Consider the following 144179-nt stretch of genomic DNA (forward strand, 5'->3'; position numbering starts at 1 on the left):
AAAAATATCAAACGACCTCCGTGGACCCTCAAATTTCAAACACGGGTACCTTCAAGTGCATATTAAATCTTTGGATTCTCAGTTTGACCAAAATTTTGACTGGGTGCGAATGGCACGCTCATGAAAATGGCTACTTCAACTGATATAGCACTGAAAGTACGGATAACTGAAAACGATGGCTAAATGAACCCTTTTGAAAACCGACTAAACGGATTGGCAGAGGCTTGAAACTTGAAACAGAGCTTTCCATTTATACCAACATTATCCTAGAAGAAACATTTTGGCATGACACTCACTGAGGCAACTTTTACACTTGTGCAAAATAGGGCTCCGACTAGCTGTCGAAACAAGGACTAGTCAAACCACACAAACTGCAAATGGATTGATCTTCAAAAACTGAGCAAATGGATTGATCTTCAAAAACTGAGCAAATGGATTCGTTAAGACTTGAAACTTTGCAGGATGACTTACATTTATGCATGCAATTGAATCCATTTTTAATTTATTCATGAAAATCAACAAGGCAAAATATGCAAACACCCAAAGTAGGCTACTCAATAAAATCTGCATTTGTGCCTAAAATGCACTTTCAGCTCACCCCTCGAAATGGGTACCTGGCAAACTTATCCAAACTGAAATCTGAAAGTTTTACATCATTGAATAGGCCAAATGAAAGGTGTAGGACATGAATCCCGAGCCTTACCCCTTGAAAATCAATTGGCTCCATTTTGCCCTCTCCCTAAATAGGCCATTCAAACTGACTCATTTGGAAATGCAAAGCAAAATTTTGAATTGGGCCTCAAAAGTTGACTCAAATTTAATGAGTCCCAATAGATCCCATCTCATTTTCATCTTATGCATTGTTACTATAGGAAGATCCCATCTTATAGGCAGATCCCATCTCATTATCAATTTAGGCATTGTTACTATAGGCATATCATTTGAGCATCATTGTTATTAGCAATTGCATTACCTTAATCTAATCATTTTCTAGCATAATTGTTGAATCATGTAGCTTAATCAATCTCTTTTCTAGCTTAATTGCATCAACATCCTGGCTTAATCATGCATATCACTAGCTTAATTAGTCTCTTGGATCAATCTAGCATAATCAATCTCATCTTTGCATATCATTATCATTTCAAATCCTCTATCTAGGTGTTGTCAAGTCACTAGGATTTCTTATCCAGATCTGAGCGCAAATCCATACTTGTATCTCTTAGGAGGCGAGAGGTCGCTTTGTCATGGTTCATCTTTATTTCCTTATTATTTGCTAACCATGCTTGTAATGATCTCTTGAGTGTTTGTGTTGCAACTACAGGCTGACGAAGACTAAGAGGGGGGGTGAATTAGTATGCCAAAAATCACTGCACTAAAACACTTACACAGTCTAAAGATAAACTAGTAAAGCAGTCTAACAGTCAGACCGGTTACCACACATGCAAACCAAAATGTGAATAAAGCATTCACCCACAAAACCAATACAACCATAACACAAGATATTTGACGTGGAAACCCAATTGGGAAAAACCACGATGAGATGGAACTCACAAGTCACTATCTGCAAAATAGAAACCAGACTGGTTAAGGTCAAACCAGTTAAGGTCTTACAATGTTCTTCATCAGAACAGATCCTATTAGGAATCTCGATCTCTGTTAGGAGATAAGTCCAATTAAGACTACATTGTTAGAGGATTTTAGATTCACATGTGTGAACCACCTTGTTAGAGGATTTTACAAAGGCTTTGAGGCCTACCCGGTTAAGGGCTATAGACTTGTCAAAGATGTGACTAATCAACAAGTGTTTGATCTATCGGATAGCACAAACTGCTTGGTTAGATCCAGTATTGCTCATAGTTAATGCATTCCAGCATTATTTCATTCTTCTCTATCTCTCTCATAGTTACAACTTGATCTTCTTAGATAAGATCGTTCTCACAACAACTCAACTTCCACCTTAAACCCTAGCTCAACATTAACCCTTTCAGCAACCACTTAAAACCCTAGACATGATGTCCTTTTAAAGGAATCTGATTTCATGTCGGTCCAATAGGATTACATTACAATTTCCTAGGTTCAATGAATCTAGACATTCTCAGTAACATGACACAAAAAGCACCGTCAATGTGTCGGCACCGTCAAACAATCGGTGGATTGGTACTCATCACAAAATGCCAGTGGGTAACTCATCACAGAGTATTACCGGTTCATACAAAATACTGGTTGCCGGTTTGACAAAAATGAAGACTGGTAAGAATGTGTTGTGTCACTTTGCTCCCTCATACCGCTTGGGGTTGACATGCCGCTTCAGATCGGGAAACACATTCTGCAAAATCACCACTAGTCTAAAGACTAGAATATAACATACCGGTTGGAACAAATACCGGTTGAGCACAAGCTCATACACATAAAGGGGATCTCAATACAAGTGTGTGTCCATCAATGACAATCACAACATAAACAACAAAAATGCCAACAATCTCCCCCTTTGGCATTGATGGCAACACTTAGGAAAATAAAAATTTTGACATCTAAGTGTTTTACAACAAAAACTTGCCATCAACAATTAACAAAATTGCTCCCCCTAAGCATATACACTATCCCTTAATCAACACAGTGTATAGAAATTTTGCATACAGAGCATAATCATCAGAGCATATAGCATATATCATAGCATATATCAAAATTTCAAAACCAGATACTTCTCCCCCTGTGTCAGAAGATCAAAATTTTAAAACCAAAAACTAGATATACTTCTCCCCCTTTGCCAACAATGACAAAGTACTGCTGAAAAAAAAAACTTGTTTCCATATATATATAAGAAGTTTATGACAATAATGAATAATACTTGTCAAAAACCAATTTATAGTCCTACAAAAATTGTTTCATGGATAGAGACCTGGACTCAAGTAGGGAGGTTGCCACTTCCTTCTCTGTTTGCATCTGGGATACTTGTTCCTCCATGGCATCTACTATGCTCAGTTCCTGTGTGACTGTCAGGGCATCCAGGTTCAGATAACACTTCTGAAGAATTTGTAGTTGTGGAAGTAATACCAGTTGAAGCTGCTGCAAATCCCTAGACCATGTGCTAATCTCTTGCTCCATCTTGGCCGACTGGATCTAGAACCAGTGAATGGTTTGCCCATATGCTGCAAAGGAATCATAAGGTGTCTTAAATGTGCCCAAATAGGACTGTAAGTCCGTTTGAAGCTTTTGCTTCTTGGCTAGCACATCATCACAGAACAGATGAGGTTGACAAATTTTGCTGAGTAGCAAGTTTCCCTCATCCAAGGCATTCCTTATGTCCTTTTGATCTTTCAGCAGTTCAGTCCTAAGCTCATTCATCTTTTTCACTAGAGCAACATTAAGAGCCTTTTGGTGCTCTTTCTTTACATTGGCCTCTGCTGCTTCTTCTAGACTCTGCACCTGATCATCCACTACAGTACATAGAAGTTTGAGCTTGCTAGTGATGATTCAATGTCAGGAAGATTAGTACCAGGGATTAAACTAGTAAGTGTGTCTCCAACCGCCTGAATAATATCTTGTTCCCTTTTCCTGTGAATGACTTCAAGGCGCTCTTGGGCAACCTTGATGCTCTGCATAAGCTTAGACTCACTTGCAGATTGGAGATCAATAGGACTCGAGATAGCAACTGGTTTGGCTTGGCTTCCGGTTGCCTTAGGAGTCTCCATCTGTGTGCTCTTCATTGCTTTAGTTGTCTTGTTTGCTTCTTCCTTCTTTTTCCTCTCCTTCTCTTCTTTCTCTTTCTCTTCTCTCTTTTTCTTCTCTTCCTCTTCCATCTTCTTCTTGTCTTCCTCTTCTTTCTGCTTCTGCTATGCTTCTTCTTTCTTCTTTGCTTCCTCTTCCTTCTTCTTTTGTTCTTCCTCTTCCATCTTCTTCTTCTCTTCTGATTCCTTCTTCTTCTTCTCTTCTGCTTCCTTCTTCTTCTTCTCTTCTTCTTCCTTCTTTCTCTTGTCTTCCTTATCCTCTTCTTCTTTCTTTTTCTTATCATCTTCTTGCTTCTTATTTTCTTCATCTTTTCGTTTCTTCTCTTCCTCTTTTCTCTTCTCTTCCTCTTTCTTTTTCTTTTCTTGTTCCTTTTCCGCTTGTTGTGTGTCCTCAGCTTGTTCACCACCCTGATCAGCTTGTTGCCCCTGTCCAGTTCCCTCATAAGGTATGTCCTGAGTGACATCTTCTACATCCAAGGCATCGACATCGATAGTGTCGATTGGTTCTTCCATCAAGTTTCCTTCCTCATCAAAGACCTCATCCAGTTTGGAAATAATCGGTTCCTTTTCCGCTTGGAGATTGGCCATTTGTGCTTTGTGAGAGCTGATAGCATGAGCCATATGCTGATGAGTATCTTTTTCAACATCATCAATTCTCCCCTCCAACAACTAGAGTCTTCTTCTCCTTGTGAAGAAGAGACCTTTATTTTGATCCAGGGCATCAAATAATTCTGAATTTGAGAGTTTGGGGAAGTACTGTGCAAAGAATTTCTCCCTAATCTCCTGTTCCTTTTCAATGGCAATGCGCCATTTATTATCTAATGCTTTAAATAATGAATCCGGTGTCTGAGATTTAATCTCTAATGGTGACCGGTCATTTTTACACAAATAAAGAATGATTTCCTGTAGTACTTCATCTTTCTCCTCACTATTAAAATCATCATAATAATCTACTAAATCATGAAGTAATTTTCTCCTAATATTCTTTACTATTCTTTGACAATGTTTCAACGGTTTGTATGAGGAGATATCAATATTTACCGGTGCGGATGCTGCCGGTTCATTCTTCTTCACCTTCTTTGTCTGTCTTGCCTTCTTCGGTTTTTCATCAGACTCGGTTTCTTCGGAGTTCGGTTCATTTGTCTTAGTCTTCCTTTTTCTTTTGAAGACTTTTGTTGATGTTACCTCTGGTTTCTTCTTTGCCAATGACCGCTTGGTCACTCTTGGAGTTGCAGTGGTAGTCGGTGTCGATGCTACAGGCACTACCTTGGCTTTCTTAGCTGCCAGTTCTTTTCCTTTCTTCACCGATGGTTCTTCAACTGGTGCAATCCTCTCCAAGTAGGTTCTGGTCCTCTTAGCCTTTGGATCAAGAGGCGAGGCAATAAGGGTTGAGGCATACCCTTCCAGCATGTCAAACATAACTTCATAGCCCATTGGCTCTACTTCCTCCATTCTAGGCTCAACAGCCTCCATTAAACATTTGTCCACCTGAATAGTTAAACAGATGTCATCTTCGTATTTCTTCACTATGTCACCTAATATTATTACCCTCTAACTCATCTTTCTTCTGAACTCATCAAAATATTTGTTCAGTACTTCAGGGTAGCCGGTTCCAATGGCTTGTACGCTTTCCTTTATCTGCTTGGTTACCGGTTGGTCAGGGGACCACTGGACATCTCCTACACTAGGAAAGTAGCCTTGGAAATAAAAGAACAACCCTACCAGTAGTTGTCCAAACTTAAACCTTAGTGAATTATCCTGTTCGATTGCCTTAAGATTCAATAGGAGTTGCCTCTGCATGACAATGCATAAGTCGAAAGATGCATCCTCTTTTATCATCCAATAAGCGGCATTTACTGTTGCAACAGATATAGAATTAATCCTGCTAGCTGAAAACATTCTGTATCCTATCACCATGCAGGTGTATTTCACTAGATCATCCTTGATAGGATTGACTATCATACCCCGTGAATCACTAGTTGAACCGGTGAGCTTGGCTATTTCAGTTTTGCTCACTTTTCTCAAGGCTGGCACTTCCCCTGTGTTATAAAAGTCGGTGACTGCATGAATTGCCTAAGACGTAATGTCATGCATCCTCTCCAGGTACATCTTGTCATTGTGGACTCTGCTCAAAATAATTCTGATGTGATCTTCCATGAAATCTTCCAGAAAATATACTGTGTTATGGAATTTCTTCTTCTCTAAGATACTAAATTCTGGTTTGATCTTTTTGTCCTTGCCGCAAAATAGACCTAACTGAGTGTGAATGGCTAGAGACCCTAGGTCTTCTATTTTGCAATCAATATAATCAGAAATTCCTTCTTCAACTATGACTCCAGCCGAAACTTGTGACAAAGCATTATATTTAGACTTCCTTTGAATAAAACTTTCCAACTCAATTGATGTACTCGAACTGGTATGAGATGCAGAAGCCATTGTAGAGTATTTCAAGAACACAAAAAAATACCTTTCAAATGCGAATTTAGGGCTTCCTGATTCTGCTTCACTCCACTCTCCATCGGATGCCAAATCACCGCTTTGTGTTCTCCACTACTGCTTGCAAACTAGATTTGAATCTCTTTCAAGGTTATTCAATTTCTTGAAATCTAAGCTCAAATCGCCTTTTCTTTGCTCTGCACTTGAAAACTTTTCTTCGCTTGAAAATAGATAGTGAGAAATGATTTGAAAAATGCATTTATACATGTCTCTCACCTACCATCATTAATGCTCCTCTATTAGGGCGTAAACCCTAATTTGCCTTTTTACTGTTTCTGGTCTTCTGCCAAGCAACATGTATCGCATACTAGTTAAGGTCTTTTACCGGTGTCAACCGGGGGTTCAAAAGCATTTTGTTGTTTGCTCCCCCTAAGCCTTTAAGGCTTAGTTTGCCGGTTCTGATATTTCCACACTAGGTGCAGAAACTGGTTCCTCTTCCGACATTGTTGTTTTCTTCCTCCATGTTTTCTTCATGTCCCCTTGAACTTTTTCAACATTGATTTCTCCTTCCTGAGTGATCGGTATATCATCAAATATACTTTTTCTGCTTCTGTAGAATCTTGCAATGTGACCCGATTTGTTGTAGTGATAGCAAACAAGTCTAGGTGCTCTCCAAGGTCCATTGTACATGTTTCCATTCTTCCTTCTGCATGTTGCAGCAGTGTGACCATGACCATGACAGATCATACAACTTTCTCTCCATCCAGTTGCCGCTTGATGACCACCACTTCTTGACTGATGATTGAGGACATTAAACTGGTTGTGATTCCAGTTCACAAAAGGTTCAGGACCAGTTCCTTAGGTCCTCTGAGGATATCTTCCAGTGTTATCCATCACAGGCCTGCATTCAAATGCTCTATGCCCAAACTTGTTGCATGTATAACAATGACCATTGAACTTATTGGATCTAGGTACATTGTTGATAAAATAAGGAAAATGATTGTAGGCTTTTCTCCTACATACATTGGCAGTGTGTCCTTCTTTAAGACAGTTAAAGAAAACAGGTTTGAATTTTTGCCTTTGAGTGTCGGTTTCTTCTTTGATGCTTCAGCATTTGTTCCTGAGGATTCTCCTTCCTCATGTCCAGAGAAACCAAGGCCATTGGTATTCTTTGCGGGTCTAGATGACTCAAGCTTTTGCTCTAGCTTGACAGTACTTTTGCCAAACTTAGCAAGTATTTCCTTTGACTCAAAGAGTTCTTTGGAAATAGCAGTGTTTGTCTCCATTAGACTTGCATTTTCTGAGATGGCTATGTTCAGTTCTCCTTGCATGTCTTCTTTTTCCATTCTGCTCTCATGAAGGCGAGCAGTCAGTGCACTAATCTCTTGTTTCAACTTGGAGATCTCATGATCTCTATCCTTTATCTGATCTTCATCTTTTCTCCAGTTCTCAAGCTCTTGACTAAACCTAATAGTCAGTCCTTCCAACTCCTTTCTCAGATTGGAGTTTGAATCATTCAGTTTATTTACTTCAGCAATCATGGCTTCCATGTTAGCTTCATCTTCATAACTACTTTCAAATAGTTCCATCAGCTTTTCTGCATGTTCTCTCCTTTTTGCTTGAGATGCCTTGTATTTGACCATAAGATCATCATAGGCTTGCTCAGACTTAGTGAGCCATTGAGTAAGTTCCCGCATGGTGTATTCCCCCATATCTCTTTCCAAGTGGTTAAACTTATAGAAAGGTAGGCTCTGATACCAATTGATGAATACTAAGAGGAGGGGGTGAATTAGTATGCCAAAAATCACTGCACTAAAACACTTACATAGTCTAAAGATAAACCAGTAAAGTAGTCTAACAATCAAACTGGTTACCACACATGCAAACCAAAATGCGAATAAAGCATTCACCCACAAAACCAATACAACCATAACACAAGATATTTGACGTGGAAACCCAACTGGGAAAAACCACGGTGAGATGGAACTCACAAGTCACTATCTGCAGAATAGAAACCAGACTGGTTAAGGTCTTACAATGTTCTTCACCAGAACAGATCCTGTTAGGAATCTCGATCTCTGTTAGGAGATAAGTCTAATTAAAGACTACCTTGTTAGAGGATTTTAGATTCACATGTGTGAACCACCTCGTTAGAGGATTTTACAAAGGCTTTGAGGCCTACCCGGTTAAGGGCTACAAACTTGTCAAGGATATGAGTAATCAACAAGTGTTTGATCTATCGGATAGCACAAACTACTTGGTTAGATCTAGTATTTCTCATAGTTAATGCATTCCAACATTACTTCAGTCTTCTCTATCTCTCTCATAGTTACAACTTGATCTTCTCAGATAAAATCATTCTCACAACAACTCAACTTCCACCTTAAACCCTAGTGCGACATTAACCCTTTCAGCAACCACTTAAAACCCTAGACATGATGTCCTTTTAAAGGAATCTGATTTCATGTCGGTCCAATAGGATTACATTACGATTTCCTAGGTTCAATGAATCTAGACATACTCAGTAACACGACACAAAAAGCACCGTCAATGTGTCGGCACTGTCAAACAATCATTGGATTGGTAACTCATCACAAAATGTCGGTTGGTAACTCGTCACAGAGTATTACTGGTTCATACAAAATACCGATTGCCGGTTTGACAAAAATGAAGACTGGTAAGAATGTGTTGTGCCACTTTTCTCCCTCGTACTGCTTGGGATCAACGAACCGCTTGGGGTCAACATGCCGCTTCAGACTGGGAAACACATTCGGCAAAATCACCACTAGTCTAAAGACTAGAATACAACATACCGGTTGGAACAAATACCGATTGAGCACAAGCTCATACACATAAAGGGGATCTCAATACAAGTGTGTGTCCATCAATGACAATCACAACATAAACAACAAAAATGCCAACACAGGCATCACACTTCACAGGCGCAACATTTTGGCACCCACCGTGGGGTCGGAAATCTCATTTTGGGTCTCTTAGCACCATCGAATTTCCAATTTACCAGGTTTCTGGCCAGTTCTGATTCAAAATTTCATATGAGCTACCTTTTTACCTCATACGAGTTACTTTGTGTCCTTGTACAAGCAGAGAGAATTGCCGTATGATCAGGTGAGAATTGTCGTACGAAATTATGTTTTTGTGTTTTCAAAACAGATTGCATTTTAGGGTTTTCATGCTTCAATTTGATTATTACTAATGCTAAGCATGGTCTGTTTGTGAGTTTTTTGGCAGCCTAACTAGTTTTTGCAGGATGATTGTCGAAGATTACGCTTGTCAAAGCTTCATTTCATCCAAACATCATGACTACTAATGTATCTATTTTGCAAGTTGCCTAGGAGGACTCAATTAAAATTTATGTCTTCTTTAAATTTTCTAGGCACACTTATTTTTGCTAATGGAAATAAACAAACATGTATTATGTTTTTTGATGATAGGCAAGTATGCTCTCACCTTTCTTAGGTGATTAGAAAGTCAGACTCATCATTTGCTTTCATTAGTGCATATCTTTAGCAGTCTTGCCCTCTCGAGGAGCCTATAAGGCCAAAGCCATTAAGGTTGGTGAGAGGGGAATGACCCAAGTGGGAACAACTAACACCAAGTACTCCAACCCACTATAAAATAGATGTGATTTGACAAAAATCAAGTCAACGGTAGTGCTCTGGAATAGCTCTCCTTTGTACCTTCGGGTATATCAAACATTGGTTTTAAGGCTGGGAGACCTCTGAATTGAGTTTATACCCCGACGTGCCAAACGGATCCCTTACTAGTTCCAATTAAATTAGAAGCTACCCGATTCACCTCCGAAAGGGGGATAATCTTTATGCAAGAGAGATAGTAACTCTCCCAAGACACTTGCCATATCGTGCCCCCATTACCATTTGGAGTCGAATAATACGGCGTTGAGAATCTATTGTCTGAGACTCAGTGGTCGTATTCTGATTAGCTATTGGGTGTGTACCTAAGTTTGCAAGCAAAGGTTTCCTCTCTCAGTCAACTTCCTTAGGTAGCGTATTGTGCTTGAGGTCACTTAACATATCACGTGTTTTTTGTGTCTTCATCCCTAAAATAGAAAGTCAGACATCTAAAAAACTGGAAAACAGAAGCAAAACGTCAAACTTCATTGATCAAAAATTTGTCCAAACAAAGTTTTTGTCTTTGTTCTATCCTCTGTCATACAAGCTTGTTAGTTTGTTGTATGAGGCATCTAGTATATCATCCAGTCCAGTGAGAATTGTCATACGATCCATTTTAGCAAAAAAATCTATGTCATCTTTTATCGTCCGGTCTAGTGAGAATTATCATATGAGCCAGTTTAGCAAGGAATTTTGTGTCATCATTTATTGTCAGGTTCTGTGAGAAAGCTCGTACGAGTTTATGTCTTCTGCCGTGCGAAATTTCTGGTTTGTCGTATGAGCCTATCTAAATTGTCGTTCTAGGCTATGTAATCTGTCGTACAAATTTATGTCTCTGTTTATCCAGAACTGTCTTCTTGCATGTCTCTTTCAGATATGTCCTATTGGCTTGGTCAGTTTATAGTGAGCATAAACACTTGTTATCTGGCATTATGTGCTTAGATTGTCTCCTTGGTTAGCTTATTCAAGTTATCATCTGTCAAATTGGACTCTATAAATAGACACCTCAAGATTTTCAAGTATTCGCCTTCAACAAGTTCAAGATCTAAACATCTCAAAGTGCATCATCACCCTCTTTGATAAATTGATCACTCAAAAACATAGTTTCTCATCAGGATCTATCATCCTTTATCATGAAACTACAACGTTTGGTTAGGATAACCTTGTCCTACATCGTAGGATATATTGTTCCTATTGGACTTGGTTTTTATCGAAATCATCATCATTGCACTCCAAAACCGAAGATCAAAAAAACTTGCAAACTTTTAAACACTTGAATCATCTTTTTCATGTCATATGACTCTATCAAATTTACATTGATAGTTGATCACTTATCAAAACAACTTTTGGACAATCAAATTCTAGCACAATATCTAAGACATGTGTATGCCCATTTTAACCAGAGCTCAGAGATGAAAGATCACAGAGATGGAAATCAAAACATTGGAAATAATTGAAGAGCATAGAACCATGGAACACAAAGATGAAATACAAGTTGAAGAAGAAATAATAGAACAAAATGTTAGAGATATCAAAAAATATCCTCAATTCGATAAATTTATGGAGAAAATATTGGAGGGAGACAAAGAAAAATATTTCCTAATGTTAGCAAGAATTGGTGCTACACTCCCCCAAGATTTTGACGTGAACAAATTGACACAAAAGAAAAGCAACCCTCCCCCTAATAATGAACAATATGAGGATATTTTTGGTCTCAAAATGAATGACACGTCAATTCCTAGTAACACTAGAACCAATGAGGAAACTTACATTCCCAAAAGAGATGATGTAGAAATTCTAAATAACGTTCGATCTAATGAAGATACAAGAAGGGTAGAGATGATACAAGAAGAGATCAAGATCCTCCTAGAATACAAAATTGTCGTTATGCAAGAACAAATCATGTTGATAATCCTATCACAACTCTCACACAACCAATACAAACACTACAAACACAAATTCAAGTTATGCGGAGAGGAAATGTTAGAAGATACTTGCTTCAAGAAATTTGTCCTTATCCCTTCGACAGAAATCTAAACATGATACCATTTCCTATAGGTTGTGAAACTCCTAGATACGAAAAAATATGATGGAAGCACTGACCCTGAAGATAATATACGAGAATTTTGCACAATGAGTATGGAGTTTGCACATGAGGATACCTACTTGATGAAATTATTTCTGAAAAGCTTAACTGGACTAGCTATGGAATGGTTCTCCAAACTTCCACCTGGAATCAGATCATTCTCAGAATTGGTGGATAAGTTTGTTTCACAATACTCTTACAACATACAACATGAAATAACCATGCTATACCTATGTAATGCCAAACAAAAGAGTGGAGAACCTTTCATGGCATTTTTACAGAGATGGAAATGGTTAGCTTCACGATATCCTCGTACAATACCAGAGTATGAAAAAATGGACATATTCATCGACAACCTAAATGATCAAATGAGTTATCATCTAAAAATGCAAGAAAATTAAAGTTTCGAAAAGATGATTGATAATGGAATCGGAATGGAGGAAGTCATGATAAAGAAGGGTGAGTTGAAAATATACAAAGAAGGAGTTCACCCTCCTAACAACATTAATAACAACAATCACAATGATAAGCCAAAGTTTTGGAATAGAAATCTTAATATTGTCAATAATGGAATAGTGGATAACAACAATGTGAAACCAAAGCAACCGGTTTTTAACTTATCCAATCACTCAACAACGGCTCGGCAAAACAACAATCACCAAAAAGCAACTATCAAAAATTTCTTTCAAAGGCAATTTACAAATATTGGTGAGCCCCTTGGGTCAGCACTAAAGACACTTCTCGCAAACAAATTGGTTACTTTACTGGAAGAAAGGAACTATGAACCTCAAGTAAAACCACCTTGGTGGAATGATAACCATTACTGCGATTTCCATCGAAACAAGGGACATCACACAGATAATTGTCAGCGGTTGAAACATGTCATCCAATATTTGATTGATAATGGAGTAATAACTATGGATGGACATACAACAAACGAATCTCATACAGCTTTTAAAACTCCACTTCCAAACTATGAGAAGGGTGAATCATCAACAACAAATAATGGTAAGGGTAAAGCAAAGGTAAACTATGCTCATACATATTATAATGTGGTAAATATGATTGTAGTTAAAGAAAAGAAAAATCAAGAACATTCTCATGCTATCACAAGAAGAAAGACTAAAGTTGTTTTGTCAAGTCCTACAACTAACACATCATCCACTACCAAACAATATAATCTAGTGGATCAATTACAAAAAATACCCGCCCAAATATCCATCTTAGAACTTTTAAAGCTTTCACCTACACACAAAGAAATTCTTGAACGAGCATTAGTAGATACAAAAGTGTCCAAAGATCTGGATATAGATCAATTCCAAACCATGGTGGGACACCTCACAACCCCTCACTTCTTATCATTCACTAAAGAAGATGACATGTCCTTGAAACATCCCCATAATGCTCCCTTGCATATTGAAGTCATCATTCATAAGATGCAAGTTAAACATGTCCTAATAGATGGAGGAGCTGGCTTAAATATTTTCTCTTTGAGTCTTGTCCGTCCTCTAGGTTATTCAGAAGATGCAGTTGATCCTCGGAAAAAAATCACTATTAAAGCCTATGATGAAGAAGAACGTTCCTCTAAAGGAATTGTGATGTTACCCATAAGAGTTGGACCTTTACAGAAAGACACAGCATGCCAAGTTCTAGATTTGGACTTATCATACAACATACTCTTGGGAAGACCCTGGATACATGACATACAAGTTGTTCCATCAACATATCATCAATGCTTAAAGTTTCCCTACAATGGGCAGGAAATCACGATCTTAGCAGATTCAAATCCATTTCAGTATTGTAGTAATCTCAAACCAGCTCAAGAATTCATTGTTCCTCATAATAGCGAGGCATCATCTTCAAACACACAATCTAAAGAAAAATCATTTTCCTCAATTTTGTCAAGTATGGAAAAACAAATGCAGCTAAGAGTTCGAGGGAATGGAGAATATTCAATATCACAATTGCCGCTTTCTCCTAAATCCTTTGGAAAACCATCAAACTCTAAACTACAACCAATTGTGAAACATCTTCTGATATTTGATGGAGCATTTGTTAGTGTAGGGACCTTATCAGAGGAAACAGAAGACAAAGATGTGCTACAGTGGCTATACAAGGGTGAAGAAGTTCAACAAAAGATCAACAATGTCTGCATACCTACAGAAAAGTATGGAAAAGGATTCAACATTCTCGAAAAAATGGGATACACTGGAACAGGTCCTATAGGGAAAAGAAAAGAAGGTATATCAAAACATATCCAAACTCATACTCAATAGGCTACAGACAAAACAGGCTTAGGATATGGACAAGTTACTTTACCAGAAGACACATATTTCAGCCAACAACAAGAAGAATATGAAAATAGACAAGAACAACTAGCAATTGAAATATAAGAAACATCAACTAAGAAACAAGCACAAGCAAACATGAAATGGGAAAAGAAGCAAGCTTCAAATCAACAAGAAAAACAAACTAAAAGCACCTCCCAAGTAGCCTTAAATCACAATCAAAACAAGCATGAACCGAGTACTAATCAAGGAGAGCTCATAGCAAGGTTGACAGAACTCAATCTCAGTCCTGAAGAGGTTGAATATGAAAGAAGAAAAGATATAACAAGAAAAGATGAAGAAACAAATCAAACATTATATGAACAAATATGTAGATTGAAGGCTGCAAGTGATATAGATTCTAATGAATGGGAATGGGATTCCTATCACTCTGAAGAATTAGCTGAAGAAAATTGCTTTGAAGATGTAGAAGTCAATATAGTTCACATGTATGCAGGGAAAACATTGGGAACTAGTTTACTTGAATTAGAATCACATTCGGTTGACTTGGACTTAATCAAGGATGATCAGGAGCTTCTGGTGCAAGGTCATTCTGATGAGGGTACTATTCTAGACATTGACATATATATCAAAAACTTTGATACATCCATCATGACCCTTTATACTCTCGAAACATCTCAACCTGATGACCCCTACCTCTAATCCACCCTGAACTTATTGATTGGGAAAATGAAGGACATACTGCCATTAATACCTTTTTGAATGACCACGCTATATCCGTATATCTTAATGCAATTGAACCCACAACAACTTTCACCAGGAATTTCAGCAATATACTTTCCAGTCAAGTGGGTGCCAAATCTCCTAGTCGCAAAAAGGAAAATAAAGAAAACAATATTAGGTCTAATGCTAGAAACCATTTCTTGGCAACATTAGATCAGGAAAAAGTAAAAAGAAAGGATGCATCTAATAGTGAAAACCACCTCGAGGCACCGGAAGATGGGAGATTTGACACTTTACCTACACATTATCAAGAAAGGTCATCAGTTTCAATCAAACCCACAGAGGCAGTTAACATTAGGACAACAGAGCAACCAAAGATCCTACATCCAACAACTTCTCTATTAGAAGAAGAAAGGCAACAATATATGGAATTATTCAAATGACGTTAAATCAATTTCGCCTGGTCATATGCAAACATGCTAGGGTTGGATCCAGAGCTTACTATGCATCACTTAAATGTCAATCCAGGAGCCAAACCAGTTAAACAAAAATTAAGGAAAATGCATCCACATATCGCTCTCCTGTTCAAAGAAGAATTAAAGAAATTACTGGATGTATTCATCAGACCTATACCATATCCTCAATGGATATCCAACATTGTTCATGTTTCCAAACTGGATAAAAGCATCAAAATATGCACAGACTTCAGAGATCTTAATAATGCATGTCCAAAGGATGACTTTCCTTTGCCTAACATTGACATCATTGTAAATTTAATTGTTGGACACTCCATGTTTTTTCTAATGGATGGTTTCTCCGGATGCAATCAAATTAAAATAGTACCTGAAGATCAAGAAAAGACAGCTTTCACATGCCCATGGGGTACTTTTTACTGGAATGCCATGCCTTTTGGACTAAAGAACGCATGTGCTACATATCAGAGAGATATGACAATGATATTACATGACATGATGCATACATTCATGGAAGATTATGTGGATGACATCTTGGCCAAATCATACAACAAAGAAGACCATATAGGAATACTAGAAAAGATCTTTGATCGGTTAGAACAATATAAGCTATGACTCAATCCTAAGAAATGTGTCTTTGGTGTCACTTTAGGAAAGCTATTGGGATACATTGTTTCAGCTAGAGGTATCAAAGTAGATCCAACTAAGTTCAAAGCAATCATGGAAATGGCATCTCCCAAGAATATCAGTCAACTCAGATCACTCCAAGGAAGACTCCAGTCAATCAGAAGATTTATTGCTCAATTGGCAAATAAATGTCAACCATTTACTCATCTATTACACAAAAATGTTCCTTTCAAGTGGGACCATCAATGTGAGGACGCATTCAACAAGATCAAGGCATGTCTCATGCAACCACCTATCCTAATGTCACCAATTCTAGGAAAGCCATTATTACTCTATGTATCGACCACTGAAGTATCATTAGGAGTCTTGCTTGCACAACAAGATAATGAAGAAAAAGAATGATCCATCTACTACATCAACAGAACATTAGTGGGATACGAGATCAACTATTCACCAATAGAAAAAGCATGCTTAGTGGTAGTTTTTGCTTCTCAAAAATTAAGACATTGTCTACTATCTCACTCCATCAAGTTGATAGCTAAAATCAATCCATTGAAGTATTTGCTCAGCAAAGCAACATTGATAGGACGATTAGAAAAATGGATCATTATCCTGAGTGAGTTTGATATTGAATATGTTGACAGAAAAGCTATAAAGGGACAAGTCATTGCAGATCAACTAGCTAAGGCACCGCTTCAGGATAATCATCCTTTGCAGATTGAATTTCCTGATGCTAATATCCTAACAGTCACAACAAAAACATGGAAATTATACTTTGATGGTTCATATACACAACATGGATCAGGAGCAAGTATTCTATTCATCACACCACAAGGTCATATAATTCCAAAAGCATACAAATTAATCTTTCCATGCACCAACAATACAGCAGAATATGAAGCTTTGGTTACAGGTATCAAAATGGCTATAGAATGGAACATTACACAACTTCAAGTCTTTGGAGACTCTCAGCTTGTCATCAATCAAATTAATGACGATTACCAAACAAAGGACGAAAATTTAATGCCTTATAAAAAGATGGTTGTTGATATCAAGAAATCCTTTGTAGAAATAACTTTCAGAAACTTCCAAGGAATGACAACAAAGTAGGAGATGCCATGGCTACACTTGCTTCTCTACTTCAGACACAAGAAAATCAACATCGTTATGAATTCCTAGTGGAAGAGTTGTTTTACCCTGCTCATAATTGTCCAGATTCCAAAACTATTTGTCACCTTGTTGGGCATGATTCCTCCTGTTATGGCCAAACTTACACATACCTGAAAGATAATATCCTACCTCCTGACTTATCAAAAAACCAAAAGATAAACTTTATTCCCAAATCCTCCCATTATACTCTTGTCGCGGATACCCTTTTCAAATGAGGCCTAGATGGTACTATTTTAAGATGTCTCGAACAAGAAGAATCTGAGAAGGCCTTACATGAAGTCCATATCAGCATTTGTGGCACTCAATCAAGTGGTCTTACCCTTTCGAAAAAACTCATACGCTTGGGCTATTATTGACCAACTATGGAACGAGATTCTTTTCAGATAGCTAGAACATGCAAACAATGTCAGATCCATGGGAATTTGATTCATGCACCAGCACAAGAACTTCATGCTTTGGCAACATCTTGGCCCTTTTATCAATGGGGTCTTGATTTAGTAGGAAAGATAAATCCTTCTTCATCTAATGGTCACAAATTCATCCTTGTCACTACAGAATATTTCACAAAATGGATTGAGGCAATACCTCTCACATATATCACAGGAAAACAAATTGTTCCATTTATCTTGAACTACATCATCTGTCGTGATGGAATACCCATGGCCATTATCACTGATAATAGGCGACCGTTCAAGAATTAGGATGTACAAGAGCTATGTGAGAAATTCAAGATCCAACACAGATTTTCCACACCCTACTATCCATAAGGGAATGGCCAAGCAGAAGCATCAAACAAAACTATTTTTAAAATCCTCAAAAAGATAGTGAATGATGCTGGAAGAGATTGGCATATTCAATTGAACCCTACTCTATGGGCCTACTGTACTAGTATCCACACACCAACAGGTGCCACACCTTTCTCTCTTGTCTATGGATCAGAAGCAATACTACCAATAGAAGTAGAGATACCTTCTCTACGAGTATCATTAAAAGGTCTTATCCCAGATGAAGAACAGCGAGTATCTAGATTGCAAGAGTTAGAATTGATCCATGAACGAAGATAAAATGCCTTTGATCATTTAAAGGTTTATCAATAAAGAATGTGTCAGAGTTATAATCACAAGGTCAAACCACTAGTCTTTCAAGTTGGGGACCTAGTACTAAACGAAAAATCCATGCAACCAGGCAGATCGAGAAAAGAAAGGAAAGTTTGAACCAAACTGGTTAGGTCTGTTTATGGTCACAGCAGTATTTGGTTCAAGAGCATATCAGCTATCAACATAGGACAGAGATCAGCTCGACGAATCCATCAATAGCATGTATCTGAAGAAGTTTTATGTCTGAAAAAGAAGAAAATCCAAAAATAGTGAAAAAGCTGAAAAATCCAAAAATAGTGAAAAAGCAAAAAAATAAAAAAATAAAAAAGTGAAAAAGGAAAAAAATCCAAAAACAGTGAAAAAGTAGAAAATCCAAAAAAAAATATGAGAAAAAGTGCAATAAAAACATATGGTGAAAACCTGGCAAATAGGCGCTATCTGTCCACTAGCTATTCCATCTATTAGTGCATGCATCCTTCTGCTTGCATTCTTTTCCGTCAGCATTGTTCATATCCATAATAAATCCTTTGTACATACAAAGGCATCTCGGGTGGCTTCTCGCCATGGTTTGGATCATTGGGTATATCTTAATGAATTTGTTTCTAAGCTTGGGGCAAAAAATTTTATCATTTTGAGCTTAATCAAACAAGAAGAACAACAGTTACGCAACTCTTATCAAGCGAAAACTGAGACACATCCAACATTGAACACGAGATCAAATTGTCATCTATCAAACTATCACAAAGATAGTCTAAGCACATCACACACTTTTCAATGAATGATATCTTTTGGATAATGATTTTAGCATGATTGTTCAACTTTTCTATCTTGATTTTTTGCTATCATGATTTATGAGTGACTCCAGGATGTCTTTGACTAGAGGAACAAAGAAGGAACATGATATTTTTCTTGTCTTCTATCTATACATTAATCATTAATATGTGCATTTTTGTCTTGGGACGTGATCATCGGAGTATCATCGAAGACATTTCCGATTTGCGTATAGAAATGATTAATACTACCTATTTTACGCAAGCAACACTCACGTTATCTTGGTTCAATTATACCTCGATACTTGTGCTAACTCGCTATATCAAAATCCAGGAAAGTCATGCTCAGGTCATCATGGTATAATTATACCATCGATTTTTGCACTCACTTCCCACATTTAGAAAAGCTCAATGATGACAAAATGCAATAACCCAGTGACTGGTCCGGTCCTAGCTTTGCATTTTCATTTGCATTTAGCTTCCATTTCATTCTTGCATGGGATCCTACATGCTCATTTTATCCAAGGTTAAATCTATCGCAGAGTTCATCAATGTATCATCATAAGTGTATACACAATCAGAATGATGACTCATCTCTCTCCAGATATTATCGACCCAACGAAAATCGTATGTTCCCCATCAACATATCTAAATCTTCCTGCAACTTGATATCAACAAACTGACAGTTCTTTATCCAAATAACCTTATCAATTATATCAACCGATCGCATCTAATCTATCATATCATGTCTTATACAGGATGTATCTTTCCTGGAACCAAATGTTTTGATCAAGTCTTATACAGGATATATAATTCCTGAAACCAGACGCTTTGATCATCTTTGTCTTATACAAGAGGTGTCATTCCTGAAACCATATTGAATCTCGATCTTATCAACCTAATCAATCAATCTTTATCAATAATCAAGAAACTACATCACCGTGGTCGTAGAACTCGCACTTTCATCAACCACAGTTGCAGCAATCGAATCATTTCTTATTGGGATATCAATTTCACAAAAATTCACACACTCCAAAGGTCAATCATCTCAATTGATCTCTCGAGGGGTCATCACCGTACTGCAATTTATCAATCAATAGTTGGGGCATCCTATTGAACCAATATCATCATCAAAATGAGATTATTCTTTGAATCAACGTGTCATCACACCTCGCTTCAAAGAGGGGCAAAATGTATACACCTAAAAATGGTCTAAAGATAATTAATTAAATAAGTAATTATTTAATTAATCCCCCTTCCTAATTTAATTGAATTCATTAGGCAATTTGATTAAATTCTCCCTTTCATCTACTTATTAATAAATCTAAGGATTTGTTTAATAGGTTCATTTCAATAGTCCCCTTTGATTAATTAATTCAAATTAATTAATCCTCCCCCCATTTCAATAAATTCTTCTAATCCCCTAATTAATTAAAACAAATCAATTTATGAGTTGTTGAGAATTAATTAGTCTTTTCCTATTATTTGAATTTTTAAATTCAAATTACCCACATGCCTCCTAACTTATAACCTCCTAACCTAGCCATCCCTCTAACCTAACCCATTCCACCTAACCTTGGGTTTAACTAACCCTATCCTATCTTGCACATTCTAACCTCCTTATCCTAACCTCCTATGGTGTGGATATTTTCTTCTTGAGACACATGGCACTTTGGCCACGTCTCCTCTCTTGGACACTTGCCCTTTTATGAGCAAAGCTCCTTGACACTTGTCACCACAGAGATGACAAGTGTCCCTTCTTCCAACCTCTCCTCCAACCTCCTCCAATTTCACCCTTGATATCTTTAGACTCAATCTTGACCGTTAATTCTTGCCATCTCACCCCTGGCCTTGGAAATCTTATAAATATCCCCCATTTTGGAGCAATAAGGATCCCATCTCATTTTCATCTTATGTATTGTTATTTTATGTAGATCTCATCTCATTTTCATCTTATGCATTTTTATTATAGGCGAATCCCATCTCATTATCAATTTAGGCATTGTTATTATAGGCATATCATTTGAGCATCATTGTTATAGGCAATTGCATTAGCTTAATTTGATCATTTTCTAGCATAATTGTTGAATCATGTAGCTTAATCAATCTCTTTTCTAGCTTAATTGCATCATCATCCTAACTTAATCATGCATATCACTATCTTAATTAGTCTCTTGGATCAATCTAGCATAATCAATCTCATCTTTGCATATCATTATCATTTCAAATCCTTCGTCTAGGTGTAGTCAAGTCACTAGGATTGCTTATCCAGATCTGAGAGAAAATCCATACTCACATCTCTTAGGAGGCGAGAGGTTGCTTTGTCATGGTTCATCTTTATTTGCTTATTATTTGCTAACCATGCTTGTAATGATCTATTGAGTGTTTGTGTTGCAGCTACAGGTATCACACTTCACAGGCATGACAGTTATGACCTTTGTTTCAATGGTATTCGCAGTATTCGTTCTCTCTCCACCATTTTGGTTTAACTTCGGGATCATATGGCCTAGAATTGTCCGGTAAGGTTATTAGATCATTTGCCAATAAAGTTATGAAAGTGAATTCATATGATTCTTCCAGTAGAGTGAAGTCGTGTTTAGGTTTCGAAAGCCAAGGTTTCTCTTTAAACCACTCTTTTACTTTCTTTGGAGGATTTTCTGATGCAGTTTCAGCTACTTTGAGTGCTTGTGTGCCACTAGCCAAGTTAAATATCATGGATTTTGATTTTGGTTTAACAGTGTCTACCACTCCATCATTAACAACGTTTCTGTTGTTGTCTTTGTCATATTTCCAATATTTGTTCTTTTCTTTGGAACTAGAACCTTGTTGTGTTTCTTTCCAAAGTGAGATATCTCCTTTCTTTATAAGAACATCTTCCATTATGAGGGAACTATCTACCAATTTGTTGAATGAAGGGTATACTTGCATTTGGATATTGTATTTCAATTTAGGGATCAAGTTGTTGATGAAGATATCCATCTTCTCAGAATTTGGAATAGGTCGTGAATATCTAGATAACATCTTTCTTCATCATTGGAGGAAAGTGAGAAAGGGCTCTCCTATTTTCTGTTTGGTATTGCAAAGATCTATCATAGTGACTGGGTGATGAATGTTATAGGAGTATTTTTGTAGAAACAATTGGATTAATTATTAAAGTTTTTTTATTCCTATAGGTAGGCTTGAGAACCATTCCATAGCTTTCCCTCCTAAACTTCTTGGGAAAAGGCTCATGAGATATGTTTGTTCGTGCATGAACTCCATACATAAAGCACAAAATTCTCTGACGTGGTCTTGAGGATCTGAGATGCCATCATATTTTTCAAATTTCAGAATCTCCACTCGTGAAGGAAATGAAGGCAGGTAAATGTTTTTATTAAATGGAAATGGGCATTTCGTGTCCAGAGGATATTGTTTTGATGATTTATCCTTGTTTTTCAGTTCTGTGATCTCAGTCTGTAACACTTGTAATTGTTTGTTTATCATTACTAAGGGTGTCTCTTCCTCTTTAGTGATGAGGGCCTCAACGTTATAACCAGTAGGAAGTTTAGCGCCTTTCTTTGCTAGTTCTAGAAAATAGTCTTCTTTTTTCTCTAGCCATGATAACCTTCATCATTTTTTTAAAAATCTTTATCCTTTTGACATTTATGAATATCAGTTTTGGTAGGCTCAGAGGCTTTAGATTCCTCTGATGAGGAATCACTGTCAGTAGTTTGGATACTAAGATCGTCATAAGCATTGTGTTTAGTAGCTTATCTTTCTTGTTTTATTCCATATATGGTGGGAGACAAGGGTTGATCATAAACTGGTATGTCTGATGATGAAGGTTTATTAGTGACAAGGTTCTCTACGTAAATGGATTATCCTTATATGAAAAGGATGGTCCTTTGCCTTTGTTAACTTTCTTACGAGAACTTTTGGTTTGAGTAGGTATTTTTATTGATTGATGTGAGCTAAAGTTGTTTTTGATGCAGAAGTCAAGATCAAATTTGGAGCTAGTTGTTCGTTTAACGTATTGATTGAGAGAAACAGCTAAGATTTAGTCTAGTTTCAGGAAAGATCTATCATGTGTAAGACGTGATCTAAGTTACCTAGTTTGATTTGAGAGAAGTGACTAAGACTAAGTCAGGTTTCAGGAATGATCTATCATGTGTAAGATGTTATCTAATTAACTTAAGTTTGATAAATGGTTGATTGAACTAGCTAAAAGATGATCGACAAAATCGTGCAACACAACGGCAGGGGTACTATTGACGACTGTGTTTGACACGCCCGCCAATAGTCAGGTAGCCAATGTAAACACTCACCACCTCTCCTGAAACGCAATGAGTTTAGGAAAACTCACTACTCCAAGGTCTCTATAGTTGGGTCATGATGGTGATGGGCAGCCCAATGGTTGATGTAGCTATACCTGTTAAGGGGACTACTAGTTGAAACTAATCCTGATGGTTTTTAATGGTCAAATTTCCTCTTTTATTTTGTATTTTAAATTATAAGATTCTCTGGAAAATAAACTGCAAAAGATAGGTCAAGGAAATGAGAAAATAACAATGAAACCAATACAATAACAACTTAATGAACTACTTAGTTAGTTCCCTGCAATCCAAGAAATTATCAAATATCATCCAAGTTGGCATTCAACAACAGACCTTCAGTAAACCTACAAAATCATCAATTTCACAGATTTATGGAAATAAAATCATCAACAATACGGCCTATCACAATAATTCTCATACACCACTGACATGCGCAATATGATTCATAAAGTAATAAACAAAAAGATCAAACCACGTTGCTAACTCCAAATAATAGGCATTGCCAGATTACACAGAACAATTTTGTAGAATATAGAAGTAGATCAGGCAATCTACAAGTTGCTTCTTGTATTAATCTCAATCAATGTATAACAAAAATAACTAAACTTCTTAATAGTTTGCAAAATACTCTAAAAATATCTAAGTGGGCCACAAATCATCAATTTGGGGACCCTTACAAATGAATCAAACTTCTCAATTTATAAAATTTCTCTGCCCTATTATCTAGGAAATAAACCTAACCTAAATTAAGAACTGAAACTAGGAGTCGCAATTAACTTGCAAGTTTCTGCCTTGATACTCCACTTAACAACTATGAAATGGGGATTGCATAAGCACTACAAAGACCATGTTGGGTGAGCCACGTTTTCATAGTCATGCAGGATTTCTCTCAAAATTGGAACTTGAGTAGGAGCTGCACCTGAAAATACAAAATTAGGGATTTATGAAAAAGATTTGCTATGTTTAGCAATTATGCGTTTATTCCTTATTTCTTGGCAAAAGCTCTATAATTATCAATTATACATGCAACTGCTTGAACAGGAGGATTAGCTACGTGCTTAACTCTAAATTTATATTTCTTCAACACTTCATCTGCATGCTTCTTTCCTTTCTCTAGTTCCCCTATTGTCTCTGCCACCTCTTGACACTGAGTGATCAAGTATGTGTACCTGTCCATGAGGGCGACATCAAACTGGGCCAAAGGTCCTAAGAGTTGAGCCTCATATGCATCCCACTGATTTAAAACTTGTTGTTGCTCCATAATCCCAGTACTAGTTAGTCCTAATCTGAAGGCTCCAAGCATACTCTTTACAAAATTCTCATATGACAAAATTTCCTTGAGAAGGGGGACTCAAATCTTTGCCATGTCCTTCATGTATTGCTGAAGCATTTCAATCTTCAGCTCCAAAATGTATACATAGGACATTAATTTTTCATAACTGTCACCTCCTAAGACATCCTCCTCCATTACTATCTTTTCCTCTAACCGCAATACTTTATTCAAAACTCGAAACTGCTTATTGAAAATACTTAGCTTTTGTTCCCATTGTGTAGCACAAGAAGCTAAGGCTCTGCTTGCCTATACTGTCCTCTAGTATATCTTCATTGTATCCTACAGAAATAGTCTAATCTTAGCTGCATTTATTTGGGTCCATGACTTGGCTGCAGCGGCCACTCGTCTCACCTCCACTAGTGCCTTCACTTTTCCCTCTGGCAGTGATGAGGTTGAAGGTAGGTCATCAACTCTATAGGAGTCCAGAGGTTTTCTCATTTCAACTAAGAGTTGCTTGTATTGTCCCACTTCTTCTTTGAGCTCTAGATTCAAAGTATGCTCCTTCTCTACATGCCCTCTAACGACACTCATGGCTAGCTCCAAAGTATCTAGCTCTCCCCACTTGGTTTGTTTACCCAAATTTATCTAGGATATTTGATACTTGGGAGAAGCTTGTCCCTCAGCTTGGAATGGAACTGCCACATCTGCAATCATTTCACCAGAACTAGTTGTTGATAAATGATGAACGGTTTTTAGCTTCTTAGCCTTTGGTGGCTCCTCGGTGATTACTTGTTGTAGGGTGACCTTGGGAAGCTCCGCTTTTCTCTTTTTCTTCTCAAAGGTAAACTCAATCCGTTGTGGTATATCTACATCCTTGTCAGCTTGATGTGACACTATATTTGTAGTTACAATGTGGACGTTTGCCTGTTCCTCTGCTTCATCTCTTTCCTCTACCTCTGTTTGCCTGGGATCTTGAGGTGAGGTAACTTGGCGGGCTAGATAGGTTTGGATAGCCTATTGCTTATGTAACTCTCCCATTTTTCCACCTACATCTTCATTAAATGTCATCTCTTCCTCACCTACCTCTATTTCACCTTTCCCGGCCGCTATATCCTTGAGGAGGTCCTCTTGATCTTGAGGGGTTGGAACTAGTCTTTCATTCAATAGGTCTTCTGCCTAATCCCCTTCTTTCTCGCCTTCTAGGGGTTGATGTTGCTCAAGATCCTCTTCCTCCTAATCTGAATCAGACTCGATGTTCCTAATTTTTATTTCTTCAGTGGTAGACCTGAAGCCTTGCACTCCAGGCAGCCCTGCGGGTATATCGATTGGTGGTGGTACAAGGGCGTTGGTGCTTGGGTCTTGTGTGGCAGTTGTTGAGGTGGGTAAATATTCTCTAATCTCTATTTATTCTTCCTTCTCTTGGGTACCCTCTCCTGTAGTCTTCCCTATAGCTGTCCTTGGTGGGAGAACTTTGGCAAGTGGTACCGCTCCCAATTCATTGGTCACTCCCAGGTCCACTGCCTTCTTTAACAATTCAGACTCCCTCATCTTTTCTTGGAGTTTCTTCATTAAGTCCTCAGTATTTTCTTAAGGTTTCTCCCCCTCATCTGGATTGGTGGATGTATTTTGCCTCGAGGCTGACCTCATCTTCCGAGCGTACTCCTTATGGCCCCTTGATTGAGGTACCCCTGAGGTGGTCTCCTTTTTCTTTCCCTTTGAGGCACTTGGCCTTACCCTCTAACTTAACCATTGCTTGGTCCTATTGATGACCACTTGAGAAACTTTTTCAATATTTAGATCTTCATTCACCGACCACTTCATTGGAGAGAGAGAGGTTTCTTATCAATTTCTAGTCCTTTGTATGTCGCATCGAGTAAGTCTCCATCGTCTATGAGGTCTTTGGGGAGATTGGTTTCAATTCCAAAATCTTTGATCTGTGGCACGGACAACCAACTATAACTCTTTTCTCTGACTTCAAAACTATCCTGAAGGTTAGCCCAAAAGTCCTCCAGTCTCGGCTTGTGTCCCTCATATGCCTTAGGCATAGCTTGTTTGATTTTCTTGTATGGATCATGGAACTCCCTAGCATAATCATATTCCTTCAGGTTCAAATCCTGAAGCTCTAGCTCTGCTAATTTTGCAACCTGTATTTTTGAGCATGTGAAATATCTAATTCATATCGAGAAATCAATACCTGTTTTATGTTTTGAAGACAAAAGAGACTGGAGGCCCCAAAGTTGCCTTCCATACTCCAGCAAAATCACTCTATCATTACAGTATCGGGGCAGCAAAATTGGGTTCCCTGTGAATCCGCTAACCTTGATGTAGGTCGAGCGTGGATTTTGGATGAACCAACATGCCCACTCCTGGATACTAGCCATGACCTCTGGGCTAATCCGGTATCATGTGTCCCCTGTTAATTTGATTTTACTGGGAAAACGAAGGCATCATTAATTCTCTTGAAATGAGCCTTTGCATTGGCTAGAGTGAGTTGGGAATAATAATCCCATACCTTCTTTTGTCCTTCCTCCTCTCCCAATCGACCTTTTACCTATAGCCCTAGGAACTTTCCAGCTCTAGCAGCTACCTAGATGATATAAGATGTGAAAAAGAACTTTTGGGTCCGGTAAACTTCTTTCATTTGTTTGCAGATATTGTCGGAGAGGATCTGCGGCCAACCAAAATATTGTTTCCCTATTAAGATAGTGGTCATAAACTAGAACATCCATGGATGGAAATGTTTACAATCCGGCTTGCCAAAGGCCCTACTGAGCATAATGATTAAGTCTCTTTGGGGCTCATTGAAATCTGCCCTCAAGATCTTTGTTGCCTTGAGACCTGTTTTTCTTTCTTCTTCCAACCAGTTTTTATTCATGTACCTTTTATTTGATGCAACTTTGTCATTCCATGCCTTTAAGGCCTCTTCTTCGGTTAAAAGGAATATCTCTTCTCCAATTGGGATGTCAAAAACAAACCCCAGCATATCAGGAGACAAGTCTATAACTATTTTCCCTTGTGCATCTGTGCACTTTCTAGTATCTGGGTTATAAAATGGGGCAAGTGTCATTATGAACTTAGGTGCTTGTACTGATTGCGGAAAGGTAGTGGCTTCCACCAGGCCCAATCTTTTGATTCTCTGGTGGAGGGCCTCCAAACTAGGTTTGTCTAACTGAGTCCTGATATCCTCAATTTCTATAAGGCCAATTTTTGTATCTGTGACCCACCTGATTTGATCATACAACTTCAAAGCGTAGACCTGTCCCTGATAATGATACTTCATGGTGGTTGGGAATCTATCAATTTCTTTGCCTCTTTTGTTGGAGGATGAGTCCATCTAACCACTTGAATCTGCCAAAAGAAAACAAATTTTCAGTCCTTGATTATAATCATAAAAGTTCATTTGCTTCGGGACTTTGGAGTCCCGGGGTAGGTACAGATGAACTGGGTCTAGAACTCTAGGGTTCTAGGGTTCCGAGTTAGGTATGCATAAGGCAGTCTGGAACTCTGGGGTTTCGGGTTGGGTAATCTAAGCTCATCTCGAGATCCCGAGGTCCCGAGCCAAACAAGATTTAGTAAAAGATCGGCCTCGGAACTCCAAGGTTCTGGGCTGGGTTAAGCCAACTACCCAGAACTCTAGGGTTCTAGGGTTCTAGGCTCGTGAAAAGCCAACTACCCAGAACTCTGGGGGTCCAGGGTTCCAGGCTGGGTGAAGCCAACTACCCAAAACTTTGGGGTTTCGAGGTTCTGGGCACGTGAAAAGCCAACTACCCAGAACTCTGGGGGTTTGGGGTTCTAGGATGGGTGAAGAGCCAACTACCCGGAACTCCGGGGGTCCGAGGTTCTGGGTTAGGGATAACTAGGGCACACGGGCAAAAAAGGATGAAAGAAACGAAAAATAAACAAAAACCAACCAAAAAAAATGACGAGGAAAGAAGAGCTAATCTACAAACCACCAAAATGGGCAAGAAAAATCACCAACCTGGTGAATCGAAATGCCCAAAAATGCCAAGGAAAGCTCGAAAGTTCGAAGATTCGCAGCTTGGAAGCAAAGGAGAAGGAGCTCTGAATGCACAAATAAATTTTAAAAGTTCATCATTCCTATTTATACCCCTTCCCAAGCTCTTCCATATGAAGGCTTTAAACACGACCTCGAGACTTCGGGGTCCTAAGGTTCCGAGCTTGACACAAGAATGGAAAGACCCTACCCCAGAACTTCGGGGATCCAGGGTTCCGAAGCAAGCAAAAAAGGTTCCACCTCAGGACTCCAGGACTCCGGAGTTCTGAGGCAAAAGACGCAAATCCAAAGAAACCAAGGGACCAACTTCGGGACTCCAAGGATCCGGGGTTTCGGGGTTGGTAAAAAGAAAAGAACAAAGAAAAGGGACCTCGGGACTCCGGGACTCTGGAGTTTTGAGGTGAAAGAACAAAAACAATGAAGGAAGACGCCAACCTCGGGACTCCACGACTCTAGAGTTTTGAGGCAAAAAAACAAAAATGAACTTCGGGACTCCGGGACTCCGAGGTTCCGAGGTCCGAAACCAAAAAGAACAAAACAAAACAAAAGACAAGACAAAAAAAAATAGGGGACCCAAATTTTGACGCAAGGAGACTAATGGGGGAATAGATATGCAAGGCATAACAGGTACACTGTTTAGATTCGTTTATGCTCAGGATGATGATAACCAGTTTTATGCTCGCAGTAGACTATTTTCAGGCAATTTTGACTGTTATGGACTGACGACATCAAAGATTCGAACGATAGGGTTTACAATACTAGACAACAGTTTAATAGCTTTAGGACGATGAAAATAGAATTTCGTACGAGTTGTTGCCTAGGTTAGTACGAGAGGTGGGTATACCTAAGATGATAAACTGATGAATGTGATATTTTCGCATACGATACAGGACAAGGGCTCAGACGATACTTCCCTAAGAAGGACGACAGTTTATCAGATTTCGTACGACACAAAATTGAGACTTAGACGACAAATTGTAAGGCTTGACGAATTTTTCGTACGAATATTTATGTAGCGGGATGATAAATCAGAAGACTCATACGACAGTTTACTGGACAGAGACAAAATTTTAATAGACAGAGTTTTCAATGACTGACGATGACCAGTTTTGACATGGACTAAGTTTTTGATAGCTGATGTAGATTAGTTTGTGACACGGACAAAATTTTAATGACTAAGGTAGACTAGTTTTTGATACGGACAGAGTTTTGACCACTGAGTTGTTTATTGTTTTCTCCAGTTTTGGCATTCCAGTTTCAGTTTCAGGGATGAAAACACAGTAAACACGCAATATGTATAATGACTTCAATCACAACACGCTAACTGTATGGAAATTGGTGAGAGAAGAAAACCTTTGCTTGCAAACTCAGGTACACACCCAATAGCTAATCAGAATACGGTTGTTGAGTCTCATGCAATGGATTCTCAACACCGTATTAGCTGACTCCAAACGCTAATGGGGGCACGAAATGACAAGTATCTAGGGAGAGTTACTATCTCTCTTGCACAAAGATTATCCCCCCTTTCAGAGGTGAACCGGGTAGCCTCTATCTTATAGTTCTTAGTCAGGAATTCCGTTTGAAATTACCCCTTGAAGTCATGCAAGCATGATTGAGGCCTATAGCCCAACAAGGTACTGAAACAAGTTGTAGTCACGTAAACATGATTGAGATCGCAAGGCCCTACAAAATGCTCAATATGAGACATCTCAAAGAGAAAACTCAAATAATCTCGTCCTCTAAGACTTTAATCAACCAGAGGCCTATTTATTATAGTGAGTTAGAATGCCCAGGTCCGACTAACTCACTCAGGTCGTTCTCACAAGGTGATTACTTTTTCCCACTGTGATAGGCCCACTAAAGGTACACAAATCTCAAACTTAGAAAAAGTCTCAAGGGTCTGGATTTCTGATTGTCTATGCAGACAAGAGCATACTATCCTACCTCTTATAATTTTATTAAAACATGAAAGACAGATTTGTTCATTAACCAGATAGCAGTTTAGGTGCCTAAAAATGAATTTAAAGATTATACACGATGTTTACTCGACTCTCCTCAAGCAACCTGCAAAGACAACAAATCAGTAGTCATATTGTCTTTGTTTGACAAGCATATTCTTCAACAAGCGTTTTGCAAAAACTGATTAGGCTGTGAAAATTCCTCAGACAAACGAACAACAAGCCAGGGTCAACGTTAGTATGATCAAAAATTGAATAAGAAAACTTGAAGAATGAAAGCTTCTTTTTACCTAAAAACACATAATATTGTACGACGATTCTCACAGAGTCGTACGGTAATTCGTACGAGATTGCATGATATCTGCAGTTTGTCATTCGGGCATATCAGAAATCTTGTACGATATTTCACAATAACTGTATGGACAAAAAACTGAAAAATAAGAAAAAGTTAGTCTTCAAGGCCGAAAAGATGTAGTCTTCTGCCCCACGATGGGTGCCATAAATGTGTGTGTAAAAAGTGAAATAAGTATCTGCAAGCTGTAAGACACAACACTTCAATTAAGTCATTACATGTATGGTTAGACACATATAAGCATGAATAATAAAACCATAAAAAAATCGACCAATTGCCTTCTAAAAGATGTGAGTATAGACTTGCTCTCATATTTGTATAAGCAATACCAGTTACTAGACTACACCAAGACGAAGGATTTAATCTATATGAGAATGATATTAAGCTAAATGGATGCAAGATTATGCTAGATGGATGAATAGTAAGCTATATGAATTAAAGCAATCATAATTGAACTAAACATGCAAAAAGATAAACTAAGATGCAATAATCTCAAAAAAAGCAAGCACAATATCTTCAATGACTCCAGAGAAAAAACTGTATAATAACAATAAATCTTCAAGGCATTTTGAATGAGAGATGAAGGTTGAATTTATAGAGAATCGCAAGAGAGACCAGTGGTCAAGATCGATTAGCAACGAGCGATTGAGATTATTCAAGAAAAAGCACAATTTAGGATAGTTGAAATAATTGAGAGACCAGATTCAGTTAACCTTGAGATAGATTTCAATTATAGTTTGATTGATATACATTCAAATTATAAGTTTGAGTTTGCATTAGAGATATAATTCAATTAATTCCATGCACTTGTGATAAAAAAAAAGGTAATTCCATGCGATTTCTTTGATTTATTCAAGAAAAGAGTCTTTCAATGCAATTGAACTTCTTTTCTCAAAAGCTTTGAGTTCCAATTTTAGAGAATGATTAATAATTCAATTTAATTGTTTTTCTGATTTCAAGTTATCTCAATTTAGAAGAAGAAATAATATCTCAAGTTTGATTTCTCTCTCAATTCAATTCTTTTATTTTATTTTCAATTTAACTCTTGCTTTGCAATTAATTCCTTTTGTAATAAATTAATTCATTTTTTATGATTAAATGGTAAATTTATTAATTAATTAAATATGCTAGGATATTTAATAAATTAAACAGGATAATTGATCAAAATGATTTTCTTGGAATGATTTAATTCATTTGCCATGTAATATTTAATGATTAGAGGATTAATTAATTATGTGCTCAAGACTGATTTAATTGTCTTTGGTTAGGACCTTGGTGATGTTGTCGAGATTAGGGGCCCATGGTTTAGGTGACCATTTTTAGGGTATTACAACCTTGAGAGGAGGATAATGCAAAAACATTTACATATCATCACAACAGTTATAGAAACTTAACAAAAATACTTATAAATAACATTCATACCACAACACAATGATTTACATGGGGAAAACCCTTTCGAGAGAAAAACCTCACACTCCAAAAGTCGCCCAATATATTATTCATCAATCAAAAATAGAATACAATATACTTGCAGACTAAGCTCTTCGCATAAGTACCACTAATCAGAGATTTAGAGGTAACTCAATAGCCATAAGACTCTTACACACAACCTCTATCTCATACACCTCATATATAGGAAATACAATACAAGAAACCGTCAAATAGTATTACAAAACCATGGGCTAAAACCACCCAATAAGGTGTAACCAACCTTATCTCTCTTCTAGATGCCCTATGACATGTTAAAACACACATCAACACTTGTCCCTCCCTTTTACAACTCATTTATGTGTCTGATGCAAATTATATTTCCTCTTTCAGGAGTACAAACTTTTAGAGGCCATAACTTGTGAACCATGTGTCTGATTGATGAACCATTTGAAGCATTGGAAAACTTGCAAAGTGCTCTATTGCCTCATAAATTCTATGCCATTTATGCCCACTAGCTGTGATCTTACAACGAAACTTTACCGACATGATTATCTAACCAACCAGAAGCTTCGTGGAGAATTTCGCACCATTTCGTGCTCAAATGAAAACTTACTATGAATAGTAACCTCATGTAAATGCAAGGTTGAGACACCATTTTCCCAACATTCTCCCACTTGTCGAACACCTTGCAAGAGAAAAGGGAGTATCAACGTAATAAATTAACTGCTAGGGGCCAAGAGGCCCATAGACTCCAAACACCATCTGAACTTCTCTACGCTCACAGGCTTAGTTAAAGCATCTACAACATTCATCAAAGTTTCTACCCTAACCAGCTTCACCCTTCCATCTTCGACCATATCTCAGACAAAATTATAATAAATATCAATATGTTTGGTCTGAGCATGAAATGTCGGGTTCTTAGCTAAGTAGACCGCATTCTGATTGTCGCAATAAACTGTCACTGCACCTTGTTTTATTCCAATATTTGAACAAAGTCTCTTAAGAAAAATGGCTTCTTTACAAGCATGAGCAACTACCATATACTCTACTTTAGTAGTGGATAAAAAAACCATAGACTGTCGCTTACTCATCCAGCTAATTGCACCACCAAATAAAGTAAACACATAAGCACTGGTGGATCTTGTACTATCAATATTGCCTACCCAGTCTGAATCTACATAACCATGAATATCAAGGGAAATCACGTCTCCAACTGAATCACCATGATAACACAAATAATACTCTAAGGTACCTTTTAAATATTTGAAGACTCTTTTGACTGCATCCCAATGAACTCTACCAAGATTAGACATATATCTGGATAGAACTCCCACTGCTTGGGCAATGTCTGGTCTAGTACAAACCATAGCATACATCAAACTTCCAACTAAACTCTAGTAAAATACTCTACTCATGTCTTCCATCTTTGATGGGGATGTAGGACAATCTACAACAGATAATTATGTTCCAATTGTAAAAGGAACACTACAATCTTGCATGTTAAACCTTTGTAACATTGAATTCACATACTTACTCTGGCCTAGCCATAGTTTTCTGTTCACTCTATCTCTTCTAATTTCCATCCCAAGAATGTGCTTTGCTGCACCAAGATCTTTCATTTTAAATTTAGCAACGACCTAAGACTTCAGTTCTGAAATCATACTTTCCCTTTACCAATGAATAACATGTCATCAACATACAATACAATATTCAGGAAATGATCACCATCAGATTTACAATAAACACAATGATCTAATTTAGAATGCTCAAATCCCAAACTCAACACATTGTAATACCCTAAAAATGGTCATCTAAACCATGGGCCCCTAATCTCGACTACATCACCAAGGTCCTAACCAAAGGCAATTGAATAAATTTTGAGCACCTAATTAATTAATTCCTAAATCATCAATGTCACATGGAAAATTAATCTTTTCAATTAAATATATCATCAAAATCTCTTTTATCAATTATCCTATTTATTTAATTAAATATCCTAGCATATTTAATTAATAAATCAATTTGCCATTAAATCATCAAAAAGGAATTAATTTGAAAAAAAAAAGGAATTATTTTTGAAAAAAGAACTATTTTGAAAAAAGAAATCAACTTGAGATAATTTGAAAAAGAAATTTCAAAAAAGGAGCAAAATTGAATAAAGGGGAATAAATCAAAGAAAGATTGCTTTAAGAAAGGAAAATGGAATAAATCAGTTTTTCTGATTCTCAATTTTGGCTCAATCTTATCTCCTTCAAATCTGAAGAAAGCAGCCAATCACATCAAATTACCTGGATTGTGTTTCCTCTTGGAGAATCTTGACCGCTCATCAACAATCAATCTTGACCGTCACTTTCTCTCTGGATTTTCTATAAATTTAGGCTCTCATCTCTCAATCAAAGTATTCTAAAGATTTTATTGTTATAATGTTGGTTTTTCTCTAGAGTCATTGAGAATATTGCATCTTAGCTTATTGCATATTAGCTTAATCATATTAGCTTAATATTGTTAGCTTAATTTGCTTAATCTTGCATCCATCTAGCTTAATTTGCTTAATCTTGCATTCATATAGATTAAATCCTTCGTCTTGGTGTAGTCTAGTCACCAGTATTGCTTAGATAAATCTAAGAGAAAATCTATACTTGCATCTTTTAGGAGGCAATAGGTTGATTTGTTATGGTTTTTACATTCATTGATTTTGATCAACTAACCATGTGTGCAATGACTTATTGAGTGTTTGTGTTTCAGATACAGATTCCAAATTTTACACACACACACATATGTATCAAATTTCTAGTACCACACCCTAGGACTCCGTTTGAGACCATACAAATATTTCTTTAATGTACAAACCAAATTACTTTTACCTTTCACCACATAGTGCTCTGGATGTGTCATATAAATATCCTCCTCCAAATCACCATGAAGGAAAGTAGTTTTCACATCCATTTTCTCTGTTGGAGCTCAAAATTGCAGGTTGGTAAACCCTAAAGGAATGCCAAGCCTTATGTTCAAGTTCAACATTCAATTTTGGCCAACTAATGGAATAAATCAGTGTGATTGTAATTCCCTACTCTCCAAGCTCTGCTAAACCTAGGCGGGTGCACCTTCCAATCAAGCAGATATAATATTCCTTTAGTCTATCTTCTATCTCTATCTCAGAATAGCACAAACTTTTGGAATGGATTAGTTTAACTTATAACCCTACTCATATCTCCTACCTGCATAAAACTGAAAATGAAATATAATTAACTATTTTTCTTGAGATTATAAGTGTATAATTCAGACCAATGCCTTATTCACCTATTGGGTTCAAAGTCTTATGAATTTATTTCCTTATATTCTCCTCATTAGACAGTTGAAAAACACCATCCACTGTTAATCTTCTCACACTCAGTGATTGAATCTCATTATGACAATTACCATGCATGCAGTTTTAATCTTTCCTAGAAAGACGCTAACACAACAATCAATCCAAGAATAGTAATCTCTTCTTGATCATTCCACACAATAATGCAGTAGACTAAAAATAATAAAATAACCATTGTTTGCATGAAAGAATTCTAGCAACCTTTGATTTCTTATAATCAAAATAACAAGCTCGAATTGAAAAGTACTCACAATAATCTTTTACACCAGATAGAAATGAAAATAGGCTGATGGCATTGCTTCTATATCATATAATTCAATATCTATGTTCTATATTACAAAAATGTTGATATATTTCTTAATCCTCACCTTGGATTCCTTCTTATAAGTGAAGGAAGCGACAAGCTTCAAGCCGTGACTTTTGAAAAGATACAAACATTTATTTAATTTATGGTTACAACTTTTATTTGCAAAATTACTCTTTTCACCTAAAACCCTAAAATATTAATTGTTAAATTAATAATCTTTTGGTCTTCAACTTTGAAATGATTTTCTTGTTTTATCCCCTCCTTCACATTCCGGGCTCCTTACTCACATCATTATTAAAATGATTCCCCCTGAAGTTTCTTGAAAAAATAAAATAGTTATCTTGAGTGAAAATCATTTTCCCCTATCTTGATTTAGTCATCTTCTTATCTATCTTTGTTGAATATTTGTATCTCCAATGAAAACAAAAAACCTCAACTACATTTATCGAAGTAATCATAGTTTCTCCATTATTTTTATTTGGAAAGAAAATTTTCTTTCCATTTTACCTTTAATGCAAATAATATCTTTCATATTTGTCATTCTTCATTTAGACATCTATGTGACATAAGAAAGATATTTTGAATTTTACTTTATTTGGCATATATCACCGTGGTTTATGATCTCAATGCCCTAATCCTTTTTTATTTTATTTCCAATTTGTTAGTAACTTGGTTATTTTCATGCTTTCCCTTCAAATGTAAATCACCTCCACCAGAATTCTCCTTCCTTCCACTAATAAAAAACCTTCTCCTTTTATTCACCTTCATGTAATAGTTTTCATCATTGGGATAAAATATTATTACCTTAATAACTTCCTCCTTTAAAACACATTTAATATTCTCTTATGTGCTTGAAATTATCTTATAAGATCGAATATTATGATTCCTTTTGGCTCAACGTCAAAATAATTTTATTTTTTCAACATTGATCCATTACCAAATTTGTAAAAATATTTCTCACCTTTGAATAATATGTTTATTTTTTTCTAGACAAATTAAATATTCCTCTTTAAAAAACACTTATTCTACTTTCTTTTATGAGAGGTATTTTATAGCAAAGTTTTAGCCTCAAAATTATTTCCTTTCCACTTCATGCTTCTCCTGGCCCCACTCCTTTTTGTCTCACTTCATAGTGCTTGTTTTTTATCGGTGAAACTCTTCCTTCCGATGAAATGTTTTCTCACTTCGTAGATATCAGAGTTTCATCAAAATGTTTTTCATCTATTTTGTCGTTGGCTGGCAAAATGCTACCAAAGTTTGTGGATTTAGGTTTTATATCTATCCATTGTATTTACTTCAAAGCTTTCAAAACTGTACATCTGGTATACGTGTCAACTAGGGCAATTTGCAACTACAACAAGTAACCAAATTCCTCTACTCTCTGATGGTAACCATTCACTATTTTAAGGCCTCTATTTTGGCGTTGGTAGAGCAAATACCATCAAAGATTACGATTTTGATTTTATGCAAGTCCATTTATACACAATGCTACGTTTTTAAAAGCCTTTTCACCAGAGTCATAATGTTTTAGGAAAAACGATATGCTTTAATAAATGGTTTGCAACCTATTCAAGTGATCCTTTTTCTGCATCTTGCGAAAATACTCGTCTCAATCTGTTCATACGTTATGAGGATGCTTTGTCATTCAGCACGCGCTATCAACTAGCGCATTTACAACCAAAAGTTCCTCTATCCTTATTTATTAATTTGCCAATTGTATTTGCTCAGAGGTTTCTAAAGTTTTTCAACAAATCATTTTGTGCAAATTTTGCAATATTTCCTAAGATCACGTTTCTTATTTCACTCAGTATCTGAAAAAAATACACATTCCACTTTAATTTGAATGATGTTCATACGCTATTTCATAGCTCCCACATTGGTATGCGCAGAATGGATGTTAGCAAAGGTTATGAATTTCAGCTTTACACCCGTCAATTGTTATTGCTTGAAACTTTCAAAAATGAATGAATTCATTCGCTACCTATCCTATTATCATAACACGCAGTGGGATTTCATGGATGCGAAGCTGATATGGAATTTCTCACATTCCATTTACTAAAGCCAATTCATACAAAATAATAAATGAATACAAACTTGGCTAATTTTTATTAATCAAATAATAAGCTTTAGTAGCTTCACAAGAGTAAAAATTCACGGATGAGAGATAAACTCTCTTACACCAAACATAGAGTAAGTTGAGAAAAGATCTCAACTAACCCACAAAAATCTAAACCACATGAAAACTAATAATCATCTCTTAATATAAATAATTAATAGAGATAATATACACAAACTAATAATCATCTCTTAATATAAATAATTAATAGAGATAATATACACATATTCAAATTCTAGGGAATATAGTCCTTATCATTCCTCCTAACCATAGAAGCATTGGCCTCCAATGTTATCATGGGAGAGAAAAGGTTGTTGTAGTTGATGTTGTTGATGCCATAGATGTCTGATGAATTTTGGTAATTGAAAGATTTGAAACCCAAATCCATCTTCAAAAATCAGTTGTAATTCTCCTAGCAAACAAGTTGCTAATCGCTATAACACCATAGATAGTGTGGTGATCCAAATGACAAGATTATCGAAGCAAAATTTACTCCAACAAGAATCTGGCATGGAGATTTTCAATCCATGAGTCATTACCAAAAGAAGGTAGATAAACTCCATGAGTCATGGATACCAAAGAAAGTTGTAAGAAAAATGCACGAGTGGGCAAAATCACTACTTTACAAGAAAAGCCCAAAATGTTGGTGGATGATTAAAATATGAACACCTCTAAATATTAAAAAAAGAAGAATAAGAAATGGGTTCTCAAATTCCATTATTTTTATTTATTTTTCAACAGCAAATCTTCCCACGCCACTGGACCTCGCTATTATTTCGTTCATAGCTTTTATTACAAGATATAAAATCAAATTTTGTCAAACATTCATGTGAGACACTGAAGAAAGATTTTCGTTGATATATTAAGTTCCCTCTATTGTAGCCATTGAACAGAGGAAATTCATCCTGAAATGCAAGTTAGATGTGGCCATGTTGTTTTCAGACCTTTCAGGCTTCAATTAATGATATCTCAGAAACTAGAAAACGAAATGAAATTACGTGAAATACCCATTTGAGGTATCGCAAAGATCTTTCCAATGATATATGATACTCCATATATTATGCCCATTGGAGAGAGAAAATTCACCCCGAAATGCAAGATAGCCACGACCATTTTATTCTCAGAACTGCGAGGCTTCAATCAATGATATCTCAAAATTCAGAAAGAAAAAAATCAAATTCCATAAAAAAACCATTTGAGCTGACACAAAATCCTTTAAAATGAGCTATAATATTCCCTTTGATGTGATTTGTAGAGATCGTGGCATCTCTCTAAGCTTACAGTCTAGAGCTCTGATACCGATGACAGGGAAAGAGGCAAGGTAACCAGCAGTCAGAGATGAAATTTGCAGACAAAATATCAAAGATTTCTGCAAAATTAATTGACAATAATCTCTATAAAATAATACACTGTAAAACCTGCATTTCAATGATATGGAATTTCTCAACCAAGTGAGAAATTCCATTGGAATAATTCAGTAATGAGAGATAAACTCTCTTATACCAAACATAGAGTAAGTTGAGAAAAGATCTCAACTAACCCACAAAAATCTAAACCGACTAATAATCATCTCCTAATATAAATAATTAATTGAGATAATATACACATATTCAAATTCTGGGGAATATAATCCTTATCAGAGGCATTATTTGCAAACAACCCATTTGTCGTATCTATGCTTTCATATTATACACATTTACCAAAACGATTGCAACAACATCTGAAATTTTCTTTGATGAATGTTCTCATTTGATTCCGATCGGTAGTGTGGGTAAGGAGCATGCCCGTAAGATAGTGATATTTGGCTTTACACCATTCGATTGCTTTGCTCAGAAATTGCCAAGGTTTTTTTCTTTAAACAAAAACACTTTTAGTGATGAGTGTCGCTGCAACCTGTCAAGGCATGCTAGTGAATAACTCGAGTGATTTATGTATCCTTCTAAACTTCCATATAGCAAGTCCATTTATGTATCCTTGTAATACCAAGAACCGCCATGGAAACTTCAACATCTAACGATTTTAGGATTTATGTATAAATGGACTTGCATAAAATCAAAATCGTTAGATGATGATGTGGTATATATCCTTTCCTTGTTGTAAAGTTTCCATGGCGGTTCTTGGTATTATACTGGCTAGTTTCCTCTGCTTACATGGTTTCTAAACCTTTCAATAGATCTATTTTGTGTATATCGCCTGTTCGAAGGCTCATTTTATTGTCACTATTTTAGGGTTCCTTAAAGATATTATGGTGGCAACGGTTCACAGAACTTTGGCTGTATATATTCGCTTACGGGTTTTAAAGCTCCTTCAACAATTCCAATATGTGCATACTCCTCATTTGATGCCCACTTGTTTAGGCTCGATATCCTGTTCCTGAGACTCCATTGTGGCATAGGCTTGCAGCTTCAAAACATTTCTTTCTGGATGCTTTGACGCATTTCCAAACTCTGTCATTTGCATGTGTTTAAAGGCTTCTAAAGCTTCATTGCCAAATTCACATTTTTTCGATGTAGCATGAGTTTACGGCAAAAGTATTTTTTGTCATGCAGATGAGCCTTGCTATGCTGATAACAACTCATCATGGAATTTTGGGGCCCCATCGATACCTTTCGTTAATTTTAATTGGCAAAAATGAAAAAGAGGTAAAGGGCCCACCACGTTTTGTTTCATTATGTCAAGTTTTTTAACCCTAAAATAAAATTAAGGCAATTTCAATTTTTTGGTGTAAGACTGCATTTCGAGGAAACCATTTTTGCCTTCATAGACATGCAATGTTATGTAGAAAAACTTGGGGGTCCACCATTTATATTTGTAATGCATTATTTGGATGTGCATAATTTCTCTTTCCCTCTTTTATAGTGTTTAAAACAATTTAAATCATATTGGAGTGAGTTAAATTCTGACTTCACTTGAATGTTATCCCACTCATCCATAGCCATTGCATCTTTTTAAATATATATATTAAAATGAGTTATTATTTAAATCAAATCAATAATATAACTTTAGGTCTGGAACCAACTTTTTGCTTATATGTGCCATGATATTCATCTGCCTCCTTTTAAAACTTTATGTTGGGCTCTACCCTTATGGGACTCACATTTACTCCCACATATAGTGAAAATTTAAAATCTACTATTCAATATGGATTTCGATAGCCTCAAAAATATTAATTTAAATTATCAAACTTTCGGAAAGCGAAATACTCACCCTTGTGAGAGTTTTGAAGGTGAGTCCTCCTCTCTGGCTTGCTATTCATGTATTTCATTAATGAACTTGTAACAATAATAACCTCATTAAATAAACCATTCTTCTCAAGCCAATATCCATAAATTGGAAAATCTTGATGTCAGGGATGGATGAAAATCAATTTCGATGGCGCTTCCAAGGGTAAACCTGGTAATGCAGGGTGTGGTGTGGTATTAAGAGATGAAGGGGGAATATGTAAAGCTATCAAATGTATTCCTATAGGTCACCAAACCAATCATGTTGCCGAGGCCATTGCTGCTTATCAAGGGTTGGTTCTAGCTAAAGACTCAAATTGCACTAAATTTTCGGTTGAAGGCAATTCTTTGAACATTATTAACTGCTTGAATAATGTTTTCCCTCCCTCTTGGTCTATACACAATGCAATCGAAACTGCGAAGGATATAAGTAAAACCTTTGAAATGTGTATTTTCACACATGCATATAGAGAAGCCAACAAATGTGCTGACTGGGCTGCCAACCTGGCTTGCCGCTCTGACAAAATTATTACCCTTTATGGTTAGAGTAATCTCAAGTGTGAGGCGAAATCTTTGATTGAACTGGACCGGATCTAGATGAAGCAACGTGTCTTAGCTAATCATAATCTCTAATGCCTTTTCCTCATTTGTCTATGATTGATCATAATGGCGGCGAGGCTTGTTTTATTTGTCATATCATATTTATTTGGCACGAATTCTAGGTGGCTCTGCATAACAATAATAAAATTGTTAGGTTTTTTCACAGAGCTCGCAGAGAAAATAACAGAGCTACGATAAGGAAGAATTGGGAATTTAAGGATAAAATGGGGGGTAATAAAAAGAGGTTTGAACCGGCTTCTTGCTTGGATTGGAAGAAAAACAATGAAGTATGAGAGATTCTTCAAGAAGGAGGTTTGAATGTTTTTATGGAAAGGCTTTGTGGCAAAGACCCTATTGTCACTAAGCATTTCATAAAAAATTGGAAGAGTGGTAAGATTCTTGTTGGCACCTAGATGATGCAAGTGGACGAGGATGTCATTGCGAAAGCTATGGGTATGGTGAAAGAAGGTATGAAATTTTACAGAGATCAAAGTGTGTCTGACAAGGCCGCGGATAGTTTTCCTATCACGGATGGTGAAAAAAGGAAATTGGTGAAGGCGGATAATCCCTATTATTCCACTAAGCGTATTTGCAGGCCATGGAGATTTGTGTTGTTTGCCACCATCAGCTACATTACTCTGGATGGGAGATTCACAAGGGCTTATGGGCATCACTTTGTGTTGCTCAACCACTTTCGCCATGGTGATAAGGTTAGTCTGCCTTACTATCTTGCCTACTCTATGGATCATACTATTCGTGAAATGTGGAAAGATTCTCAAAGAGATCACGCCCTTCACCAGGGTTTAATGGTTTTAGTTTATAAGATGTTGAAAGGGAAAATTATTGAGAAACCCATTAGTAAAGGCAAACAAATTAGGGATGATGATACTAAAAGTGGGGATAGTGGGTTCAATCTCTATTCTGAAACTGAGGGTCAGTCTAAAGATTTTAGCAACAAGGGGACTACCAAGGGAAAGAGAAAGGGGACTGTTGTGGATTCTGATCTTTCGGACTCTGAGGAGTGTTTTGATGATAAAATCATAAAAAGTAAGAAGAGAAAGGGAATGGGTAAGCAAACCCAAAGGATCAAGAAGACCAATAAGGGGATAAATAAGGGAAAAAGGAAGATTATTATTTCTTCTGATGAGGATTCTGAGGTTGAAAAAATGGACAAGAACAAGGGTAAGTAGGAAGATGAAATGTTGGATGCTGACCATGGGGAGAACCTGAACACACAGAGAATGAAAAATGAGGGTCAAGAGAACAACATGGGAAATCAAAATATCTGCCAAGGTGCCATAGGTAATGATAGCATCAAGGGTTTCTGTGAGGTCATTAGCAAAATGGTAAAAGAGATTGGTGACTTGAAGATTGATCTCAGTTTGATCAAAAGTGCAACCATGGGTGAGAAGCCTCTCTCTGAGAACGTCAAAGAATTAATGGTTGCTATTAACAAGGCTGAAGCTATTGAGGCAATGGTTAGTAAAATTATGGAAACGAAAAAGAAGGTAATGGAGCTAGAAGGAATCAGAGATGATAAAAGTCTGGAAATTAACCTGAACAACCTGGTCAATAGAGTGGATAAGATGGAGCTTACTGTGAAGAGGATTGTTGAGCAAAATTTCCAGATCCTTAAGGCCATTGTTGACCATGTTAATATGCTTATAAATAAATTTTAACAGATTAAAGGCAAGGATGATGAGAAGGATCAGACAAAGAAGACGGGTCATGATAAAAGAACAAGGGCCAACACCCAGAAACAGGTGGGAATCAAGGAAAAGAGCTCGATGATATGAAGAACTCTGCATTTATATGAAGTAGATGGTGGTTCATGCGGAAGAACTCATAAGAAACATCTAGATGTCCTTGTCTTTGTGTTGTCTCAGTGTCTTTGTGTTGTCCTTAGGTTGTCTTGTGATGTTCTCTTTGTCTTGTGATCCCTTTTTTTGGGGGGGGATCTGATCTTTGTATGGGTGTCCAGGCACTGTTATTTCTTGCCACTTTAATGCTTTATCTTTCTCCTGCTATGTAATCAAGGTTCCGGGTTCCTTCCAAAAACCTATTTTTAATTAATCAAAACTTTGTAAAAGTTCTCTCCTTAGTCAATCAGATATGAAAGCTTGGTGATGACATGTGCACAGAGCCTCAAAAAAGTGGCTATTTGAAAGATTTTCAAAATTTTATATTTTAGGAGACACTAAATTTTACCAAAAAATTAGGGTTCCAACATGCTCAACCTCTAAATCATAAGTAGTAGCAATAGAAAGCAAAAATCTAATGGATGTCATTTTTGCAACAAGAGAAAATATCTCACTATAATCAACATCCTCAACCTGAGAGTAGCCTTTTGTAACCAACCTCACTTTATGCTTCGCAATGCTTCCATATGAACCATTTTTTTTTTTTGAACACCCATTTACAACCAGCAAGTTTTTGTCCTTCAGGCAATAGTATAAGATCTCATGTATCATTCTTTTTCAAACCTGTCATTTCTTCTTCCATAGAAATCTTCCAAGATTTTGCATCATTCATACCTAATACCTTTTCTACAGATCTAGGTTCATCCATATTAGTATTCAAAGCAAGAATACATCCCCAGTCATCAAGTGGTTGTCTATGTCTTGTAGACCTTCAAACAAGCTGAGTTGGAGGCTCTTCCTCCTCTTCTAAAGATTCGGATCTAGACAATATCTCCTCAACTTCTTGCCTATCTAGGGGTCTCAATTCAACTCTTTCAGGCGTATAAGGAAATTGAATCGCATCTTCCTTTTTAGTTTGTTCTGGTTGCAATGTAATAGAGGGAGACTAAATTTCTCTAACAATAACACTTCTACTATGAATTACCTTTTGTGCAACAGGGTCCCAAATCTTGTATCCTTTTACACCATAATTGTACCTGATGAAGATACATTTCATAGTTCCTTGTTCTCCAACTTTATCTGCTTCTCCTTTGGCACATGTGCATATGCCTTGCAACCAAAAACTCTAAGATGTCTCAATGAAGGCTTATGACCCAATCATGCTTCCCTAAGCATTTTATCAACAAGTGCTGATGTAGGAGACCTATTAATTTGGTAGCAGGCAGTGGCAACAGCTTCAGCCCAAAACTTTTGTTCTAGACCAGAACCACTCAGCATACTCCTAGCCTTCTCCATCAGTGTCTTGTTCATTCTTTTTGCAACTCCATTCTGTTGTGGATAATACGGAGTTGTCTTCTTTCTGTTAATGTCACAGGCTTTATAGAATCTATCAAAATTTTGCACTGCCATTATCAGTCCTCAAACATTTAATTTTCTTTCTAGACTGCAGCTCAACCATTGCTTTAAATTCTTTAAATCGATTGAAAACTTCAGATTTACTCTTTAGAAAATATACCCATGTCCTTCTACTAAAATCATCAATAAATGAAACATAATATGTGGATTATCCAATCGAAGGAACATCTACAGGGCCAAACACATCAGAATGAATAAGATCCAAAACACCACAAGATTTATGAGAACTCGAGTAAAACTGAACACAGTTTTGTTTTCCATAAATGCAATGCTCACAAAAATCAAAGTCAACATTACAATCATTCAAACCTTCAACAAGGTTTTTATTTTTCAAGGTCCTTAGACCCTTTTCTCCAATGTGGCCAAGCCTCTGGCGCCATAACATTGTCTTCTTTGCAGGTAAATTTGCTTGAGAAGAAAGAGGACCCTTAGGTACCCAAAAGCCATGTCCATCCGCTGAAGGTGAAACTCACAAATCTTTTGACGAAGCATCCATAGATTTACTTTTTACAAAAGTGCTATCACACTCAACAATGTATGCCTCTAGCTTATACAAAGTGTCAAACCTGACAGCTCTAGCAATTACCATAGCACCCTTCATCATCTTACATTCTGCTTCAGAAAAGACTACCTGCACACCCACATCTATCAGTTTGCTTAAATATAACATATTTTATTTTAATACAGGGATATTTAGCACACCATTAATCCTTTTTATTCTACCATCAAAAAACCTGACTCTAAATTTACCTAGACCAACATTGTCTAAATGTGAATCATCACCCAAGTACACCTTACCTCCATTAAATTCTTCATATTCAAAAAACCAATCTCTATTGGAAGTCATATGAAAAGATGCACCTAATTCAATTAACCAGGCATCATTACCTGCATGAATCACCAAAGTTGTGATGAATGCATCACTATCTTCCTTCTCAGACTCAGAATCAAAATCAAATTTCTTTTTTTTCTTCTTTTTTCTTCTTTGCAGTCCTTACGGATGTGACCTGGTTTACTGGAATTCCAGCAAATGACTTTGGACTTTCCAAGAGATTTCGATCTCCCTCTGGATTTGGACGTATTGCTCTTCTCATTCGTCTTGCCTTTCTCCTTAGGTCTTCCACAAATGGTTAGGGATTATTTTGAACTAATGGATACCTTCCTCTGCATCTCTTCACCAAGTAGAGCACCCACCACATCTTCAGACTTCAAAATAGTAGAAGTAATATTGATAGCCATAACAAGAGAATCCCATGAATCAAGCAAAGAACAAAGCAAGATCTGGAATTTCTCCTCTTCGTCCATCTTAACATCGACAGATACCAATTGAGCCACCAAGATATTGAATGCTTCCAGGTGGTGTACAATTCATCCACCCTCTTCCATCTTCAAGGAATACAATTTCTTCCTCAATAAAATTTGATTTAACAAATATTCTCTTGATACATTTCACAAAGCTTATCCCATAGCTTCTTTGCAGAGTTTTCTTCGTTGACATTGATTAGAAAAAAGTATGCCAAGCATAGTTTGATTAGACCCTTGGCTTTTCGGTCAATAACATCATACTGAGCCAGCATAATAGGATCTGAGAGTCTTTGGACATTCGTGTTAACATCATCCCACAAATCTCAATCTATTAGCAGATATTCCATCTTCAGCTTCCACATCTCAAAATTACTTCCATTAAATTTCTCCACCTCTATTCTCCCTAATGAACTTGCCATCTGAAAATTCCTAGAACAAGATCAAAAAGTGTCTTCTACACAATCTCCCACTCAAATCTGGATTAGTTCAAAAAATGCAACAACCCACAATTGAAACCAAAGGTGATCAGGCTCCGATACCACTTGTAAGGAAGTTAAGTAGTAGAAAAACTTCCTACACTAACCTTGAGAGGAGGATAATGCAAAAACTTTTACAAATCATCACAACAATTACAAAAACTTAACAAAAATAATCATAAATAACATTCATACCACAACACAGTAATTTACATGGGGAAAATACTTTTGGGAGAAAAAACCCCACACTCAAAAAGTCGCCAAATATATTATTTAGCAATCAAAAAAAGATTACAATATACTTGCAGAGAAATCTCTTTGCAGAAGTACCACTAATCAGAGATTCAGAGGTAACTCAATAGCCATAAAACTCTTACACACAACCTCTATCTCACGCACCTCATATATAGGAGATACAATACAAGAAACCATCAAATAGTATTACAAAACCATGGGCTAAAACCACCCAATAAGGTGTAGACAAACTTATCTTCCTTATAGATTCCCTATGACGTGTTAAAACACACATCAACACATGTCCCTCCCTTTTACAGCTCATTTATGTGTCTGTTGCAAATTATATTTCCTATTTCGGGAGTACAAACTTCCAGAGGCCATAAACTTGTGAACCATGTGTCTAGTTGACGATTCATTTGAAGCGTCAAAAACCTCACAAAGTACTCTATTTCCTCGTAAATGCTATGTCATTTATGCCCACTTTTCAAGGCATTTCAGAGGGTCTAAAGTCCCCAAAATTAAGTTTAAACCTTTAATTGCACCCCTCCAAAATGAAAACTTTAATATCTTCAAAACTAGTTATGATCTTGCAACGAAACTTTACTAGCATGATTATCTAACCAACCAGAAGCTTCTGGGAGAATTTTGCACCATTTTGTGCTCAAATAAAAACTTGCTATAAATAGTAACCTCATGTAAATGCAAGGTTGAGACACCATTTTCCCAACACTATGAGTATGTGTAAATATGTGGATTCATATTGAGCAAGTGACATTGATAGCAGAAGCTCCACTAGTGGAAATATGGTCATGATCTTTGGTGGTGCTATAAGTTGGATGTGTAAGTGGCAAGTTGTAGTTGTTTTGTCCACTATAGAAGACGAATACATGGCAACTACTCATGCTTTTAAAAAATACATTTGTCTTAAGAGAGCTTATGATAAAATGGTTTTGATGCGGGACAAATTACTATCTATTGTGATAGCCAAAGTGTCATTTGATTGGCAAAGAATCCTACTTTCCATGCTAGAAAAAGTTACATTGATGTAAAAGAAAATTTGTGATATGGTAGAAGATGGAAAGGTGGAGTTGGAAAAGGTTGAGACTTTGGTCAAAGTTGTTGATGCATTGACTAAGCTAGTGAGTATTGAGCATTTAAGATGGTGTGTTGATTCAATGGGCCTTAGGGCCTGAGTAGAGATGGACTATGACTCTTTGCATGTCCTTGACAAGTGGAAGGATGTTGGGATTAAGGTGTCTTAACCTTTAAGAGTCCTATAATGAATTAACTTTCTAATTATTTAAGACCATGTTGTTGATTTTATTTAATATATCCTAAGTGATTTTTTAATGTTTCATATCACTTTGTGGGACCAAACAGAGAAATGACTTCTCACAAGCAAAGTGGAGATCACAAAATTGAGCCACTTGTCAAAAAAATTTCTCATTCTAGGCAAAGGGAATTGTAAAATCCTTAGGAGAATGGTGTAGATGCCATATGGCATGTAAGTGTAGAGTTAACTCTTGGAGGGATATGGTACTTCTATTTTAGAATTTGTGGGTAAAGAGGAATTAATGTGTGACATTCTATATTTATGATGTGATCATTTTGGTAGGTGAATTTATACATATTGGAGGCCTAAGTATGGATTTGGTATATTTCTATGATGTGGGTTTTGTTGTATAAGGATTTTTACCATTTTAGAAGGACAAGCATTAGTAGTTGGGGAAGTTGTATTTGTAATGTATCATGAACATGGAAATGTTATTTTGGACACCACTTATCTACCTAGGTATGGGAGATGGTTTTAGTAACCATGGGCACCTGCCATTCATGTTTTAGGTTCTATAAATATGTTAATACCTTAGCTTATTTGAACTGAGACATTATTTATTTTCTAAGACACCAAGAAGTTGTCGAAATTGCTTTAGACACTATGATTATAATTGCACCTGAAAGAGAATGGACTCTAAACATTGTATTGTAGGTGTTCTATTATTGTAATACAATTGATATGTGCTCTAGTGTGTGGGTTTTTTCCCGTAAGGGTTTTCCCATATAAATTTGTGTGTTAAAATTTTAATTGTTTATGTGTTTTGAAGCTAGCTTGCCTTTAAGCATCTATATCTATAATTGTTTATTTATTCAAGTAATTAATTTTTTCATTTACTCTCTTTTGGTATTTTGCATTAGGAAGCATAGTTTTGCACTTTGCTTTCTTTTAGTTTTGGTTCTATTGTTGGGTAGCAAGTTTTTTTGTACTAATCTCAACTTTAGTGGGAATTTTTGTAGAGATTTGTAAAAATCTTGTTGCAAGAAGAATAAGACAAGCACATTCTGTAGATTTGAGATGGAGAAATCAATTGTGGGAACTTCAAATTGTGAGAGTTGAAAATGGAAGATATGCTTGTAGTGAGATCTATGGCTTGTGAAACCTAGATCAAAACTAGCCAACATGACCTAGGGTGATTGGGATATGATAGATTAGAAAGATAAGGGCCTCATAAGTGTTAGGTTTTAGGAAAACTAGTCTAATAAATAATATTAAATATAATGTAAAATAAAAGAGGCAAAAATAAGAATTCACAATAACACAGATTTAACATGGTCCACCTAATGTAGGCTACATCCAAATAAAAATAGACGTCCAATTTCTTTTAAATATCCAATGAAGATAAAACTATATTTTGATAATATTTCACATTCTATAACCACTTATTTATCAAGTGTTTTTTGTTGTTTACTAGGTTTATTATACATACCAAAATAATAGTTGACTCCTTTATCAAATAATGGGCAATTTTTATTTCAAGGGCATTTCCCCCAATAGCCCCCAAACTCCTATTGTGGGCTTTTCCCCTAGGCCCTTGCCAAGGGTATGAGTCCCTTAAACCTTGCAAGAGGGGTTTTTTCCCCTCTTGCAAGGCTCCATTCAAAATAGTCCATATTGTTGAATGTTCATGAAGAGAAGATTGTGAAGTATATTTCAAAGAAGCTTGGATATTTTTATCAAGCTAAATCGCTAGTAAACAAGTTATTCTTGACAAAGAAAATGTATTCTCTAAAGATGGAAGATGGAGGATTCGTAGTTGTTTGCCTAAATTATTTTAACATGATAGTTGCTCAGTTGAGCTATGTTGGTGACAAGATAGAGGAGGAGGATAGTTGTATTTTTTTGCTATGTTCTTTTTCAGACTCATAGGCCCATCTTGTAATGGCTATCAAGAGTACCACCACCAAGTTCAAGATGGATAAGGTGCTTTCATTTCTAAAGAGATTCTAAGAAAAAAATTTGAACCAACTAAGGAGACCCTTGTTATCCATAGTAGATCAAAAGTAAAAGGCAATAAAAACTGACAAGAAATATAAATACAAATCCTTGAGGAGCTCTAAGTCTCCTATTAAGTCCAAGGTAAAATGTTGGTACTACAACAAAATCAATCATTTTTGCAAAGAGTGCAAGGAGGACAAGAAAAAGAAAGGTAAAAAGAACTTCCCTAATTAAAATTAAGATAAATCTTCTCAAGATAGCAATAAATCATTTGTGTAGCCTTGACAACACATGCATCAAAATATCTACGATTAACAAATTTGGGTGCATATTATTTTTACATGACTGTACATAGGGGTTAGTTTATAAAATATAAAAAATATATGATAGTGGGAAGGTTTATCTTGTGATGAATCTCATCTAAATATTGTTGGCTTGGAAGAGTCAAGATTAGATTCATTGTTGGCAAAGTGAAGGTGGTCAATGGTGTTTTGCATATCTTAAGTTTGACACAAAACCTACTTTCTGCAATTAAAATTGAATGATGTAGGTGTGTTAGCTATTTTATCAAAAGAAACATGTAAGATTACCAAAGTATCTATGGTGCTTGCTAAGGTTGTTTGGATTGGCACCTTGTGTAAGTTGGATGTATGCATAATTTATTGCAATAGATAGTTAATGGAACGAAAAAAGAGAGCTTTGGATTCTTCATCCTTATTATAAGATCAAGTTGTTAAGATTATTTCTTCCACATTATATGGTCATACTTTTTGGGTACCTGTGAGTGTTAATTCTTTAGAGATAAAACTTCCGATGGAGAAGACAATGGTATGACACTAAAGACTTAGTCACATTGGTGAGAAGGGTCTTAAAACCCTAAAATATAAATGCCTCATTCAAAGACTTGATTATTTTAATCTTGAGTTTGACTTTTACAAACACTTTGTGTATGGTAAACAAATTTGTGTTTAGTTTTATTTAAGTTCTCACAAGTCTTATAGGTTGTTAAATTTGGTATACTCTAGTGATTTAGTCTAGTAAACATTCATTTTATTTTTATATCTATGTACTTCATTTATTTCATTAATGATTATATTAGAAGGACATTTGTCAAAAGAAGAGATAAAGCCTTTAGTTGGTTTAAGGAGGTTAAGCATATTTTTGAAAATTAGACTCGTAGAAAGATTAAGTGTTTTAGGATTGACAATGGTTGTGAGTTTTGCTCTATAGTGTTCGATAAGTTCTATAAGGACAATGGGATTGAGAGACACAAGATAACTCCATACACCCCTCAATAGAATGAAGTTGCAAAGAGGATGAAACATGATGTTAATGGAGAGGGATAGGATTATGTTTAGTGGTGTTGGCCTCTAACAAAATTTATGGGTTGAAGTTGTAGTCAGTACCTACTATTTGGTAAATAGTTAGCACGTGTTGGTAAGACACCCATGGAAGTGTAGTCAAGAAAGAATCCTTAAATGTGACATATTAGATTATTTGGTTGTGAAGCATATGCTTATGTCCTGAATAAGAAAAGGTCAAAGTTACAAAACAAGGTTGTTAAGTGTATCTTCATTGGCTACAATGTTGGTGTGAAATGGTACTTTAGGATCTAGTGGTTGAGAAGGTTCTCCATAGTAGAACTACTATTTTCAAGGAGATGATCAATAATTTAACTTTGGTTAGAGAAAGAAGACATGAAAAAGGAGGTAGTTCAAGTTCCACCTACTTCAATGAATAGAGTGTGTTTGATGATAGGAGAGGTCATGCAGTTGTAAAATTTTAGAGAAAGAATAAGAACCTCAATCTCAACCATTGAGGAGGTCTACAAGAATTAGCTAGCAACTGAATATGTTTGGCTATTCGTTGTTATATGCTCGTTGTATTTTGATTTGATTGCTAAAATTTATGTGCCTAGGACTATTTGAAAGGCTATGGATATGAGTGATGTAGATTTCTAGATGAGGACATTGTTGCTTCAAAGAAGAACAATACATGGGATTTGGTACCTTCTCCATCGAGAAGTAAGCCCATTAGATGTAAATGGGTGTTTGAGAAATTTTTTGGCCCTAATGGTAGTGTTGAGAATCATAAATCATGATTGATCACAAAATGGGCATCCATTATGTTCTTGTTATCACTTTTTTCAACTTATGATTTGGAAAGAAAGCATATGGATGTGAAGAAAACATTACTTCATAGTAATTTAGAGGAAAAATATATATATATTAGCCATAACATTTCATGGTATAAGGTGTAGAAGTTGATGATCAACCATAGGAGCCAAGATTCATTTGCAATAAAAACATATGTCACACAAAAGAGATCAAGCAAAGATTGTATGCTTTATAACAACTAGAGAATTCTTTATTATTGCATAAAATAATATTAAAGATACAATATTGGAGGTACAATAATACATAATTCTCTACTTTTTTTTTAGCATACAATATTTGCTTGACCTCTTTTGTGTGATAGGTGTTTTGCTTGCAAATGAATCTTGGCTCTTGTAGTTGATCATCAATTCCTGCATGGTATCAAAGTCTGGATTCGGCAAACCCCTTCTCAATCTTTGAGGATTTTCTTTTCTTAGAAGCATTGCAGGGTCACAAATTTGATCTTATATGAATTTGGTGGTGGGCGATTTTTTGTAAGTTTTGGAGTAAAAAAAGGCATCATCGTTGCATCCACAACATTAAAAAACCTAAGATCGACTTTTGTTTTTTCAAAATCTAAGAAGTTGAAATTTGGGGTCAAATTGGTTGAGGGCACATTTTACAAAGAAAAATCTAGAGGTAGCTAAAAAAATTGGTTAGTTTGGAGCGAATTGGAGATCACCATCATGCTCAAAAATCCCAAAAAACCCTAAGTTTACCCGTCAATTTTTCAAAACTGAAGATTGAGAAATTCATTGCAAAAAATTTCAAAAAAAATCCATTTTCGAAAAGTTTTCATTTTTCAAAACATTTCTATTTTTAGAAATTTTCTATTTTAAAAAGTTTATATTTTTGGAAACTTACTATTTTCAAAAAACTCTATTTTCAAAAACTTTCCATTTTCAAATAGTTGTTATTTTTTAAAATATTCCATTTTTTGGAACCCTTCGAACCCGACAAGCCCTAATTGACATGTAGTTAGTGTTTTGCCCATAACTTTGTCATACGACGTCAAAATCGAGCAAAATGAGATATCATGAGAAACATTATGACACCAATCTAAATTTGGTGGTGGTTTTTTTCCGCACCAGGCCTCTAGAGTTAGCCTTCAATTTTGCACTTCTAGGGCCTTATCTTGCACATCCAAACTCTGTTTTTTGAAAACCAAATATTGTTGAAAAGGTCTCAATATCCTCTAGTCAGATATACTATTATTTTTTGTAGATTGTGCTCCAAGTACATTTTATTCAGATTTTTGTGTTTTCACTGTCCAGCTAATAACTTGGATGTTTTTGCACTTGAGATGCATCTATTTGTTGGAGGTTGGTCTAATTTATGTGGTTTACATATTTTGAGATTATTGAAGTCTGATATTTTTATTTCAGGAAGTATCATGGGTTTTTTGTCCATCCTTATGTTATCAGCCTGGCAAAGGGCAATTATGAGTCTTGGTGAAAGGGCATCTTGACACATCTTCAGTGGCTTCATTTTTGGCCCTATCTATATGGACTCATCCCTCAACCAAATTTAGAGAAGGGTAAGTAAGCTTAAAGCACCACTAATGACCGTGTTCTAGGAGTGATTGGTTCAAGTGTTGATCTTGACACTAATTGTGCTTTGATGGATATTGAATGTCCTTGCACACTTTGGACTTGCCTTTGGGAGATATATAAAGACCCTCATATCTCTCCATTCTTAAAGATTCTTACAACAAATTGTGTCATTCCCTTTGGACATGCAAATTTCATACCCTATCATTGTGGTACTTTTTAGATGCTTGATTATATCATAAGTTTTTCATGTTCTGATGGACCCAAGTGTTGTATCACATCTACTTTATAGTGAGTATTTGCATAGGCTCATACTCCCACTAAAGTAGGGGCTAAATGTAGCATCCTAAATTGTACTCATTTACAATTTAGTCCATATTTGGGGCCCTCACCTTAGTGTTTGTACCCTAATGCTTAATTAAGACCTAATTATGCTTACATCATGCAAATATGCCTTATTTTCACTTCATACACCACATGGTCCCTTTGTTTCAGCCCTAAAATAGGGTAGGAGTAGGGCATGGTGCCTTTCTCCTCATTGGGACCATGGTACCACTCCTTGGTCCTCCATATTTGGGCCCCCCTTTTGAACCCCTTGAGCATTTCCAAATTTGAGCAGGAAACCTAGCCCCTTATCAGCCTATGCCAGGAAATTAACATGTTTTTCGATAAGCAAGTATATAACAAGGCTTTCCCCTCTCATTTTTATATACAAGGATAGAGAAGGGTGAAATTATAATCACAAGGCATCAAGAATTCAAGCACTCAAGCATTAAAGCTTTGAAGTATTCATCATCAAGCATTTCTAAAGGTCTTCAAAGTTGCATTCTGCATTCATCAATTATGGAGCAAAATTACATATTTCCTGTGCAAGTATGTGTGCATGATTAGGGTTTTCTCATGTTCATACCATTTCATACAACATATATAATTACATTCAAGAAGCAAAGTATCATTATCAGTCATTGCAGATTTGAGGTATATCCTTTCATTATCTATTTTTGTATTTGCAATATTTCAATCAATGTTAATTCCTAAATCGGGGTTTGACTTAGGCAAACCCCTATTCCCAACTGTTTTCCCCCTTATTTCTGAGTGCAAGAAACAAGTACGGTGATGCGATCTTCAAAATAAGCATTATTTATAATGACGAATCGAACCCCCTTTGGTGTGAGAAAAGTTTGGAGGAATAGGGTGACGAGCACCATGGTCCTAACATTTTAGGAGCTCCTTCGAGGATCATATTTGAATCTACTTATATTTCTCAAATCTAGTTGTGTGGCTCAATCCGACAACTGTAGCTCATTGTTTCTATGTTTTCATCCTTATTTCCAACACTTTACCGTAATTTCAACAATTCAACTAGAAGGTAAACAAATTCACACCTTGAATCCAATCAGTATTTTTAGTCCTTGTCCTTACTAGTTTGTGACTAAATCTATTGGATTCAACCCCTATTTTGAATTTAAAAAGTCCCTAAGTAAAAATTGGCGGTTTTCATCCTTCTATGGTGGAAACCTTAATTTTTCCCCTATTACATTTTGGTGAACCCGACGTCTTAAACCTTTAATTCTTATTTATGCTTTTAGATCTGAATGTTTATGCAATTTAAAATTCAAATTTACATTTACTAGTTTAATTTCCAATTTCATTTCAAAAATTTAGAGGTTAATTTTACAAAAACCCTAATTTTTTATTCTAAAATTGAGCATGTGGATTGTTGGATTAATTGTTTTGGATCTAATTTACAAACATCTCAGAATTCAAATTCGAATTCATAGATCTCATTTCAATCAAGATACATAAATTTAGAGGTTTAATTCATAAAAAAAAACCCTAATTTATTTTGGTTAATTTGATTTGTGGATTGTTTCATTTTTCACATCAATTTTTAGATCTGATTTTAAAACACTCATAATGGCATTTAATAGATCTGGTTTATTTTTTATTTCACATATAATTACCTTGATTTTCACTTATATTTATTAAATTTATGTGTTGGATAAAGGCTTCTTTCATTTCACATTGGTTCTTTTCATCCATAGCAATTTGGCACATTGTGTTTCTAGAGTTTCAAAGTTCCTCCCTTTCAATCAGTTTGATCTCAAAGCTTTCATTTATAGTGCACATTGTTTTATTATCATGTTTTGGGGAAATTTCATTTCATATGTAGATCACCTCAAAGCTTTTGTAGATCCCAATTCTAGAGATGCTAATGAGAAACCTAATCCTTGTACCTCTCCTAGGGTATCTAATGTAAATGAAGAAAGAGCTAATACTCCTACCAATTATCTCTCTAATGGAGAGAAAGCATTGAAGAGAAAAATGGCTCCATCTTCTTCTCATACAAATACCCTAGTGCAACGGGGGCAAGATCAAAATATTGGTGTTTCCATCTCTCAAGATCCTCGTTATTCTCCTAGAGCCTATCTTAACCATCGAAACATTTGTAGAGAAGATGATGTTATGGATTTCATTCATGATCTATCTCCAAACATAACATTAAGCAAAGATGGGGCCTTTGATGATAAGTATGTTCCTTCCCAATTTACCAAAGAGTATATGCATGATGATAGAAAGGAAAATCCTCCTCCATAATATATTCCTTCTTCATCTACTAATCCCTGCATTCCTTCTAAACATCCTTACACGAAAAACTTCTAAGAAAATTATTATAATGTTCCTCCGTCTTTTCAATTAAAATATTATTATAAGAGTGGCTTTAACATAATATCAAACAAGGTTTTAGAGGTTGAGGACTTGGAAAATTTGAACAATGAATTAGAGACCCTACAAACCCTCCTACAAAAATTACCACAAAAGGCCTAGTAAATTATCATAAATCTCCTATGGATGATCTCCTTAGGATTCAATACTTCAAGGACCATCTTGCAAGACAACAAGCCATTTTTTCCCTTAAAAGTGTTCTTATTCAAAAACTCCTTTTTATTTATTTCATCAAACTCATGATCATCATGCTAATGATTATCCTGATTTTTAGAATGCAATAAAAGAACTTATTGATAGTGGCAAAGTTAAAATCATTGATGGAAATCCTTCTTCTTCTAATAACAACCCTTGTCTTAAACTTAAAAGAATAAGCATACACCTATTGATGATCAAGAACAATTAGCAACTAGAATCTTTTAGAAATTGAAGTATGGTAAGAATGTTGTTTTTCCCTTTGTGAAGTTTAGCACTAAACATAAAAAAGGTAGTGGACATTGTCTTTTTCATCATAGTGGTTCTCATTCTTTTGGAAAGTGTAAATCATTTAAGGAATTTGTTCAAGAACAATACAATCTTGCATGTATATGTCTTTCAACCGATCTTGCTCTCTTTCTAGGTAAAAGTTAGTGCCTTAGCAGTGCTCCTCTCACCTTCATGTTGCTCCTCACCCTATGATGCAAGTAGTTAACTTAATTGGGGTCTCTTGGTCATAAGAGGTGATGTTTCTTCAATATCAAAACATCTTGGGGTAGAAACATTATTCTCTCTCTATCTCATTCTCTCTTATATTTAAAGTTTCACCATTTCCTTTATGGATTCCATTCTCCATAACGTGATGTCCTTTCTTCTAGAGAGTTATCCTTCATGCAAATGCATGTGTGTTCCTTGGTTAGGACTTATTCTTTGTTTGAAATGACACGTCTCTTATGCATAATCTCTCCTTAGGGGTTGTTTGATCCTTCATTCTAATTTATCCTTGTCCTCTTTCTTGGGGGGCAAGGATAGTATTTTCCCTCACTCTATTTCTATCTAAACTATCACTATGTCTTTTAGGGGTTGCACTTTTCATGTGTTGATATCCTTTCTTGCATGAAATGGTATGTCTCTTATGACTAATCCCTCCTTAGGGGAATCTATGATCTTTCTCTCTTTCTCTCTTTCTCTTTGAAGATTAATTCTTCTTTAGAGTTGCATTTTACATATACTAATATATTTTCTTACATTGGATATTTATTCATGTGAGTACATTGTTCATTTGATTATGTTTAATCTCTTCTTAGAGGTTTTGTAATTATTCTCATATCCTTACACTTGGGGGGAGGGGGTAATGATTTATTTCTCTCTGTCCTTTCTAAGGATCTACATTTCCTTTGTGAGTGGTGATTTGCTTATGATTGGATGTCATTACTTGTATGAATTTGTTGTATGTTTAAGGATTATCTCTTATGTAAGAGGTGTATGGTCTTGGCTACAACCTCTTTTTTCCTTGGCAATATATATCTATTATAAACTTACCCCTCTCATTGGATCAAAAGTGTGTCATCCTTCATTAAGAATATCTTTCACCTAGCAATAGGAGGAAGGTATGAATTCTTTCTCCCCTTCCTTTCTTCTCGTAGAAGATGTTATGTTTGTGTAGATGTCTAAAATTAATTCAATTAGATATTTAATTGATTTGTCCTTTCTACATAATTAATTTATTTAATTATGTTATCCTTATTCTTCTCAGAATTAATTTAATTTAATTTAATCAATCCTGTCACTATAGTCCAATAATCAATTTATCAAATAAATTAATTATTTTTGCTATTCTTCTAAAGTCAATTGAATCATTAATTCTTCTAAGTCTCACTTAGCTAATTAATTCCAATTAATTAACTTGAACAAAGCGATTCCTACAAATCATTTCTTCTAATCCTCACTTACCCTACTTGTACAATGGCGTCTCCATCGTAAACTGGTGTTTGCACTAAAAAAAAAAAAAATTGACCCGCCTTTCTTGCAGGTTTTACACATCGGCGTTTGTGTTACGAATTCGACGTCTCTGCGTTCAGTATCTTTAGACGCTTGGTTTTGAGATTTTTGTATTCTTTTTAATTCAAAAACACAAAAGCAGTCAAAAAATCATCTAAAATCACAAAAATAATTAAGTTACAAAATTTACTATTTCTTTTTTGTATAGTTTTTTAGCAGAAAATTCAAATTTATAAATAAAATTAGTTGATTTTTGTGTTAATCGACGCATCAGCGTCTGAGCAGACAGACAACATCTGCGCTCTAGTTCGGCATCTCCGCTGACCTTGATTTACCACCTTAATTCAAAATTTAAAAATTTGAATTTACTGCTCTTAACTATTTTTTGCTTTAGTGTTTCGACATCTGCATTGTACAACATCTCCACAGGTAATAAATTTCCTGTCGATTTTTAAATTTAAATTTTGAATTTTTCCTATTTTTTGCTCTTTGTTTGTAGTTTTGAGCCATACTTCGGCACCTGCGTAGATGTTCAGCGTCTATGCAGATGTTTGGTGTTTGTGCTTGTACTTTGATGTCTATGTTAAGGTAACTAGGGTTTTGTGTTACTGATCAAATCTAAGTTTTGCAGGTTTCTCTTTGTGCATCCAAGATAAGTTCTGAGACTACTAACCTATTTTTTGCAACTCATTTCTTAAAGACCTAATTTTCCACTAATATTAGTTTGTTTTCTTGCATTTCTAGATTAGACAACACTTCATCAATTGGGATTAAAATTAATCTTTGTATTCCATGCTTGGTGCACTTGCACTTGTATAGGGTGGACCCACCATCACACCTATTATCCTCTCCCCTCGCCTTTGAGGACCTTGGGTGATGAGAAAGGTGATTGACAACACCCAATTTTTCTTTTGTAGTTGAGGGCTATTATTTATTGGGGATTTCATCACCTCACAAGGATATCTCAAATTGGGACACGTTAGGGATATTGACTCTCCCAGTGCGATCTCGAGCGGTGTGTTTTTGATATTTTATATAAAAACTTGGTCAGACAAACAGAGTGTTGAGTGAATTTGACGTATGTGGAGGCCTTCTCTGCACTGATAAGCTCAGCTAGATCCTTTAGTGGATTGCTTCACGGATTCATTGTTGAACTGAACCCATCAAAAAATAACTCAGAACTTTGTTGTAGTAGCCAAAATCCTACATTTGATGGTGCAGGGGATGCGGATCATACCCCAAAGTTACCTCTCATGTACCCACTCAGGATGTGACAGGAATTCCTCGTATAGTAGATCTTCATATCTTCAAGGTAAGAGAATCTGGTATGCCCGAGAAGTGAGTGTGTTGTAAGGAGGAGCCAGTGCTACCAAAATCTCTATCTATCTGCCTATTTGAGGTACCGCTTTGTACGAGAGGTCTATCAAATGGTTTCCACTTTCCATCCTAAGTCTATGTTTGATGTGTGTCTTCATTTTGTGTAATACTCGTAAAATTTATTTGGGATATTCTAGGCCCCCAATCACTTTTACGCTTGTTATCAAGCATTTCCCTTGGCCAATGTGTATTCATTGTCTAATGTTTTCTTGCCAAGAGTATTCAACATTCAAGCATTTTCCCAAATTGACCAAATTTGACCAACGTTCGATCAAAAATTTGAAGTCAAACTATCAAATCTATCCTTCAGCATCCCTGCCCTGGTAATTTTGAGTTTCGACATCTCCACCTCCACTTTTTCGATGTCTCTGCCCTACTTTGGTGTCTTCGCCCTGTCCACATTTCCAATCAGTTTTTCTCATGCATCATAATACCAAGTCATTCAAGCACCCTAAAAAGTCCATATACCATCAAGTCAGCAAGAAGAAACCAAGTTACAAACAACTCCTTGAGCATAAAATATTTCTATACATCAATCAAAAACTCTTGTTGAAACATAGGACCTTTTTACATCATTTTCATGATTATCTCCATGGTCACAAAAATGAGTTTGATGAGGAGTCTTTAAGAGAATGTGCCTTCCATCAAAGGTCAGGATTGTCACAATCCATCAATAGGGGTGGTCGTATCTCTTTTTCCAATGTGCCTTCACCACCAACCAATTATTGAGTCTTGGTTCATCTAGGGTAACTTTACATTGCATCACATTTTCATTTCCTGAATCATTTCCCTTTCTTCCATAATCATTTGTCACTTCTTATCATTTTCACTTTTAATCTTTAAGGACTTAACACAATCAATCATCTATCCAATTAATCAAATCATCCTAATCAATCAGTTAATCAACCTCATCATAGTAGTAATGCCTTGTAAAAGTTGGATTTAGACCTTCATCCTTAATCAATTAATCAATTGGCTTTTGTGCTTGGGAAATAATCTCCCCCAAGTATCTTTGTCTAATCATTGTGGGTTGATCAAAACCCTTATTATTTGTCTTATTTTTCTTAGGGACGTTAGTCTACCCTAAGTAGAAGAAGACGATCAATATCATAAGGTTTAAATTTTTACCTAGCTTCGTTGTCACCTTGCTTGTGGTGCACATCATCAGTCCCTCACCCAAATCCTAATCCAAGGACTAAGGTATCATCCTAATCAAATAAATCTTATCCAAAATCAATTCCATCCAAATCAAATCGAATCAAAACTTCCTAAGTCCTACCATCATCCCCTCTTAATCATTTCCGGTGTCTACCGATTCCTTCATTAAGGTTACCTATGTATGGTCTTGACTTGCTCACAAAAATCAAAAAATGGCCACCAAAGGTAATGAGATGCCTGAGACTAGCCACTACTTCGATCAAGATCCGAAACAAGAAGAACAACTTATTTACCAACCTGAGCTTTCTCCATGTGTCCAATATTTTGTCGACAATCCTTACAATCAAGACATGATGGAGAGATTTTTCAAACATAATCCTAATGGGTGTATACCTCATCTCAACACTCAAGGGGCACATTTTCCCTTAGGATTTGACCGGTCTATCCTTGACAGACCACCGATAGGTGACCTCTTAGATCAACCCATCATTCATGCTATTCTTTACCCACAACCCATGACCACCGCACCTGCAGTTTTGTTACCTCCAATTTCCATACCTCAAAGCATGTCCAATCCAGCCATATCTCAACCTCCTAGGTCGACCGCACCTCTCCATAATACCCTCAATTTCATGCACACTAGCTTACCTCCCACCAGCACTATTTGTATCTCACAACCTCAAGTCACTTCACAACCTCTTGGTTCCACTTACCAATACATTGGTGGTGGTGGTGGTATCCCTCTAGTGACCAATCAAATTCCAGTACCTAACACAGGTCATTATGTCCCTAATGTCCATAACCAACAAGTTGATCTTATGAAATAAATTTAGGACATGAAAGACCTCATCAAAAATCTCAAAGATGGGTCAAACAAGAGACCTTACACTTTTGATGAAATATGTCTTTGTCTGTATGACCCTTCCATCTCAGTCGCACCTTACCCTCTAGGGTTTGAAATGCCTAAATTTGAAAAATACAAAGGCAAAGGTGACCCTAGAGATCATGTTCGTGAATTCTACAGCATTTGCCAAGATGTCTCCTATAGTGATGTCTACCTTAGAATACTTTTCCCTAAAAGTCCTAGTGGGGATGCCCTCGCTTGGTTCTCCACCTTACCTGAGGATCCATCAAGTCCTTCCCAGATTTGGTAGAGAAGTTAGTATCTCACTATGCTTACAATATCAAGAACAATGTTTCTATGATGGATTTATGTAACACAAAACAAAGGCCCGACAAAACCTTCACCAACTTCCTTCAAAGATGGCATCATCTCATTAAAAAATTCTCATGGGATATACCAAAGTCAAATAAAGTTGAATTATTTCAATGAAATTTGGTACCTGAACTCTCAAAACCCTTGACTTGTGAATGTCTTGAGACCTTTGATCAAATCACCAAGAAAGGATTAGCTTTAGAGAACGTCTTTTTAGAGGAAGGAACACTAAAGCATTATCATAAATCTAATAAAAACTCCTCCTCTTATAATGACAAGCCTAAATTTTGGTCCAAGAACAAGAATGTAGTCAATGATGGAGTCATTGATGCCAAGCATGTGCAAACTATGGCCGCTCCTTCCAAACCCACCACCACCAACAGTTTCTTCAACACCCAATCCAACAATCGCAATCAACTCCAACCTCCCAACAATGTCACCATCCAAGGTTAACCACCCCGTTCCAACAATAAAACTCAGTGGGAGTATACCCCTCTTGTTGAACCCATAGAGGTCATCTTCTAGAAACTTGTCTAGGCTGGCGCAGTTGTCTTCCCGATAACCCATCCTTTTGATCTAAATCAGCCTAAACCCTAGTGGTACAATGAGAATGAATATAGTGATTACCACTGCATCAATGATCATGACACATGAAAGTGTATGAAACTCAAGAACTACATCCAGGAACTAATTGACAAGGGTGACATCGAAGTAGCCACTACTAAACTTGGTAACTTTAATGATAAACTCATAATGTACCAGGATCCATTTCCTAAGCATAGTAAGGACAAATCATCATCATCCAATAAAATTCATTATGACTATACCAACTACGTTTTCGGCTTTGACTCCTTGGTAGGTGACATAGAACCTATTGATACCCATGTTAATACCATCATAATCCAAGGAGTCGATCCCCCTACCACCCCTCATAGACCCAGGGTTACCATCCAAGGTGTCCCCCCTCCGCAATAATCCAATTGGTCCTCCCAAGCCAAGGTAGTCATTCAAGGTACAACGCCTTCTACCTCCCACTCCCAGAATGACTGCAACATCACCACCCACCGAGGAAGAGTAACCGCTCAAAGAGACCCTCTTCCTCCTCTGCAACCTCCCATTTCATCCACCTATTGATATGATATCCTTGAGCATCTCGAAAAAACTCCTACATAGATCTCCATTCTTGAACTCCTCAAGACTTCACCTGTACATAAAGAGATTCTTGAGTAATCTCTCTTAGAGTCCTGAGTCCCAGACAATATCAATGTCACCTAGTTCCAGGCTCTTATTGGCAACCTAGCTGCCCAGAACCACCTCATCTTTACTTCCAAGGATGCCCCACCTGATGGCTCCATGCATATCAAATCCCTCCACATCAAGGCTATCATCCAAAAGCACAAATGCAAGCGAGTCCTTATAGATGGTGGATCTGGTTTAAACTTGTGTACATATAAATTAATTAAATGTTGTCACAAAAATTTGCACCTTGAAATGATCAACCTTGATCATCAACCTTGTGAAACATGGAAATAGCCTCCCAAGTGTGGGACTTGCAGAAGTCAGGCTAAGTCTCCAGAGAAGGATGGCTTCCTTATCAATCTGAGTGCAAGTGTTGGACTAACCCAACACTGAATTATCTATTCTACTGGTTTTGACAGTGAAAAGGGGAGAAAGAAGGAAAATAAGGTTCACACCTAGATTAAAATGATCTTCCTGCCTATAGTCTCACAAGTCATAAATGAAAATCAACCAAGATTATACACAAATTTCTATCCTAGTTAGTTTCCTAAAGCATGAGTGAAGGTTATAATTCTTATCAAAATCAAAAGGAACTACACTTAGCTCATAGATGAAGTTCTAAGAGGGGTTAACATGATCACATATACTCAAAAAATAAACAAGATTGCATTTAGACAAGAGGGGAAAACATTACACAAATTATCCAAACTGAAAGTAGGCAAGATAGATAACTTTATTCATGTAGTGGCAAGGCAAAAATCTTACAAATGCAGAAGAACATAAGTTTCCTGCAGAAGAAAAGAAAGAAGATCCCTAAAACAAGGGACAAAAATTTCCTTTAAAGCTTAAGCATAACTCAGATTGAGTTGGAGTTAAGAAACCCTAACCCTAGGCAGGGTTAGGTTACAAAATATCCAAGAGGAAGATCAGATCAAGGAATTTATGATGGTGTGTTTAAGTCGGCTCTAAGAGCATCCTCTACCTTTGGAAAAGTGAAATGTCCCTACAAGGAAGATATCTATGTGCTAAGGCATCATTGTGGCATCTGCAAGCCAAGAAAGTCTCCATTATGTATTGAATGAGCATGAGCAGTGGAGGAAAATGTCTGGAAGTTGCTTGCAGAAGCATTGGGAGGGACAAACATTCCCTAAAAATTAGGAGGGATTTGCATTGGGATGGCATCTCAAAATCCTTAAAACCCATAAGTATTTTGTCTACAATGAATGAACTATAGGTGGCATCCAAAATCGGCAGCTGCACTAAATTCTAATTGGATTTGGGGCACCGACCGAGCCAAAAGATTCTCTTGACCATCAAGTTGACAACCACAATACACAGAGCATTCAAAACCTCAATGGTCCTATCAATTTGAAATCTGGTCATTTGATCCTCTAGGGTGAGCGCAAATGGATGCACAAGATTGCACAGCATAGCTCTCCACAGGGCTCAATGGGAGTTTAAAACATGGTCGTCGAGTTAGACCATTATGAAGATCCAACGACTGACCACCGAGAAACCTTCATATCATGTGGGATGGCGGGGGTAAGCCCCTTGCATTTGGTCACCTCGTGTGGCCATCTCTGTGCATTCTTATTCAGCACCGGATGGTGGGGAAAACCCCCACACTTTTCTTTTCCTTATCCTGTACGCATCATTTGGGCCTTTACTTACCCTACGGGATGGTGAGGAAAGCCATATGCCCTTGTCTTTTATTACCCTACAACACTCTTTCCTTGGTGCTTTTTGCCTCACAGGGTGGCGGGGAACATCACCCACACTATGTGTTTCTTACCCTTGAGGGCCCAATTGCTTCCCAAAATCCCTTGCGGGATGGTGGGAAAAGCACTCTATTCTCTTTGCTTCGTTACCTCGCGAGCCACTCAAATGTTCTTTCTCTTGGTGCGGGGTAGCGAGGGGAGGAAACTTCTCCTTGCAAGTGTTTTCCTGCAACACACCCTCTTTAGCACTTTATGAATTGCTGGATAGCAGGAAAATCGCCCACTCCTCACTTTGTCTTATCCCACAAGCATCATTTTCTTTGATCTATGCCTGTGCAAGGGAGAAAGGAACTAACTTCCTCACCTTCCCTCCTATCTCGCAGGAATGAAACTTGATCTTGTTTAAACCTTAGCCTGTTGTTGTTGTCTCAGTGCTAAATAACACATAATGCGTTATTTGCATGAGATGCTAGTTTAACTACAAGGCACGGATCAATAACCCTCATATTATTGACCCTCACATAACCTTCATGTTATGTGCTTTTCTGAAAAAATAAAGAAGCAGCTAACTCTGTTAAGTACAATAACACAACGTGTTAGTTGCATTGACTAAGGCAACGTGTTAGCTACACTGAAATCTTAGAAATGATCTCTGCAAGGGTTGGCACAAAAATTGCCAAAATTTCTGGTGAATCAAAGGGGGCCCTAAGCTTTCTTAGGGAAAGACCAGAGTCTTAGATATCCATTGGGCATAGAGTCAAGGACTGTAAAAAAATTAGATACCGCTACCCCTGCAACCTTGAAGACATCAAAATTCTCTGCTACTTCCAGAAGAGTAGACAGTGCTTGTGCACTTATTACAAACAAAAATTACTGAAAACTAAATACAGTGTATCAAATTACTTGGAGGAAATAAACCTACACTACCCTACTTTATCCAGTCAATCTTGAAATTGTCAAACAAAACCATTCACAAATTGGTTAAAATAGCTTCCCTCCCTAAACAAGGAGGGGTGATTTTCATGTCTCTCGAACAAAATACAAAGCTAAAAGATGAAGGGTAAAACTAATGCTAGTTGCAGGAAACCCTACAACTCACAAACAAATATACATACTCCAATAGCTAGATCAAACACATTGTTAATTTGCTCTTCACTCATAGCTTGGGCATGTGGGTCTGCAACTTCATGCTTGACCCCAATCATGGAGAGATATTTGATTGGGAATCCTCTTGAAATGCCCAATTTGATTGCACTTCCTCTTTTGGCATCAACTTGCTCAACTACCCCATCAACCAAAATTTGGCCATGTTGATCAAGAACCTCCCCACTTGAGGACACCAAACCCTCAACAAGTTTGGAATAGAAAGAATCAATGATATGTAAGAACATATCATCATAAAACTCTTGATCAACCCCTTCATATGGAATATGCTCTACCTCAGCTTCAAAATTTTAAAAATTAGAGATGTCAGAAAAAATGTCTTCACAAGTCAACTCCGATTTTTGGCCTTTCTCATTTTGATCAACAACCCCCTACAAGTCCCCATCTTGGCCCATCAAAGGTTGGGAGTCCATATTTGTTTTCTCTTGGACTTGCACATGAGATGGTGGCCAAGCAGTCACCTCCATGATTTGTTCCTCGTGCTCCTCAACAATCAGCTTACTATGAGGGGGTGACTTTGAGCCCAAATTTGAACAAAATCCCTCCAAATCGTCCCAAAAGGAGTCCTCCTGCAACTCTTCTAGACCTTTTAAGAAAATGGGACTGATTTGGGTAGTGATGCAACTCTCTTGAAGTTCTGAAAATATGGGAATGGGGGCAGAAATGAGATCTCCCATTACCCCACAACCACAATGATTTTATTCATCTAATGCAGGCTCCTCCTACAAAGAGTACACCACTGGTCTGGGTGAAGAAATCTCTTGTTCATCCTCAATTAAGGAGGGAAGGTGCTCAGAGATGACCAAGACTTCCTCCTCACTGCATATTTGTTATGGTGTGGTCATGTGTTGCAACAAGTTGTCATTAGACTCCCTTTGCAGAATCTTTGGATCCTTAATGTCATCCCAATTAGCAGAAGGTCATCTGGTATATATGTGGGGAGGATGAGTTCCATCTACCCTCAAAACTACATGTCCATCTTTGCAAAGGTGGATCTCAACAGGGCCAGACCATTGAGGGGGCTGAAAAATAGGCTCTTGCACATCCATAACTGGCATTCCCATGGAACTTGGGACATTGAAATTAGAGCTCTCCTAAATAGGCTCATTGTAAGGGTGGATCTTCTCAAGGATGGGCTCCTCAAAAGATTTAAAAGAGCTCTATTGTCTGAAACTATAAAATCTTATTTTAAGGGGAATAGGAGTAGAGGCCTCTGCCTGCATGATTTTGACCTCAACTGTTGCCAGCTACTTGATCTCTTCCTCCCTTGCAGAAGCAAGTTGCTTTGCAAGAAAGGCCTCATGGTGTTGTTGGTATTCCAACTCTAGTTGTTGTTGATAAAAGGCCTCCTCCTGCTATCGATCTCATAGTTGTTGTTGATTGATCTCATCAATCTTTTGTCTAAAACTGAGTATCATGCTTTTCATCTTAAAAATAGCATCCCTTTCATCACTTTGGGGCCGATTGGGAGGTAGAGCAGGGGTGGGTGGATGGGTGGCAAGCATTAAGGAAATTCCCACCTGATGTTGTAGTAAGATATTTGGATTAAAACTAGGAGTAGTCCTAGTTTGTTCTTGTTGGTAAGGGGAGGGTGAAAGATTTGCATTTTCAAAAAATGGGGGTGCATAAAAGTTACACCTGTTGTGTGTAGTCATTGTAAAAACATTCAAAAGAGATGGGTTTTGCTAAATATATTTCTTGCAAAGGACAAAAGTATTTGTCTTATGAGAGGAAGGTGACATACCAATATTCACCAAATTTGTTCAAGTCAGGTGCTTAAATAATGAAGCCTCTAGAGGCTGAGACTGAAGAACACACCAAATCTTCAGTTGTTTAGAGCATTGAACTGCTTGACTAGTAGAATTTTTTCTGCTTAGTTGCCATGTATGTGAAATGTTGCCTCCAATAGATGAATTTCCTGATGAACACACCAACCACCAACAAAATGATAATAAAGCTTGAACCAAAGCTGGTTCAATCAGTCCCATCAGGCGTGCCAAAAACTATTGTCACAAAAGTTTGCACCCTGTGATCATCAACCTTGTGAAACATTAAAACAAACTCCCAAGTGTGGGACTTGCAAAAGTGAGGTTGAGTCTCCGGAGAAGGCCAACTTCCTTATCAATCTGAGTGCTAGTGTTGGACTAACCCAACACTGAATTATATATTCTACTGGTTTTGAAAGGGAAAAGGGGAGAAAGAAGGGATGCTTTAAAGAAGGGAAATAAGGTTCACACCTAGATTGAAATGATCTTCTTTCCTATAGTTGCACAAGACATTAATGAAAATCAACCAAGAATATGTACAACTTTCTATCCTAGTTAGTTTCCTAAAGCATGAGTGAAGGTGAGAATTCTTATGAAAATCAAAAGGAGTTTCACTTAGCTCATAGATGAAGTTATAAGAGGGATTAACAAGGTCACATATACTCAAAAAACACGCAAGAATGCATTCAAAAAAAAAAGGGGAAAACATTACACAAATTATCAAAACTGAAAGTAGGCAAGATAGCTAATTTTATTCATGTAGGCAAAGCAAAAACCTTACAAATGCATAACAACATAAGTTTCCTACAAAAGAAAAGAAAGAAGATCCCTGAAAAAGGGGACAAAAGTTGTCTTTAAACCTCAGGCATAACTCAGATCAAGTTGGAGTTAAGAAACCCTAATCATGAGTTGGGTTAAGTTACAAAATATCCAAGAGGAGGAAGAAGATCGAGGATGATCTGATGGCATGTTGAATTTGGCTCTAAGAACATCCTCTACCTTTGGAAAATCAAAATATCCCTACAAGGAAGATATCTCCATGCACAAGGCATCACTGTGGTGTCTGCAGGCCAATAAAGTTTGCATTTCGCATTGAATGAGCATGAGCAGTGGAGGAAAATGTCTAGAAGTCACCTACAAAAGCATCGAGAGGGACAAACATTCCCTTAAAATCATAAGGGATTTGCGTTGGAATGGCGTATGAAAAAGCCTTCAGACCCATAAGTCCCCTGTCTGCAATGAATGAGTCGCAGGTGGCATCCAAAGTCAACAGCTGCATTGAATTCTACTTGGATTTGGGGCATCGACTGAGTGAAAATATCATCTCAACCATCGGGTTGACAACCACCATACACAGAGCATTAAAAACCTCAACAACCCTATTAATTTGAAATATGGCCATCCGATCCTCTAGGGCTCGCACAAATGGACGCACAAGATTGCGCTGCATAGCCCTCCACAGGGATCAATGGGAATTTAAAACATGGTGGTCGGATCATACCTTTATGGATATTCGATGACTGACAATGATTGATGTGGCACCCTGGGCCCATGCTTCTTTCTATTGTGTGACAATCGAGCAACCTTCATATTGTGTAGGATGGCGAGCGCAATAATCGCCCCTTGCATTTGGTCACCCTGTGCAGCCATATCTATGCATTTTTATTCGACACGGGATGGCAGGGAAAACCCCCACACTTTTCTTTTCCTTATCTCGCACACATCATTTGGGCCTTTACTTACCCTATGAGATGGCGAGGAAAGTCGTTTGCCCTTGTCTTTTGTTGCCCTGTAATACTCTTTCCTTGGTGCTTTTTGCCTTGCTTCCCAAAATCCCTTGCGGGATAGCGGGAAAAGCCCTTTGTTCTCTTTGCTTCATTACCGCATGAGCCACTCAAATGTTGTTTCTCTTGGTGCAGGGTAGCAGGGTGAGGAAACTTCCCCTTGCATGTGTTGCCTCACAACACACTCTCTTTAGCATTTTATGCTTGCGGGATAGCGGTAACATCGCCCGCTCCTCGCTTTCTCTTATCCGAAAAGCATCATTTTCTTTGATCTATGCCCACGTGGGGGAAGAAAGGAACTGACTTCCTCGCCTTCCCTGCCATCTCATACGAGTGAAACTTGAGCCTGCTAAAACCTTAGCCTGTTGTTGTTGCCTCAATGTTGAATAACACACGATGTCAATAACAAGATGGCGAATAACACGATGTGTTATTCCCATGAGATGTTGGTGTAACTATTGTAGACACCTAAAATTGTCATGTCTAATTAAATAAATATCTTTATTTATTTAATTATTTAAGCCTAATTCTTCTATTAATTAAATGAATCTTTATTTATTTAATTAATTCATTTACCCTCTTCTAGCCTTATTTCTTATTTAAATAGATACATTTATTTATTTAAATTATCCTTTCCTACTAAATTAAATAAATACTTTTATTTATTTAATTGAGCCCACTTCCTCTATTAATTAAATGAATCTTTATTTATTTAATTTTTTCATTAGCCTTTTCTACCTATGACACATGTCATTCATCTCTTAATTCCTACACTACCTACCCTCTCATTATTTTCTTATTTTCTTTACCTGCCCTCTAATCCTTGCCGACCATTTATCTTTTACACCTATCAATCTTATCCCTTCATTTCTTATAGTGTCTTCTATATAAGGAGATGTTTCCTTCATTATCAACCCTGATCGGTTGACTATCTGACTACTCTAGTATTCGAACTTTCATATGCAATCAAGTCTACTTGCAACCACATTTTCATTCTTTGTTGAGCTCTTGTGCACACATAAAATTTGAGAGCAAATATATCAAACAAGATCAATGGAGATAGGAAGAATGGAGATCCAAACCCTATTGGACATGTGATGGTATAATCTTTGTGATTTCATTTGATTTGCATTGTCTTAGGTAATCTTCATATGTTATGGTGGATCTTTGTTGTTGTTAGGCTAGGGTTTTACGATTGAATTCATTTAGTCTTTCAATATTGTTGTTTCCACTTTTCACCATATACATTTTGGCACGCCCGGTGGGACTCTTGTCCCTTTTGCATTTAACATCTTTTGTTGCAGATTTTTTTTTTTTTTAAGTTGCAGATCTGACATTTCCGACAATATTTCGATGATTTTCACGTTTGTGCATTTTGAGATTGCGTTTTTTATTTTCTGCCGCATTTGTGAACCTCTGAATCGCATCTGTGTTTTCGATAGTATTTTCATTTTCTAGATTGCAGGTTTTCATTAGAGGCACGTTTGTGGGCGATTTAATTGCATCTGCGAGATTTAGCCACATCTGTGATCATTTTAATCGCGTTTGTGTTTTCTAGATTTTATTGTTTTGCATTTTTTGTAGAAACACGTCTGTGAGGTGTTGAAACGCGTCTGTGTAGGGTAAAATCACGTATGTGTTTCATCTTTTGCATTTCGATCTTTTATCCAATTTTAAGGTTTTATTTCATTATTCAAACTTCGGATCTGGTTTATTTTGAGCTAACATCTTCTGATCTAGCTAACGAAATTGGTGCAGCTTGTCTTGAAAGCAAAATCATTTTGTTGAAGGCCCCTATTTCACAAAGTCTTTTGGATCTAAAATTTACCTAACTTGTGTGCTTGCAAGAATGGGTGATCATTTGAAACAATCCAAACTACTAACAGATCTTTGTTGCAGGACCTTGGCAAGGATTTTTTATCTTTATTGTGTGCCTTGTTTTAATAGACTAGCAAACATTTAAGCACATCTGTGTTCAGAATTGAAAAACTTTTACAGTCCAGCAAACAAGAACAGTTAGCTTCAGACTTATTGAGTTTCCTAGGTTATCTCTCCAAGTTTTCATCTAGCATTCAACCTGTCTTTGGGTCTCACAAAGTCCATCATTGCTTTACACCTTACATTACATTCACATTTGTCTAAACTTGAGTCAAAAGGTCACTTGCTTGTCCTCATCTTGCTTTGTCAACACACTACATACAACAACATTTTGCTAAGTGGTCCCTCATCAAGGTCTATCACCTTTGGATCTCATTTGGTCTTACTTAGAGTCAAGGTCAACTTACCTCATCAAGAGAAACTATCATCTCTTTGGAAGTCATACCTACTCTACTACATACATACTTGGTCTTAAACTTTGGACATTGCAAGTATACCTCAGATTCATTTACATTCCATCCAACTCTTGGTCTTCCATACCCTTTCCCTTTTCATCTAGTCTCAAACATCTTGGTCAATACCTAGTTCATGGTTGAAATCCGTTCCCAAAAATCTAGGAGAGAAACTAAAGAGGCTCAAGAGTCCGCAAACATGAGTTCCTATGAGTATGACAATGATATCTTTTTCAATTCTGATCATACTACATTACCTGACATGGATGCCTATAGAAACATTCCAAATGTTGAGCACATGGACACTACAAACAACAATGATACACACAATGACAATATGGACAACATTTCTGTACATTCAGCAAAAGTGGAAGACTCCATTATGGATCCCCGTTTCAATCGATTGGTTGAGGAAATAATGAGGAGAGATAGACAATATTTCTTACAAGTGATGGCACAAAGTGGAGCCAAGATCCCTCATGATTTTGACATGTCTCAAATAATGGAAAATCAACCTTTGCAACAACCTCACCTCAACATGGATCAAAGTAGGCCTAATAGTGGAGACAATAGAGGACCACATATGGTGCCTGAATCACCATCATCTTTGTTTCAAAAACCTGAGGTCCCATACACACATGGTCAAGCATATGATACTCACCTTCGCAGACCATTATGGAAGTCTTATGCAGAAAAATATACTCAATCACATGCCAATGCTAAGGACCAACCACCAAAGCAATTGGATATCCAAAGGCATGTTCAAAATTTGGACACAAGGAAACCCCATGTCAAATTTGGGGGCAACACATTAGAACAAACTCATGACATTCCTGTAGGGTATGGTATGCATGGACAAAGATATTTGATTCCTCACCATGACTCTATACCAAGTGGTCTGTATACGCAGCATCATTATAGACCTCCTCCATATGAACATGTATATGATCAATATCATCCATATATGCAACATGCTCCTCCTCCACCCGGTGCCTCAGGTATGGGATATGGTTCGAGAAGTCGATCTCCACCTAAGAATAATTTGGAACAGCAAATCAAGGACTTACAAAAGAAAATGGAGGACATAAATACACCGAAGCCAACTTACACAATGAGAGACATATGTCCCTATCCATTTGACAAAAGCATTCCAATGCCTCCATTTCCTACACACTTTGTGACACCTAAGTTTGATAAGTACAGAGGAAAAGGGGATCCTAAGGAACATATAAGATAGTTTTTCACAACCTGCATTGAGGTAGCAATAGAAGAGACATATTTGATGAGATTATTCCCACAGAGCTTAGGTGATCTAGCTATCGAATGGTTCTCCCAACTCCCACTTGGGATTAAGTCATGGGGTGATCTAGCAAAGGCATTTATCCAACATTTCTCATATAACATAGAGATAGACATATCAGTCACTACTTTGTGCAACACCAAGCAAAAGGATGGAGAAATCTAGCCAGCAGATGCTCTTGTGAAATTCCACAGAAACAAATGGTAGAGATGTACACCCAGAATGTCAACAAAGACATTGGTTATGATCTAAGAAAAGCTTGTTTGTCCACCTTCAAGGATGTCATTGAAAAAGGCTTAGCAACAGGGAAGGTCCTAATTGAACAAGGAGTCATTAAGATATTCAAAGAAAACAAAGAGGACTTTAAAAGAAAAGACAAGCCAAGATTTTGGAATAAAAACAAGAACACAGTCAATGATGGTGTTGTGGATGCCAATACAGTGCGACCTAAAATCATTTTTTCGAGATCAAGCTCTACAAACAATCAAGTGAATACTCAAACAACTTCAAAATCACAAAGGAAGTACACTCCATTGGGAGAACCACTAGAATCAGTTTTCAAGAAGCTAGTGCCAAACAAAATAATAACAATTCCAGATTTTCCTCCATATGAGCCAAAGGTCAAACCAAATTGGTGGAATGATGATGAGTATTGTGAATTTCATAAGAGCAAGGGTCATAAGACAGGAAATTGTCATTGACTGAAGAACATCATACAAGATCTCATTGATAGAGGTGACATTGAGATTGAAGGACACTCATCCAATCAAGAACATGAAATGTTTAAAGAACCATTCCCAAAACATGATAAGGGAAAAGCCAAAGCCACAGATGAGTAGACCAACTATACCAGAGCATCTTATAACTATAATTCAACTATCAATCACATTTTGATGGACAATAATGTCTCTACCATTATCATCAAGGAAAAAACACCTGAGAATTCTACCCAAAGACCCAAAATTATCCTAAAAGGAATTGGATCTTCATCCGAACCAACCTCTAAATGTAATGTTACAACTCGTCGAGGTAAATTCACTTTGCAAGGTGATCCAACTAAAAACACCGCTTCCTCATCAACCAAGCCTAAGTATGACCTTGTAGAACAGTTAGGGAAGACTCCCGCGTTCATCTCCATCCTTGAGCTCTTACACATATCCCCCGCACATAAAGTTATTCTTGACAAAATCTTGAGAGACACTTATGTCCCTAGTGATCTGAACGTGGATTAGTTTCAAGTCATGGTGGGATACCTTCCATTCCACACTCCCTTACATTCATAGAAGTCGATGACGCCTCTGTAAGTCAGCCACATAATGCACCTTTACACATTGAAGCCTTCCTACACAAACATTGAATAAAATGAGTCTTGATAGATGGAGGAGCTGGTCTAAACATTTGTACATTGAGCACTATTAAATAATTGGGATATTCAGATAAAGCTGTGAATTCTACAAACAAAATTACCATCAAAGCATATGATGACGAAGAGCGTTCATCTAAAGGCACAGTCACCTTACCTCTCAGAGTAGGGCCAGTTACAAAGGATGTGGTTTGTCAAGTCCTAGACCTAGATCTCACATACAATATACTCTTGGGATGCCCATGGATTCATGATATGAGTGCAGTCCCATCTACATATCATCAATGTATCAAGTTTCCACACAATGGATTTGAAGTGACCGTTAATGGTGATCCAAATCCATTCATATATTGCAACAACCTGCGACCTAGAACAGAAATAACAATACCAGTCAATCGAGAGGCTATTCCATCTTCAGCATATGTGGATCCAGAATCCTTGAAAGCTTCTACATCAAAACAAGCAGAGATCAAAGAAAATTTCAAGGTTAAAGGCCTGGGATGTGGTGAGTATATCTTTCATGTTGATCAACTCCCACTATCTCCTAAGACATTTAGTTGACAAGAACAAATTACAAACAATGTGCAATATCAAGGAATTGGGTATGAACCACCTAGTGTTGTGGCTACTAAGTTTGAATGCAAATCTCCTCTAGTGGTGCAAGCAGCTCTGGATATCAATAGTCCTAAGAGTGGTTCCAACAAAGAATCTATTGAGTGTATCGCCAACCCTCTTGATAACTCACATAGATTTAGCATATCATCCACTCATTCCATTTCCACTCCACTTCCAGATTTGGATCAACAAGAATTACAAAAGCCCTTACTCATTGGGGATGAAAAATCAAGCTTTGAAAAGAAAAATCTAAAAGTCAAAAATAAAGAGAAGTCCTTTAGTTCAAATCAAAATCAAAAGCTATGGGACTTTACAAAAATCAAAGTCAAGGATAAAAATCCTATGAAAGAAAAAGAGCAAGAGATGATCTCCCCTAATATCAAAATAACTGGGGGAAAAAGTTCTAAAATTTCAAGTCATAAAGCATACTTGTTGATCCTAAGTCTCCATCATGCTATCCTACTTTCACTTCTTTTCACAATCATAAGCCTTCATAACTCATCCACTTATGTCGCACATCCTTTCCCTTCTGGCGATACATCATGGACCTTTAAAGGAGGTTCCTCGAGGGACTTTGTTGTCAGGGATGCCCAAACTTCTTTAGGTGACATGCATATGGGCCTATGTAGTTCACACATTAGTAATTCTATCTCAATTCCTTCATCAAGGAAGATAGCCACTCGAGCTACACATCATTCAGTCAAAATCCGCTACTTCAATAGCACTGGGGGCACTCTTAGCTCAACAAAACACTGAGGGCAAAGAAAAGGCAGTCTACTACATCAATTGCACTTTGGTGGGATATGAGCTAAACTACACACTCATTAAGCGTGCATGTCTCTTTGTGGTCTTCGCTTCACAGAAATTATGACATTACATGCTAACTCATAAAACTAAGTTGGTCACAAGGATCAATCCATTGAAATATCTTCTCAACAAAGCAACGCTTACTGGTTGACTAGCCAAATGGGTGATGCTCCTGAGTGAATTCGACATTGAGTATGTGGACAGAAAAGCAATAAAAGGACAAGCTATTGCAGATCAATTAGTAGATGCTCCCATGATAGATGATGCTCCTCTAACTTCAGAATTTCCAGATGAATTCATCTTGACAATATCACACACAAAGACTTGGCAACTATACTTTGACGGCTCATACACACAACATGGTGCAAAAGCTGGCATCCTCTTCTTCACACCTCAAGGGGATTCCATACCAAAATCATATCTATTATCATTTCTTTGCACTAATAACATAGCAGAATACGAGGCATTAACAACTGGATTACGGATTGCAGTTCAGTGGAAGATCCAGGAACTTCATGTTTTTGGGGACTCTCAACTTGTAATTTGTCAAGCAACTGATGACTACCAGACTAAAGATGAAAAATTAATGCCTTACAAAAGAATGGTGGATGACCTGAAACAACATTTCGTGAAGTTAGATTTTGAGCAGATACCAAGAGAGCAAAATCGATATGTAGATGCCATGGCTATAATTGCTTCACTAATCGATCTACCACAGAATAAAATGCGCTATGAGTTCTTGGTGGATAACTTTTTGGTTCCCTCGTATGAGATCACTCCTACTGAGATGATATGTGTCATTGGTCCTGATTCCTAGTTATATGGTTCCATTTTCACATACCTATGAAATAATACCCTTCCTCCTGACTTATCTAACAACCAACATCGCACTTTCATTCATCAATCTTCTCGATATGTCATTTTAGTTAATATCCTATACCATCAAGGTCTACATGGCACTCTTCTTAGATGTTTAGAAAGGGACAAAGCTCAGATTGTGTTATACAAAGTTCATGAAGAGATATATGGTCCACATTCTAGTGGTCCTACCTTAGCCAAGAAACTCATCAAGACTAGATATTACTGGCCCAATATGGAAAAAGACTCATATTAGTTTGTCAAAATATGTAAGCAATGTCAACTTCACAGAGACCTCATTCATGTGCCAGCACAAGAACTTCAATCGATTGCGACTCCTTGGCCCTTTTGCCAATGGGGTCTCGATCTCATAGGCAAGATTCACCATCCTTCTTCCCATGGCCACAAATTCATAATCACCGCCATAGAGTATTTCACAAAATGGATCGAAGTTGTGCCTCTTACACAAGTCACTGGAAAATAGATTGCTACATTCATTCTCAACTACATCATTTGTCGATACGGTATTCCTATCTCCATCATCACCGATAATGGGCATCCCTTCAAAAATCAGGATGTTCGTGAACTTTGTGATTGCTTTCATATTACCCATCATTTCTCCACACCTTATTACCCCCAAGGTAACGACCAAGATGAGGCGTCAAATAAAATCATTCTTAACATATTAAAAAGACAGTTGATGACACTGGCCGCAATTGGCATATCCAACTTAATCCCGCACTTTGGGCTTACCGCACAAGCATCCGCACACCACAGGAGCTACACCTAATTCACTTGTATATGGCGTTGAATCTATCTTGCCTATTGAGGTTGAGTTACCCTCTTTACGAGTCTCTTTGCAAAACATTATCAGTGATGAAGACTACAGGGTCTCTTGCTTACAGGAACTTGAACTATTGGATGAACGAAGACAAACTGCTTTTAATCATCTCAAGGCTTATCAACAACGAATGAGTCGCAGCTACAATCATAAAGTCAAGCCTCGCACATTTGAGGTAGGTGACTTAGTTCTCAGAGAAAATACTAAAAATCAGCAAGAAAGAGAGAAGAAGGGCAAGTTCGAACCAAATTGGCTTGGTCTTTACATCATCACAGCAGCATATGGATCTGGTGCATATCAGCTCTCAACTGTTGGCAATATTGCATTATAATAGACAATGAAATATTGTTGGAATTTCAATAAGGATATTGAGAAGGTTGTTGATGATTATAGATATAACTAATTAAGGATGTTTACTGTCTTGATATTATTATTTTGTCATTGATGTCAAGAAATTGATTTTCTAATTCAGTATGGTGTTGCCATAGCTTGAGAAGTATGATTTGAAGAATATAAAGATGTCGGTAAAAGACACAGGAAAGATTATGATGAATAAGAAGATGAATAAGGTATTCAATGGGCAACTATTACCGAGTCAGACGATGATGAGATCATGATGTTTAGATTGTTTTAACATCATACATATGTTGTAAATTGAAAGGTTAATACTATACTATGTTACCAAGCAAGGAACCTAGTTGGTAAACCCTAAGGTTATCACTATCAGTTAATGAAGGCAGAATGTCTACCGAGTGAAGTTTAGTATTTACCGAGTTATAACCGAGTTGTAACAGAGCTACAATAGAATGCATTAAATGGTTACATGTGATATTTAATGAAGGAAGCTGATGAGCTGGAACTGATTAAATGATTGGTATGTCATGCATGAAGTTTGTTAATGAATCTAAGGCAATGGAAAGTCGGCATGAAGATCTACAGCGCAGATTGAACCGCAATACCCTGGCACAAGTTCCAAGAAATATATGTAAGTTCCTAGGCGGGGTAAAACATTTTCAGATCGAAAGATGCATTGAACCTGGACAAGATTGAAGATCTGATGGCTATGATTGATCATGGGAAATGTGATCAAGGAGATTAAGCGGTTAGCTAATTGTTTATAAATAGGGAACTGTTGATAAACAATGTATGCGAGCAAGTGTATGCACAGGGATGCTACATAGTGATTACCGAGCACAGAAGCTTGAAGACCTGTTTGAATAATAGAGTATAGAAGCCCAGCAAATGGACAAGATTAGTTCTATGTCTAGATTGTATTGAGCAAATAAAAATCTGCTTTAGCATTTTAGATGTGAAGTTGCAGATAGATTTTTATTACTGTTATTTTGTGAAAGGAACAAAAAATCTCTTAACTGAGTGGACTTAATAGTCTTATTTGTAAAACCCTCTAGCAAGGTGACATTCTGATTGAGTGTTTGAAATCCTTTAACAAGGTCACTTCTAACAAGGTGAATATCTTAACAGATCTAAGGGAAATCCCTTAACCGGGTCACATCTAGCAATGTGTTTGTAATCTTTAACAGGATTTGCTTTTAACCAAGCATACTCTAGAAGAGTATATTTCTTAGTGGGTCGAAAATCCCACAGTGATTTTTCTCTATTTGGGTTTCCACGTTAAATCTAGTGTTATGAGGTTTATGATGTTTATATGCTTTTGAGTTTGCATGTTTAACAGTTTTGGTTATATTATTGAAGTATATGTTACCGAGGTTGAATCTGATGTTTTTATAGAAGATTAAGTTTGTATGATTCGCCCCCCCCCTCTCATCTTGTTGGCTATTGGATCTGTACTTACATTTAGTATCAAAACTATCAATTGGTATCAGAGCTTTGGACTCTGGAAGAAAAGTTTAAAGGCACTTGAGTTAAAGATCCAAAGATGTATAAGAGGGATGCACCGAAGCTGAACAAGTCAAGTTTCTCTACATGGCAGAAAAGGATGAAGCTGCATCTATCAAGAGTTGGAGAATATGTTGTATACTATCTGGAGAATGATTTTATTACACCGAGCACCTATCCATTGACTATGGAAGGGATAAAGGCAAAGCAAGAACATATTCAAGCAATGATTGAAATAACATCTACATTGACCGATTCAGAGTTTAATGATCTAGAAGGCTGCAATGATGCAAAGGCTATGTGGGATAAGCTCATATCAGTATATGGAGGAGATGAACATGTTCAAAGAGAAAAAGTAGATAGTCTAAGAGGACAACTTGAATCTATGAGGATGAATGAAGGTGAGAACATAACCCAATATAGTACAAGACTAAAGGAGATTGTCAATCAAATCAAAGGAGCGGGTGGAACTATTGAGGAAAAGGATATAACAAGTTGTTAAGAACCCTTCTACCAGCTTATGCAATCCGAGTCTCTACAATCAATGAATTAAGGTCTATACCTAATATGCCAGTTTCTTTAGATGCTACTATTGGTAAGCTACATGCATTTGAGTTAAGTAACTTTGATAACAGTGGATCTTCGGTAAATAAAGTTGAATCTGCATTTAGTTCTTTTCATCTTGATGAATCTAATGATTTCAATGAATGAAAATATAAGTACTCTGAAGAAGATCACAGTGGAGCAAGTGAAAGATTTCATAAGAACATGGAAGAAGTACACAAACTATATGAGGAAATCAGAAAGCAAGAAGAGTTTGAAGCACTATTAGCCAAAAGGTTACCGAGAGGCAAAGGTAAGTATAAAGGAAAACTACCTTTGAAATGTTTCAATTGTGATAAGATAGGACATATGGCTTCTAACTGTCCTTACAAAGATTCTACTGAAAGGAGAGATTACTGAGATGACAGATAGAAAGATAATCATTATAGAGGACACCAAGATTTCAGAAGAAGAGTTAGAAAGACATGCTTAATAGCTGATGAGGAGTCTGATGATGATAAATCAGATGGTACTGATACAGAGGAAGTAGTTTATGTGGCTATCAAAGATGGATCAAATGAAGAAAGGTATGAAGAAAAAATCCTAATATCTCACATAAACACTAATGATTCTTGGATCATAGATAGTGGATGCTCACATCATATGACGGGAAATAAACACAAGTTTGTTATATTAGAAGATTATGATGGAGGCTATGTTAGATTTGGTAATGATGCACCATGTTCGGTGAAAGGTAAAGGATCTATAACACTTCTTGACAATGCAAGATGCAATGATGTTTATTGGGTTGAAGGTTTGAAATACAATTTGTTGAGTGTAGCACAGCTAAACAACACAGGTTACCGAATAGAATTTCAAAAAGGAATTATCAAAGTTCATGACAAAAATGGAAAGTTAGCTACTACCAGGACACAAACAAAAGGTAACACATTTCACCTTGACTCAACTTGTAACAAGTGTTTGTATGCAAAGATAGATGATACCTGGTTATGGCATAAAAGGTTTTGTCATGTAAATTTTGATAATCTGATCAAAATAAGTAAGAAGCACCCAGTAAGAGGTCTACCGAGTCTTGAAAAACCTGAGAATGCTATGTGCTAAGGATGCCAGATGGGTAAGATGACAAGATAAAGCTTTACAAGTAAGTCTTACACTTCTAAGGGAATTTTAGATCTAGTGCACACTGATCTTTGTGGTCCTATGAAAATTCAAAGTTATTATGGTGATAAATATTTCATATTATTTGTGGATGACTATTCAAGGATGATGTTAGTAATGTTTTTAAAAGAAAAATCAGAAGTTTTTCAAATGTTTAAATGGTACAAGGCAAGAGTTGAAAATGAAACAGGAAGATAACTAAAATGTCTTAGATCAGATAGAGGAGGAGAGTTCACATCTGATGAATTCAACTTATTCTACAATGATCTTGGTATTAAAAGACAAGTCTCTGCACCAAGAACTCCACAGCAGAATGGAATAGCTGAGAGAAGAAACAGATCTATTATGGATTGTGCTAGAACACTGATGATTGAAAAGAAGGTGCCACAAACATTTTGGAGAGAAGCAATATGCGCAGCAGTTTACACCTTGAACCGAGTACAATTGAAGAAAGGTACTTTGAAGACACCATATGAAATCTGGTATGATAAGAAACCTAATGTAAGTTATTTTAAAATCTTTGGAAGTAGATGCTATGTTCACAAAGATGATAGAAATGGCAAGTTTGATCAGAAAAGTGAAGAAGGAACATTTCTAGGTTATTCTTCTAGAAGCAAAGCATTTAAATGTCTGATCAAATCATCTAACAAAATAGTAGAAAGTGCAAATGTGAAAATTGATGAATTTGCATAAAGAAATGATGAAGGAAATTCCAAGGAACCAGAAGACTTTGATGAATTTGTCTATGTTCAACCGAGAAGTCTAACCGAGAAGACTGTTGAAGAAAATGAAGAGAATATCTAGTTACCAAGTGATGAAGAAGATCATACAGAGCCTATCGAGCCTGTATTAGCCAAGTATGTCAAAAGACATCATGCACCAAGTCAAATTATAGGAGATAAGGATGATCTAGTGATGACAAGGAACAAACTGAGACAGAACACATGTCTGATATCTGAATTTGAACCGAGAATAGTGAAAGAGGCATTTAACAGTGAAGATTGGATAAATGCTATGATAGAAGAGATTGATCAAATTAAGAAGAATGACACATGGACACTAATCCCAAGACCGAAGGACAAAAATGTAATCGGTACAAAGTGGATTTTCATAAACAAGCTGAATGAAAAAGGAGAGGTCATTCGAAACAAAGCAAGACTAGTTTGCAAAGGTTATGCTCAAGAAGAAGGAATTGATTATGGTGAAACTTTTGCACCTGTTGCTAGACTTGAAGGAGTAAGAACATTGTTGGCCTATGCTGCTTTCAAAAACTTCAAGGTATATCAAATGGATGTCAAATCTACTTTTCTGAATGGAATATTAGAAGAAGAAGTTTTTATTGAACAACCTGAAGGATTTGTTGAAGACAATAATAAAGATCAGGTATGTAAATTGAACAAAGCTTTATATGGTTTGAAACAAGCACCTAGAGCATGGTATGAAAGATTGCACTCTTATTTGATTAAGATTGGTTTTATAAGGACAAGTGAGAACAGCAATATATACATGAAGAATGATGAAAATGGAATACTGATCTCAGCCATATTTGTTGATGATATTATATTTTGTGGAAATGACTCTTTATGCAAGAACTTTGGAAATGAAATGAGCAAAGAATTTGAGATGTCATTAATCAATGAGATAAAGTATTTTATAGGTTTACAGATACTGCAAATGAAAAATGAGATTTTCAGTACTCAATCCAAGTACATAAAGGAAATCTTGAAGAAATTTGGAATGGAGGATTCAAAACCAGTAAGTACTCCTATGACTACCAACTGTAAATTATCAAAGAATGATGAATCTGCATCTGTTGATGAGACACTTTACCGATCCATGATTGGAAAACTACAATATGTTGTTCACAGTAGACCAGACATAGCACATGCAGTAGGTATAGTTGCAAGATTCTCTGCAGATCCTAAGGAAACACACATAACAGCAATCAAAAGAATTTTTAGATACTTGAAAGGCACTGATGATTATGGCTTAGTATATCAGAAAGGAAATGATTTTGATTTAAAAGTTTATACTGATGCTGATTGGGCAAGCAACATTGATGACAGAAAAAGCACAAGTGGAGGAGCTTTCTTTTTAGGAAAAAGACTAGTAAGTTGGCTTAGCAAGAAACAAGGATGTGTTCCACAGTCAACAGCAGAAGCTGAATACATTGCTGCAGCATTGAATTGTACTAACATTACATGGATCAAACAACTATTGGAAGGTATAAATGAGAAAGTTACTGAGGTAGTAACTATATTCTGTGACAATACTAGTGCTATTAATATATCAAAAAATCCTGTTATGCACTCTAAGACAAAGCACATCTCTATCAAATATCATTATCTTAGAGAAGAAGCTCAAGAGAAGAAAGTGGTGTTGGAGTATGTTAGCACAAAGGAACAAATTGCAGATATCTTCACCAAGCCACTACCAAGGGACACTTTTGAATATCTCAGAAGTAAGTTAGGGGTCCTACCCCTATCTTCTACTCACTGACCGAGTTCGGTGAAAGCATCAATCTGATGACTCTATCGAATATCTTTTAGGAGTTGATGCTGCATTACACACTTTAGGGTGTTTTCTAAAGGTGTCTAGGAAATATTACATGAAACAATATAGGGAACAAGAATTAAAGACAAAATGCTCTGACCGAGACTCAGTTGATACACAACAACAGGAAATCACTTCATACAGGAAGAAATTATGGTTTAGTTCTTTACTTTTTGGCATTGTTGTCAAAGGGGGAGAAGACCAATTTAAGGGGAAGAAAATTGAGAAGACTATAGATTGGAAAGAAGACTGAAGAAAAGAGGAGAAGTCTAATGTATGGGGGAGAGCATTTCAGCATTTCAGAATCACAACAATCCGAATCTTTTAAGGTCAAATCAATTGGTTTTGCCATCAATGCCAAAGGGGGAGATTGTTGGCAATATTGCATTATAACAGACAATGAAAGATTGTTGGCATTTCAATAAGGATATTGAGAAGGTTGTTGATGATTATAGATATAACTAATTAAGGATGTTTATTGTCTTGATATTATTATTTTGTCATTGATGTCAAGAAATTGATTTTCTAATTTAGTATGATGTTGCCATATCTTGAGAAGTATGATTTGAAGAATATAAAGATGTCGGTAAAAGACACAGGAAATATTATAATGAATAAGAAGATGAATAAGGTATTCAATGGGCAACTATTACCGAGACAGACGATGATGAGATCATGATGTTTAGATTGTTTTAACATCATACATATGTTGTAAATTGAAAGGTTAATACTATACTATGTTACCAAGCAAGGAACCTAGTCGATAAACCTTAAGGTTATCGCTATCGGTTAATGAAGGCGGAATGTCTACCGAGTGAAGTTTAGTATTTACCAAGTTATAACCAAGTTTTAACCGAGCTACAATAGAATGCATTAAATGGTTACATGTGATATTTAATGAAGGAAGCTGATGAGCTGGAACTGATTAAATGATTGGTATGTCGTGCATGAAGTTTGTTAATGAATCTAAGGCAATGAAAAGTTGGCATGAAGATCTACAGCACAGATTGAACCGCAATACCCTGGCACAAGTTCCAAGAAATATATGCAAGTTCCTAGGCGAGGTAAAACATTTTCAGATCGAAAGATGCATTAAACCTGGACAAGATTGAAGATCTGATGGCTATGATTGATCATGGGAAATGTGATCAAGGAGATTAAGCGATTAGCTAATTGTTTATAAATAGGGAACTATTGATAAACAATGTATGCGGGCAAGTGTATGCACAGGGATGCTACATAGTGATTATTGAGCACAGAAGCTTGAAGACATGTTTGAATAACAGAATATAGAAGCCCAGCAAATGGACAAGATTAGTTCTATGTCTAGATTGTATTGAGCAAATAAGAATCTACTTTAGTATTTTAGATGTGAAGTTGCAAATAGATTTTTATTACTATTATTTTGTGAAAGGAACAGAAAATCTCTTAACCGAGTGGACTTAACAGTCTTATTTGTAAAACCCTCTAGCAAGGTGACATTCTGATTGAGTGTTTGAAATCCTTTAACAAGGTCACTTCTAACAAGGTGAAGATCTTAACAGATCTGAGGGAAATCCCTTAACCAGGTCACATCTAGCAATGTGTTTGTAATCTTTAACAGGATTTGCTTTTAACCGAGCATACTCTAGAAGAGTATATTTCCTAGTGGGTCCAAAATCCCACAATGGTTTTTCCCTATTTAGGTTTCCACGTTAAATCTGGTGTTATGAGGTTTGTGATGTTTATATGCTTTTGAATTTGCATGTTTAACAGTTTTGGTTATATTATAGAAGTATATGTTACTGAGGTTGAATCTGATGTTTTTATAGAAGATTAAGTTTGTATGATTCACCCCCCCCCTCTCATCTTGTTGGCTATTGGATCTTTACTTACATTTAATATCAGAGAAAATCCTAAAAATCAGCAAGACGGAAAGAGGAAGGGCAAGTTCGAACCAAACTGGCTTGGTCCTTACATCATCACAGCAGCATATGGATCTGGTGCATATCAGCTCTCAACCACAGAGGGTGAACCTTTGGAGGATCCTATCAACAACATGCACCTTCGCAGGTTTTACACATAGCTCTTTAGAGTATCCTAATTCAAAACTACAAAAAAAATTTAAAAAAATCATAAAAATAAAAAAATCATTACTTGGTGAAAACCTGGCAAACAGGTGCCTTGTGACACAAAAAAAAAAATTGAAAAATAGAAAATATTTTGTCCAACGGTGAAAACCACTTTGGTGGCGCCCTGGGCAAGTACCATGGTGAAAACCAAGTTATTGGCGCCATGTGTAGAGACATTGCTCCTCCCTCCTTCAGGATTCCATTTCATCCTTTCACTTTGCACACACTCATAGCCTATTTGTCCACAATAAACTTACCCATTCCCATCATGGCTTTTCATTGATCTACCCAAGATTGGTTAGCCATCCATAATAATCTCTCATTTTCATCCCCTTCCATTCATAATAAATCAGCTCCTATTTGTGGCTAAGGCAAATCCTACGTCTAGTGATGGGTGTGGAACTCAAAGCATCACATGTTCTGAGGAGTACAGTTTCTTCCAGTTTTCTTCAGTCTATCCGCACACAATCCACAATAAAGAAACATTTACATCGCCAATCCACAATAAAGTTCCATCTTCTCCATAATAAAGTATCAGTTTCATGGACTCGATCAGTTTCAGATGAGACATAGAAGCAACAATGGGCTTCAACAAATCAAATCTTTCAATAGACTCAGACAACATTATGATTCAGTGTTATCTATCCTTTTGTGAAAGTAAACATTGTGACCACAATCAACTAGACTTATACAAGTGACAAGAGACACTAAACCTGAGGACTACAGTGGATGTTGGTGTTGAGTCTTGGTTTTATTTTGATTTTATCTTTCCATTGACATGTCTTTTAGCGTTTCTAGGATGTCTCTAACTAGAGATTTTATCTCCAGGATGTCTTTGACTAGAAAGGTGAGGATGGGGTATCGTCACCTATTTTTATTTTGTTGTTTGTGGATTGTCACTTAGTAATGCTATGACTTGTCCAAGGATATAAGGACAATGTGAGTCTAATATGAACTGGGGCATTCCTTGTTTGCAACTGTCTTATCTCCATGCAAACAAGTACAATGACTTTCTGGGTCGAACATATATCTGGATTGTCATAACCTATTTTGCCATAATAAAGCTCAATGATGATAACTCACAAGAAGCTCTTTCACTTCCATATCTTCTACCTTCCATCCCTCTTTCTTGATTGACCTCCATCGTCTTTCTTGAGTCCATGTAGCCTGCTATCACATGACTGAGTATAATGACACACCAAAAAATATCTGCATTTAATGTAGTTTGCACTTGCATTATTACATGTTATCATATCTCATTTCATACATACATATAGATATCACAATTGCATCACATCCTGCACACAACACATGTTAGCACATTTTACATTCTCATCATGTAAATAATCATTTGCATCATCATATTCATCTGCATTTCATACATTCACATTTGCATTGGCATAACATATAAAAACATAAAAGAATAAAAATATTGCATTTCATTATGTACATATTTGCATCCATATCATAACCATCACATAGAAACATACATCATGAAACATCTTCTCACATAGGTACACATGCATATAGTTGCCGCAAGGATGAATCTCATATATATATATATATATATATATATATATATATATATAATCATAAGTGTCATGATACAATGATGTCAAAAATCATATGGCTACAATCACCCGAAGGTGCCATCATACAAAATGGTACAAAACTGATACATAGGGAGCCCTCTAAGGCTATGATGAACTCCCTCCCTTGGAGCCACCTGGCCTCGATGGAGTCTAAGCCCTAGAAGGACCTGCCCCAAGATCATCTCTTATGTTCCCTCTGTTTAGTGGTGGTGGAGGACCCATGACCCCACCGCTTGATGTATGTCTCTTGTCCCTCTCTCCAGTGGTCGTCATTGTTCATGATGGTCTACGAAAGCACCTAGCCCACTGCTCTAGTGGCACCGCTCCATAGTATAGGTCTCTCCAGTAACCTATCTCCTCCTCGGCCTGTAGAACATAAGCGTATCTCACTCTTGTGTCCTCTGCTTCTTGTCTCCCTGCCCTCAGTGTTGTCTCAGCCTTTGTATAATGCTAGATAGTCTGATCCCTCTCCCACTCTGTATCCCTCAGCTGTCTCCTGAGCCTATCTCTCTCTCGCTCGAGATCTTGGATCTCATCTGCCTATCCCTGGCAGATCTCGCTCAACTCTAGCAACTCATCCTCCTCCCCCCCCTCACCCTATGGCTGCTCCTATGGCTGCCCCTGTCCCTGTCCTTGTACCTGTCTGGGACCCTATACTGCTGGCACCTGTAAAGGCAATCCACCTCTACCCCTCACCCTGTGAGCCTACCTCTCCTCTCCACCCTCCCTCCACAGAGCCACTCTCCTCTCTCCTACTATACCCCGCCTCCTCTGTCATCCTCTGCCTCTACCATCTCCATCATCACCCCCATCACCTCCACCATCTCCATCTATCTGCAACCTGGGATCTGTCAACCATGGAAACAAATGCTCAGCCCAATATGCAGTATACTCTGCATCCATCCCTGCATCCTCTATCTCTGACCACATATCCCAAGGCAAGGGAATCATCTCTACCAGTTGCATCACTACCTGCTCATATGATAATAATGGCCTGAAGTGCGCCTGATCCCTCACTGTCCGAGCATACATCCCAGAACCCCATGGCATTCATTCTATCCTGCCGAACTACCTACCTACCCTATCCACCAACTACCTCTCCAACACATATGGTGTCCACCCAATCAGATACCTGCTTTGAAATGTATACGGCAGCTCCACTGCATCATCCTCCCACTCCTTGCACTCTCGGTATGACCTCCATACTACAGTGTCAATCTCATCAATTACCCTGCGCCAGTACACTAATCTCCCAATCCACGGCAGAGATGTAATAATATCATACAAATGCACAAAATTGCGCCCATGCCCCCTTCCTCTGAAATGAATCAGTCGGGTAACTGACAGATGCTCATAAGCCCACACCTGCAACAATGTCACTCCGCAGCCCAATCCTACTTATCCATGGTATACAAACTGATGGAGCTCATAATACAAATGTGCCAGTAGACACGGTCCCCATGCAAATCTGGTATGTTGTGTCACCAGTGTCTCCAGTGTGCTACCCCAGCCCACAGTCAATCCTCGTGTCGCCCTATCTAGACATAGGAACCCACTAATCACTCCTGCCAGTACTGTTGGTAATGTTAATCTAGTTTGTGTCATCGTGTCCCATGCCACGTGTCCAGCCCTCATCTCCAATCACAGATCCTGGAACACTCATCTTAGTGCATCCTTGTCTTCGTCTCGATCGTAAGGAACTAACTCCCCATCTATCAATATCCTCAAAATCCTATAAACATCCTCTAAGGTGATTATCATCTCACCCATCGGTAAATGAAAACTACAAGTCTCTGAGTGTCATCTCTCAGCTAAAGTAGTCAGCAACCCCATGTTCACCCAAAACTTAGGCACATACAGAATATGGTGCAAGCCCATAACCTCAATCGCTGCCCTATCCTCAAATGTTAGCTCTACTCGCAAACTCTGAGTTGATGGGAATCTCTCCTGTGACTCCAGCATAGGTAGGTACTCCTGCAGTCAAGCAATTCAACTGTGTCAGTCAAAGTGGCATTCCATGTTCATCACAAAATGTTGCTTATTATCCTAAGTGCTTATGGTATTATATCCTAGTGACATTCCCTGTTCATCACAAAGTGTTTCTTTCTATCCTAGTGACACTCCATGTTCATCACAAAGTGTTACTTTTTATTCTAGTGGTACTCCCTATTCATCACAAAGTACTATATGTTTTGCACTCCTTGTTCATCACAAAGTGCTGCTCTTTTTTAGTACTCCCTGTTCATCACAAAGTACTATGTCTTGGTATTCCTTGTTCATCACAAAGTGCCTCGATCTATCCTATCCTAGGGTCTTTACTTGAGTGTATCCTCTTGAGTAGTTTCCTAATTGGCAACGTATGTTCTATCACAGAATTGTCAATCCTAGCCCTATCTGTTATCCTAGTCTTCTCTAAAGGACCTGCTTGAGTGTATCCTCTCAGCAGCTTATCTAATCGATAGCATATGTTCATCATAGAACTATCGATTCAACCTAGAAGACATAAATGCATATTTTTGACATAAACGTGCTTACATACTACACATACACGTCTTCTCTACATAGACGTGCCTGAAATACATAGACGCGCCTCTGATCTGCATAGATGCCCCATATAGCACAAACATGCCTGAACAACACAGACGTGCTCACATTCAGCATACACACCTTTGCATTCATAGACGCGCCTGGCACAAACACAGACGTGCCTAGCCTACCCAGACGCGCCTGGCACCAGCACAGACGCACCTTAGCATTTTTTAACCCCTGCTTGACATATTCTAAAATGCATTTATTGCCCTACCTAGCATGCATTAATGACAACATTTATTGCGACAAAGTACAAGGAGGTTTTGTGGTACTCACCGGCTCTCCTGCATCTGTTGGCCTCTGAAATCGGCAAACGCGATCGAATCTATGCACCACTGCCATCGCTTCTGACTGTTGCTGCTCTATTCTCTCTCTGCACTCTAATCTCTTGGATGTGTGGATGACAATGAGGATGTTTTCACCTCGTGGTCTATCTTATAGACTACCCTAGCCCTAGCCCTAGCCCTCGTTTCCCAAGTCAGTCTTCTTTATCCCGTGACTCTATCACTCTATCCGATCAGTCCTTTCTAACCTTTCTTTCTTATCAAGAGATTGTCTACGATCTTTTCATACATTTTCATCCAATTTCTCGAGGGGGCATATCATTCCCATCTTGGGGCAACTTTGTATCAGTTTATCTTATCTTCTTTGAAACAACGCGACAAGCTGCATTGTCTCAAAGAGGGGCAAAATGTAGACACTTAAAATTGTCATGTCTAATTAAATAAATATCTTTATTTATTTAATTATTTTAGCCTAATTCTTCTATTAATTAAATGAATCTTTATTTATTTAATTAATTCATTTACCCTCTTCTAGCCTTATTTCTCATTTAAATAGATACATTTATTTATTTAAATTATCCTTTCCTACTAATTTAAATAAATACTTTTATTTATTTAATTGATCCCACTTCCTCTATTAATTAAATGAATCTTTATTTATTTAATTAATTCATTAGCCTTTTCTACCTATGACACATGCCATTCATCTATTAATTCCTACACTACCTACCCTCTCATTATTTTCTTATTTTCTTTACCTACCCTCTAACCCTAGCTGACCATTTATCTTTTACACCTATCAATCTTATCCCTCCATTTCTTATAGTGTCTTCTATATAAGGAGATGCTTCCTTCATTATCAACCCTGATTGGTTGACTATCTGACTACTCTAGCATTCGAACTTTCATATGCGATCAATTCTACTTGCAACCACATTTCCGTTCTTTGTTGAGCTCTTGTGCACACATAAAATCTAAGAGCAAATATATCAAACAAGATCAATGGAGATAGGAAGAATGGAGATCCAAACCCTATTGGACATGTGATGGTATAATCTCTATGATTTCATTTGATTTGCATTTTCTTAGGTAATCTTCATATGTTATGGTGGATCTTTGTTGTTGTTAGGCTAGGGTTTTGTGGTTGAATTCATTTAGTCTTTCAATATTGTTGTTTCCACTTTTCACCATATACAACTATAAGGCACAAGTCAATAACCCTCGTGTTAATGACCCTCACAGAACCTTCGTGTTATGTGCTTTTCTAAAAAATAAAAAAGTGGTTAACTCTTCTAAGTACGATAACACGACGTACTAGTCACACTGACTAACACGATGTGTTAGCTACACTGAAATCTTGGAACTGATCTCTGTAAGGGTTGGCATAAAATCTACCAACATTAAACAACTAGGAGTCTCTGAAGACCTGGTAGATCCATCATGAAAGATCATATTCAAGGCTTATAATGATGCAGAGAGAGTCTCCAAAGGCACAATCACCTTACCTCTTCAAGTGGGCCTTGCTACGGTGGACACAATGTGCCAAGTCCTAGATCTTGACCTTCCATGTAACATTCTCCTTGGCCGCCCCTGGATCCATTCCATTCAAGCCATACCATCCACCTACCTTTATTGCTTGAAGTTCCCTTACAATGGTCATGAAATTACCATCAAAGTCGACCCTCAACCCTTCCAATATTGAAAACTTTTAGAATGGAAGCACACCTACCATTTCCCACTCAACAAACCTGCTCCACCTCCTCCATCAGATCCTTCAATGTCACATCCACCTCATCCCAACCAGAGGACAAAGTCAAGATCATTGATAATGGTTGTGCAGAGTATATCCTTGAAAATGCTCTTTACGTGGATCAACTCCCACCCTCGCCTAAGTCATATGGAAAACCAAAGGAAATCAAGAAACAAAGAAAACCCATCATGAAGTGCAAGAAAACCACTTTCCAGCAATGGGTCCCACTTGATGAAGAAATCTTGGAAATCGATGTCACCTCTTGGTTGTATCGGGAAGAAAATGAAGCACCAACAGACATCCCCAAGCAGATGTATCCTAAGCCATCTGCCATGGTAGATAAGACATGGTCTTAGATCGCTAGAATAGAGAATTAAAGCACTGATTTCACCCCTCTAATACACATAATAGAGGATTGGGTTACTCACCAGTGCCTAAGATATTGCTAGTGACCCAATAGATCCTCCTACTAAAGTTGAAGACTCTGATGCAAAGGAATTCTATGAAATGCCTTTTGAGTACCTCGATGACATATTTGATAATGCCTATGTAAACACCATCACCCTTGTCACCCTTTCCACCTCATCTGAACTCCAACTTGTACACCCTGAACTTACTGATTGATGCCAATGAGGACAACCTATTCTTGATATGTGTTGATGATGATGGTCTTCTGGAATTACTCAACATGCAAGACCTTAAGAACCACACTTCTATCAATGGAAATTCAGCTCCATATGGAGGCTTACTTTGGTAGTCAGGTCAACTCCCTTAGTCGCAAAAATGAAAATAAAAAGAAAAATCAGAAGTCCCTTGGTGAAAACCTTTCTGAGGCACCTTTGGACACAAAAAGAGTAAAAAAAAAGGACGCATCTCCTAATGAAAACTTGGATTAAGCACTAGAAGATGAGGGACTTGATGTCCCTACCATGGTTCCCCCACATTAGGAAAAATCACCTCTACTTATTGAAGAAACAAACATATTCAACATGGGTACAGAAGATGCTCCAAGGAATGTACTCATTTCAAACTCACTCTCAGATCAAGAAAAACAAAATTTCATAGACTTCCTTAAAGAGAGACAAATCAACTTCACCTAGTTCTATACTGACATGTCGGACCTTGATCTTGACTTGGTAGTACACAATCTTGCAGTGCGTCTAGATGCCAAACTAGTTAAATGGAAACTACGCAAGATGCATCCTCAAATTTCTCTCCTAGTCAAAGAGAACTACAAAAGATGTTGGATATTGGTTTCATTAAATTCATTGACTATCCGGAGTGGATTTCCAACATCTTACCTATCAGAAAGCCCGTTGGGGGCATAAGGATATGCGTTGACTTCATAGACCTTAATAAACAATGTCCCAAGGATGATTTCCCCCTACCCAACATAGATATGATTGTGGACCTGACAGCTGGACATGAGATGCTTTCCTTGATGGATGGGATCTTTGGATACAATCAGATAAGGATTGTTGAAGAAGATCAACATAGAACATTCACTACACTATGGGGTACATTTTGTTACCAAGTCATGCCCTTTGGTCTTAAAAACACAAGAGCAACCTATCAACGAGCAATGACAACTATCTTTCATGACCTCTTACATAAAATAATGAAAGACTATGTAAATGATCTTCTAGGGAAATAAAAAAACAAGAGAGGAATACATTCCAGTCCTAAGGAAGATCTTTGAGAGACATGAGAAATATAAGTTGTGTTTAAATCCTAAAAAAGTATATCTTTGGGGTTACGTCAGGAAAAATCATAGGATTTTGTTGGCATTATAATAAGAAAGATTGTTAATATTCAATAAGGATATTGAGAAGGTTGTTGAAGATTATTGATATAACTGAAGAAGGATGATAACTATCTTTATAACATTATTTTGTCATTGATGTCAAGAAATTGATTATCTAATTCAGTATGATGTTGTCATATCTCAAGAAGATTGATTAGAAGAGAATTAAGATGTCGGTAAAAGACACAGAAAGAATGTGATGAATAAAGGGAGGAATAAGTTATTCAATGGGAAAGAATGTGATGAATAAAGGGAGGAATAAGTTATTCAATGGGCAACTATTACCAAGTTAGACAATGATGAGATCATGATGTTTAGATTGTTTTGATATCCTGCATATGTTATTGATTATAAGGTTAATCCTATACCATGCAATCGATCAAGGAACCTAGTCGGTAAACCCTAAGGTTATCGATATCAGTTAATGAAGGCGAAATGTCTATCGAGTAAAGTTTAGTAGTTACAGAGTTATGACAGTGTGCATGGGATGGATAAAAGCATTATTTAATGAAGGACAATGATTAGCTGGAAATGTATAAATGATTAGTATGTCGTGTATGAAGTTTGTTAAGGATCTATGGCAAAGGAAAATCGGCCGAAAGATCGACAGCGCGGATTGAACCGCAAGAACCTTATGCAAGTTCCAAGAAGGGAATGCAAGTCCCGAGGTAAGGTAAAACATTTTCAGATTGAAAGGATACATTAAACCTAGTCAAGTTTGAAGATCTGATGGCTAAGATTGATCATGGGAAATGTGATCAAGGAGATTTAGTGGTTAGCAATTGTTTATAAATAAGGAATTGTTGATAAACAATGTATGCGGGCAAGTGTATGCACAGGGATGCTACATAGTGATTACCGAGCACAGAAGATTGAATAGCTGTTTGAATAACAGAGTAGAGAGCCCAGCAGAGGGACAAGATAAGTCCTATGACTAGATTGTTTTGAGCAAATAATAATCTGCTTTAGCATTTTAGATGTGAAGTTGGAGATAGATTTTATTACTGTTATTTTGTAAGTGACAGAAAATCTCTTAACCGAGTGGACTTAACAGTCTTATATGTAAACCCTCTAGCAAGGTAACTTTCTAAAGAGAGTGTTTGAAATCCTTTAACAAGGTCACTTCTAACAAAGTGAAGATCCTAAGAGATCTGAGGGAAATCCCTTAACTAGGTCACATCTAGCAATGTGTTTGTAATCTTTAACAGGATTTGCTTTTAACCGAGCATACTCTAGAAGAGTATATTTCTTAGTGGGTCCGAAATCCCATAGTGATTTTTCCCTATTTGGGTTTCCACGTTAAATCTGGTGTTATGAGTGTTGTTATGATTATGTGTTCTTAAGTTTGCATGTTTAACAGTTTTTGGTTAAGTTGCTGAAGTATAAGTTACCGAGGTTGAATCTGTTGATTTTATGGAAGTTTAAGTTTGTATGATTCACCACCCCCCCCCCCCTCATCTTGTTATCTATTGGCATCTGTACTTTACATCAAGTATCAAAGCTAACAATTGGTATCAGAGCTAAGGACTCTAGAAGAAAAAGTTTAAAGGTACTTGAGGCAAAGATCTGAAGATGTATAAAAGGGATGCACCGAAGCTGAACAAGTCAAGTTTCTCCACATGGCAGAAAAGGATGAAGCTACATTTATCAAGAATTGGAGAATATGCAACATATTATCTGGAGAATGATTACATTGCACTGAGCACCAACCCTATGACCTTGGAAGAGATTAAAGCAAAGCAAGAACATATTCAAGCTATGATTGAAATAACATCAGCATTGACCGACACAGAGTTTAATGATCTAGAAGGCTGCAATGATGCAAAAGCAATGTGGACTGAGCTCACATCTGTGTATGGAGGTGATGAACATGTTCAAAGAGAAAAAGTAGATAGTCTAAGAGGACAAATTGAATCCATGAGGATGAATGAAGGTGAGAACATAACCCAATACAGTACAAGACTAAAGGAGATTGTCAATCAAATTAAAGGAGCAGGTGGAACTATTGAAGAAAATGATATAGCAAGTTGTTGAGAACCCTTCTACCAGCTTATTCTATTTGAGTCTCTGCAATCAATGAATTAAGATCTGTACCTAACATGCCAGTTTCTTTGGATGCTACTATTGGTAAGCTACATGCATTTGAGTTAAGTAATTTTGATAACAGTGGATCTTCGGTAAATAAAGTAGAATCTGCATTCAGTTCTTTTCATATTGGTGAATATGATGATTATAATGATAGAATGAGTAAGTACTCTGAAGGAGATCATAGTGGAGCAAGTGAAATATTTCGCATTAACATGGAAAAGTGCATAGACTGTATGAGGAAATCAAGAAGCAAGAAGAATTTGAAGCATTATTAGCCAAAAGGTTACCGAGAGGAAAAGGTAAGTATAAAGGAAAGTTACCTTTAAAATGTTTCAATTGTGATAAAATAGGACATATGGCTTCTAAGTGCCCTGACAAAGAATCTAGTGAAAAGAGAGAATGTCGAGATAACAGGCAGAAAGATAACCAATACAGAGTACACCAAGACTTCAGAAGGAGAGATAGAAAGACATGTCTAGTAGCAGTTGAGGAATCCAACGATGACAAATCTGATGAAACTGATACTGAGGAAGTTGTTTATGTGGCTATTAAAAATGGATCTGATGAGGAAAGGTATGAAGAAAAAGCCCTAATATCTCACATAAATAATAATGATTCTTGGATCATAGACAGTGGATGCTCACATCATATGACAAGTGATAAACACAAGTTTGTTAAATTAGAAGACTATGATGGAGGCTATGTAAGATTTGGTAATGATGCACCATGTCCAGTGAAAGGTAAAGGATCTATAACACTTCTTGACAATGCTAAATGTGATGATGTATATTGGGTTGAAGGATTGAAATACAATTTGTTGAGTGTAGCACAGCTAAACAATACAGGATATCGAATAGAATTTTAGAAAGGAATTGTCAAAGTTCATGACAAACATGGAAAGTTAGCTGCTACCAGGACACAAACAAAAGGTAATACATTTCATCTTGACTCAACTTGGAACAAGTGTCTTTATCCAAAGATAGATGATACCTGGTTATGGCATAAAAGGTTTTGTCATGTAAATTTTGATAATCTAATCAAAATAAGTAAGAAGCACCGAGTAAGAGGTCTACCGAGTCTTGAAAAACCTGAGAATGCTATGTGCCGAGGATGCCAGATAGGTAAGATGACAAGATCAAGCTTTACAAGTAAGTCCTACACTTCTAAAGGAATTTTAGATCTAGTACACACTGATCTTTGTGGTCCTATGAAAGTTCAAAGTTATTATGGTGATAAATATTTCATATTATTTGTGGATGATTACTCAAGGATGATGTTAGCTATGTTTTTAAAAGAAAAATCAGAAGCTTTTCAAATGGTCAAATGGTACAAGGCAAGAGTTGAAAATGAAATAGGAAGACAATTGAAATGTCTTAGATCTGATAGAGGAGGAGAATTCACTTCTGATGAATTTAACTTATACTACAATGATCATGGTATAAAGAGGCAAGTATCTGCACCGAGAACACCTCAGCAAAATGGGATAGCCGAGAGAAGAAATAGATCAATTGTGGATTGTGCAAGAACCTTGATGATAGAAAAGAGGGTACCTCAAACATTTTGGAGAGAAGCAATCAGCACTGCAGTTTACACCCTGAACTGAGTTCAACTGAAAAAAGGAACTATGAAGACACCATATGAGATCTGGTATGACAAGAAACCTAATGTAAGTTACTTTAAAATCTTTGGAAGTAGATGCTATGTTCACAAAGATGACAGAAATGGAAAGTTTGATCAGAAAAGTGAAGAAGGAACATTTCTTGGTTATTCTTCTAGAAGTAAAGCATTTAAATGTCTGATCAAATCATCTAACAAAATAGTGGAAAGTACAAATGTGAAAATTGATGAATTTGCAGAAAGAAATGATGAAGGAAATTCCAAAGAACCAGAAGATTATGAAGAATTTGTTTATGTTCAACCGAGAAGTACTACCGAGAAAGCTGTTGAAGAAAATGAAGATAATGTCCAGCTACCGAGTGATGAAGAAGATCATACAGAAACTACCGAGCCTATATTAGCCAAATATGTCAGAAGACATCATGCATCAAGTCAGATTATAGGAGATAAAGATGATCCAGTGATGACAAGAAACAAACTGAGACAGAACACATGTCTGATTTCTGAATTTAAACCGAGAATAGTGAAAGAAGCATTTAACAGTGAAGATTGGGTAAATGCTATGACAGAAGAGATTGATCAAATCAAGAAGAATGACACATGGACACTAATCCCAAGACCAAAGGACAAAAATGTAATCGGTACTAAGTGGATTTTTAGAAACAAGCTAAATGAAAAATGTGAGGTCATTCGCAACAAAGCAAGACTAGTTTGCAAAGGTTATGCTCAAGAAGAAGGAATAGATTATGGTGAAACTTTTGCACTTGTGGCTAGACTTGAGGGAGTAAGAACATTGTTGGCATATGCTGCTTTCAAAAATTTCAAGGTATATCAAATGGATGTTAAATCTGCATTTTTGAATGGTATACTAGAAGAAGAAATTTTCATTGAACAACCTGAAGGATTTGTTGAAGACAAGAGTAAAGATCAGGTATGCAAACTGAACAAAGCTTTATATGGTCTGAAACAAGCACCTAGAGCATGGTATGAAAGATTGCACTCTTATTTAATCAAGGTTGGTTTTATAAGGACAAGTGAAAACAACAATATGTACATGAAGAAAGATGAGGACAACGGAATATTGATCTCAGCCATATTTGTTGATCACATTATATTTTGTGGTAATGACTCCTTATGCAAGAACTTTGGAAATGAAATGTGCAAAGAATTTGAGATGTCACTTATCGATGAGATAAAGTATTTTATGGGATTACAGATATTGCAAATGAAAGATGAGATTTTCATTACTCAATCAAAGTACATAAAGGAAATCTTGAAGAAATTTGGAATGGAGGATTCTAAACCAGTAAGTACTCCTATGACTACTAACTGTAAATTATCAAAGAATGATGAATCTGCATCTGTTGATGAGACACTTTACCGATCTATGATTGGAAAATTTCAATATGTTGTGCATAGTAGACCGGATATAGCACATGCAGTAGGTATTGTAGCAAGATTGTCTGCAGATCCTAAGGAAACTCATATGACAACAATCAAGAGAATTTTCAGATACCTGAGAGGCACTGAAGATTATGGCTTAGTATATGGAAAGAGAAATAATTTTGATTTAAAAGTTTATACTGATGTTGATTGGGTAGGCAACATAGATGACAGGAAAAGCACAAGTGGTGGAGCTTTCTTTTTGGGAGAAAGACTAGTAAGTTGGCTTAGCAAGAAACAAGGATGTATTTCTCAATCTACAATAGAAGCTAAATATGTTATTGGAGCATTGAATTGTACCAATATAGCATGGATCAAACAATTGTTGGAAGGTATAAATGAGAAAGTTACCGAGCCAGTAACTATATTATGTGATAATACTAGTGCCATTAACATTTCAAAGAATCTAGTGATGCACTCTAAGACAAAGCATATATCTATAAAGTATCACTATCTCAGAGAAGAAGTTCAAGAGAAGAAAGTTGTGCTGGAATATATCAGTTCAAAGGAGCAATTAGTAGAAATCTTCACAAAGCCACTACCAAGGGACACTTTTGAGTATCTCAGAAGCAAGTTAGGGGTCCTACCCCTATCTTCTACTCACTGACCGAGTTCGGTGAAAGCATCAATTCGATGAATCTATAGAATATAATATTATGTGTGGATTGATACTGATTTACGCACTTTAGAAGGTTTTCTAAATGTGTGCAAAAAAAATGAATAGAGACAAGTCGATCTGACTGAGACTGAGATGTTATACAGCAAGGCAAATCACTTCACAAAGGAAGAAATCATGATTTAGTTCTTTTACTTTTTGGCATTGTTGTCAAAGGGGGAGAAGACTAAATGGTTGAAAGACTAAATGGTTGACTGCATGATAAAGCCCTGAATGATGGAAATAACAGAAGACTAATGACAGGGGGAGTAGATTGCACAATGGAGAAGACTAAATGCAAGTCAACAGCTTAGAAGCCTATTGAAAATGGAGAAGACTTCAGAAGACAATAGATCAAGGATAATAGGAGAAGTCTAACAACAATCTGAATCCAAATCAATTTGAATATCTTGTTGGTATTACCATTTAATTGTTGGTTTTTCCATCAATGCCAAAGGGGGAGATTGTTGGCATTACAGTAAGAAAGATTGTTGTTCAATAAGGATATTGAGAAGGTTGTTGAAGATTATTGATATAACTGAAGAAGGATGATAACTATCTTTATAACATTATTTTGTCATTGATGTCAAGAAATTGATTATCTGATTCAGTATGATGTTGCCATATCTTAAGAAGATTGATTAGAAGAGAATTAAGATGTCGATAAAAGACACAGAAAGAATGTGATGAATAAAGAGAGGAATAAGTTATTCAATGGGCAACTATTACCGAGTTAGACAATGATGAGATCATGATGTTTAGATTGTTTTGATATCCTACATATGTTATTGATTGTAAGGTTAATACTATACTATGCAACCGAGCAAAGAACCTAGTCGATAAACCCTAAGGTTATCGATATCGGTTAATGAAGGCGAAATGTCTATCGAGTAAAGTTTAGTAGTTACCGAGTTACAACCGAGTTATGACAGTGTGATGGGATGGATAAAAGCATTATTTAATGAAGGACAATTATTAGCTGGAAATGTATAAATGATTGGTATGTCGTGTATGAAGTTTGTTAAGGATCTATGGCAAAGGAAAATCGGCCGAAAGATCTACAGCGCAGATTGAACCGCAATAACCTTATGCAAGTTCCAAGAAAGGAATGCAAGTCCCGAGGTAAGGTAAAACATTTTCAGATCGAAAGGATATATTGAACCTAGTCAAGTTTGAAGATCTGATGGCTAAGATTGATCATGGGAAATGTGATCAAGGAGATTTAGCGGTTAGCAATTGTTTATAAATAAGGAATTGTTGCTAAAAAATGTATGCGGGCAAGTGTATGCACAAGGACGCTACATAGTGATTACCAAGCATAGAAGCTTGAATACCTATTTGAATAATAGAGTAGAGAGCCCAGCAGAGGGACAAGATAAGTCCTATGACTAGATTGTTTTGAGCAAATAAGAATCTGCTTTAGCATTTTAGATGTGAAGTTGCAGATAGATTTTATTACTGTTATTTTGTAAGTGACAGAAAATCTCTTAACTGAGTGGACTTAACTGTCTTATATGTAAACCCTCTAGCAAGGTAACATTCTAAAGAGAGTGTTTGAAATCCTTTAACAAGGTCACTTCTAACAAAGTGAAGATCCTAATTGATCTAAGGGAAATCCCTTAACCGGGTCACATCTAGCAATGTGTTTGTAATCTTTAACAAGATTTGCTTTTAACCGAGCATACTCTAGAAGAGTATATTTCTTAGTGGGTCTGAAATCCCACAGTGGTTTTTCCCTATTTGGGTTTCCACGTTAAATCTAGTGTTATGAGTGTTGTTATGATTATGTATTCTTAAGTTTGCATGTTTAACAGTTTTTGGTTAAGTTGCTGAAGTATAAGTTACCGAGGTTGAATCTATTGATTTTATGGAAGTTTAAGTTTGTATGATTCACCCCCCCCCCCCTCTCATCTTGTTAGCTATTAGCATCTGTACTTTACATCAAGTAGCAGAACTAACAGATTTATAGTCTCTCACAAAGGTATAGAGGTGGACATGACAAAGGTAAAAGCTATCATGGAAATGCCTCCTCCTAAGACACTCAGACAACTTCATAGCATCCAAGGGAAACTCCAGTCAATCCATAGATTCATTGCATAGCTGGCAGACAAATGTCATCCACTTACACACCTCCTACAAAAAGATACCAGATCAAAGTGGGATTTTCTCTATCAAAAGGCCTTTGATAAGTTAAAAGAATAGTTGGCTTCTCCTCCAGTTTTGATGCCTCGTATCCCAAGACAACCACCTCTCTTGTACATATCAACAACTACAGTGGCACCAGGGGCATCACAAACAGATGGCCAAGGCAAAGAACATGCTATCTACTATTTCAATCGCACTCTTGTTGGATATGATCTTAATTATACTCCTATAGAAATAGCTTGCCTTACACTTATTTTCAACACTCAGAAGCTACGACACTACATGCTTAACAATAAGACCAAGTTGATAGAAAAGATCGATCCTCTTAAGTACTCGCTATCCAAGGCTTCTCTCACTGGATGCACTGCAAAATGGGTCATGCTCTTGAGTGAATTTGATATTGAATATGTAGACCAGAAAGCAATCAAAGGACAAGTCATAGAAAATCAACTGGTTGATGCCACCTACAAGGTAATCTCCCCCTTATCACATAGATCCCTAACAATTCCATTATGACTGTCACCACATCATCAAAATAGCAGTTGTACTTCGATGTCTCCTACACACAAAATGAATCGGGGGTAGTTATCTTGCCAGTAACACCTCAAGGGGATTGCATCCTAAAGTCACATAAGATAGCCTTCACTTGTACCAACAATATAGCGGAGTATGAAGCTTTAATCATTGGGCATCGTTTGGCTATCCAATGGAAGATAACATAATTACAGGTCTATGGTGATTCTCAACTTGTCACAAAATAGGTAAATGATGAATATCAGACAAAGGACAACAAGTTACTTCCTTATCGCAACATGGTTGAAGATCTCAAGAAAAACTTCACTCTCATTCAATTTGATTAGATCCCTAGGACAAATAAGAAAGTTTTTGATGATATGGATGCAATTGGCCCTCCTGCAGATGTCGACAAATATTTATAAGTATGAGTTCTTGGTCGAGCAACTCGTAATTCTAGCATATGATGTCCCCGAGTCTGAAATGGTGTGCATCCTCATTGGTCCTAACTCCCCTTGGTATCAAGAAACCTTTGCCTACCTATGAGACAATATCATCTCTCCACACCTTAATAAAACCAAGCAAGAAACTTTCATTTGTCGATCCGCTCAATATACTATCCTTGGTGATACCCTATTTCAAAGGAACATTGATGGATCCCTCCCAAGGTGTTTAGACAAAGAGGAGGCTGAATGGGCACTGCACAAAGGTATTTGTGGAGCACACTCAAGAAGCCTCACATTGGCTAAGAAGCTCTTATGCACATGATACTACTAGCCTACAATGGAAAAAGATGCATATCACTATGTGAAGAAATGTATCCCCTTTCAGAAGCACGGTGACAAAATCCACGCACCCTCTCAAGATCTGCAATCGTTTATTACTCCTTGGCCCTTCTCTTAGTGGGGGCTCTATCTCATAGGTAAAATCCACCCCACCTCATCCAATGATCACAAATTCATAATAACTACCACATAGTGCTTCACTAAATGGGTGGAAGCTATACCCCTCACCTCCATTACTAGCAAACAAATTTCCAAGTTTATCCTAAACTACCTAATCTGTCACTATGGAATTCCTAAGGTAATCATCATAGATAATGGCAAACCTTTCATAAACCAAGATGTTAAGGAATTATGCCAAAAGTTTTCCATCCAACACCACTTTTCCACCCCATATTATCCATAAGGTAATGGTCAAGCTGAGGCTTCTAATAAAAGCCTTATCAAAATCCTCAAGAAAACAATTAGTGAAGTTGGTCGTGATTGGCACTTGAAACTCCATCTCACCATTTGGGCCTATTGCACAAGCATTCACACAGCCACAGGAGCCACCCGATATTCCCTAGTCTTTGGTTCCCAAGTTGTCCTCCACCTTGAGATCAAGATCCCATCACTCAGGGTATCACTGCAGAACATCCTCCCTGATGATGAATATAGGGTTGTCATATTGCAAGAGCTATAACTATTGGATGAAAGATGTTTCAAGGCCTTTAATCATCTTCGGGTTTATCAAAATCGCCTTCGGCTGAACTACAACAAGAGAGTTAGAACCTGGGAATTTGACATCGATGACCTTGTGCTTATGGAAAATCAAAAGAATCTCCAGGATCAAGAGAAGAAAGGGAAGTTTGAGCCTAATTGGTTTGGACCTTATGTGATCACTGCAAAATATGGATCAAGTGCCTATCAGTTGGCCACTCCTGAAGGAGACCCCTTGCATGAGCCTATGATCATCATGCATCTAAAGAGATTCTATTCCTAATCTTCAAAGGCTACCAGTATTAAAAAATAAAAATAAAAGATCAAAAAAATAAAAAATAAATCATTAAAAATACAACAAAAATAAAAAGAAAAAAAGTAAAGAAAAATCAATTCATCCATCAGTGAAAACCACTTTGTGGCGCTATAGGAAAGTACCTTGGTGAAAACCTGGTTTCAGACGTCAAGGTAAATAAGCTAGATCCATCATCTCATGGGACAAACTAGATTTCTAGGGATGACACTTAAAGAATTTACACCTTCGACTAGGCTGCCCCACCAGCCTTGTGGTTTTGTCATTTTGGTAGTGTTCGTGAGCAAATTCCGCTTCCCGACATCACAAACCTCGTCCAGCCTCTATATTTCACTAGTGATGTCAGGAATTGGTTCACCTCCAATCCTTCATCTGCTTGTTCATTTCGGTATCCATAATCCTTTCAAGTCATATGATGGGTTTAATCCTTTTATGGGCTTCTATGCAGTATGTTCCCCCGTTTTGACCATTTGCCCCTTCCCCGCCCAACCTCCTTATCCCATTAGTGATGTAAGAATTAATTTGCCTCCAACCCATCATCTTCTTGCTCACTTCTCTCAACACCCATCCACACTATAATTTGAATGATTTTTTAATTATCCACAATTAATAGATTTCACTCCCCCTTCCGCTACGCCTCATTCCCCCCTCATGAGATGATGATATTTCATCCAAACTATGAATAAGGATCGTCCCATCACACTGAGCTTCCCCCCAATTTCTAAGATTATCCCATCAAATTGAGCTTCTTCTTTACTTGTGTTTCATCCAAACACCCTTCCACATGAGCTAAATCAATTCTTTGCAGTCAGTCTCATATCTGCATCAATGTGCACATACCATCTACACTATTGCCTATGTAGTGTATTCAATCACCCTTGCCAGTCGGGATGCATCCTTCCCATGTCAAGAAGACTATCCACCACCTTAGTCCTAATCTTGGCAAGAGATGTCAGTTGGCCATATGCATGTCATTTGCATGATTTTATTTGTTGCTTTGATTTGCATGTTTGTGTCCTATGACTACTGCTATCTATGGCTGCCAGGATCATTCTATATCTTGGTATGTCTTGGGTTGGTGTATATTGGGGCATGTCTTTGTGGTGTGGCATGTTTGCGAGTTTCTCCTGTATAGTCCAACAATCCTACATTTACATCATCATGATGTTTGCAAGGCTTTTTCCAAGGGATACCTATTGTTTAGAGTCTAGTCCACGCCTCAGATTTTCACAACATCCTGATTCCTATAATCAGTGATGTAGATCATCCTTGGAAATATTAAAAGTAGGTTTGCTCTCCATGTCAACACAACAACAAATCTCCCCACTGTATACACTTCATTTTGCATTCTATCTCACCTCCCTTTTCCATTTTTTAAGACCTCAATTTATTCAATTCTTCCCCTTCTTTTGTCTAGTCCTATATGATTGTATTATGATTGGCACATTATAAAAAAATGTCTCATTATCACTATCATTTAGTTGCACCTTTTTGGCATCTTTACTACTCATATGATCACTTAGTTGCACTTTTTAGAAGCATTTTCATTATCATTAGCATTTAATATTACACCTTTTTACATATTCATTATTATTTAGTTGCATCGTTACATCATCAATTAGTTGCATATTTACTTAGTCACATTTCATTATTGACAAGAACCTGTTCGAAGGGACAACGGTCGGTCTTGGACTTCTCTATTCGGTGTCAAACTGAGTAGAAAGTCCTTCCTCCCTCTAGTTCGTAATATCTCAGACCAAAAAAAAGGTAGATTTGCTATTGAAATTCCAGACCCTTTTATTGAGCACAATATTAACCTTATGGCGATGACATTGGTTGGAAACATTTTGGGCCCGAGGCCAAATATTGATATTGTTAGGGCATTTTCTAAACGTAAATGGGTGCTTAAAGGTCAAGTAGAGATCACTGCTATGTCCAAAGGGGCGTTGTCAATGACTTTCTCTTGTAAGGAAGACATGTCAAGGGTGCTCTATGATGGCCCTTGGCTGATCGATAAATCAACACTCGCTTTGCAAAAATGGTTGCCTAAGATGGACCTAAATGAATCCTTTTTTGTTCAAGCTCTAGTCTGGGTCAGACTGTTGGGCCTTCCCTTAGACTTCTGGGTGGAAGATGTTTTTAAAGGAATCGCTAGTTCTTTCGATGAACTCCTTTGTATGGATCCTATCACAGCTGCTAGAAAAAGACTTACTTTCGCCAAGATCTATGTGGGAGTTATGCAAGGCACATATATGCCCCTATACATTGAGATTAACTCTAGATTGGGAAAATGGATCCAACCATTAGAATATGAAAGTGTCCCTTTCGCTTGTTTTCATTGCCAAAAATTGGGATACACAGCAACGAAATGCCCTCTTCAGGCAGTCAAAGAGAAAGAAAAGAAAGAAAAGGAAATGTAATGGAAAGCAAAAAAACCCTATTAAGCAACCCGAGGGCTCTAAAAAAGAGAAAAGGATCAAAGAGGCCCAAAGTGTCATCATCCCTGACATGGTAGAACAACAAGAGAATATTAATATGGAAAACCCAGAAATACCTTTGCTTGAAGAGGGTAAAAAGGATCAAATGGGCAAAGACAATGGAGAACAACAAGATATCAATCAGGAGGATCAACGAAGTGATAACCTGGAAGATGAAGAAATATAGGTGGTGTTATAGGACAAGGAGGAAGAAGATTCAAATCACATTATGGATAACACCACCAGAAAAGGCCTTAGTAGTGACTATGAAGAAGCCTAGAAGTGTTTGATCCTTGGAGGAATCTCATCAGCAAGATCATAACAATCAGTGGAGATGGTGAAATCCACCTTCCAACAATCACCAACAACCTCACTACTTAATATAAGTGCTAAGTGGTTTGAGGTCGAAGATGTTCACCAGAAGATAACAACCCAGAATATTCAAGAGGAAGATTGCCATACAAATGAAGTAGCGAATGAGGGGGTAAAAAAGGGCCTAAATCTACCCCTCAGGCTAATTCAGTCAAGACAAGAAACTGGATCAAAGTTGACATGGGTTTTAACCCCTCTCCTCCCGGAAGGAAAAAAGCAAGGCAGATCAGAGATCAAGAGGCAAGCAAGAATATAGTGGATGACACTCAATTGACCATCCATGAGGTATGTTTCCTAATTAGGAAATGAAAATTATTTCATGAAATATTTGTGGATTGAATAGTCCACATAAACAGGATGTTCTTAGAAATTTAGTCAGAGAACATAAACCGAACATCATTATTATCCAAGAAACTAAAATGTCTAAAGAGAAAGTACACAAGATTAAGCTTTTTAAGGATGGGGAAGTTTTTGGTGATAGCTCTGATGGTGCTTTTGGGGGCATTACCATTTTCTGGAATCTTAGGTGAGTTTCAGGGGAGCCAGTCAAGCAGGATAGCAATCCGGATTTTAACAGGTTTCATCACATTAGGGATGGCACCTCTTTGCTACTTACCAATATTTATGCCCCTAATAATAGACTTTGTAGAAGTAAATTCTGGAAGAAGCTGGAAGCTATTCGGGTTCTTTACAAGGAGAATATGTGGATTGTTATGGGGGATTTCAACATTCCTCTCTGTGACAACGATAAATTTGGAGGTGTCCCTTCTCAGCTAGAAAGTAGAATGGATCTTTTGAAGTTTATCAACAACCAGGGTCTGCATGATATTGATCTCCAAGGAGCTAATTTTACTTGGACGAACAGGAGGACGAGGGAAGATCTCATTAAATTCATACTTGAAAGGGCTCTTATTTATAATGAGTGGTTTAACCATTATCGGTGCTCCCTCTTTGCAATCTCTAGGATTGGTTCTGATCACTTCCCTGTGGTTTTTGTCGCTAATAATACTATTGTTAAAAGAAATTTCATGTTCATATTTGAAAGGGTGTGGCTAGACCACCCTAACCTTGAAAAGGTCATTGAGATGTGGTGGTCTATTGATGTCAAAGGTATTGTTATGTATAGAATGGCTAAAAAATTAAGGAACGTGAAATACAATATTAAAAAATGGAACAAGGAAGTATTCAAAGATCTATTTGCTGCCAAGACCAAAACCTAGCTAGAACTCAAGGAAATGCAGGATAAAATCCAAATGAGATAATACAATGAAGTATCAATCAGGGATGAAAATAAAGTTCTTGTGAAGTACCACAAGATTATCAGAAAAGAAGAAGAACTCTGGAAACAAAGGTCTAGATCTCCATGGCTTAAAGCTGAGGACAGAAACACTAGATTCTTCCATATTGTTGGTTAACAGATTTATCCTTTCTTTAATTTATATATGTTTATTACAATATTGACTCATGTACACCCTTTATAAAAGGAAAAAATGAACCAACAGTTGGGTGAACCGAATTAAGTTTCATCCTCTGCATTAGAGGGCAACTCCTCGTGAAATTTACAATAAAATTTTATGCAGTCAATTAAGAAATGGATACTTTTCACCAGAAAGCGCAAAAGGCATACGCATTCATTCATCAACACAAAAGAATGCTACAAACATCTATTTTTCAAGTGTAGATCTCATAGACTTCTACTTCCGCATATGTTCATTCAATAAACTCAAAATAAAGTAAATTCAATGCAGTGTAAATACCGATCAATTCTCACTCATGCCTCACAGGACAAGGGGGGTCGGTGTCATTCAAACAACAATGAAAATCAATGAATCCATAAACACAAAAAGAATTAGTAAATGAAATGATATATCTCATGCATCAGCAAACATCCCAACAAAGATCACTAATCCTTCAAACACATAGATTTTAAAAGATTGTATTAAAATAGCATTTTTACTCAAGTACCAGAAACATCAGTTCTGAGAAATTCAAAGAAATCAAATCCATTCCTCCAAAATAAAGTTTTTCGGACCGTCACTTAAACTTCCTTACTTACATAAATAGCCCCCAGGCCAATAGTTTGTTACATCATAACTAAAATTTTTAACTCTAACCTAGAGTTAAAGAAACTGTTTACTCGAAAACAAATGAAACTAAATAAACAACAGCCGCAGATTGGTTGACAGCTCATCCATTAGCTGATCAGGACTTCATCGTGGCAGAGGAGGCCATTGATTTATCCTGCTTTGTCATGGAACTATGCATGTTATGCCACTCTAGATGTGCTGCTGAGAAATTCAAGATGACTTGAAAATACGGGAGTCCAATATGTAAGATGTGTTGCTTCCAGACCTCCTTATCCATGTTTACCTGCAACACCCTAGCTTTATGCACCTCCAAATGATCAGAGCAAACTATGAGCATTGACTCTATTCTAGCCACCTTTGAGAAATCATTTGTAGTCAAGGAATTTGTTTCCCTGATGAACTATATTCTTTCCTTAAAGATCTTCGCCATGTTTGCAGCAGCTTCAATTGTTTGAGCATCTTCCTTCATGAGCTGAATGTCGATCCACTTAAGACCTTTTTGCATTGTGTCAATCAGATCTACCAAACCTTTAAGCAACCTTGTAGATTCCTCATGGCCTCGTTTGATGATTGAATTTGGCCACTCTACATTTTTCCTCGACACATAAAGCACATTGTCATCCAAACTTTCCACAAGTTTCTCAGTTAAGAACTTCATTACACCAAATTTCTACACATCGTTCATTTGTGCAAGTACTGCCACCCATTTAGTCCTTTCCTTTTCCCAGGCAACAGCTTCTAGTTCTAACTCCTTACTTACGGTTACAGCATCTTCCTACACTTTTACCAAACTGACAATATAATTTGAACCCTACTGTATTATGAGATCAAGCCATTCATTGAACATCTCTGCCACCTTTTTGTTCCTCTAAACCTGATCTAACATCTTTTGGTTCACCGAAAATTTGGGATCAAAGGATAGTGTCATTTGTGACAGGGGTTGAGGACTTGGATGGTGTATGGAATTAATGTATTTGGCCATTTGGGCATTGATTTGTTTCAACTCATTTTTATCCTTTTCATCTTTCCAAGATCTTGAAATCATCCTCTTTGTGGAGGATTCCAAGTGCTTGACATCAACTGCCCATGAGCAACTCCCAAATCAATTTTCTCCACAGTGAGGTCATCTTCAGTAGCTTTCTTTGAATCTTTGTCTGGGATAAGTTTAGCTATTTCAGTTGTCCAATGACTTGTAGCCTCGTCTACCTCCACCATTGTCTGTTTTTTGAGTTTCTTTGACTTAGACACTTTTTTTAGGCACTTGCTCACCATATCTTCCATGGGGATTATGATTGGGACAACACTGCGTTTCTTCCCAATGGAAGCCCCTAACCATCACGGAGTGCTTGAAGTTTCTTTGGACAGAAGAGTTGTCTGAACACTCGAGGAATCAACAATAGTTAGTGTGTTTATTGGATTTGGCTCACCTTCTGGTTCTTATGAACCTGTTTTCAGCATCGTATCTATTCATACATGCTATTACCAAATCTTGGCATGGGGCAGCAATTGGAAATGCGACAACTTCAACCAGACCACTTCTTACTATTCTCTCCATTATTGAACCAGCTTCAAGGTTTATGGCCCTTTCTAAGAAACTCCCTAGGTCGGCTTGAGCTAAAGAAGTATCATCTAATTATAGAAGTATGCTCACCAAGCATGATGTCCGACCAAGTTTTGGAAGTATCGGCCTCATAATGTCTACTTATACTTCTACCAAACAATCTTAAAGTAGGATAGAATTCTATTCCAACAAACCAAAGATTTCTTCTACACTGACAACCCTTCTGAGCTAAAGAAATACAGTATAGGGAAACTGTCTAACCTCATCTGTTACCACCATGAATCTGTGAAACCCTCTCAAGAAAGTGGAGCTGAAATTACCTTCAACATCTTTGGTTCACTCAGTTATAACAGCTACAACCTTTACAATTTTGTTTATGAATTCACATGTATTTTTGAACAAACGGGAAAAAACTGAGAAAAATCTACACACGCTTCATAATGATTCATTCAAACGTGTGAAGTAATAGTGATATGATTGAAAACCTGATAGTTTCTTAATTTCCCATCACCTCCGAACAAATAATTAATGTCCTCGTGATTTCTTTCCAAATTAAGAATTTTAAACTATTAGATGCTAGGAATATTCCTTTTTGTCACGCTACCTCCAGTGTTATTAAAATCTTTAAAGTCAAATTGGAGTGAACCTTTTGAACCTTGAACCAACTCATAAGGAGTTCAATGGTTCAAGTTCATTCAGAGAGAACAACAGAAAACTTTCAAACTAGCGGCTCGAAACAATACCGGGAACGAGCAATAACCACAACAAACAAGTGAAAGGACTTTGAACTTTGAAGTGTTGAACCAAAATACAAATGGTCCAAAGTTCAAGTTCAATACCGACTCAAACACATTTACGCTTGCTCGTTAAATAACATTACATGGCCGCAACTCACGCAAAGGAAACTTTTTGAACCTTGAACCAAAAAGGTTCATGGGTTCAAAGTTCAAAACACATTACAACAGTGTGCTTGCTTTTAATTAAGATAAATCCGCTAAGGACATTGCCTAAAGCTCACTTTGAACCTTGAACCTTTGAGCTGTTTAAAGGTTCAACGACTCGGGTTCAAAGCAAAGAGATACAAAGACCAAAAGGAAGAAACACCAAAAGGCAACTTGCAAACTTGAATTTTTAATGGAAAATTGAGGGGACGCTAACATCGGCTTTGACTGGGGACTAGGACTGTAAGGGAACTAGACATGTACTCGAGGATCTCTGGTTTCGCAAACAGGATTTTATTCAGAAAGGACTGAAATAAAACAAAAAGTGAATATAAACAACAAACTAAACAAACCAAAACTTATGTACAAGACTCACGAAGAAATCTCACTTACAATTGGTATAGCTTCAAATCCTGCCCATTATAGGTCAGGGGAAGAACATAACCTTCTTGATATGCTAATTTGAAAGAGTTAGGCCCTTTTACCTCTTAAATTACAAGTGGTCCTTTCCATAGAGATTCAAACTTCGCATGCACCCCTTTTGGTTCCCTTCTTCTATCCCAAAGCAAAACCTAATCACCCAGCATAAATTTTTGTGGCCTGGCTCGCCTATCAAATATTTTCTTGACTCTCACTTTAAGTTTTGTGATCTGATCAACTAGCTTGTCCCTTTCTTCATCAATCCTCATCAAATGCATAATCCTTTTCTCCAGAGAATCCTGAAAATACTCATCCTCAATGACAGTCTGTAACTTGGAAGCCGCAAGTTCTAAGGGAAGTGCCACCTGGGCACCCACGCCATAAACCAATTCAAAAGGTGACATCCCAATAGCTCTTTTTGGAGATTTATGATCTGCCCAAAGAGATTCATACAATTTCTTATGCCAGTCTTTGAAATTTTCACTCGCCAACTTCTTCATAATATTTATGAGATTTTTATCGCTCGCCTGGCCATTACCTTGAGGATAATAATCTGATGAGTGAGTGAGAGATATCCCATGATCATAAAAAACAATGAAATCACAGCAAAAGAGAAATTAGTTGCATTATCAGCCACAATTTTCTGAGGAACTCCAAATCGAACCAGAATATTTTCTTTAAGAAAATTACAAACAATCTCAGAAGTTGTCTTCCGCACTGGAATAGCTTCAACCCATTTGGTGAAATAATATGTGGTTGTTAGTATATGTGTATGTCTCACACTTGAGGTAGGCAACAAGGGACCTATAAAATCCAAACCCCACTATTTGAATGGTTCATCCACTATCACCGGTTGAAGTGGTAATGCTGCAAGTTGTGACTTACCTTTCATAATTTACACTTTTCAGATCTGGCTACCCATGCATATGCATCCTTGATCATGCTTGGCCAATATTAGAAATTTCTCAAAATTTTGTAAGCAATTACTATTGATGAAAAATGACCACCACAGGCTTCATCATGAAAGGTCTTCAAAAGTGGCTCTTGAAGTGACTTACCTACACAGCGCAAGAAAGTTCCATCCAACCCCTTTTTGTACAACACATCATCAAAAATGACATATTTGGCAGCCTTTAGTCTCAAGTTTTATTTCTCTCTTGGAGAAAGATGCACAGGACAGTCCCCATAAGTTAAGTAACATGCAACATTTGCAAACCAGGAATCTTGAAGCCCAACAAATAAGACCAAAGGCAGCTCCTTAGTCATTTCATTCTTACTTTCAACAATCAACTTACACAGGCCCTGTCCCCTTACCAATTTTGTTGGTTTAATATCTAAGTTAACTCCTAAATCTTAGATACCCATGAGGCTCTATTATTCATTCCTATATCTTGTTGTGTTAAAATGCTCTTAACTGCAGAGTGTGGCACATAAACAATTGCATGAAAATCAAGAATATAATATCTAAATTGTTTTACGACTTTTACAACTGCATATGCTTGTTTTTCCATCAAGGAATATTTCAATTCATGTTTCTTTAGGGGAACACTCATGAAATATATTGGGACTTCTTCATTGTCTTCATTCTTTGCAACAAAATTCTTGACATAGTATGTTTTTAAGCATAGAAATAAATAATAAAATCATTTTTAAATTCTGGATTAACCAGAACAGGTGCATGAGAAATGGCCTCCTTTATTGATTCAAATTCTTTCTTTCCTTCTTCATTCTATTTAAATTCTTTCTTTTCACTCATGGGGTTTACAATATACCTAGTGGTCTCTGCAAAATCTGGAATGAATCTCCTCAGAAAATTTACTTGTCCAAAGAAAGATATGACAGGATTTTTATTTGATGGTAGACGTAACTGCTAAATTGCCTTTACCCTTTCAGGATCCACTCTTACTCCTTCTTTAGAGACAATGTGACCAAGAAATTTACCTTCTGTCACCCCGAATACTGACTTCTTTCGATTTAAGGACACTCCATGTTCATGACACCTTTGTAACACTTGCCTCATGTCTCTTAGGTGATGCTTTCTTCTCTGTGAAAAGATAGTTAAATCATCAAGATATAAAACAATTATATTATCTTTCAAATGACCAAAGGATAAGTCCATAGCCCATTGAAAGATCGTCCCTGCATTAATCAAACCAAATGGCATTCTATTATAAGCAAAAGTACCCCAGGGAGTGATGAAAGCAGTTTTATGTTGATCACTTTCCAAAACACTGATCTGATTATAACTGGAAAAGTCATCAAGCATAGACATCATTTATGAACTTGAAATCATTTGCAAAATATGATCCATAGCAGGTAATGGGTAGTTATCTTTTAGACTGGCTTGATTCAAGTTTCTAAAATCTACACAAATTCTTATTTCTTTATTTTTCTTCTGGACAGGATCAATGTTGGCTATCCATGTAGAATGGTGAATGGGGTATATAATCCTGACCTTCAACATTTTGTCTACTTCCTGAAATATGGCTTCGGCTACTTTAGGATTGAAACTTCTAAGCTTTTGTCGAAAAGGACTTACTCCAGGCTTTAGAGGAATGTGGTGCTGAAATCTTCCATCCCTAAAGTTATTTAAATCATCATAACACCAAGCAAAAACATCTTTGAATTCCAATAGGAGACTAGTGAACCTCTCCTTCTCCACAGGCATGCAACATTTTCCTATATTTATATATTTGGGATCACCTTCAGTGCCAATGTTAATTCTTTCATAATCTCCAACATCTTGAACTGCAGGAATATGTTCATCTTTTCTTTTCTTGTAAGCATCATGGCGATCAAAGAGACGTTCTAAAGAAACCAACCCTTTAGGAATCTTATTCCCTTTTAATTGCATAATCTCATCACTCAACTCCTTGGCCCGTTATGGTGAAAACTCTTTACATTCTGCATCTGACCCTTCAAAATATGTAGTAGCGAATGTTTCAACACATTGCACGAAATTGTTAATTTGTTTGTCATTTTCAAACACTTGTTAAAACTTTGAATTATCAGGAACACTAGGCCGATATATTAATTCCACTCGATAAATATCATCAACAAACTCAGAATGAGGAATCAATAAGGAAGCTAATATGGCTAAAGAGCCTACTTTAGAGTTCTGTTCTCTGGGAATAGCTTCAATAGAAAATGCATCAAAGTCTTCAATTTCGTCCCAGACTCTATTACGCTAGTGTTTTAATCTTTCATTTTTTACATTGAAAAATCCTCTGACCTGTTTCACAATCAATTCCGCATCTCCCTTGACTTGAAGAAGCTTTAATCCCAATTTCTTTGCTTTGGCTAAACCCAATAACAAGGCTTCATACTCGGCGGTATTGTTTGTGTTCTTGAATTCCAATTTAAAAGAAAAAGGAATATGAGTACCAAAAGGAGGAATAAGTACCACCCCTGCACCAAAACCTGACGCCGTAAAACTCCCATCAAACTCCATCAGCCATAAATTTTCTTCTACCTCTAATTGTGACACACTTCCTGCTACTTCATTATCAGATAAAATCATGTAATTTCCAAATTGGCACTCATGATACAAAATTTAAGCCTTTGGGTCATCAGAGGGAAACACGGTGAACTTAGATTTAGGTTCATGCTACAAAATGACTCATTGTTTTCCTATAGGGATAGTGTCTTGAGACCAATCCATCTTTATCTCACCTCCTAAGTCTCTACAGAATGTACGACTTAGCAACATGTCATAACTAGCAGGAATATCAGCTATTAGAATAGTCAACTTGATTATTTTATTCGGGTGAGCAACAAGGGCTACTTGAGAATCTTTGATCTGTCCTAATAGAGGTATTTGTTTGGAGTCCATTGAATAACATCTGCCAAAGGTTTTTGTCAAGGATAATCCCAACGCTTTGGCTACTGCATATAGCATGATATTATCTGATGCACCTGAGTCTATAATACATTGTTTAACTTATGACCATTTATGAACAATGATATGTAAAAAGGCTTAGGTTTTGACTTGAGGAAAGACAAAGTATCATCTTTTTGGAGAGTGGTTATTTCAAGGGTCATTTCATGAGCAACAGGGTAAGCTGACACATCACTTTGGGAAGACAATGTAGCATTTACTGACTGTTGTATTCCATTAGCTTGTAATACATTATTTCCTTTTACAAACTGAACAAGTCTATCCAATTCTTTGGGATTTAATTTAAGATACTCGGTCGGTGTAATTTGGATCCAATAGGATTTACAAAACTCTACAATATCAAATAAACTTTCTATTTCTACAGATTTTTCCAACTGAGGTTCTTGAGGCTTATGATCATTGTTATGAAATCTGGAAACAATTTCCTTACCTTTAAAATTCACAATAGAGGATGAAGAGATGCCCTGAGGTTTTACATTTTGTTGATTTCTTATGAGCACAGCACATGAAGGATCCTCTAAAGTAACCAAAATGTCACCTCCTCTTTCTGAATCTGACTCGTACTCTAGGAAGTGGATTTCAGAGTCACCGGGTTTCTTAAGAGATTCTTCTTCACTCAATTCATTTGAAATCTCTTTGGAATTAATCAGTTGCGCATAATGCACCATTTCAGGACAAGAATTGCCATCATGTTCATCTGTAAGATGAAAAACACACATACTCCCTTTTGGTGGTGGAGCTTCAATCGCCAATCTTTGTTGGGGGTAATTGTAGAGATTTGTTTCCAATCCTCAAAGACTAATTTTTATTCCTTCTAAGTATGTCTTGATAAGGGGATGAATAAGATGTATTGGCTTTAGGTAACTGTCTTTTAAGAGTTATTACATCATTCATCAGTCTCTGGTTTACAAGGTCTGAAGAAGTAGAAGGTTGAGCATTGGGTATTTGTACTTCCCTCTTCCATTTCCCTGTAGTGATCAAATCATCCTCCAACTCAACCGCAAGTGTTTTGACATCACTTAGGGTTGCAACTCTTTGCCTACGGATCAGGAAACCTATATCTGAAGGCATGGAATTTATAAAAAAACATTTCAGATTGTCATCTGAGGGTTTTTGATTGATGGGAATTTTATGTACAATCTTATCAAATTTTTCTACAAAGTCCCTCATGGATTCCAAAATCTCTTTTTTTAACTGGGCTAATTGAGCCAAAAGAGAGTGTTTGTCCTCTGCTACTTTGAACCTTGCCTCAAACCTTGTCTTCAAGCCCTGCCAATCTGTTATTGCACTGTTTAGCAGGTGATAGAACCAATCTATAGCTATTCCAGTTAGTGTTTGTAAAAATAGCCTCACTGCAACATCTTCATGTTGAACAACTATTATACCACAGGCAACATTGAACGCATTCAAGTGCTCATCAACCATGGTCTTCCCATCACCACTAAATCTTGGCAAGTGATCCCTCGCTCCTTTGGGTGAGGGATTCAGATTTAAACCCAAGTTTAGTGGACCTACTGCAGGTCCCCAAGGATTATTTACTGCCATTGGGAGGATGATATTGAGAGGGGTCGGGTTGATTATATTGGGTAAAGAAATACCATGCAAAGTCAGAGCCTCACAAACCGAGACTACAAGAAGTGAAGAAGATAGAGAAGGAGGTCTACTTCTTTCTCGTCTTTGAGGTGAAAAGGTGAGCTAAAAATTTAGGTTCTACAACTCTTGAAAAACATAATCAACTATCCCTTCCTGTCTTTGAGACCTAGTATATCTTCTCATTTCCAGCTTGTCTATAATGCAAAACTTTGATGGCACCAAAAAGATTCTTAAAAATTGGCCATCCAATTCTTGATACCTTATAACTAGGCAACCAGTCTTGTGATTCGACTCCCCAACAGAGTCGCCAAAAATATGTTGGTTAACAAATTTGTCCTTTCTTTAATTTATATATGTATATTACAATATTGACTCATGTAAACCCTTTATGAAAGGAACAAATGAACCAACGGTTGGGTGAACAGAATTAAGGTTCATCCTCTGCATTAGAGGGCAGCTCCTCGTGAGATATACAATGAATTTTTATGCAGTCAATTAATAAATGGATACACTTTTCACCAAAAAGAGCAAAAGGCGTATGCATTCATTCATCAACACAAAAGAATGCTACAAAGATCTATTTTTCAAGTGTAGAGCTCACAGACTTCTACTTCCACATATGTTCATTCAGTAAACTTGAATTAAAGTAAAATCAATACAGTATAAATACAGATCGATTCTCACTCATTCCTCACAGGACAAGGGGGATCAGTGTCATTCAAACAAAAATGAAAATTACTTATAAACGATGAAAATCAATGAATCCATAAACACAGAAAGAACTGGTAAATGAAATGATATATTTTATGCATCAGCATATATCCCAACAGAGATTACTAATCCTTCAAACACATATATTTTAAAAGATTGTATCAAAATAGCATTTTCATTCAAGTACCAGAAACATCGGTTCTGAGCAATTCAAGGAAATCAAATATGTTCCTCCAAAACAAAGTTTTTCGAACCCTCACTTAAACTTACTTACTTACATAAATAGCCCCCAGCCAATAGTTTGTTACATCATAACTAAAACTTTTAACTCTAACCTAGAGTTAAAGAAACCATTTACTTGAAAACAAATGAAACTAAATAAACAACGGCTGCAGATTGGCTGACAACTCATCCATTATCTGATCAGGACTCCATCATGGCAGAGGAGGTCGTTGATTTATCCTACTTTGTTGTGGAACTGTGCATGTTATGCCACTTCAGATGTGTTGCTAAGAAATTCAAGATGACTTGAAAATACAGGAGTCCAATATGTAAGATGTGTTGCTTCCAAACCTCCTTATCCATGTTTACCTGCAACACCCTAGCTTTATGTGCCTTCAAATGATCAGAGAAAACTATGAGCATTGACTCTATTCTAGCCACCTTTGAGAAATCATTTGTAGTCAAGGACTTTGTTTCCCTGATGAACTATATTCTTTTGTTAAAGATCTTTGCCATGTCTATAACAGTTTCAATTGTTTGAGCATCTTCCTTCATGAGTTGAATGTCGATACACTTAAGATCTTTTTGCATTGTGTCAATCAGATCTACCGACCCTATAAGCAACCTTGTAGATTCCTCATGGCCTTGTTTGATGATTTAATTTTGCCACTCTACATTTTCCTCAACACATAAAGCACGTTGCCATCCAAACTCTCCACAGGATTCTCAGCTAATTTCTGCACATCGTTCATTTGTGCAAGTACTGCCACCCATTTAGTCCTTTCCTTTTCCCAGGCAACAACTTCTAGTTCAAACTCCTTACTTACGGTTACAGCATCTTCCTACACTTTCACCAAACTGACAATATAATCTGAACCCTATTGTATTATGAGATCAAGCCATTCATTGAACATCTTTGCCACCATTATGTTCCTCTGAACCTGATCTAACATCTTTTGGTTCACCAAAGATTTGGGATCAAAGTATAGTGTCATTTGTGACAGGGGTTGAGGACTTGGATGGTGTATGGAATTAATGTATTCTGTCATTTGGGTGCTAATCTGTTTCAACTCCTTTTTATCCTTTTCATCTTTCCAAGATCTTGAAATCATCCTCTTTGTGGAGGATTCCAAGTGCTTGACATCAACCGCCTGTGAAGCAACTCCCAAATTAATTTTCTCCACAATGAAGTCATCTTCAGTAGCTTTCTCTGAATCTCTACCTGGGATGAGTTTAGTTATTTCAGTTGTCCGATGACCTGTAGCCTCGTCTACCTCCACCATTGTCTGTGTTTTGAGTTTCTTTGACTTAGACACTCTTCTGAGGCACTTGCTCACCATATCTTCCATGGGGATTATGATTGGGACAAAACTGTGTTTCTTCCCAATGGAAGCCCCTAACCATCATGGAGTGCTTGAAGTTTCTTTAGATGGAGGAGTTGTCTGAGAACTCGGGGAATCAACAATAGTTAGGGTGTTTATTGGAGTTGGCTCACCTTCTTGTTCTTATGTACCTGTTTTCAGCATCGTATGTATTCATACATGCTATTACCAAATCTGGGCATGGGGCAGCAATTGGAAATGTGACAGCTTCAACCAGACCACTTCTTACTATTCTCTCCATTATTGAACCAGCTTTAGGGTTTCTGGCTCTTTCTAAGAAATTCCCTAGGTCGGCATGAGCTAAAGAAGTATCATCTAATTCTGGAAGTATGCTCACCAAGCATGATGTCCAACCAAGTTTCTGAATACTTATACTTCTACCAAACAATCTTAAAGCAAGATAAAATTCTATTCCAACAAACCAAAGAATTCTTCTACACTAACAAACCTTCTGAACTACAGAAATACAGCATAGGGAAATTGTCTGAACTCTCCTATTACAACCATGAATCTGTGAAACCCTCTCAGGAAAGTGGAGCTGAAATTACCTTTTGGCGTCTCCGATTCACTTAGTTATAACAACTACAACCTTTACAATTTTGTTTAAGAATTCACATGTCTTTTTGAACAAACAAGAAAAAACTGAGAAAAATCTACACACGCTTCACAATGATTCATTCAAATGTGTGAAGTAACAGTGATATGATTGAAAACCTGACACTTTCTTAATTGCCCATCACCTTCGCACAAATAGTTAATGTCCTCGTGATTTCTTTCCAAATTAAGAATTTTAAACAACTATGAGATGCCAGGAATATTCCTTTTTGTTGCGCTACCTCCAATGTTATTAAAATCTTTAGAGTCAACTTGGAGTGAACCTTTTGAACCTTGAACCAACTCGCAAGGAGTTCAATGGTTCAAGTTCATTCAGAGAGAACAATAAAAAACTTTCAAACTAGCGGCTCGAAACAATACCTGGAATGAGCAATAACCACAACAAACAAGTGAAAGGACTTTGAATTTTGAACCATTCAACCAAAATACAAATGGTTCAAAGTTCAAGTTCAATACCGAATTAAACACATTTACGCTTGCTCATTAAATAACATTACACAGTCGCGACTCACGCAAAGGAAACTTTTGAACCTTGAACCAAAAAGGTTCACAGGTTGAAAGTTCAAAACACATTACAACAATGCGCTTGTTTTTAATTAAGACAAAACCGCTAAGGACATTACCTGATGCGCTTTGAACCTTGAACCTTTGAACTATTTAAAGGTTCAATGACTTAGGTTCAAAGCGAAGAGATACAAAGACCGAAAGGAAGAAACACCAAAAGGCAACCCGCAAACTTGAATTTTTAATGGAAAATTGAGGGGACGCTAACACATATGACCACAATGAAACACAAGGTTGCTAATAGAATCTCTAAGCTGAGAATTGGGGGAACTGAAATGAGGAAGGATGATGAGATGGGAAGGAAGCCAGGAAATTTTTCACCTCACTTCTATCGGCGGATTCTGGTCTGGATGGTCACTCCCAGAGTGCCCTCCTTGAGAACATTCCTTCATCCATTAATGAGGTTTAGAAAAAGGCCTTGGTGGCCATCCCTTCTGAGGAGGAAGTTAAAAAAGTGGTTTTTTCTTTTGATGGGAATAAAGCCCCAGGCCCAGATGGATTTTTGTTGTTCTTCTTTCAAACCTTTTGGGACATCCTCAAATTTGATGTGGTTAAAGGTTTATAGGAGTTCTTTGGGGCTAGAATTATCTTAAAGGAACTCAATGCTACTTTCTTGGTTCTGATCCCCAAATGCCCGAGGCTAACTCTATGGATAAGTTCTAACCGATAAGCTTATGCAACTCAATCTATAAAATCATCTCTAAGGTGGTGACAAGCAGACTGCTAAGGATTCTTCCTTTGATCATTTCGCCCCAACAGAGTGGATTCGTTCCCAGTAGACAAATCCTTGACTCTATCATTGCTATCCATAAAAACATTCACTCGCTAGTGGATTCGAAAAAGCAAGGATTTCTTATGAAACTGGATCTGTCAAAAGCCTATGACCATGTGGACTGGAGATTCTAGGGTAAGGTGCTTGGTGCTTTCGACTTTGGTGCTAGGTTTATTCAGATGATTGATCAACTTATCTCGACCCCTTCTTTTTATATTATTGTTAATGGAGTGCCTTCCCCCTTCTTCAAAACTTCTAGGGGCATCAAGCAGGGGGGTCCCATATCCCCTATTCTCTTCATCATTTTGGCTGAATGTCTGGGTATATTTATTAGCAAATCTATTTCTCTTAGGATTCTTTGTGGTATCTCACCCTCTTCTTGTTTTAGAGCATGTACCTATCAATAATTTGTTGATGATACCATCGTATTGGGTACATATACTATCAAAGAAGTGTCCAATTTGAAGAACCTTCTCAACACTTATAGTTCACCCTCGGGTCAAACTATCAATTGGGAGAAAACTCCATTTTCTTCTTCAACACCTCGAAGGAAAGACATATGAGGATGGCCCGGATCCTTGAATGCCAAATTGGTAAGCCTTTTTCTATCTATCTTGGTCTCCCTTTGGGTTGAAACCGTCGGAGCTATTTTGGAATAGTCTTGTGGATGGATTCAGTAGAAAGTTGGTTGGGTGGAAAGATACCCTTCTTAGTCAAGCAGGAAAAATCCAACTTTTAAAATCTTCTCTCCAAAGTCTTCCGGTGTATGCTTTAAGCCTCTTCAAAATCCCTGGTAAATTTGTTGAGGCTATTGAGAAAATTCAAAAATCCTTCCTTTGGTCTGGGGTTGAGGAGAAGAAGAGAATGGCTCTCATAGCCTGGGATAATGTGTGTAAACCCAAAAAGAAGGGGGGTCTGGGCTTAAGTAATACCATAACCTTGAACAAAACTCTTCTTGCCAAACAAATCTGTAGAAATTATCAGGGAAAAGGAGAATGGAATGATATCTGGAAGGCTAAGTACTTACGGGAGGTTCCCACCATAGAAGATTTCCTGGTCTCTGATCAGATACCTAGTGGCTCTTTCATTTGGAATGGTGTTATCCAAGCTAAAGGTATTGCTAGTTTAGGCAATGTCTAGGCTATATGTGATGGTAGGAAAGTGGACTTTTGGGACGATGCTTAGATTGGTGGAGCCCCTCTTATTAAGAATGCCTCTCAGATGCTCATCCAGAATTGTCAGGATAAGCTCGGTGCTAAAGTGGTTGATTATTGGAAAGATCAAAAGTGGGTGGACCTCAGCTCTATTGATCCCAAACTTAAGCAGGTAAACTTGATGATCAACCATGTTATCTTAAATAGTGGAAGAGAAGACCACATGGTGTGGAGAGGGACATCTTCAGGGACTTATTCGGTCTCTTATGATGTCCTTTTGTTGGCTCAATCCCAAGACCCTACTCCTCGTTGGGCTAAGGCTTGGTATCCAATTTTGATTCCTAAAATCAATCTTTTTGTGGATCCTTTTGAAAAATAAGATTCTAACTACTGATAATTTTAGAAAGAGGGGCTTTTGTATGCCTAATAGATGCTATCTTTGTCTTAATAATGAGGAATTTGTGAACCATATTTTTATACACTGTCCTTTTGTTCTTCCTATTTGGGGGATGTTTTTTCAAATTTTGGGGTTAAATTGGGTCTTCCCTGAGGAGATTCAGGATTGTTTCAAAAGCTAGCAATATTCTACCAATAACCTCACCCTAAGAAATCTATGGAAGTTTTCATTTGCCCATATCCTTTGGGGGATATCCTTTGGGTGATATGGAAAGAGAGGAATGATATTAACACCTCTAAAATGGTGTGGGCCAAGATAAAAAATAATTGTGTCGAGAATGTGATGGCCAGGGGGGTGTATTGTTGTAATAATAAGGAAGATTTTGATGGTCTCAAGTGCTGGAATATCCCAGCCTATATGGGCCACAACATCAACCACATCAATAGAAGTATGAGTTGTTGGTCTTTCCCCCTAATGATTGGTTTAAGGCCAACTTTGATGGTGCAGCGAAAGGGAACCCTAGACCTGTTGGTTGCAGTGGTGTTATCCGTAATGGTGCAGGCTTTTGTACTGGGGTGGTTGTCTATCCCTTGGGAATTCAGACCAATCATCTGGCAGAAGCTATGGGTGTCCTCCAATCAATTAAATTAGCCTATAATTTGGGGGTCAACATGTTATGGTTAGAAGGTGACTCTAAAAACATTATTAATTGCCTCCTAGGTAAACACCAACCCTCATGGATGATTAAAAACATCATTGATTCCACTAGGGAGTTGCTTCAGGGGTTTAAAAAATGCCACATTTCCCATGTTTACAGAAAGGCCAACAGGTGTGTTGACTGGGCTGTCAATGAGGCAGTACGGAGCGAGCAAATTATGACCTGGAATTGCGAAGGAGAGCTCCCTTCTGCAGCACATGATATCTTAACTTATGAAAGATTCCATGGAAAGCAAGGCCAAATTTGAAATCATTTCCCAAGGCGTTAGGAGAGGTCGTGGCAACAAGAGCTGGTTTTGTATGCAACCGAGAAGGAGGTACAATAATTATTGCAGGATCACTTTGCATGCTTTATGGGTGTTTTTCTCCCTCTCGAGCAGAAGTATTAGAAACTCCCACAAAATTCTAGTGGTTTCTCACATGAATTTTATTGCGAAGAAAGGTATTTGCTAGAAATTACAGACGATAGATATCAATAACATTATGGGTAGAAAACGCAAGAGAACAAAGGCTACCACCATTGATAAATGGAGGAACCATCTGCAGGTCTGGGAGGTACTTCAAGCTGCCAAGATGACTGAATTCATGGAGCACATGTAGGAGAAACGAACCAAAATTATGAGAATATTCAAGAAGGGATGGAAATAAGGCACATTAACCATAGGTAACAGGAAGGTCAAGGTGACTGAAGTTGTGATCGTTGAGGCAACGGGTCTTCCAATGGACAACATCAAGTTCTACAGGGACAAAAATATTTCAGATGCTGCCGTGAAGAAATTTCCAAAGGATGAGGAGGAGAAAGCCAGACTGGTGAAGGGAAGCCATACCTACTTCTCGCCAAAGGTAATTAAGTTAATTTGGCAAAGGGTTTTTCTTTCTATAATGGAATTTATCACTCTCGATGGTAGATATACTAGGGTTTACAACTACCATTTTGTCTTACTAAATCACTTTAGGTATAAAGATAGATTTTTTATTTCATATTATCTTTTATGTGCCCTTAATTCTGGGATCAAGGATGCAATATCCAACCCTAATATCAACCCAGCAATGCATGAAGGTTTGATGGTGATTCTGTATAATCACATCAAGAATACTACCATCCATCTGAATATAGTTGAGGTTTTTGAGTCGGAAGAGGATCTTGACGACTCTGATGATGATGAAGGAAAAGGCTATGACACGGAAGCTGAGACAAAGCACAACCCCCAAATTGCTAGGTCGAGCAAGAAAAAAAGAAAAATAGAGCATGGGAAACAGAATAAAGGGTCGGCCAAAAAGAAGTAGAGAGGGGAGGATGAGGATAGCTGGTATGATGAGGATAATGAGACTAATAACGACATGGATACTGAAAGAGAGGAGGTCCAAATCCTCCTGAGACAGAAGCAAAAAATGAAGACTCCTAAAACTAAGGATGTGGGAACCAAGAATTTGGTCACCTCTCACGACTAACTCTAAGGATAAGGGCCTGATGGGGGAGGATACTGTCATGAAAGAAGCTCAGAGCTCTGATGTCAGGGAGGTGGGACTTGAAGTGAATCTTGAGACTACTGGTGACAAGACCCAAGAAGAGCATCACCTAGATATTGACCTCTGTATCAATAATGACATGGATAGCTTCAAAAAGGTGCTCCTCTGGATGCAAAAGGAAATTACTAGCATTCAAACCAAGCAAGCCCAGGAAGTAGGACAAATTGAGACTTTATAAGCTTTAGGCTCGAGTAAATTCAATTCCCTCCCTGATTATCTCAGTGAGCTTACCAAAGCTATTAGTAATGAAGAGGAGATCATCAATGCTAATTAGAATAGCTTTCTTAGCCTGGAGAACAGAGTAGGGGCCACTGAAAAAAGACTTGATGGAGTTGAGAACACGGTCAAAAATATTGGTGAGAAAAGTCATAAGATTCTTAAGGCTGCCTCGACTAGTATGAAGGATCTTATCATTAAGCTTGAGAATGACCATGGGGATAAGGCTTTAGCGGGCATCATTGAAGTGAAGGAAGATACCCCTGAGGATAAGGAGACTGGGATTGGGAGAAGAATGCGGGCGACCACCAGAAAGATGCAAATCCATAGCAAGGAAATTGAGGAAATCAAGCGGGCGGCTGATAATATGGAACACCTAGAGCTAGAAGCTGCTGAAATGCTTCATAACTTAACCTAAATCTGGGCTCTTTTTGTCGGTCCTTTTTGTTTTTGATTAGTTGTCTCTTATTTGCTGGCATTTTCGCTCGTCATCTGTCCTTTTCTTAGGTGTTGTCTTTTGCATGTTACTGCACTTTAATATTTATCTTTTGATCTTTTGGCTGTAATGGGTTTAAGGGGCCCATCAAAACCTATTTTCCCTTATTCAAAAATATTTCATTCTTATCATTAAGCATTATTATCATTATAGGTTCATTTTCATTGACATTTGGTATTACATTATTATTACATTTTTTCATCCTAGGTGCATTTTATCACGATTATATAAATACATTCATTTTTGCATTCAAATTTTTCAATTACAAACATCCATTGCAATTCATTTCATTTGGGTGCATTGCATTACATTACATATAAAATAAATCACAGTGCATCCATCAAATCATATAGGACCGACGAATAAGAACATCCATTGGCATTGCATACCTCATAAATAAGCACCTATACTACATAGTCACCACATCATAAATATCCATTATAGAATAAACATAATCACAACATGATAGATGAACATCACATATCACATAAGTACACATCAGATCAATTGCATACATACATCCTACATCCACAAGCATGTTAGGAGAATCATATAGAATATATATGCGTACATATTGTATCCATCCATCTTGCATCACAATCATCTCAAATCATATACATCACAATAATCGTAAGTCATAGTCATCATCCATCACATATAAATAAATAAGTCCAAAAAAGTCCATAATAAAGACCAAATTGCATCTCACCTCATATAGATATCTGAAAAAAATCATTGTGTCCAACTGTTATACAATGATATCCCCCAAGGGTCAAAATATCACAAATACACATAATGGAGTGCTAGCTTGCACTCTCCCTGTCTCCTATGCTCCTAAGGGCCCTACAAGTGGTGGGCGGGGTGCTCTCATACCCACAAACTCTCTTGATATCCGAGTTTGCACCTTGGTATGTCTCGATTGTGCATGCTCGCGTGCTCGCTAAAGGAGGGAGCCCATTGATCCTGTGGCACTGATCTCTTGTAGAGGCTCTGGTAATACTGGATCTCTCGTAGGGCTCTCTTTATCGCCCTCCATGCATCTAGGGCCCATGTAAACAATGTCATCTACTGCCCTGGGTCCAGTGCTCATCAAGCTACATCCCTCTCCCCTCGCAATCTAACTGCTTGCGCCTCTGATCTGCTCAACCTGGCTTGGAAGATCTCAAGCTTGTCATTCATCCTCTTCATCTCCTCCTGTAGCTGCTCTATGGACCCACCACTCCTAGCCTCCTCCAGCATCCTCTCAACCTCATCCGCCTCAATCTTGACGATGTCTCTCTCTAAGATGGCTAACTCCATATCCTATCTCAGTGAGTCTCCCTATGCTCTCAGCCGACCTACCTCCTGCTGTAAGTTGTTTGCCCGGGCCCTCTCCTGATCCACCCTTTGTTGCTTAGTGGCTAGCTCATCCTCCAGGCTCTGTGCCCTAGCCCTCTCTTTGTCCCACTCCAAAATGACTTGCAGTACCTATCTTGTTGTTGTTGCCTCCCCTCCCTCCTGTCCTCCCTCTCCAGATAGTATATCCATTGGCTCAGCCCCCCTTCCTACTCCTTAATCTCGTGGAGGTCATGTAATCTATCTTACAAGTACCTAAACCTATAGGGGCACCTCTACCTATGGTCCTTGTTGCCCTCTCCTCCTCCTTTGACCTCCCCTCCTCCTCTGTCCTCCCTGAGGTATTTGTCCCTATCCCCTCGCTACTCTGATAGCCTCTCCCTCCCCTGGTCCATCTCCCTCCCCACCAACGATCTCATCCACTGAGGGATCCAACTCATCCTGCTCTAACACCCTTGGAATGGTCAATCAAATTGGTCAGTGTGCATCCCACCAGGCGGCATAGGCTCCTGTGCACCCCGGGTCGTATCCCACCTACAGTCTGTCATCCCATGACACTATGGTAACCCTTGTCCAGCTCAGTCATACTGAAAATGAACCCACAACATCTCCCCGTGTGGCGCTCTCCCTGGTAATCCGAGGATGTGTGTGCTCATGACCGACAATATACTGGATCACACAAAACTGTCTCATGACCCTATGAGGCAGATACGGATCAATGACGTGAATGGTCTGCCCAAAGAGCCAACACTTGCTCTGTACCCATGCCAACTTCCAATCGTGCCTCCAATGCTCACACTCTCTAAATGACCACCATGTGAATACCATAATCTCGTCCATGATCCTCCTCTAGAACCATATGGACTTGACCCAAGTATAATACAATAAACCTATGTACCTATCCACTCAAGGGTAGTGTGGCTTGTGATCTTGTATCCCTAATGGTCGTGTGATGGCGATATGCTCTCATGCCCAAATGTGTAATAATGTAACATCGGTCTCGAGGTTCTTATAACCTCGGTATACACACATATGGCTATCATGATAGAGTTGTCCCAACATCGCCACTCCCCATGCGTACTCCACCCCATCCTCCCACATATAGTACAGACACCTGCTCCACCCAATAGAAAAATCGTGTCCACTCAAGTCAGGCATCATATGTCCACTAATCAACCCACAAATGAATAAGGCCAAACAGGGAATCCTCTACCTCTACATCGCCTCTCATAGATGCATCCTCCTCCTGTCCATGGGTAGGTCATCACACTCCAATATCCTCCGCAAATAATCCTCCCTGTGATCCAATCTATACTCCGATATCACTCCTCTGATCGAAACCTTCAGGATCTACCAAACATTGAGGAGGATGATGCTGGCCTCACCTGTCGGTAAATGGAAGGTGCAGGTCTCACTACTCCATCGCTCCACCAATGCAATTATCATCGTAGTGTGTTCTTGAATCCCCAGCTATCATCCAACAAACCCAAGCCCTACTATGTTTAGAACCACACTCATCTTCATCCATTCGCCAGTACAAGGCCATCGTGGGAGGCCAATACTCCCATGACTCTATGACTAGAAGGTCCTCCTACACCAAATCAACTCATATCATTGGCCCATTCTAGCCTATACTAACCTTTGTTCATATCTAGGGCATCTGGGTGCCCTGCATTTTCCTCCATCTATGCCCTTTTCTTCTTTCTATTCTAAATTTCCCCCTAGGCAGAGACAATGTTCTGCCTTGCGCGCAGATGTCGAAATCGCACCATGTGCACCGGTCTACAGAATGGAGACATCGTTCTACAGTCCACCCCCTTTCTCCTCCCTACAAATTGTTCTACATAGATGATGCTTCGTCTATGCAGATAGGGAACGCCTGTGTGGGTGGGGAGTGCCTACATAGGTGTTGAACCCTCGCACAGATGTTGAAATGGGGATTGACGTTTGTGTCACGACTACTTCCCCCCTTAATAAATGCTAAAATTCACACTAACCTACAAAATCACAAAGTAAGGTTGGGGTATGTACCAATGATTTGTTCACAGCCAGCCGCTAGTGCAATCTGACCCTCTTTGCGCAATGCACGTGGGAAGGAATGCGGTCCATCTCTCCTAGGTGCTCATCCCTGTCTCAATTCTCCAAAGGTATATGTGTGGCAATGATCCTTCCTAGGGCCTTGTGTGGCCTATATAGGCCCCCCCTTGGCCCCTTTTCCTTCCCCTCTCCCCGTTTTCTCTTGCCTTCTTCTGAATTCAATTTCTTTCTCTCTCCTGTTTCATCTTCTCTCCTTCCATTTTTTCCTTCCCGCTATTTTTCTTCTTTTTGAGAATTTTCTCAAATTTTTTTGGTTAAATTCTTGAGGGGGCATACACCACCTATGTCTTCACACTGGGGCATCCTTTTCTGTCTTTTACCCACCACCAATTTCACCATTGTGTAAAAGAGGGGCAAAATGTAGACATCTAAAATTAATTAAATTAAATATCTAATTAATTTATCCTTTCTACATAATTTATTAATTTAATTATGTTATCCTTATTCTTCTCAAAATTAATTAAATTTAATTTAATTAGTCTTTCCACTATAGTCCAATAATCAATTTGTCAAAGAGTGGAAAAAACAAGAAATGGCTCTGCAAATTTTTCCTTGAAAATATCCAGACATCAAGCGGCAGAAATGGTTCTTTGGGCAAACAAAATATACGGTTCCGGCTTGCAATTTGAGGAACTAGGCTCCCCTTCCTGAAATGAAATTTGAATGGTAGATGGTGAAATCCAAGAGATATCAGAGGGTAGTGAGGAAAGGCTTACCGTTTTCTAGGGCTGGAAGATGTTTCAATGTGTAGCGTCCTAAAATTGCGACACTTGCAATTTCGACCGCATTTGGGTCTTCACGATGGCGACGCAACACTGAACCTGAATGGAGACCCCGAAACTTGCTCACGACACCAAAAACTGCATTTTCTTGCACCCTGGCCTGATCCTCCTTTGCACCCTGCTGTCCCGGGAGGTGGGACCAGAGCGCCCAGCGCCCTGGTCCCTGGCCCTATTTTGGGCCCGGTCTCCTATGGGACTTCGGGCCTTTTTGTTTGCAATTTGGAAAATAATATTTCCTGGTCGGCCTAAGGTCGGGAAAATTAGTCTTGTAACCCTAATTGGCAAGTATATAAACTACTTTTCCTCTCTCATTTGAGGAGGATGGAAAAAGTGGGAAACGATATTCAAGCATTCAAGCATTCAAGCATTCAAGCATTCCTTCAAGCAATTGATCATTCTAAGTCTCCATTCAAGGCTAAGTGTTGCATTCAAGACAAGGATTCAACCATTGAAGAGGAGATCACATACTACAACATACAACAACATCTATATCTTCGCATATAAGGATACAAACATCCTTACAACAAGGTATTAGTACTTGTTTTACATTACATTTATAGCATTTCTCATTTCTTGGTTAATTCCAAAACCGGGGTTTGACCTAAAGGCAAACCCCTCATCCCTAACCCCCCAATCGTCCTCTCTTTTCTGTGTGTAGGTTGCAGGTACGCAGCTGAAATTGAAGATCTGGAACCCTTGTGCAGAGACGAACAGATCCCCCTTCGTTTCGCGGATTTTTCGGAGGACCGTGTGCACGTCGGGTGCCATCATCCCGTCAACTTTTGCTCAAATTTGCAGGATAGCGCCGTCTTGACATTTTACTGCTAATTCCAGGTCCGCAGCTTCATATCATATCCCTATCTCAGTTTATAAGAAAATCTTTCTCACTTTCTATGCATTCATAGTTCAATCTTTCTATCTACATTCTTTACAAAAGAGGGTATCCTTGATGTCTTAACCCTTGAAACCCATATAGAATCCGATCTTGCATTGCGTGGGATTGGATCTTGTGGGTTTCAACCCCTCTTTTGAATGTAAAGTCCCTCCTAAGTGAAAACCATCAACCCTAGTGACTCTCCCTTCTCTCTCCTCGGAGTTGGGGAGGGGAGAACGACTAGGGTTCGATTTTTCCGCTTTACATTTTGGTGAACCTGACGTGAACATCCTTTCTGATTATTCATAGTTAGATCTGAAAATTGGATTCTTTGATTACATTTCCATGTTTGATCTTTTGCAAAATTTTAGAGGTTAATTGCATAAAAACCCTAAATTTTCTTTTTAAGTAATTAAACTTGTGAAATGTTTAATTGTTAATGCTTGTTTCAGATCTGCCCTTCTATTACAAATTATCAATTCATATTTGTGCTTTAATTTTGAAAATTAAGTGGTTAAGTGTCAAAACCCTAATTTTTGAAACCCTCTTGATTCAACCTTTGTCCGACAATTTCACTGATCAAAACATCTCCAAATCGGCTGTAACTTTGGATTCCGCAATAAAATCACAATATCTTTCATCCCTGAAAATTTGGAAAAAAGTTGCGAGGACCGTGTGCACCCCGAGCGCCATCATCCCCGACATTTTTTCTGAAGTTTCGGGAGCTAGATCTTACTGTATTTTTCTGCTAAAATCCAGAATTTTGGCTGATTTTATCAATTTTAACACCTTCAAAATTACAGTCAAAGTTGGTCTAGCGATTGCTTGGATTAAGGCTTCTAATCATTCAAAAATTGTTGAAATTGAAATTTGTGTCAAAATTGTGTTTCTTACAGTCCTAAATCTGAAAAGTGTGTTATCATTCATTCAAAATTTCAGTGATTTATTCAAATTTTTGCAATTTGTGACTTTTGAAATTAAGTGCTTAATAACAACAACTTTGATTTCCGCTTTCAAAATTGAATTTTGCGTGAAATTGAGTCAACCTTCAAATTTCAAAACTTGCATTGCTTTTGGTATTCCCTCTAAAATCATAAAATTCAAAATTTCAGTGTCCCTCTCTTTTTCAAAATTCAAATTTTGCATTTTTCGACAATCTTGGTAGGGTTCAATTTTGAGATTGCAACTTTAATTTGGCCTATCTACAGATCGTAAAATCACTCAATTTTTTCAGGTTAGCTGTAAAATCATCATAACTTTCATCCCTGCAAATTTCGAAAAAAGTTGCGAGGACCGTGTGCACCCCGAGCGCCACGGTCCCGGACATTTTTCCGAAATTTCGGGAGATTGTCCTGATTGTATTTAACAGCTTAAATCTAGAAGATTGGCTAGTTTTTCTGAAATTTGCTACCTCTAAAATTCAAAATCTTCTCTCTTTCTTCAGTGCATGAGTTTTACAACAATAACCCCTACTTACACTATTCCCGTTAGACGAAGCCTTAGAATTAAGTCCTTCCAAGGTGTAATTACCGAGGAGATGGAACCTAATTTGAATGGTCTTTTTAACGAGGACATGGGTAATTCCTCTAATCCTCTTAATGATGAAGAAGCTCTCCATGAGGTTTCTGTAGAACAACTTTCAAAATTGGATAACCAATTTGACGATTTTCGACAATGGATGTCTCAAGAATACCCTGATAGTCAAGCTCTTCCTTTAATTGAGGGTCTAAAACGTATGCTTCAAAGTGATAAGAATGGAATTGATATTTTGCATGGTATTGCACACATTGTGGATTCAAATGTGATGCCTATGAAAAGTTGTGCCGAAACCTTAGGTTATACACAACCTCCTACTCAAGACAATCATTCTATTCCTTTGACGACTCCTATTGCTAGTATACCTACTTTTACATCAAACATAATGACTACTTCAATACAAGACATTCCTCCTATGATCACTAGTCATGGGGGCAATCCTTCTTCTTCAATCAACCCTCTTCCTTCATTCAATCCAACTTCTTCATTCATTCCTTCAGTGAGTGTTCCTCTTATATCTCCAGAAATGAACATGACACAAGGGGGCAATTCGTTTTCCATTCCTCCTTGTAGTGTTCCTCCTGTCCAATCATCTCCTATGACTAACTATCATAGTGTCCCACCACCTTACTCTCTACCTTTTTTCAATAACATAACACCTCCATCACAATCTAACACGTCTAATATGAACTCTTCGACTGAAGCGACCATTAACAATCTTGCACAAACTGTCTCTTCTTTACAGCAACAAATTGCCTCTATGAATCAATCTAAGTTTAGTGTGCCCACATTTGATGTTGAGAGTCCACTTTCTCTTGATATTGTTCGAGCTATTCCCCCTAAACATGTTGAAATTCCACATTTGGAGCTTTATAATGGTAAGGGTGATCCTCTAACACATGTTAAGACCTTTCAAACAATATGTACTGATTTTGCTTATGACCAAAGGTTGCTTGCAAAACTGTTTACTAGAACATTAAGAGACAAAGCCCTACAATGGTATTGCTCGTTGCCTTCCTATTCTATTACTTCTTTCGAACAACTTGCAAATGCTTTCATTCAACAATTTCAAAACAATATAAGTCCTAAAGTTACTTTGATTGATTTAATGCATTGTAAACAAGGTGTTAAAGAAAAAGTGATTGATTTCATTGGTAGATATAAGCATTTGTATGCTCAAATTTCCTTTCCAGTGCCTGACAATGATATTCAAAGAATCTTTATTTCTAATTTACAAAAAGACATTAGAGAAAAACTCCTGTTTTCTGAGTTTACTTCTTTCCAACAGTTGTGCGCAACTCTTCACAATTATCAACTGACTGTGAGTCAAATGGAACAATCACATCCTATGGCTCCGAGTGATAAGGGTGATAGTAGTCAACAACCATTTGGGAAGTTTAAACCGAACAGAGAGTCCATTAAATTCAATGAAAACATCATCAACAACAATGTGAATGCAGCATCAGGTGTGTCTCCTATTTCTAAGTTTTTCAAGAAAGAAAGAAAGTTTACTCCTTTGAATGAATCATTGCATAGTATTATGAATAAGTTATTGGAACAAAATGTGCTTACTCTTCCTCCTATAAGGCAAATTGATCCTGCAAAGATTAATTCACCCTATTTTGATAACAAATCTTTTTGTCAATTTCATCGTCAACCTGGGCATGATACTGAAAAATGTTTTGCTTTAAAGGGGAAAATTCAAGATTTGATTGATAATAATACTATCTCTGTTTCTGGAGTGAATGATAAAGCCAACACATCTGTAGCTCCTCCTAACCAAAATCTTCAGATTTTTACTAATCCATTGCCTTCTCATACCTCTAATGCGATTTATACTACTGATTCCTCTGTCTCACCTGATGATCTTGTGTCTATGACTCCGAATGTGATTAACTTTGTGGAGCAGCAGAAAATCCCTAAAGAACTTTCCATCACATTTGATTCTAGTGAAACTATCAGGGCACCTGATGGTCCTTTATACATAGTTGCAAAAGTCAAGAATACACCTTGCCGTGGAGTGCTTATTGATCCTTCGTGCATGGTTAATGTTATTACTGAAGAATTTCTTTTTACTTTGCAATTGAATCAAGTCATCTATGACGAAACAAATGTGGTTGTGAAATTATTTGATGCATTTTCTTCTCCTGCAATTGGTTCTATTACATTACCTATTGAGGTCCATAACAAATCCCTTGATGTGGACTTTGCTATTATTCCATCATCCGAACAATTTCGTGTGAAGCTAGGCTATCCTTGGCTATCTTCCATGAAAGCTATTGCTTCTCCTATTCACAAGTGCTTGAAATTTCCCCATAATGGTGAAGTTGTTACTGTCAATCATAGTCTCTTTAAACCAGCTGAAAGAACTTCTAGCGTTCCTATTGATTATTTTTGGCCTAAACAATTCCAATCCCTTCCTCCGCGAAGTGATCATCTTTTCAAATCTTATCAAAAGTGGAAAAAAGATATGATCTTATCTCTAAGTGAACCTAGAACACCCAAATTTGACATTCCTATCATTCTTGAGAAGGAAGTTCTTCCTTTGAAAGATAAAACTAATGTCTTTCCTCAAGAAGATTCCCAACCCATTCCTATGGATGTGACTATGCCTATATCTAATAAACTTCCTAAAAGTAGACCTATCCCTCCTCGTCATGATGGACTTGGTCTCCTTCCTAAACCAAATATTCCTCCCTTATATGGAGCAGTTCCTCCTCCTTCCTTTTATAGAGAGAAGAGACCTTCCTCTTCTCCTATTATTCAACCTAAGAGACCACAACCTAAACACCCAAGCGATAAGGATGAGAACATTCCTCCTCCTCAATCTTCTCAACTTCCTACTAAGACTAGACGAAATCGTTCTGCACGTGAACGCCGACGAAAGCGTCGTCTTAGAGCTCAGGCAGCTGCTTCTCAAACTTTGCAATCCCCAAAAACATCTTCAACAAGCATTATTCCATTTTCTCCTCAGCCGACGGTTGAGCCGAAATCTCCTAAACATAAGATGCATGATGGTCTTGATCCTGTGCGAGTTAAAGATCCTATTTTTATAAATCTTGATGATGATATAGATGAAAATGTTATTCATGATGAAAATGTTACTCCTGTTCATTCTGATAGTGAATATGAACTTGTTGATATTGATAACCATTTATCTAATGAATTTTCTAAAGCACTTATCCTAGCTCCTAGACAAGAACACCGCGGCTTGGGATATGAACATAGCCCTTGTTTGGATCTTGTGATAGCTCCATCTGCTGTGTTGGATGTTCCTCCTCTAGCGTGTTCCCTACCTTCCCGAAACATTGATTAGCAAGATCGGGGGGTAGATGACGTGCTAGACTAGTTTCATTAGCATAGCAGATTCTCTCCCCCTCTCTTTTGTTACTTCTTCTATATGTTATTCTCATTCTTCTATTTGTTGTCCTTAGTGTTGTCTACTTGAGGACGATGCAAAGCATTGAGATCTCTCGATCTCTCTCATGTTGACTCAAAAGACACATGTGTTCCCTTCTTCTAGGTGACCTTCCTTGATTGGGGAATGAAGAACAATTATGCATATATACATATGATATACATGAATTATCATACAGCATACTGACCCCGAGGAAAGCGAAGTCACCTTGTGCTTTGTGTTTTGTGTCTATTATCCTTGGGCTTATCTCACACTTGGGGGCTAAATCCTTGCGATAACGTGCTCGTTTCTCATTTCTTATATGTATCACTACCTTAAAGCAATCACCCCCGGTGAGGCGTGTGTGATCACTTTAACGTAGGGGGGCATACATCCCGTTCATATCTTTTCAAGATACTTAAAAATTTCTTGGCAAACTTAGCCTTGCCTTGAAAATTTTTGATATCTTTCTTGCATGACTCATAGTGAGGGAACCTTACTACTGACAGTCATGGTTCTCCCTCGTGATCTTCCCTTTTACTTTGTCAATCGAAGTCATAAGATCCTTAGTCCACTGGGGGCTTGGTGTATCTTGCCTCCTTGACGTGGTGAAAGTCTTTCAATGTTGTTTCCTTGTACTTTACCAGAAGTATTGGCGTACGCTTATACTCCCGCTAAAGTGGGGGCTAAATGTAGCGTCCTAAAATTGCGACACTTGCAATTTCGACCGCATTTGGGTCTTCACGATGGCGACACAACACTGAACCTGAATGGAGACCCCGAAACTTGCTCACGACACCAAAAACTGCATTTTCTTGCACCCTGGCCTGATCCTCCTTTGCACCCTGCTGTCCCGGGAGGTGGGACCAGAGCGCCCAGCGCCCTGGTCCTTCAGGACCAGGGCACCCAGCGCCCTGGTCCCTGGCCCTATTTTGGGCCCGGTCTCCTATGGGACTTCGGGCCTTTTTGTTTGCAATTTGGAAAATAATATTTCCTGGTCGGCCTAAGGTCGGGAAAATCAGTCTTGTAACCCTAATTGGCAAGTATATAAACTACTTTTCCTCTCTCATTTGAGGAGGATGGAAAAAGTGGGAAACGATATTCAAGCATTCAAGCATTCCTTCAAGCAATTGATCATTCTAAGTCTCCATTCAAGGCTAAGTGTTGCATTCAAGACAAGGATTCAACCATTGAAGAGGAGATCACATACTACAACATACAAACATACAACATACAACATCTATACCTTCGCATAGAAGGATACAAACATCCTTACAACAAGGTATTAGTACTTGTTTTACATTACATTTACAGCATTTCTCATTTCTTGGTTAATTCCAAAATCGGGGTTTAACCTAAAGGCAAACCCCTCATCCCTAACCCCCCAATCGTCCTCTCTTTTCTGTGTGTAGGTTGCAGGTACGCGGCTGAAATTGAAGATCTGGAACCCTTGTGCAGAGATGAACAGATCCCCCTTCATTTCGCGGATTTTTCGGAGGACCGTGTGCACGCCGGGCGCCATCGTCCCGTCAACTTTTGCTCAAATTTGCAGGACAGCGCCATCTCGACATTTTACTGCTAATTCCAGGTCCGCAGCTTCATATCATATCCCTATCTCAGTTTATAAGCAAATCTTTCTCACTTTCTATGCATTCATAGTTCAATCTTTCTATCTACATTCTTTACAAAAGAGGGTATCCTTGATGTCTTAACCCTTGAAACCCATATAGAATCCGATCTTGCATTGCGTGGGATTGGATCTTGTGGGTTTCAACCCCTCTTTTGAATGTAAAGTCCCTCCTAAGTGAAAACCATCAACCCTAGTGACTCTCCCTTCTCTCTCCTCGGAGTTGGGGAGGGGAGAACGACTAGGGTTCTATTTTTCCGCTTTACACAATGGTAAACAGAATACCATCCACTTGGAAGGCTCTTTCAGGCCGACCATTTCCAATTGATTCACCCATTTTCAGAAGCTTGAGGGAGTTTTTCAAAACCGGTTCCTCGGAACAAGCCAAAAAAAATTGAGAACTTGGATAGTTGGAGATCGGGTGTTAATAATACTAGACCTCGGATATTTGAGGAGGGATGTAAGAAACCCAAATCTCTGCTTCCTTCCAAACCCATGGAGGTGAAGTCAAATTTGGAAACAAACCCTAAATCAGAAAAGAAAAATGTACTGGAAATCAATGATAGTTTGGATGAAAGGATTCAACAAACATGCAAAACATTTGGGGTTTTTGCTAGATGGTGTGGACTTGGAATCCCAACAGAGGTAATTGCGGATTAGTTCAAATCTTCCTTCAACCAGATAGTGAGAATTTTCTATCTAGTCTAAGGGATTTCTTTATATTAATTGTAGAAACTCCAAGCATAAGAATGAATTCTTAACAGGTAAATCTCTCATTTTTAAAGGCTTTGGTTTTAAATTTTTAGATTGGCAACCTGCTTTCAATCCAAGTAAATTGGAATCATTTAAAGTAGATAGACCGGTTTTGATCCCTAATTTACTAGTAGAATTAATTGATAAAGAAATTATTAGGAAAATAGGTAATCATTTAAGAAAATTCGTAGAGATTAGTGACAAAGGCCGAATGTATTCAGACTGTATATTGATAGTTAATATGGACATTAATTTTAATTCACTCGGCCCTATTGAAATTAGAACTAGGGAGTCAACTTTCCTAATTTACCCTGAAATTTATAGAGGGATTTTAGATCTAGATTTAGCAGTCAAACTGATCTTAGGGGTTTTACCCTTTCAAAAAAACCCTAGGGAAGACCCTAAGCTAGATATTTGTTTCAATACAGAAAAGGGAGGGTTTGTGATCAAGGATAGCTTTCCCCCGGCAAGGCAATCTAATGAGGTAGAAGAAGGGGAAATTGTGGGTGATCAAAGCATGGCTAAGGGAGTGATATCCTCTCCCTTTCTATCCCATAAGGCTATTTTGATGGATGGGGAGGGTAGGGATAATGACACAAAGGAGGAGAAGAGTTGTTGTGCCCATGAAGAGGTAGGAATGGGAAAATTTAAAAATTTATCTAATGATAATAAGGATGAAATCAATCTTGACGTTGATTGTCGGGTTGCGGGTGATGTGGGGGATTCGAATCCTATCCCTGAACAGGATGTTGGTGCGAAAGTTTGGAGTAGTTTGGAAGAAAATGGTTCCCCCCAATCATTGGAGGCTCCCAACAAATTGGAAAAGGTTGAACAAGAGGAGGATTTGGTTCGTAAAGAAGAGGAGGTGAATTGCATTATCAACTATTTATGCGATTCAATTACTGAGGATATCCTAGAGAATTTATTGGAAGAAATAGTAGATAGAAAAGAGTTAGAATTACAAAAAAGGTTATTGATGAAAGGGATTATGAATTTTATCAATCCTCCAAAGGTCACGGATACAGAGGCCCTTATAATGGAGTTAAATGACAAAGAAAATGGAGAAACTTTTGAAGCATTAGGAATTGAAAAATGGGTTGGGGAGAAGGTTACACCAGATTGTGCGAAACATTGTAAGAAGAGAGGCAAGAAATCTCTATCGGAGTTGAGAGCTAATGATGGAATAGTTGAAGGTCAGGTTAAACTTATGGATATGTTTCATGCAAGGAAGGGGAAGGTCCTTCCCACAACACCATGAAAGTATTATCATGAAATGTTAGGAGTTTTTATGCCCCTAACAAGCAATGGATTGTTAAACATTGTCTATCTACCTATAGTTTTGATTTAGTTATATTACAAGAAACCAAACTAGAGAAAGATGAATTAGCCTCTTTTGGTAAACAATTAGGCTTTAGACATATTACAAGAGTACCAGCTATTGGAGCCTCTGGAGGTCTGGCCATGATTTGGGATCCTTGCAATATTGGGTTCTCATTATTAGAAACTCATGGCAATTGGATCAGTGGCAGAGTTTTCAGTTTTAAACATAAACTAGATTTTCTCATTATTAATGTTTATGGACCGACACTAAATGAGGACAAAAAAGGGTTTGGAAGGAAATCGAGGAATTCATAAGTAGTACCTAGGAACATACTTGCATCATAGGTGGTGACTTAAATGCTATTATTAATCAATCTGAGAAATGAGGAGGCAAAGTCAAAACCTCTAGAGCTACTTTAGACTTTGTAGATTGGATCCATCATAGCAGCTTGGTAGAGATTAACATGGTTAAGGATGCCTTTACCTGGAATAATAGAAGGTTAGGTTTTAGTAATATCGCAGAAAAATTAGGTAGGTTCTTTGTATCAGGCAATCTCATCAACTTTTCGTATACCTTGGAAGCCTCAATCTTACCCTTCTCAGGCTTGGATCATTTTCCGATTCAACTTAACATTCTTGTGGATTTAGGACCAAGAAGATGTCCTTTCAAATTCGAACAGATGTGGTTGAGAGATAATAATATTCTTAGGCTTTTAGATGAATGGTGGAAGGAGGCAGAGCTCTCTGGGTTCGGGATCTTTAAGGTAGTCGATAAGCTTAAGATTATAAAGAAGAAGCTCATACTGTGGAATAGGGAACACTTTGGTAATATATTTGACAAGAAGGCTCAAGTGGAAGCAAAGTTAGTGGAAGTAAACGAAGGTGTCATGTTGAAAGGGATGGATGAAGCTTTGTTTCTCAGAGAAAAGAAACTCCTTCTTGAACAAGAAAATATTCTTGCAAAAGAGGAGGTCTTATGGAAACAAAAATCCAGATAAACGTGGCTGGATGAGGGAGATAAGAACACTAAATTATTTCACAATAGTGTCAAACTTAGGAGAGTCATTAACTAAATCTCTAAGATTAAGGTTAGTAATGACTTTGAGGTGGTAGATCCTAAGTTCATCTCCAGGGAGGTAGTAGATTTTTTTTCCAACATTCTCAACATAGATTTGAGTGCTCATCGCTTAGACCAAGACAAGTTTCTAAAATTCATACCCAAATTACTAAGTAAGGAACAAACTTATAGTCTGACTGCAAAATTCTCTTTATCAGAAGTAGAAGCAGCTCTAATGCAGACGAATCCAGATAAATCCCTCGACCTGGATGGCTTTCTGACTAGTTTTTTTCAGAAGTGTTGGCCCTTCATAGGGGAGGAGGTGATGGGTGCTCTTGAGGACATGAGGAATTCAGGTAATATTCTCAAAGAAATCAATAATACTTGTCATGCTCTGTGAAGTGCGATACCTACAGCTGCAACACAAAACACAATAGATCATTACAAGCATGGTTAGCAAATAATAAGAAAACAAAGATGAACCATGACAAAGCGACCTATTGCCTCCTAAGAGATGCGAGTATAGATTTGCTCTCAGATCTGGATAAGCAATCCCAGTGACTTGACTACACCTAGATGGAGGATTTGAAATGATAATGATATGCAAAGATGAGATTGATTATGCTAGATTGATCCAAGAGACTAATTAAGCTAATGATGTGCATGATTAAGCTATGATGATGATGATGCAATTAAGCTAGAAAATAGATTGATTAAGCTACATGATTCAACAATTATGCTAGAAAATGATCAAATTAAACTAGATCTATGATGCAATTGCCTATAGTAACAATGCTCAAATGATATGCTAGAATGGATATGCCTATAGTAACAATGCATAAGATGAAAATGAGATGGGATCCTTAATGATCCAAAATGGGGGATATTTATAGGATTTCCAAGGCTAGGGGTGAGGTGGCAGAAATCACCGGTCAAGATTGAGTCTGAAGATATCAAGGGTGAAATTGGAGGAGGTTGAAGAAGAGGTTGGAGGAAGAGACACTTGTCATCTCTGTGGTGACAAGTGTCAAGGAGCTTTGCTCATAAAGGGAAAGTATCCAAGAGAGGAGAGATGTGGCCAAAGTACCATGTGTCTCAAGAAGAAAATATCCACACCATAGGAGGTTAGGATGTGCAAGATAGGATAGGGTTAGGCAAACCCAAGGTTAGGTGGAATAGGTTCGGTTAGAGGGATGGTTAGGTTAGGTGGTTAGACGTTAGGAAGCATGTGGGTAATTTGAATTTAAAAATTCAAATAATAGGAAAAGACTAATTAATTCTCAACAACTCATAAATTGATTTGTTTTAATTAATTAGAAGATTAGAAGAATTGATTTAAGTGGAGGGAGGATTAATTAATTTGAATTAATTAATCAAAGGGGACTATTGAAATGAACCTATTAAATAAATCCTTAGATTTATTAATAAGTAGATGAAAGGGGGAATTTAATCAAATTGTTTAATGAATCCAATTAAATTAGGAAGGGGGATTAATTAAATAATTGCTTATTTAATTAATTATCTTCAGACCATTTTTAGGTGTATACATTTGCCCCTCTTTGAAGCGAGTTGTGATGACACGTTGATTCAAAGAATAATCTCATTTTGATGATGATATTGGTTCGATAGGATGCTCTAGCTATTGATTGATAAATTCTGATACGATGATGCTCCCTCGGGAGATCAATTGAGATAACCGACCTTTGGAGTGTTTGGATTTTTGTGAAATTGATATCTCGATTAGAAATGATTTGATGTCTGCAACTGTGGTTGATGAAAATGTGAGTTCTACGATCATGGCGATGTGGTTTTTGATTATTGATAAAGCTTGATCGATTAGATTGATAAGATCGAGATTCAATCTAGTTTCAAGAATGACACCTCCTGTATAAGACAAAGATGATCAAAGCCTTTGGTTTCAGGAACGATATATCCTGTATAAGACATGATCTGAACGTCTGGTTTTAGGAAAGATACATCCTGTATAAGACATGATAGGATCGATTCAGATGCGATTGATTAATATAATTGATAAGGTTGATTGGGTAAAGAACTAACAGTTTGTTGATATCAAGTTGCAGGAAGATTTAGATATGCTGATGTTGGTTTTGTTGAGGGCGGAGTAATATAAGATTTTTGCTAAGTCGATAATATCTGGATAGAGATGAGTCATCAGTTTGATTGTGTATACACTTATGATGATACCTTGATGATTCCTGCGATAGGTTTAACCTTGGATAAAATGAGC

The 144179-nt window shown here is 37.4% G+C and overlaps 1 protein-coding gene across 1 annotated transcript; it reads left to right on the top strand.

Moving 5' to 3' along the window:
• The first annotated feature begins 43200 nt into the window (after positions 1–43200).
• Positions 43201–107692, top strand: LOC131860211 (uncharacterized). Its single transcript, XM_059214593.1, has 3 exons — positions 43201–43599; positions 43684–43764; positions 107390–107692. The coding sequence occupies exons 1-3, from the start codon at positions 43201–43203 to the stop codon at positions 107690–107692; spliced, it is 783 nt and encodes a 260-aa protein (XP_059070576.1).
• Positions 107693–144179: the final 36487 nt, after the last annotated feature.

The sequence above is a fragment of the Cryptomeria japonica genome, chromosome 11, assembly GCF_030272615.1.
Source record: "Cryptomeria japonica chromosome 11, Sugi_1.0, whole genome shotgun sequence".
NCBI classification, from domain to species: domain Eukaryota; kingdom Viridiplantae; phylum Streptophyta; class Pinopsida; order Cupressales; family Cupressaceae; genus Cryptomeria; species Cryptomeria japonica.

Excerpts from the sequence above, each read along its gene's own strand:
- LOC131860211 (XM_059214593.1), top strand. The coding sequence starts at position 43,201 with ATGTTGGATGCTGACCATGGGGAGAACCTGAACACACAGAGAATGAAA. Across the intron at positions 43,600-43,683 it reads TGGATAAGATGGAGCTTACT|ATTAAAGGCAAGGATGATGA; the intron begins GTGAAGAGGATT and ends AAATTTTAACAG. Across the intron at positions 43,765-107,389 it reads GGGCCAACACCCAGAAACAG|CAACGAAATGCCCTCTTCAG; the intron begins GTGGGAATCAAG and ends TGGGATACACAG.